This window comes from Trichosurus vulpecula, chromosome 3 (assembly GCF_011100635.1).
Source record: "Trichosurus vulpecula isolate mTriVul1 chromosome 3, mTriVul1.pri, whole genome shotgun sequence".
In the NCBI taxonomy this organism is placed as follows: Eukaryota; Metazoa; Chordata; class Mammalia; order Diprotodontia; family Phalangeridae; genus Trichosurus; species Trichosurus vulpecula.
In genome coordinates this window covers 157,457,698-157,592,032 of record NC_050575.1, presented here as the reverse complement: position 1 = coordinate 157,592,032, position 134,335 = coordinate 157,457,698, and the positions used below count along the sequence as shown (strand labels likewise).

The 134,335-nt window shown below is 45.2% G+C and overlaps 12 protein-coding genes and 1 pseudogene across 16 annotated transcripts; 7 read left to right on the top strand and 6 right to left on the bottom strand.

The window, feature by feature from the left end:
• Nucleotides 1-16,639: 16,639 nt before the first annotated feature.
• LOC118844470 (phospholipid transfer protein) lies at nucleotides 16,640-31,296 on the top strand. Of its 2 annotated transcripts, XM_036752364.1 has the most exons (17): nucleotides 16,640-16,750; nucleotides 17,132-17,191; nucleotides 18,706-18,817; nucleotides 19,051-19,150; nucleotides 21,718-21,846; nucleotides 22,242-22,397; nucleotides 23,354-23,417; nucleotides 23,593-23,656; nucleotides 27,067-27,158; nucleotides 27,270-27,446; nucleotides 27,757-27,816; nucleotides 29,322-29,486; nucleotides 29,576-29,643; nucleotides 29,725-29,767; nucleotides 29,877-29,940; nucleotides 30,508-30,584; nucleotides 30,671-31,180. In XM_036752364.1, exons 3-17 carry the CDS (start codon nucleotides 18,718-18,720, stop codon nucleotides 30,797-30,799), a joined length of 1,488 nt encoding a protein of 495 aa, XP_036608259.1. In that variant the 5' UTR covers nucleotides 16,640-16,750; nucleotides 17,132-17,191; nucleotides 18,706-18,717; the 3' UTR covers nucleotides 30,800-31,180. The 2 variants fall into 2 exon arrangements, with proteins under 2 accessions (XP_036608259.1, XP_036608258.1); XM_036752363.1 differs by lacking the exon at nucleotides 16,640-16,750 and having other exon boundaries at nucleotides 17,013-17,191; nucleotides 30,671-31,296.
• Nucleotides 30,966-37,150, bottom strand: CTSA (cathepsin A). Of its 2 annotated transcripts, none has more exons than XM_036752365.1 (15): nucleotides 36,638-37,150; nucleotides 36,309-36,481; nucleotides 36,027-36,138; nucleotides 35,765-35,815; nucleotides 35,551-35,637; nucleotides 35,283-35,438; nucleotides 34,911-35,002; nucleotides 34,082-34,166; nucleotides 33,709-33,800; nucleotides 33,513-33,591; nucleotides 32,931-33,073; nucleotides 32,558-32,633; nucleotides 32,198-32,287; nucleotides 31,908-32,009; nucleotides 30,966-31,509 (listed from the first exon to the last, which is right to left on the bottom strand). In XM_036752365.1, the coding sequence occupies exons 2-15, from the start codon at nucleotides 36,479-36,481 to the stop codon at nucleotides 31,426-31,428; spliced, it is 1,422 nt and encodes a 473-aa protein (XP_036608260.1). In that variant the 5' UTR covers nucleotides 36,638-37,150; the 3' UTR covers nucleotides 30,966-31,425. The 2 variants fall into 2 exon arrangements, with proteins under 2 accessions (XP_036608260.1, XP_036608261.1); XM_036752366.1 differs by having other exon boundaries at nucleotides 32,931-33,070; nucleotides 36,638-36,740.
• Nucleotides 37,057-40,172, top strand: NEURL2 (neuralized E3 ubiquitin protein ligase 2). Its single transcript, XM_036752368.1, has 2 exons — nucleotides 37,057-37,809; nucleotides 39,858-40,172. The coding sequence occupies exons 1-2, from the start codon at nucleotides 37,077-37,079 to the stop codon at nucleotides 39,971-39,973; spliced, it is 849 nt and encodes a 282-aa protein (XP_036608263.1). The 5' UTR covers nucleotides 37,057-37,076; the 3' UTR covers nucleotides 39,974-40,172.
• A 963-nt stretch (nucleotides 40,173-41,135) lies between these two features.
• SPATA25 (spermatogenesis associated 25) lies at nucleotides 41,136-42,272 on the top strand. The gene is made up of 2 exons (XM_036752370.1): nucleotides 41,136-41,190; nucleotides 41,618-42,272. Exons 1-2 carry the CDS (start codon nucleotides 41,136-41,138, stop codon nucleotides 42,259-42,261), a joined length of 699 nt encoding a protein of 232 aa, XP_036608265.1. The 3' UTR covers nucleotides 42,262-42,272.
• Nucleotides 42,258-45,208, bottom strand: ZSWIM1 (zinc finger SWIM-type containing 1). Its single transcript, XM_036752367.1, has 2 exons — nucleotides 45,014-45,208; nucleotides 42,258-44,667 (listed from the first exon to the last, which is right to left on the bottom strand). The coding sequence occupies exon 2, from the start codon at nucleotides 44,582-44,584 to the stop codon at nucleotides 43,202-43,204; it is 1,383 nt and encodes a 460-aa protein (XP_036608262.1). The 5' UTR covers nucleotides 44,585-44,667; nucleotides 45,014-45,208; the 3' UTR covers nucleotides 42,258-43,201.
• LOC118842274 lies at nucleotides 44,583-51,200 on the top strand (annotated as a pseudogene).
• A 5,541-nt stretch (nucleotides 51,201-56,741) lies between these two features.
• On the bottom strand, nucleotides 56,742-69,248 carry ZSWIM3 (zinc finger SWIM-type containing 3). Its single transcript, XM_036748474.1, has 2 exons — nucleotides 68,795-69,248; nucleotides 56,742-59,349 (listed from the first exon to the last, which is right to left on the bottom strand). The coding sequence occupies exons 1-2, from the start codon at nucleotides 68,947-68,949 to the stop codon at nucleotides 57,348-57,350; spliced, it is 2,157 nt and encodes a 718-aa protein (XP_036604369.1). The 5' UTR covers nucleotides 68,950-69,248; the 3' UTR covers nucleotides 56,742-57,347.
• Nucleotides 69,249-69,522: 274 nt separating this feature from the next.
• Nucleotides 69,523-75,151, top strand: ACOT8 (acyl-CoA thioesterase 8). Its single transcript, XM_036751716.1, is given in 7 exon segments — nucleotides 69,523-69,693; nucleotides 70,803-70,893; nucleotides 70,895-70,940; nucleotides 71,743-71,968; nucleotides 73,147-73,292; nucleotides 73,653-73,847; nucleotides 74,915-75,151. Coding segments are annotated over 7 exon segments (933 nt in total). The 5' UTR covers nucleotides 69,523-69,583; the 3' UTR covers nucleotides 75,034-75,151.
• On the bottom strand, nucleotides 73,997-81,037 carry SNX21 (sorting nexin family member 21). Of its 2 annotated transcripts, none has more exons than XM_036751714.1 (4): nucleotides 80,790-81,014; nucleotides 79,760-80,057; nucleotides 79,159-79,316; nucleotides 73,997-76,333 (listed from the first exon to the last, which is right to left on the bottom strand). In XM_036751714.1, exons 2-4 carry the CDS (start codon nucleotides 80,049-80,051, stop codon nucleotides 75,659-75,661), a joined length of 1,125 nt encoding a protein of 374 aa, XP_036607609.1. In that variant the 5' UTR covers nucleotides 80,052-80,057; nucleotides 80,790-81,014; the 3' UTR covers nucleotides 73,997-75,658. The 2 variants fall into 2 exon arrangements, with proteins under 2 accessions (XP_036607609.1, XP_036607610.1); XM_036751715.1 differs by having other exon boundaries at nucleotides 75,180-76,333; nucleotides 80,958-81,037.
• Nucleotides 81,038-98,701: 17,664 nt separating this feature from the next.
• TNNC2 (troponin C2, fast skeletal type) lies at nucleotides 98,702-103,111 on the top strand. 2 transcript variants are annotated; one of them, XM_036752338.1, is made up of 6 exons: nucleotides 98,718-98,790; nucleotides 101,115-101,166; nucleotides 101,280-101,423; nucleotides 101,508-101,622; nucleotides 102,005-102,141; nucleotides 102,851-103,111. In XM_036752338.1, the coding sequence occupies exons 1-6, from the start codon at nucleotides 98,788-98,790 to the stop codon at nucleotides 102,880-102,882; spliced, it is 483 nt and encodes a 160-aa protein (XP_036608233.1). In that variant the 5' UTR covers nucleotides 98,718-98,787; the 3' UTR covers nucleotides 102,883-103,111. The 2 variants fall into 2 exon arrangements, with proteins under 2 accessions (XP_036608232.1, XP_036608233.1); XM_036752337.1 differs by having other exon boundaries at nucleotides 98,702-98,790; nucleotides 102,005-103,111.
• Nucleotides 103,112-103,723: 612 nt separating this feature from the next.
• Nucleotides 103,724-107,436, top strand: LOC118844658 (regulator of G-protein signaling 9-binding protein-like). The gene is made up of 2 exons (XM_036752598.1): nucleotides 103,724-104,030; nucleotides 104,406-107,436. Exons 1-2 carry the CDS (start codon nucleotides 103,832-103,834, stop codon nucleotides 104,891-104,893), a joined length of 687 nt encoding a protein of 228 aa, XP_036608493.1. The 5' UTR covers nucleotides 103,724-103,831; the 3' UTR covers nucleotides 104,894-107,436.
• Nucleotides 105,436-108,080, bottom strand: UBE2C (ubiquitin conjugating enzyme E2 C). Its single transcript, XM_036752599.1, has 6 exons — nucleotides 107,938-108,080; nucleotides 107,718-107,745; nucleotides 107,165-107,251; nucleotides 106,559-106,763; nucleotides 106,226-106,285; nucleotides 105,436-105,710 (listed from the first exon to the last, which is right to left on the bottom strand). The coding sequence occupies exons 1-6, from the start codon at nucleotides 108,039-108,041 to the stop codon at nucleotides 105,652-105,654; spliced, it is 543 nt and encodes a 180-aa protein (XP_036608494.1). The 5' UTR covers nucleotides 108,042-108,080; the 3' UTR covers nucleotides 105,436-105,651.
• A 3,730-nt stretch (nucleotides 108,081-111,810) lies between these two features.
• Nucleotides 111,811-133,186, bottom strand: DNTTIP1 (deoxynucleotidyltransferase terminal interacting protein 1). The gene is made up of 13 exons (XM_036748300.1): nucleotides 132,970-133,186; nucleotides 132,708-132,778; nucleotides 131,444-131,540; nucleotides 123,352-123,450; nucleotides 120,950-121,018; nucleotides 120,592-120,648; nucleotides 120,143-120,201; nucleotides 119,076-119,121; nucleotides 116,869-116,927; nucleotides 116,670-116,730; nucleotides 115,103-115,174; nucleotides 112,376-112,431; nucleotides 111,811-112,235 (listed from the first exon to the last, which is right to left on the bottom strand). Exons 1-13 carry the CDS (start codon nucleotides 133,072-133,074, stop codon nucleotides 112,097-112,099), a joined length of 990 nt encoding a protein of 329 aa, XP_036604195.1. The 5' UTR covers nucleotides 133,075-133,186; the 3' UTR covers nucleotides 111,811-112,096.
• Nucleotides 133,187-134,335: the final 1,149 nt, after the last annotated feature.

The following is a 134,335-nucleotide window of genomic DNA, read 5'->3' as shown; positions in this document are numbered from 1 at the left end:
TTTGTGGTGTTATTTGATACTCGACAAGTCTGGAGCTTCCCAACTCCCTTCTCCAAAAAAGTACTCATGGTATGTAGGCTTAAGGCTTCGGTATGGTCTATGAACCATAAGTTTTTATTTGTTTGTTTTTGCCATCTCTATGTCCACTTTTACAATGAAGCCAGCAAGTAATCAAACAACATGTTTGTAACATGGGTTATTTAGCATATGACCAGATAAAATCCTTGCCTGCATGATTCAGCATTTGAGTCCCCTGGGGACAACAAACTTCCTGCCTTCTTCTGGTCAGTCATGTGGTAGCTCAGTCCTGAAAGGGACTGGCTTGCTGTCTTCCTTTGAACCACCAGATGGCATCATGTAACTCAGTTACTTCCACCAACGGGTGGAGAGATTCTTGTCCTTTATCACCCCAGCATCCTGGCAAACTAAGGTCCTCAACTATGCAAACTTGCTTCTAGGTCCCTGACTGCTCTTGTTTCTTTTTGTTTCCTTTTCTGAGTAGGTGAGCAAACATCATTCTTGAGATAGGCACGTCCAGGCTTAGAGGTGACCTTGTAACTTTTATTAGTCCCCACATCTTCTTAGATAAGTGGCATTTGGCTATCGGAAACTGAGCAATTATAGGCCTTCTATAAGATACCCACGGCTTCACAAGCTACCCTATCTCAGTATGAGCCTTCCCTATGAGGCAAAAAAAATCTGGACATCCAGATTTTTCTTTTACCAGCTCTCCCTTTGCCATCATCCCTCAGGAACTTCTCCTTTGAAGTTTACTCAATCAAAATTTACCTCCCAATCCAAATCCTAGTGGCTTTTGTTTACTGCCCCCCAGGTGACTCTTCCTCTTTTTCCCAAGCAGTTTTGGACCTGGCTTGCCTGTCTTTCTCTTCTCCCCAAATCTTGGCCCTCATACTAAGAGGCTTTAGCATCTATAGTGATATTCTCTCAAGTCCTGAAATAAGTTAAAGCCAGGGGTTGAGGAATAAAGCACCTTTAATTGAGACAACAGGATAGCAAAAGTACCACCCTGGGGGAATGGATTTCCCAACTCCAAGACCCATGCAAAAGCATCTTATACCTTTAGGAGGAGAGGGGAAAGAGGTAGAATGAGGTAGCAAGGCCTGGTCATGAGACCCCAGTGGGCCTTGGCGATCTGAGCAAGGAAAGCTACTTCATTCTTTTTTTTTTTAGCTTTTTTATTTTGAGGGGGGAAGGGAGGGCAACTGGGTTTAAGTGACTTGCCCAAGGTCACTCAGCTAGTAAGTGTGTCAAGTGTCTGAGGTCACATTTGAACTCAGGTCCTCTTGACTCCAGGGCCAGTTCTCTACTCACTGCAGCACCTAGCTGCCCCAAACTAATTCATTCTTGCTGTTTTGCCCTTCGAGCCATGAATCCCAACAAAAAGAGGCAAGGCTATATATCACTAACAAAGCCCAACAAGCTAGAAATAGAAAGAGAAATTCCATTTAAGGTTACTGTAGACATTATGAAATATTTGGGAATCTATCTGTCAAAACAAACCCAGGACCTATTACAAAACACAATTACAAAACACTTTTCACACAAATAAAGTCAGATCTAAATAAATGGAAAAACATCAGTTGCTCATGGTTAGGCCAAGCTAACATAATAAAAATGACAATTCTACCTAAATTAATTTACTTATTCAATGCCATACCAATCAAACTACCAAAAAATTATTTTACAGAGCTGAATAAAATAATAAAATTCATCTGGAAGAACAAAAGGTCCAGAATATCAAGGGAATTAATGAAAAGAAATGCTAGGAAAGGTGGCCTACCCATACCAGGTATTAAACTGTATTATAAAGCAGCAGTCATCAAAACTACTTGGTACTGGCTAAGAAAAAGAGTGGTGGATCAGTGGAATAGGTTAGGTACACAAGACACGGTAGTCAATGACTATAGTATAGTATAGTTTGATAAACCCAAAGACCCCAGCTTCTGGGATGAGAACTTACTATTTGACAAAAACTGCTAGGAAAACTGAAAAATAGTATGGCAGATGCTGGGCATAGACCAACAACTTGCACTGTATACCAAAATAAAGTCCAAACGGGTACATGCTTTAGATATAAAGGCCGATACTATAAGCAAATTAGGAGAGCAGGGAATAGTCTACCTGTCAAATTTAAGGAGAACGGAGGAATTTGTGACCAAACAAGAGACAGAGAACATTATTAAATGCAAAATGGATAATTTTTATTATACTAAATTGAAAAGTTTTTGCACAAACAAAGCCGATACAATCATGATTAGGAGGGAAGCCAAAAATTGGGAATGAATCTTTACAACCAGTGTCTCTGATAAAGGCATCATTTCTAAAATATATAGAGAACTGAGCCAAATTTATAAGAATACAAGTCATTCCCCAATTGATAAATGGTAAAAGGATATGAACAGGCAGTTTTCAGATGAAGAAATTAAAGCTATTTATAGTCATATGAAAAAAATGCTCTAAATCACTATTGATTAGAGAAATGCAAATCAAAACAACTCTTAGATACCACACCACACCTATCAGATAGGCTAACATGAAAAAACAGGAAAATTATAAATGCTGGAGAAGATTTGGGAAAATTGGAACACTATTTCATTGTTGGTGGAGTTATGAACTGATCCAACCATTCTGGAGGACAATTTGGAACAAAGGCCTATAAAAATGTGCATACCCTTTGACCCAGCAATACCACTTCTAGGGCTGTATCCCAAAGGGATCATAAGAATGGGAAAAGGAACCACATGTACAAAAATATTTATAGCAGCTCCTTTTGTAGTGGCCAAAAACTGGACATTGAGGGGATGTCCATCAATTGGGGAATGGCTGAACAAGTTGTGGTATATGAATGTAATGGAATACTATTGTGCTGTAAAAAGTGATGAGCAGGCAGACTTCAGAAAAACCTGGAAAGACTTATATGAACTGATGCTGAATGAAGTGAGCAGAACCAGGAGAACATTGTACACAATAACAGCCACATTGTGTGATGACTGGCTTTGATAGACAGCTCTTCTCAGCAATGCAAGGACCTAAAACAACGCCAAAAGACTCATGATGGAAAAAGCCATGCACATCCAGAGAAAGAAATATGGAGTCTGAATGCAAATGGAAGCATGCTATTTGTTCTCTTTTTTGGTTTTGTTTTGTTTTTGCTTTCTCATGGTTCTTCTCATTCATTCTAATTCTTCTATACAACATGACTAATACGAAAATATGTTTAATAAAAATGTATATGTAGAACCTATATCGGATTGCATGAAGTCTTGGGGAGGGCAGTGGAGAAAATTTAAAACTTATGGAAGTGAATGTTGAAAACTAAAAATAAATTAATTTATTAAAAGAAGGAAAGAAAGGAGGCAAGGACATCAGAAACTCAGATCCAGCCTGAGCTGGGCTCCTTTACCAGGTAAAATCCCTGGGCGTAGAGGGGGAGGGAAACTTAGGGTGTGGTTCAATTCAACCTACTCAAGGGGGAACATAAGGACATTACTGACATTCCAAACATCCAAGGATCAGTTGAGTGATTCATCATTAAAAGAGTGGCATTTCTATTAATTTTCTGTCATTCTATTAACAATTTTGTCAATCTGTATCACCTTAACTCCCAATTTTTCAGTCTCCTTGAGTCCTGTGATATACTTCATGCCACCTCAACCATACATGAGGATAGTCATACCCTGGATCTCATAATTTCCCACAAGTATTCTACTTACTTAATCAGAACATCAGAAACTGCTGTTCCTCTATCTGAGCATAACCTCTTATCTCTCTCTAGGCCTCTCACTCCAACTTTAACCTACCCTTCTTTTTATCTTACACTCCAACCCCTCCACTCCTCAGTTCTTTCCCTGACCATATTTATCTTTGTTCTGACTTCACTTTCCTCCTTCTTTTCTAATCTCCATTCCCAGTCCAATGAATTTCCTGGGACTGACCAGACATTTTCACTCCCAGCCTCTGATTATTTTGTAAATTCCCCACCTTCAGCTTAGTCATTCCTTCTGCCTTACTACCTGATATAAACCCTGTTCTCAGCCCCATTCTTGGGTACCCCAGCCCTTGCTTTGTGTCCCCTAAGCTGAAACTCACATGCTCTGATTAAAGACCTCAATTTTGCTATTTTAGTTGTTTTCTCTTGAATTCAAGTTGACAATACCATCTCCTCTCATCCTCTCCAGCAAATTGCAACCTCAATAACCCTTTCTTGGCATAATTTATCTATTGGTTCCTTCCTGCCTTCAAATACGCTCATCTCCATTCTTAAAAACCTCTTGACCCTCCCCTCCCCTCAAACTGTTGTCTTATATTGCCTTATATATATCCATTTCTTAGGGAAGAACAAGAATAACAAGAACAAAAAAGAAGAAAAACAAGAAAGACAAGAAGAGGAACAGGGAGAACAAGAACAGGAACAAGATGACAGTCTACACTGGTTGCTTTCACTTCCTCTCTTCTCATTCACTTCTCAACCCTATGCAGTTTGGCTTCTGACCTCATCACTCAACTGAAACTTCTCAGTAGAGTTATCAGTGATCTCTTAATTGCCAAATCCAATGGTCATTTATCAGTCCACTTCCTTCTCACCTTGTCTGCTGCATGTGAAACTGATGACCACCTTAACCTTGAGAATATTCTTCCCACTCTGAGTTTTTGGGGTATTACTGTCTCCTGGTTCTCCTCTTACCTGTCTAACCACTCCTCATCAACCATATCACACCCCCTAACTGAGTATTCCACATATCTCTGTCTTGATTCCTCTTCTTTCTCTATATTCTCTCTCTTAATGATGTCATCAGGCCCCATGGGTTTACTTACTATCTCTTTGAGTGTGACTTACATATATATATATATATATATATATATATATATATATATATATATATACACAAATGGATAGATAGATATGTATATATATGTGTGTGTGTTTATATGTATATCCACACATATATATATATACATGTATGTATGTATATGTGTGTCTCCAGTCTCAGTGTCAGTGAGCTTAAGTCCTACATCACCAAATGCCTATTAGATTTTTCTTTTTAAAAAATAAATTTCAATTACATGTAAAACTTTTTAACATTCATTTTTTTTAAATTTTGATTTCTAAACTGTCTCCTTCCCTTCTTCCCTCCTCCCCACCATTTCCTTAGACATCAAGCAATTTGATATAGGTTATGCATGTGTAGTCATGCAAAACATTTTCATGTTAGTCATGTTGTAAAAGAAAACACAGACAAAATACATTGGGGCAGCTAGGTGGTGCAGTGAATAGAGCACTGGCCCTAGAGTCAGGAGGACCTGAGTTCAAGTCCAGCCTCAGACACCTGACACATGGACTAGCTGTGTGACCTTGGGCAAGTCACTTAACCCCAATTGCCCTGCCTTCCCCCCTCCAAAAAGAAAAAAGATGAAGTTTTTTTAAAAGTATGATTCTATCTACATTAGGACTCCATCAATTCTTTCTCTGGAAGTGGATGGTATTTTTCATCATGAGTCCTTTGAAATTGTCTTAGATCATAGAATAGCTAAGTCATTCACAGTTGATCATTGTACAACGTGGCTATTACTGTGTATGATATTCTCCTGGTTCTGCTCACTTCACTCAGCATCAGTTCATATAAGTCTTTCCAGGTTTTTTTTGAAAGCATCCTGCTTGTCATTTCTTATAGCACAATAGTATTCCATTACATTCATATACCACAACTTGTTCAGCCATTCCCCAATTGATGGGCATTCTCTTAATTTCCAATTCTTTGTCATCACAAAAAGAGCTACTATATTTTTTTACATGTGGATCCCTTTTTATTTTTATGATGTCCTTGAGATACAGACCTAGTAGTGGTGTTGTTAGATCAAAGGGTATGCACATTTTTATAGCCCTTTGGGCATAGGTCCAAATTGCTCTCCAGAATGGTTGGATCAGTTCACAACTCCACGAATAACACATTAGTGTTCCAATTTTCCCACATCTTCTCCAACCTTTATCATTTTCCTTTTTTTGTCATGTTAGCCAAACCGATTGGTGCAAAGTGGTACCTCAAAGTTGTTTTGATTTGCATTTCTGTAGTCAATACTGATTTAGAGCATTTTTTTTCATGACTATAGATAGTTCTAATTTCTTCATCTGAAAACTGCCTGTTCATATCCTTTGACCATTTATCAACTGGGGAGCCGCTCTATTTCTTAGTCAGTACCAGATTATTTTGTTTTGTAATACTGTTTATAATATTGTTGTAATACTGCTTTGTAATACTGTTTGAGATCTGATATGGCTAAACCACCTTCCTTCACATTTTTTTTTCATTTTTTCCCTTGATATTGTTGACCTTTTCTTCCAGATGAATTTTATTATTTTTTTCTAGCTCTATAAATAATTTTTGGTAGCTTGGTTGGTATGGCACTGAATAAGTAAATTAATTTAGGTGGAATTATTTTTTTTATTATATTGGCTGAGCCTACTGTCAGTAAGGTGAATTTTAGTGTAAGTAGGGTGGATTTTAGTGTGTGTAAAGTGGATTTTTGTTATTGTTTCTTAGAGTTCAGTTTCCCAGGATCTATGGCCATAACAACCTCAGTTTCCTAGGATCTGTGGCCATAACAATCTCTGTTTCCCAGGTATTAGATATGAGTTCCCAGGCTCATGGCTCAAAACATCTCCACCATGCTTGCACAGCATTATATAATGATAAATAACATAAACATGTGTGCTGAGATTGTGAACATCCACTGCAACTGCACAGTGAGATATAGGGATGAGGTGATGTAAACTTGTAAGGCTATTGCTGACAATATGCCTTCTTTGTCTGATGACCTATAAAAACAGGTGGGCATTGGTCAGTGAGTTGGGGAATCTTTATGGCTGAATGCACAAGCTAGAATGCTGTGTGCCTTGACTGTCTCCCATCAAGGCTTAGGAGGGGGGAGTCTGTGTTTGCCTCAACTGGCCCCCGTTGAGGCTTGAGGGATTTTTTTTTTAAATAAATTTCTTTATTTATTTTTAGTTTACCACACACGGTTCTACATAGTTTTGAGTTCCAGTTTTTCTCCCCTCCCTCCCTCCTCCCTCCCCAAGACGGCATGAAGTATCATATAACTGTCATGTATAACTTCGCATTGAATTAATTTATGCACTAGTCAAGTCGTGGAGAAGAATTTTGACCAATGGAATGAATCATGAGAAAGAAGAAACAGAACCAAAAAAAAAAAAACAAAAAAAAACCCAAAAACAAAAACAAAAGAGAAGCAGAAAAGGCGAGCATGTAGTGTGCCTCAGTCTGTATTCAAACTTCACAGTTCTTTGTCTCGATGAAGATAGCATTCTCCATCGTGAGTCCCCTGGAGTTGTCCTTGCCCCTTAGGTTGCTGAGAAAAGCGCAGTATGTCAGGGTTGGTCCTCACAGAATCCATATATCTGTGGCTGTGCACAACGTTCTCCTGGCTCTGCTCCGCTCACTCGAGGCTTGAGGGATTTTAGGGGAACCCTTTCGGGTTGAATGCACAAGTTGTGCCAATCTCAATTGACCCATCGAGACATAGGAGTAGATGTGCCCCCTTCTCGTGAGCCCCTGCGAGAAAGGTGATTAGGGAATGCTGTAGGAGTTTGTAGTGCTTCTGTTATCAGCAATATTGTGTTAGAGAAGACTAGACTATAATAAAGCTTATTATTAACCCCTTTGAAGCTATCTTTCCTGTCTGACCAGATCAAGAGTGAACATGTTAGAGGCTAGAGTCTGAAACCTCCAGTGCTTTCTGTGTATCATCTAACACTTACCCGTGAGCAAATAATGTTTTCCCAGTTATTTAGATCTAACTTTATTTGTGTGAAAAGTGTTTTGTAGTTGTATTCATATAGTTCCTTGGTTTGTCTTAGCAAGTAGACTCCCAAGTATTTTATATTGTCTACAATTATTTTAAATGGAATTTCACTATCTCTTGCTGCTGGACTTTGTTGGTAATATGTAAAAATGCTCATGATTTATGTGGGTTTATTTGATATCTCGCAACTTTGCTAAAGTTGTTAATTATTTCAACTAGTTTTTTAGTTGATTATGTAGGATTCTGTAAATCTACCATCATATCATCTGCAAAAAAAAAAGATACTTTTGTTCGTTATATTTCCTTCAATTTCTTTTTCTTCTCTTATTGCTGTAACTAGCGTTTCTAGTACAATCTTGAATAGCATTAGTGATGATGAGCATCCTTGCTTCACCTCTGATTTTACTGGGAAAGCTTCTAGCTTATCCCCATTACAGATAATGCTTGCTATTGGTTTTAGATTATTGGATGTTTCAAATTGGCTGGCGTAGCGCTACCTCAAACTCAACATGTTCAAAATAGAACTCATTAACTTTTTTGTTGTTACTTAATTTTTTTTATTCTAAACTTAATAGACACCAAATAAAACTGGCACTTCTATAGACAAAGAGAATTCATTATCTCTGCCTCCAAATCCTTCCCTATTCTAAACATCCCTATTTCTGACAAAGACACTACCATTCTCCTAGTTTCCCAGGTTCATAACCTTGGAGTAATCCTCAATTCTTCACCCTCTCTCATCCCACATATCCAATCGGTTCCCACATTTTGCCATTTCTAATACCACAACATCTCCTGTATCTGACTCTCTGTGCCTGTAGCCACCCTCTTATTTCAGAACCTCATCTCTCTCATCTAGATTTTTGCAAAAGACTTCTAATCAGTCTCCCTGCCTCAAGTACCTCCCTATAACAAGTCTTCCTCCATACTCCTGCCAAGGTGATTTTCCTTAAGCTCATATCTGATGATGTCACTCCTCTACTCAATTAACCTCAGTGGCTCACTATTGCCTACAGGATAAAATATAACTCCTCTATTTACATTTTAAAACCTTTCACAAAGGTTTTTTGTGTCAATCATTTCAGCTTTTAGTGTGATTCATGTCTAAGGTCTCACCAAAAGAAGGTAGTCTATGTATAATTGTATTGGCAATTAAGGTGGGACTTTTTTTTTTTTTTACTGTTTTCTCTTTTAGAATGCTAAAGTAATCAAGTGCATTTGATTAAGTCTTACTAGGTGCAAAGCCCCAGGCCCACACCCTTTTGCTGATTAGGTGTGAAGCCTATGGGCCCTAAGAAGGGTATAACAACTCAGAGGTTAGCATTTTGTTTGGTGCTCTCACTCATTGAAAGAGTGTTGATGTGGAGACTCTGGGTAGCCGCTGGAGCCCCACCACCCAAACTGCCCCCCCATCTACCCCCCTCTCCCCTTGTCTTTGGATAACCCAGATGTTGATGCTTCTCTGGTAACTACGTATATTGTGATTTGGTTAGACAGAAATGTTGATTTGTTTATATTGTCTCTGTTTGTAATTTTTATTTGTATTTGCTCTGAAGTTCAGGGTATTGGCTTTTACCTCTGAACTAAGTGAATGATACATGTATGTTTGATTGAAGTGAGATTGTTAACCCCTCAAAGTTACTTTCCTTAGAAAAGCAGATCAAAGAATCTGTGCTGGCAGCCCTTCTGTGTGCTGTTGTTATTGGCCTTACATAGCCTCAGTAGCAGCAAGCCATATTGTTGTTACAATAATGTATACTAATATACAATAATGTATAATATATAATGTATAATATATAATGTATAGAACCACTATGTATTCCCTCTACACAAAAGAAATGCTGAACACAAAAGACTCACAAGTATGCAACTATTATTAAAAACAAAAAAACTTAAGTAACTGCAGTGACATATAACTACTGTTATCCTCTTACAGGAGGCTGATACTCAAAATATCAAAACATAAAGCAAAAAATTTTAAGGAAAAAAAATAAAAAAATAAAAAAAAAATTTTAAGGACTTTTGAGTTCTCATTTCACCCTAACCTAAGACTCTCCACTGCTCACACAGCGTCTTCCAGCAAATTGTCTAGAACTTAGACTCTTTTCCCTGCAAGGAGTTGTCTTCTTCAAGAAGTGCTAGAATAACTTTGCTAGGGGCTGCTCCCAATGTACAGATTGTACCAGCTCAGGAGCCAAGAGTACCCACCCTCACAGAATTACAAATTTGTCAAGGCTGCAAAAGTCCATCCTAGGATCAAAGTTTGATCATTGAAGCTCATGACAGAAAGACAGAGCAAAAGAAGCAGGGAGGGCTTTGAGATAGAGTCTCAAGCTCACCTAAGCCAATGCATGTGCTGGCTCTTGTATGCAAATGGCTCGCTATTTCTACTAGAGTGGGGGAAAGGGTGCCTGTTCCTCCCTAACCCCAGACAGGGAAATCCAGGGAGTGAGCTTTTTACTACACATGTTCTAGAGACCAAAAGGAAGGGAAAGGAGTCAGCAGCTGTCTTCCTTTTTAAAGTCTGCTGAATGGGTAGCTCATCCTGGCTCAAAGTCCAGTCCCCTCAACATAAATAAGCCTTGCTGCCATCATAGGACCAAAGGACCAACGAAGGGATTGCTTCATTATCCCAATGCACCTAGGTCCCTCAATGCTTGGCCAGAAACAACCAGAGCAACTTAGTACTCCCTCCATGGAATGTCTTTGGAAGGTCATGTGTATACAGGGGTGCGCTAGAATGTTTAACAACCAGCTCTTTGGCTCCTAAGTAAAAAGTGTGTGTGTGTGTGTGTGTGTGTGTGTGTGTGTGTGCATGTATGTATACACACACAAATTTATATGTATGCATATACCAATAACACAGATAAGTTTAACCTGCATTATTTTTTCTCCATCAGTTTAAGGCTAGACAATGAATAATAAATCAAGCCCTGATGTGCAGCATTTGCTGATTTCTGAGATATAAATGCTCATACTGAAAATTTTGTAATTGGTTCTCATGAGCCAGTCTGAGCTGGCTCCAACATACCCCTCATATCATATACATATGTACTATTATAACATACATGATATATCCTATAACATGTTATGTTTTGTATGATATTACATGTGATGGTATAGATCAGATAACGTAAATATGACATAATGATATATTGTAGGGTATTTTATATAATATGTTCTCATATATGTTATATATAATTACTTTCTTCATTTTGGTCTCGTTTACATATTTGAATATTTGGGTTTGCTAATGGATTTTAAGAGAATTAAAAAACAAATTTTAAAAACTATTTTAAATGAAAGGAGATTTGACTAGATCTGAGGTTCTTAACCTGCTTTGTGCCATGGATCCCTTTGGCAGACTAGCAAAGTCTGCAAAATCTTTCTCAGAATAAAGTTTGTTGCCTATATTCATAATGAAAAGAAATACTAAAATTTCAGTTAGAGGTTAGTGAAAATAAAGAGGTAATTTTTTTCCCATTCAAGTTCATGAACCCCCTCAACTCTGTTCACATCATGTATATATAGATACACACACACACACACACACACACATTTACACACACACACATTTAAGGCAATTGGGGTTAAGCGACTTGCCTGGAGTCACATAGCCAGTAAGTATCGGAGGCCAAATTTGAACTCAGGCCTTCTCTACTCCAGGGCTGTCGTACATCCTATATGCTAAGATCCTTCCAACTCCTCTTAATCTTATGAACAAGAGACCTGGGTGCGAGGCTTTTTTCTGCTACCAACTTGCTCTATGATCTTGGGCAGGTCCCCTCTCTGAGATTCAGTTTCCTCCTCTCTAAGATGGTCTCTAATGTTCTTTCCACCTCTAACCCCTGTGATCCTAAGGGGCGCTAGCTGGAGGGCCCTCCCAGTGGCTCCCACCTCCACTCCCCTCAGACCTCTCTTCCAGGTAAAGCACACTGTGGAATAAATTTCAGATGTGTGCCAGTTTCCTGGAGTCCTCTAGGCATAAGAAGGGGCTAGGGGTGGATGAATCAGTCAAAAAAGCTTGAGGTTTTGAAATCCCCTAGCTGGCCTTCTCAGAATGAAAAGCTGCCAAGCCCCAGCAGTCTTGGGTGGGAGAGGAGATTAAGATTAAAAAATGATGACTAGTGTGAGTATCTCTGAGGCACCCTGCACAGGACAAAACAGCTGTCAGAATTTGATTATCTAGTATCTTAAGATTCAGGTCTCGTTCACAGGCTACTCAGAAAGCCCAAAACACACACTCCATCGATAATATGTGGCCGTTTTTCTCCTGACATAGAATCGCCAGTATATGACTTCCTCCCTAACCCCCTCATCCTGCTCCTTTCTGCCTACCGTTCCAGTGAGGGAGTGGAAAGGCAGAAGCGAGTACCACCCACCAGAGAGCCTCAGAGCTGGAGGAGAATCAGCCCAATAATAGCCCTTTAGTTCCTCCCCCCAAGTTGTGGCTGAAAGCAGCCTACAATTTCCCTAAGGAGTAATTATGAATAATACCAAGGCCATTCTGGAGAATTATAACTGGAAGTCAACAAGGCAATAACTTGGTTCTCGAAAATAGAGAAGTGATGTGCACTTTTGCTATTTAGTCCTAGTCTGGGAAAGAAATTCTACGTGTGAAAGAGGCATAAAGGGCTTAGAGCCAGCACTTTGCTCAGGAGATGGAAAGCCCCAGAACCAAGGGGCCTGTTGGTCCTAGGTTGGTCCTAGGTTGGTCCTAGGTTTCTGAAAGTGCATATTCAGGATGTGAATTGAACCCAAAGGAGAGGCAGTGGGGACAGTGACTTACCACACCCAGTCCTACAGCAGGCTCAAGGGGCCCAACAGAGTGAGTGATCAACACAGATACCATGTCAGGGGGGCCCTGCCATGACAAAGACATCATGAGAAGACACTGGATGGAGAGGAGTTCTTTGGCACTGGGGGTATACACCTCAGTGTACCTCTCTACTTCTGAACTCTATGTATGGCCATCTTCCTAATCATACATACTTGTGATAGAGTGTACCCCAAGTTGGTGGGGGACGTGTTTTTCTGCTACTTTTCTTACTTTATCATTTTAGTATATGCCTTTGCGTTGAGCTAATTATGTTGGCTGACTGACTAGAGACAAGATAAATATACCAGTGGGGACTCATGAACTAGGTTTTAGGGCCTCCGTTTCTTCAGCTGTGAAATGATAGGGTTGGATTAGATTATTCCTAAAGTCCCTTCCCTTTCTAAAATTCTGTTTTAAAGTCCCATTTAAGGGGTAGCTAGGTGCCCTGGAGTCAGGAGGACCTGAGTTTAAATCCAGCCTCAGACACTTGACACTTACCATCTGTGTGACCTTGGGCAAGTCATTTAACCCCAATTGTCTCACCTCCCCCCTCCAGAAAATAAAAAATAAAAAAGTCCCACTTAAGTCTGATATTTTGTGTTCTAAATCCTTTTTTAGCTCTGACATTTGATGTTCTTCCAAGTCTGATATTCTGTGATGCTGAAAATGTCCAAGAATATTGTTGTTGTTCAGTTATTTCAGTCACATTTAACTCTTTTTGACCCCATTTGGGGTTTTCTTGACAGAGACAGTGGAGTGGTTTTTTGTTTCCTTCTCCAGTTCATTTTACAGATGAGGAAACTGAGGCAAGCAGAGTTAAGTGACTTACTCAGGATCATACAGCTAGTAAGTGTCTGAAGCTGGATTTGAACTAAGGTCTTCCTGACTTCAGGCCCAGCGCTGTATCCACTGAGCCATCCAGCCACCCCCAAGAAATCTATTTCTTCACAAATAGCCTCATGCCAATCAGTCTGACTGTGTTCCTAAGAGCTAGGGTACTTCACAGAGAAATTAAAAGGGGGATAAATGATTTTCCTACTCTGGGAAGGATGTGTCATACCAGAGCTCTTTTTGATTTCATCTTCTGTAAAAGGTAGGAATTAGACTAAATAACCCGTAAGGCTCTTTCTGTCTCTAAATCTGTAACCTTGAGATCAAAAGTAAATTAATCTGCACAGAATGGAACAGAAAAGGTCAGCTTTCAGAGGGGTAGCTGAGACAGGATGGGAAGAGGGGAAATATTCCGGACTCCCAGCTACCAGGGTATTTAAAATCTAACCCTTAAACCTAAGGTTTTGATTGATTCATGATAATAAAGCTATTGAACCTAAGTGAACCATTCTGTCCCCAGTGAGGCTGCTAGGTTGCCTAGTGGATATAGCAGTGGGCCCTGGAGTCAGGAAGACCTGAGTTCAAATCAGGCCTTAGAGGCTTACTAGCTGTGTGACCCTGAGCAAGTTGCTTAACCTGTTTGCCTCAGTTTCCTCATCTGTAAAACAAGCTGGAGAAGGAAATGGCAAACCACTCTAGTATCTTTGCCAAGAAAACCCCAACTGGGATCACAAAGATTCGGATAGGACTGAAAAACAAAATGTCCCCAGTAAGCTGAAGGTCTCCAAGCAGAGCCGGTACGATTTCTTGTGGGAATGTGGACAGGATTCCTGGTTTGAGTAGGGATTGAACTAAATGACCTCTGAGGTCACACCCTACTCTAAAATGCTATGATTCATTAGCTTTTTCTAAGCCAAAAAAACCCTTACCAACCTGGGAGGGATTAGAGGGAAAAACAGGGACAAGGAACATTGAAGGAATAGGAGGGAGAGGACAGCTGCAACGGAAACTGGGATTTATTAAACAGTAAGAGGGAATTAGGCCTTTGGAAAGCAGCAAAGACCCCACAGTAAAGACAGGGGACACCAAAGAGCTAAAGTATTAAAGGAGGTCAGGAGGCTAAAAGAGTCTGCTTTCTTTGTTTATGGGGAACTACTCCATCCTAAGAGATTAGGAATAGAAAGAATGCATGGCTGATAGCCAGCTCCAGATCTCCTGCAGAAATATGGACAAGGCTGGCTCGTGTCAGGTCAGAGCAAAACAAACTTGGAGGCTGTCAGGGTTTGGAGGTGTCCCAGGCCTCCAGGTTACTAGAGTCCTTACTTTGTAGGGACTGTCCGTGAAAGCCAGCCTCTACGCCCAATGTCCTTTTACAATCACACACCCTCACATACGCAGTTAGTAACGGACTGAGCTGATGAGCCCTCCACCCTAATAACAGTGGTATTTCTTCAGTAATTTTTTTTTCAATACATACTATATACTAGTTCTTTGCTTGGCACTATGGGAGATAAAGATAAGACATGATCCTACTGTTCAAAGAGCCTTACATGTGTCCCTGGGAAGACTAACACACTTGGAATCTTGGACTGTTAGTCTTAGAAAGTCACAGTAATGATAATCTGGTTCGACCTCCTTATATGAAACAGTACGGTAATAATAAATATACTCCATGCTAAAGATTGAATGAGCTATACGGAGAGATCAATGAGGCCTGAGTAGAATGCAAAGTGCCAGAGCTGAGAGGGACCTCAGAGATTCTCTAGTCCAATTCTCTCATCTTAAAGACCAGGAAATAGATGTTTGAAGGAGTTTCATGGATTTTCAAAAAGAGTACAAAGAAAAAAAAAAGACTCACAAATTTTAAAAAGATACAAGTTATTTTGCCAGACCAAAGCACAAAGACAGATCAAAATGCAATTTAATTCAGATCTTTGCACACGACCCAAAGCTTTAAACAATTGTCCTTTCTCCTATTTCTAACTCTACAAACTTTACCCTGGAGAGGCAGCTCCCCCACTATTTTCCCACTGAGGTTCTTTGAATTTTTGGAGCCAGCTTATGGAAATACTTGGCCTTTTTGTAGGCAGATTGAATCAAGGTCTATACTCCTGAGAGCTTCTGCCTCTTTACTTGGGTCCCCTCCTGCTCCCCCTCACACACTCAAACCCTAACAAAGTCACATGCAACAGCACATGCTCCAGCAAGATGAAATCAGTGAGAGGGGTTTCAGTTTCAGGAAGGGAAGCTAGATAAGTATGTGCATGAATACAAATGTCAGGGGAAGAAGGGAGAGTCATTGGGAAAGATACTGGTGATGCAGCTTCCCCAAGCCAAGCCTGAATCTTGTAATAGTGGACAGATGGGGAATATCCAAGGGAGTGGGGGAAGGGGACCAGCTCCAAGCATCTATGAGCCAGCCAACATCCCCTGTGGAGATGGGGGGAGGGGCGGGGGAGGAGGAGGAGATGGGGTAGAAAGGTCCCTGACTGGCCCTTGAGCTAAGAACCCCAGCTGAATTGCCAGCACTATATATAAATAAGATCAGGTCATCAGAAGGAACCAGTGATTCTGAGCCTGCTGCCCATGGGGCAAATTGTGAGGACTGTGGAAGACAGGAGGCAGGTGGGCAGGTTGCTGCCTGAGCCTGGCCATTTTCCAGCATCTGATAAAGTCTCTGGGAATGTTTCTTGAACAAGCTTTCCTGAGGATGGGAAAAATAGAGACCTGTAGCATTTGGGTTCGAGGTAGAGGGGAACCTGAGCTGATTAAGGTCAGTAAATGGACAGAGGAGAATGAGTAGTGGAAAGAGTACTGGATTTGAAATCAGAGGACCTGGATTTGAATCCTAGCTTTGATACTTCCTGTTTGCATGATTGTTAGCCATATCATGCCACCTCTCTGATCCTCAGTATCCTCTTCTGTTAAATTGTGTGTGTGTGTGTGTGTGTGTGTGTGTGTGTGTGTGTTGGTGTTTGATGCTTTTTAAAGTCCTTTCCCACTTTCAATCCTACAATAATTCTGATGTGACAATAACTAGGTTGGGTCTCCAAGGCAAAGTTCTAAATGGGCTGGAAGTCTAGCTTGGAAAGCTTTAAAGGAGTAACTGAGTGGGAGAGTGGGGCATGACCTGAGGTAGGCAGATGAGGAAGGGTCAGGAGCCAAAGGAACTGGGTAAACTCTAAAGTTGTGGAAATAGGACTGGACTGGAACTCAGATGACCTCCACCAGGTCTGCCGTTTACTAGCTCTGTCCCAGTGGGTAAGTCACTAACCCTCTTTGGGCCAATTTTCTCATCCAGAAAATGGGGCTAATGACCCGCTGAGATGTCCTGAGGATGAAATGAATATGTGTCTCCATGGATGTGGGAGCTTCTTTGCTCCAACCCTTGGTCTCCCGCGGCATCCAGCCTGCCTGGGCCTGATCGTTCACGGGCAGCCTAGCCCTCCCCCCACCATTCCTCCACATTAGTCAGCCCGCCCCAATCCCTCCCAACTCAGGAGGGGAGGAGAGGGGCGGGTGTGTGTGTGTGTGTGCGTGTGTATGTGTGGTAGTGGGGGAAACGCGTTGCGGCTCGCGCCCTATAAAGGCAGCAGTACCCGAAGTAGCCCTTACAGACCCTGGCCCCGCTTCTCTCCCCAGATCAAGGCATTGCAGGCAGGACGTGACTGCAGCTGACCCCAGCCCCCTTGGCCCTGCCGCGTGAGTCTCAGCGCATATCCCATCCCTCCTCCCCATCTTCGCTCCCCGCCCCCATCATCTCTACCCCAGGCTGGTAGCCTAGACCTCACACGGAGTCGGGGCTGGGGGAGGAATTGAGGAGACTCTGGGGATACGATCCGTAGAAAGGAGCTGAGCACGCTGTGGAGAGGGAGATGGGCAGAGGATCTGGACTGGGGCTGGGGGAGCCCAGGCTGTTGGACAAGCTCAGATCATCTCAAACTGCCCTTCCAGTAGCCTCTGGGCGCCCCCCCCCACCTCCCCTCGCGGTGGGTTTAGGCTGAGGGATGAGAGAGAGGGGGATGAGGAGGAGTCAGTGCCCTTTAACTCCCAGCCTGGAATGGGGCAAGAAGAGAACTTAGTGAAAAGAGCCCTGGCCTTGAGAAGCTGGGAAACCTGGGTTCTGGTACAGGTTCTGCCTTGAATTCGCAGATAGACAGACCTTGGGCCAGTCATTTTCACTCTCTGAAATAATAAAAGGGGTTGGACTATGAACTCAAAGGGTCCTTTCATTTCTTACCTTCTTTAATCTAAAGTTACTACCAGTACTGGCATTCTATTTTCTGTGTTCTAAGTTTCCTTCCAGTTCTAACATGAAATGTTCTAAGGTCCCTTCTGGCTCTGGTATAATATATTCTAAAGTTCTTTTAAACTCTGACATTCTATGATCTATCTTAAGAATTCCTTTCAGCTCTAATGTTCAATTTTTTGATATCTTAAGGTTCCTTCCATTTCTAACTTTCAATTTTTTTGTGTTCTAAGGTTTTATTCAACTATGACATTCTCTCTTCTAAAGATCCCTACCTGTTCTAACATTCCCCATTCTAAGATCCCTTCCACAGCTATTATAAGATTCTCTAGACTTAGGGGATGGAAGAAGGCACTGGGGGATTCCATTTGACCAAGGAGCTCAGCTCTTTAAGTCTCACTCTGTACTGGGCTGCCCCCTTCCCCGAGTGGTGCTCTGGATACCACAGACTTTCCCCAGGAATGTGTTTGCTCCTGTTACCATGGAGTGAGGCTGAGTAGCAGGCTTTCTGTTGCCAGGAGGCTAGAGGGGTGGGGGGATGGGGTCAGTCACCCCACTAGTCTTAGCCTGTCATGTGGCTGCTGCACAAGAAGCTTTGACCCCCATTATTCTCCTCCTCCCCTAAATCCTATGGGGAGTGGAATGTGGAGCTGGAAGATGAGGTCCCAGGACAGGTCTCTGTACTGTAAAACAGACTGCCATCCACAGGAAAGGCCTGGCTACTGAGGATGGGGAGGGAGTTGGAGGCCCTTTCTCCTTGTTCCCCTGTCCAGCAGTACTAGGTGAATTCTCTCAGGGATATGGCTACCCCTCAGGGAGATGCACCTGAGGCCTGAGTTTCCTTGTCTACTGGGGCAGATCCTGTCCCCCACTCCAGACAGGCACCAGGAGCCCTGAGACCTGGGAGAGGGATTGTACCTAAGGTCCACCTGTGAGAGAATGACTCTTGTGCCCATCTTTCCCTCAGGTCAGCTCAGCCATGACTCTCTTCTGGGCCCTCTTTCTAGCACTTATAGCAGTCACTCATGCTGAGACTCCGGGGTGCAAGATCCGGGTGACATCCAAAGCCCTGGAGCTGGGTAAGGTTATGAGGCAGGGGGCCAGCGCTTCTTTGGTCGCTGAGGCTTGGGGGTATTGGGAAAGGAGAGATATCTCCCCCTCACGTTCAGGAGGGAGCCCTGGGGCTACCTCTCCTTTTCTTCCAACAAAAAGGCCTGTGCTTGGTGATGGTGGGAGGATTGACCCGGGGGAGGGGAGGAGGGAGAATACTTGGGGGGAACAGTTACCAGTTCTAAGGGTCTTACTGCCTCAGTAAAGCAAGAAGGACTGAAATTCCTGGAGCAGGAGCTAGAAACCATTACCATCCCAGACCTTCGAGGCAGCGAGGGCCCATTCTCTTACAACGTCTCTGAGTGAGTGGGGCCTGGGATTTTGGGGGTTGGGCTAAAAAGCAGGGGGCGGGGTGCAGTGGAAGGGGAGGGGAGAGTGGGATTGTGCTATGTCTGAGCTATATCTGAAGTCATTCAATTCAAGTCAAAATTTCGTTACTCGGACACAGCACATCAGCACACAGATACAGAGCTGAAAGGACCCCAGAGGCTCTTTAGTCCAACTATCTCATTTTATAGATGAAAGACTTGAGGCCCAGGAAAGTCTGTGTCACAGCATTTGCCAGAGGCCTAGTGAGCCAGTGTTTGTATATTTTTAAGCTTGTGAGATTTAGAGCCGGAAGAGGTCACTTATCAATCTACAGGCATTTCAGCGCCTGCTATGTGATAGGCAGTGTGCTAGCCCCTGGGAAGACCCCAGACTCTCTTGGGAAGGCCACACTGCATACCTATATAAGATGCAAAAAAAAAAAATATGCAGAGTAAATACAAGGTAATTTGGTTGGGAGGCTTTAGCAGTTGGGGGTAAGAGATCCTACACACGGGTTGCTCTGTCTCCCAATTCTTTGCCTCTACACCATCTATCCTCCTCCCTGGAGTGCTCTCAGCCCCAATCCCCCCCTCTTAGAATCTCTGGCTCCCTTTGAGACGCAAGTGCCACCAACTGCAGTAAGCATTTTACAGCCCCTCTCCCAGGTGCTGACGCCATGCTCTCTAAAGTTACCTTTCCTCTACTCTGTGTTTATCTTGCATGTGCCAATTTATGTATATGCTCACTATTAAGCACTATTTTGAGAAGGGATCCAGAGACTTCACTAGACTGCCAAAGAGGTCCTTGACCTAAAAAAGGTTAAGAACCCTGATCAAGTCCAATCAATCAATCTGTAAACATTTATTAAGTACCTACTATCTGCCAGGCACTGTGCTAAGCACTTGGGATACAAAAAGAAGCAAAAACCAGTCCCTGCCATCAAAGAGCTTATAATCTAATGGGGGAGAAGACATGCAAAAAAATATATACAGGCAAGTTATATACAGGATAAATAGGAAATAATTAACAGAGGGAAAGCATCAGAATCAAGAAGGGTTAGGAAAGTCTTCCTGTAAAGAATGGGATTTTAGTTGGGACTTAAAGGAAGCCAGGAAAGGCAGTAGGCAGAGTTGAGGAGGGAGATTATTCCAGGCATGGGAGACAGCCAGAAAAATGCCCAGAGCAGAGAAATGGAATCCAACCCCCAGAGAGAGGATGTGACTTATCCAAGGTCACATAGCTAGTTAGTTGCAGAGCTAGGACTCTAATCCAGGCCTCAGGATTCCTAACCCAGTATCATTTTCACCTTGCAGCACTGCCTGTGACAGAATCCCACTTACTAGGGATCCTAGGCATAGTTCCTCATCTCAAATGCTGGTTTCATGTGAGGAAATAAACATCCTTGAATGCACCTTCTACTTCCTCCAAGGGCTGGGTCAGAAAGAGGTTCTGAGGTCAAGTCGTGGAGGAGATAAAAAGGGTTGGGCTTATAAGTTCGAGTCTCATTTCTGTCATTAATCTAATGGACAAACTTGGATAAGTCATCATGCAAGACAATTGGCTGAAGGAGCTGAGGGTACTTTTTCTATTTTATTTTATTGTTTAGAGAAGAAAAGACTTAGGGAAGGTAGCAGTTGCTGAGTTTGAATCTTTGAGGTCTGCTCTCATGGGAAAGAATGTTTAGACCTGTTCTGCTTGACTCCAGAAGATAGAACAGGAAACAAATAAGGCAAAGATGCAGAGAGACTAGTTTCTGCTCCATGAAAGAAAAATCCTCCATCTGTCCAAGAGGAGAATGGGTTACTTTGGAAGACAGTGTTTCCCTGTAAATGGAGTTCATCAAATGAAATCATACACGTGAAGTGCTTTCCATATTAAAGCACAATATAAATGTTAGCTGTCATCATTATTAATTTTATTACTTGTTCAAGTAGAGGCAGGATAATCACTTGTCAGGGAGTTGTAGAAAGGATTCCTTTTCAGAGGTATATTAGGCTAGAGGACTTCTGAAGTCCTTTCCAGTTCTGAGATTCTATGCCTCAGTTTCTTTCCCTGTAAAAGAAGGTGGCTAAGGTCCATTCCAACTCTGACATCCTACATATGGCACAGGGGACCTTCCCTGGGAGAGCTAAGCTGTTTGTTGTCTTTCTTCTCAGATTGGGTTGAATGACTAGTGAGGTGGCCCTGCTCTCAATAATGCTTATAGGGACAGGGAAAAGAGGGATCTAAAGTTGTTTTGTCAATTAGTCGTGTCTGACTCTTCATGACCCCATTTTGGGATTTTCTTGGCAGAGATACTGGAGTAGTTTGCCATTTCCTTCTCCAGCTCATTTTACAGATGAGGAAACTGAGGCAAACAGGGTTAAGTGACCTGCTCAGGGTCACACAGCTAGTGTCTAAGGCCGAATTTGAACTTAGGTCCTCCTGACTTCAGGGCCAGCATTCTATCCGCTACGACACCTAGCTGCCCCAAGAGGGGATATTCCAGCTATCCTGTTTTTCTCCTGAGGAAACAGCTCTGAGTAGGGATCTGAGCCTCCTCTGCTCTCTGCCCCTCTAGGGTGAAGGTGACCAAACTGCAGCTGGTACAATCAGAACTCTACTTCCAGCCAAACCATGATCTGACCTTGTATATCAGCAATGCCTCCATCAGCCTTCGCTTCCGGAGACAACTGCTCTACTGGTTCCTGTGAGTGCAGGGGCGAGGGCTAGGACAAGGAGGTGAGGGGGAACGGGTTGGACAGGAGAGGTAGAGGGGTGGGGTGGGGTTTATTTGTCTGAGCCCCTCCTTTGCACCCCAACTCTTAGAGGCAGCCAGGTGGTGCAGTGGCTAGAGCTCTCTGCCTAGAATTGGGAAGAACTGAGTTCAAATGCTGCTTTAGACACATGCTAGCTGTGTGTCCCCGGGCAAGTCACTTAACTTCTGTTTGCCTTAGTTTCCTCAATTGTATAACAAAAATAGTAACAGTACCTACCTTCAACGGTTGTCGTGAGAATCAAATGAGACAATATTTGTAAGGTGCCCAGTGCGTAGTAGGTGCTCTGTGACTGCTTATTGCTTTCGTGATTTTCACCTGTTGGCAGATATGATGGGGGCTATGTTGATGCTTCGGCCGAAGGTGTGTCCATCCATACGGCCCTGCAGTTGGCCAGAGACCCTGGTGGGCGAATTAAAGTTTCCAATGTCTCCTGTGGAGCCTCTGTCTCCAAGATGCAGGCTGCCTTCGGGGGGACCTTCAAGTGAGGCCTCTCCTTGGCTCCAGAATCCTTGGGTGGGAGAAGGGTCTTCCTGGATGGGAGAGCCAGCAGGATAGCTAGTTGTGCCAGGTGCTGGATTTGAGGGGTCTATATTCAGTTTGTGGTTCAGGGACAGAGTGGATGGAGAAGAAACTGGTTGGTATTAGACTATAGTAAACAGTCATTGAGTGTTTACCATGTTCCTAGCCCCATCTTAGGCACTAAGAGAGTGAATGAGATGCATTCTCTGTTCCCGTAGAGTTTACTGTCTAATGGGGTTGGGGAAGGGACAAGAATGTACACAATTATTCGAGGTAGTAGTAATTCATTAGGGATTTGAAGTTTCACAGGAGTACAGAAAAGGGAGCTATCACTCCTAGCTGGGGGGTGGGGATCAAGGAAAGCTTCATGGAGGAGCTGACACTGGGACTGGAACTTGATGATGAGAATGACAGGTGGAAATGAGAGAGGGCATTTGAAGACAGGGAACAGTGTAGCAGAGGGGTAAAGTTGGGCTTGTCTGGGGATGGGGCAGGGAGGGTCTGGTTGGGAAGGAGTGACTCGTGTGAAGGGGAGCAGTGAGAGACAGGGACGGGGAGGCAGAAGTTTGGGTCAGGTTGTAGAGGGCCTTGAATGCCAGGCTGCCCAGGATTTCCCCTTTCCCCTTCCTCAAAGCTACCTTCCTTTCCCCTCTTCACACTTATACTTCGCTGTTCCCAGATTCCCCTGAAATACAGATGTTGAGGGTGAGAGGGAAATGGTGAAATGTGTATTGAGCCCTGCCTTTTCCCCACCCCCATCAGGTTTGACCCTGCTTGAGGATCTACCTTGGTACCAAACTTTATCCTTTTCCATACCCCAGATTCCCCTAGTCAATCCCCTCCATGCCTGGAAGGCATGAGGCCGGGCTGGGACACGGTTTACAGGGCTGCTCCCCTCTACTCCCCCTCTCCCTGCAGGAAGGTCTATGATTTCCTCTCCACTTTCATCATCTCAGGCATGCGTTTCCTTCTCAACCAACAGGTGATGCTGAAGTCAGGAGCAAGGTCTGGGAGGGACCAGGTGGCTGGGGATAACAAAGGGATGGGAGCATGAGGGATGGCTGGAATAGGCAGGAACATGGAGAAGGATGAAGATTGGGGGATGGGGATCATGTGCAGAGAGGGACCTAGTGCTGATGCACTATTTTGATCCTCAGATCTGTCCTGTGCTGCACCATGCAGGGCTGGTCCTGCTCAATTCCCTTCTGGACACGGTCCCTGGTGAGTCTTGGAAACAGGAAAAGGTTGGGATGTATCTGCTTTTGCCTTCTCTTCCTGTCCCCTCTCCCACCCACTCCCAGTGGGTCTGTTGGGGATGAGAAGTTCAACGGTTGGGAGTTTCCTTCCAGAAGTTTAGCAAGCACATAGTTATCTCCAGGACTCCCCAAGAGGGGGAAGCATGGTAGAGTAGGACAAGCATTTGAGGGAGATGGGGGATCATGGGTGTGGAATGTTATGTACAGTGGTGCTGTGTCTTTGCTTAACAGGTTTTCTGTTGAATATATGTTGTTGGGTTGAATATATGTGTGTGGTTTTGGCTACATTTATGTATAAGGAAATAACTGCTGTAAAAGACCATTTTGTTTTTGTGTCTGTGAGAGACAGACAGAGAAGGAGATGGAGGAACGGGGAGAGAGAGAGGGTGAACACACTAGACTTGGAATCAAGAGACTTGACTCTACCATTTGCTTATTCATTGACCCTGAGCAAGTTTCTTTTTATGGAGGCAGCTAGATGGCACAGTGGGTAGAGCACTGGGCTTGGAATCAGGAAGACTCATCTTCCTGAATTCAAAACGGACCTAAGACACATACGAGCTGTATGACCCTGGGCAAGTCACTTAACCCTGTTTGCCTCAGTCTTCATCTGTAAAATGATCTGGAGAGCAAAGTGGCAAACCATACCAGTGTCTCTGCAAAGAAAACCCCGGATGGGTTCATGACTGAATAACAACAGGGCAGGTGTTGTGCCAGGCAGTAGGATAGAAAAACAAAAGTGAAACTGACCCTGCCCTCAAGAAAATTATGTTTTGTTGGTAGAGACAACAGGCAGCCACATAAGCACATAAAAATATATACCAAATAAGCATAAGGCAATCTGGAGGGTTCAAGTCCTGACTACAGCTAGCACTTAACAGCTTTATGACCTTGGACAAGTCATTTTCCCTCCTCTGAGCCTCAGTTTTTCCTCATATATAAAGTGGAAGCAATGATATTTGCCTTAATCCACCAGATGATTGTGCAGGCAGTGCTTTTGTAAACTCTAGAAATGTATAACAATTAATTGTTTGTTTGTTATCATTCAGTCTTTTTCAGTCGTATCTGACTCTCCATGACCCCATTTGGGTTGTTTTTTTTTTTTTTGGCAGAGATACTAGAGTGGTTTGCTATTTCCTTCTCCAGCTCATTTTACAGATGAGGAAACTGAGGCAAACAGGATGAAGTGACTTGCCTAGGGTCACACAACTAAGTGTCCGAGGCTGGATTTGTAATCAGGAAGATGAGTCTTCCTGACTCCAGGCTCAGGGCTCTGACAACTGTATCATCTAGCCGCTCTAATTTCAATTATCATTCGTGTCCTATCTCAACCAGCTGGTGAGCAGGGACTGCCTTGTTTACAGGTTCTGGGCTCGGCCCTCCTTGAACACTTACCCATTTATTGGTAGCTCCCGGAGAGAGGGCATTAGATTTCAAGGCATGGGGACTCAAATCTAGTTTGTCTTTTCCTTAGGTAGAACTGTGCCACCCACTGGGCAGAAGTGAGATCGCACCTTACACTGTGGTCTGAACGAGGTCCCAGTGCCCTTCCCTCAGACCTGTCCTTGTCTCCCCTTGGGCTGACATCCGGCACACCTGTTTGTCTCTCTGGGGAGACATAACAACTGACTTTCAGGCAGCCCTCTAGAGATTACAGAGCACTCGCTGAACATGAATTACCTCATCTGAGCCTCAGATAGGTATCATTACAGAGAGTAACAGTCACAGCTGACATTTACGTAGTCCTCCAAGGTTTGCATAGTGCTTTACTTTTTTTCATAGATTTCGAGCTGGAAGGGTCTTAGAGCTTACAAGTCATTCAGTCTGATCTCCTTCCTCTACAGAGGAGAAACTGAGACCCTGGGTGGTGAAGTTGCTTGTCTAAGGTTCTGAGGTCACTCAGATAGTAAGTGACTGAACCAGGAATCAAACCATGGTCCTTGGATTCCACACCCAGCATTCTGCACATTACACCACGCTGCAGCTATACAAGATCTCACTTGAGCCTCACAACAGCCCAGTGAGGTAGGGGCTTCATTATAGTCCCCATTTTAGAGCTGGAGTAACTGAGGCTCAGAGAATTTTGATGACTTTCCCATGCTCACATACCCCGGTGAGTGTCCCAGGAAAGATTTGAACCTAGCTCTACCTAACTTGAGTCCCTGGCTACCTCCACTGTGTCGAGTTGTCTCTTGATACATGGGAAGGAGAAAATGCTGTACCTGCGGACAGGGAGCAGTGGGATGAGGAGACAAAAGAAACTTGATTGACAGTCAGGAGACCCGGGTTGGAGGCCTGCCTCTACTGCTCCCGAATCTGGGGGATGTTGGCAGGTGGTTTAATGCCTCTGATGCTCAATTCCCGTACTCTAAGGTGAGCAGCACCCTTATGCCCTTATACTGCTTACGATGGAATGTTGTCATAAGGAAAGTACTTTGTAAACTGTAAAATGCTGTAGAGATAGGAGTTGTTAAATAAGGTATTTACAAGGCTCCTCTATGGCATAGCAGCTCATGCTGAATTGGTTACAGAACACTTTACAGGTTCCTGGCATTTAGAGCTGGAGGGGGCTCCCCCCTTTCTAGCCCAGTCCCCTCATTTTGCAGATTAGGAAACAGACCCAGGGGCAGCTAGGTGGTGATAGAGTACTCACCCTGAAGTCAGAAGGCTCTGAGTTCAAATGTGACCTCAGACACCTGGGCAAGTCACTTAACCTTGATTGCCTTCCCCCCTTCCCCAATATAAAATAAAATAAAGAGGTAACTCAGGCCCAAGGATCACACATAGGCAGTAAGGAGCAAAATCAGAAAGCCGATTTAGACCCGGGACCACTGACTGACTGCAAACATAGCCACAGTCTCATTTGAAGAGAGGTAGTTAGTGCAAGGGCAGGTAGGTGGTGCAGAGGATAGATCACCTGGCCTAGAGTCTTCCTGAGTTCAAACCCAGCCTTAGACACTTACTAGCTATGTGACCCTGGGCAAGTCACTTCACCCTGTTTGCCTCAGTTTCTTCATCTGTAAAATGAGCTGAAGAAGGAAATGGCAAACCACTCCAGCATCTTTGCCAAGAAAATTCCAAATGGAGTCACGGAGAGTTGGACACGACTGAAAACAACTGAACAACAAGTTAGTACAAGGGTCATCCCCCATTTTTACATTTTATATGACCCAAGGTCAGATACCCAGTTAGTGGCAGAGATGAGATTGGAACTCAGGTCTTAGGTAAATGAACCATTTCTCTTCAGACTCCAAGTCCCAGTTCTGGCCACTACATAACCCTGTCTCCACGGAAGCATAATTCTATATAGGCTGCCCCATTAAAAGTCATTGAGTTGGCTGGTTGTTGAAGTGACAAACAAACCTTCCCCTTTAGTACGAAGTGCAGTGGACCAGTATGTTGGCATTGACTATTCCCTCCTGAGTGATCCAGTGACCTCGGCCAGCAATCTGGACATGAACTTCCGGGTAAGTGCCCAGCTTGGGGCCCAGTTGGGCCTGACTTGACCCCATCCAGGTGTTCTCTCATCCAAACATTCCTCTCTGAGATGCTCAGACTTTCCTGTTCCTGTTCCTCAGGGAGCCTTCTTCCCTCTGGTGGAGGTCAATACCAGCTTCCCTAACCAGGCTGTGGAACCTCAACTGCAGGAAGAGGAGAGGATGGTCTATGTGGCTTTCTCAGAGTTCTTCTTTGACTCTGCTATGGACAGTTACTTTCGGGCTGGCGTGTTTCGGTTGGAGCTTGTTGGGGACAAAGTGAGATGATGTGGCAGGGCAGGGGTGGGGTGGGGAGGAAGGTTTGGAGGGGTCCCCAAGCAGACCCACTGAGAGGCTGGGGCCAGCATAGAGGTGGGAGGACACTGTGTGAAGGAATGAATCCAGGTGGAAGAATCTTCCTGCCTTGCAAAGTGGTGAGCTCCCTGTCCCTCGAAGTGTTCAAAAATAAGGACAATACAGAGAAAACTCGGGCAGAAGACTCGCCTAGTTGACTTCTCAAGTCTAATCTAAAAATTCTTCCCTCCCCACCCCCCCCCCCCCATCTCTCCTTTTCCTTTTCTTAACTCAGGTGCCTAAAGACCTGGACATGGTACTGAGGGCCACTTTCTTCGGGAGCATCATTTTGTTGGTGAGAGGGATGGGAGGATGAGGCTGGCTGTATGTGAAGGAGGGAGGATTGACTCTGAAAAGGAGGGGATATAAGCAATGCACTTCCATATAAAAGTTTAAGTATACACTTCAAGCCTATGGAGTGTGCGCTCCAGCTGAGGCACTCAAGGGGAGTCTGGAGCCCCACTGTAGACGGATGAAGTAAGAGCCCAGGATTTGGAGTGAGAAGACCTGAGTTTGAGAAGACCTGAGTTTGAGTTCTGACTCTGTTACTTATTGTGTGACTTCAGACAAGCCATTTCACTTCTCTGGCCCCAGTTTCTTTATCTACAAAATAATCTGTGAGGTCCCTTTCTGCTCTAAAGCATAGGTATGCTTGGTCTTAGTCCACAGATATTTCAAAGATCTGTGATTTTAATGTGGGCACTTCCTCTGCCAGTGTAGATTCCGACCCCTCTTTTACTTGGTAAATGCTTTTCAAGAATTCAAGAATTGCTGGGGCCAAAAACCATTGGACTTTCTGGTGATAAGCCTCCCTGAAGTTAGCATAAGTATTTATTTTATGTTTTTGTATATATGTACTTACTAGTATGAGATATTTCATATATACATACACATATAATAGCTTGTGTCACCTCAAATTCCTGTTGCTCCCTGTTACCTCCAGGATCAAATTCAAGAAGGAACTTCTAAATGGCCTTCTTGAGAGGCTGCCATTCTGACAGAGAAATAAATTCCTCTGGTAGGCCTTCAAGGTCCTTCACTGTCTGGCCTCTTCCTGCCTTTCCAGTCTCGTTACACTTTACTCCTCTCCATGTACTATGATCCAGTGCCTCTTGCTCCTCCTTGAACGATGACACTGTCTCCCCACTCTCTGTGCCCTGGATATCCCTCGTACTTAGAATACTCCTTCCTCACCTCCACCTCCTGGCTTCCCAGGCTTCCTTCAGGACTTGGGCCTTTCCCTCCCCCCATTAGTGCCTTCTCTTCTGTTTATCTTGAGCGTATATAGTTACTTGCACGTCTCTATTAGAAGGTGAGTTCCTGGTGGGCAAGGACCTTGTTTCTTTGTACCCCCAGGGTTTAGCACAGCGCCTGGCCCTTAGTGAGTACTTAATGAATGCTTGTTGACTCACAGGCTCCCACAGTAATGATATATCCTAGCTGGATAGCCAGGCCTTTTTGATTCATACTCCTTCCATTGCTGCCCCCACCTTTTGCATGGCCTTCCCCAGGGGTTGCAATCCAGACAATTCTTTTTTCACCATTTCAGAGACTATAACAGATCCACTGAGTTGAGAACTGTAGGGGACCTTAGTAGTCATTTAGTTGAGCTCCCTCATTTTACAGATGGGGAAATGCAGACAAGAAATTCATGTCTTGTCTGAGGCGTCAAAGGTAGAGGTGACAGCCAGCATTCGAACCAGGGTCTCTGACTCCAGATCACTATGCTTCTTTCCATTATACTGTGCTGTTCTTCCTACTGAGCCCAATCTTAACTTGTTTCCCCTTCTGTCTTTGAAGAGTCCAGCAGTGATAGATGCACCTCTAAAGCTGGAGCTGCAGGTCCTTGCACCCCCTCGATGCACCATTAAACCTTCAGGCACCACCATCTCTGTCACCGCTGGCCTCGTCATTGCCTTGGCACCGCCTGACCAGCCAGAAGTGCAGCTCTCCAGCATGACCATGGTTCGGTGCTGAGAGGGGGCTTGGGGACAACTGCCAAGGGATGGGAGGTAGTCTGATCACAAACATCACTGCCCCCTCCCTTCCTTTAGGATGCCCGTCTCAGTGCAAAAATGGCTCTTCGGGGAAAGGCACTTCAGGCCCAGATGGATTTACGCAGGTAACAGGAGTGAGGGACGGGGTGTTGAGAAAGTGTGGGCCCCCAGTACAAGCCCCAACATTTTCTTCTGTTTTTCCAAAGGTTTCGCATCTACTCAAACCAGTCTGCCTTGGAGTCCCTGGCAGTGAGTAGTGGGAAATGGGATGGGGGGGGGGTGGAGAGAAACCACTGAAGGAGGGGGGACCAGTAAGCCTACCAAAAACCCATCCCTCATTTCTGCCTCTTCCCCCTAGCTGATTCCCCTGCAGGGACCACTAAAGACACTGCTACAGATTGCGGTGATGCCCCTGCTAAATGGTAAGCCAACCCTTCAGGGGTGGAGGATGGGATGGGGGAGCTGGGCAGAGCTGGGAGAGAGAGTCTCAGGCTGAGCAAGTCACAGAATCAGAACCTGAAGTCAGAAGGGAATATAGACATCATCTAGACCAACCCCTACTTGAAGAGGAATGTCCTTTACAACATCAAGTGATCATCTAGACTTCTACCAACTCACTAAGTGAGGAACTTCCTCATTTTACAGAAGTCCCAGAGAAGGTAAGTGCCTGGAGGTCATACAGCCAGGAAATGGCTTACCCCTTCCAAGACCAGCTTTCACTACATCATCCTACATCTACGTCTTAGGAGCTGGAAAGGACCTCACCATAATCCACTGCCAGCTCACCCCTCAAGCAGGGATCCTTCCACATCCTCCCTGAGCAGTGGACATCCAGCCTCCACCTCCTGGGCCAGCACCCCATCCCAGAGAACAGGGCAGGTGTGGGCCTGAGCCGGCATCTCTACCTCCCTCTATAACGACTACCCATTGGTCCTGGTTGTCCTTTGGAGCCAAGCAAGGGTGTGTTCTCTTGTTTTGCTTTCCTGCAGATCGAACCAAGCGTGGGGTGCAGATACCCCTCCCTGAGGGAATCGACTTTGTCAAAGAGGTGGTGACCAACCAGGCAGTGAGTGAGGGGTATACGGAGTGCTGGGGAAGAAGGGGAATTTTGGACGCACCTTCTCAAGTCCTCTCTCCCCCTGTGAACTCTAGGGATTCCTGACCATTGGGGCTGATCTCCATTTCGCCAAGGGACTTCGAGAGGTGATTGAAAAGAACCGCCCATCTGGTGACCTTGGGCCCACTTCCTCTCCACCTCAATCTATTGCCCCTACCTCCTGAACAGGCTTCTGGGAGGCTGTCATTCATTCATTCAAGCAAGTCCAGTCTTTCATTCATGGAAGTTCAACCTCCCTTTTTTCTCTCTCTCTCTCAAACTATACTGGAACCAATCCCCACCCCTTCAATAAAGCCCTCCCTATCCCCAGTCAGGACCCAGAGCCAGAAGTGGGCTGTGGACCATTTATTCCTATAATCACAGTCAAGCCCTGCCCTTCTCTCCCCTCTCTCCCCTACTCCAGTACCTACAGGCGACATATGCATAGTCCTAAGCTCCATGTTGGGTAGGGAACAGTGCATGGTGAGTGATGGCATGCAGAGGGTACCCTAGTACCCTCACCCCCCAGAAAGGTCTACCCTAAGGAATAAACCAGTGTTAACTCATGCCCTCAAACAGCTTGAATTAATCCCCCCACTCAAAACCTTGATTAATTCCACGTGGGAAATTTGGGTACAATTTGAGTCCTAACCCCTATAGACCTGGGCCTGTTACTGGCCAACCAAGGGGATTCCCTTTGGCCAGTCAATGAGATTTCAGCCAAGCACAGCCAGGCCTCATCCCCAGGCAGGAAGCAGGGGCTGCTGGCTGACTGGCTTTTCTCTGTCTCCCACGGCAGGGAAGAGGAGACTTAGTAGGGTTCCTTGTTCAAGAATCTTGTGAACATGGTTAAAGCTGCCAGGGGCTTGTCAGTCGGCACCATGTGGCCAGCTCCCTAGAGGACAAAGGGCTAAGATGTAGTAAAAGTTCATTTTACAAACCTTAAGGTGCTTTTCTCACACTGACCTCAGGTGGTACAAGTACCCATCTTAAAGAAAACTGGAGTTTAGAGATGTGGACTTGTTCAATGTCCCAGACAGCTAACAAACAGCAGAGACCAGACTAAAGGCTAGACCTGCTCACTGCTGGTCCCTGCTGCCTCCACCCTGAACCCTCCCACCTGCTGTCACTCAAGCTCTTGCTTCTCACAGACAAGCTTTGCGGTACCTCCATCTGCACCTAAACATTTGTCTTCTCCTCATACCATCACCCAGGAGATCTTTGACCCCACACTCTTCCCCCTCCCGGTGCTTCTTCCCTTTCCTTTTTACCCCACCCCCAATCCTCAGGTACCTTGATGGTAAGGAAGGCGATGTTGGCAAACTCCTTCACAAAGCCAGCAACTTGCTCCCCATTACCATCAGACACTAGCCATGGACGACGCTGTACCTCCACCTGCATCCAGCCACCCCAGGAAGGATGTGGTCAGTAAACGCCAGGGCCCACCCTGGAAGTCTTCTACCCAAGAACCAAACCAACCAGCCAAACTCTAGGCAACCGCCATCCAGCTTTCTGCCTGGCTGCTCCATGGCTTGCCATCCACACCGCTCACCCCAACCTCCCTACTTGCCAAGCTTCGCTACCTTTTGGTTCAAGGAATCCACAAACCACTCATCTCCCATGAAGTTACATGCCATGTCTACATCCCCGTTGTAGACCAGGATGCGGTATTTCTGTAGGAGAATGGAAGGGAATGTCAAGTTAAACTCAGGTCAGACTACCTTCCCTGCTCACAAGTCAAACACTCCCCCTAAAGGACACCCTTAACAGAAGGTGGAACAGAGAAGGAAACAGAGGGAGTCTGAGACCCTAGCTCAGGTCTTGGAAGTGCCACTAACATGGAAGGGGTCTTGAAAGGGGAATTACCCCTTTCTGAGCCTCAGTTTCCTCTCTGGTTCTAAGAGATAAGACACAGGCTCTCAGCATGCTCCACCCCCACTCACCTGGGCACTGAGAAGTTTGAGGTATTGCTCATTCATGGTCTGATAGAGGCGCTGATAGTTACTGTTCACCACAAAGCTGGCAAAGAGAAAAGGGGCCGGGAATGTAGTCAGAAATGTGGAGTTCTGGGCCCATGTTAGTCTAGTCTCAGCTAATACTGTGTAACAGTGGGGTGGTGGGCTATTCTCTGGGGCTCAGCTTCTCCCTCTGTACAATAAGAGAATTGGATTAGATGGCATCACTAAAGTTTCTTCTGCTCTAAGGTCCCTTAGCTTTCACACTCAGTGACCACTATGATTTCCCTGGCCTTCCCACCCTGTTCCCCCCAACTAATGTCTTAGTGACATTAATCAACCCACATCCCAGGCCTCTCACTTGCACATGTCCCAGCGTGGGACAGATTTAGGTATGTGTAGGGCCTCTCGAACATAGAAGTTGTTTAGATAGGTGGAAGGCGCTGTGGTGTTGGTACAAGGTGGGTCCAGCCGTACCCCTGCTGCAGTTCTCAACATTGCCTGCTAAGAGAAAACAACTCCTGCCACTGCTTTGGCCTTACTGCCCAGGTGGGCCCACATGGGTGGGAAGCAGACATCAAGTGGAGTGATGGCACAAAGGAGAAGAGATGGGATAGAGATACCTCAGCTTTAGTGGAAAGAAATTTGCATTTGGAGACAAAAAACTCAAATTCCAATTCTGGATCTGCTACCTGTATGATTCTGAGCAAATCACTTTTCCTCTATGGGAAATATTCTATGAAATAGGTAGGTTGGACTACATGGTCTCAAAGATCATTTGGTTGTAAATCTTTGGGCTAAAGAAGGGGATAAAATCATTCTTTTGGTATCCAGGGGAAGGGCAGAGATCCAATCCATTTTACCCACTATGATATCTTTGGTATGAAGCAGAGGCAGTACTTTTGTGTCTGAGCTCTAGCTTAACACCCTTCCCCAAACTTACCTGGTGCCACATCCGCTTGATTGGCAATCGGGTGAAGAGATTCCCCATATCCTGTATTACCAAGGTATCCTTCTCATGCCTGTGGGCGAGAGAGTGACCATGAGTCCTGGGATGGTGGTGGAATAGGGCCAAATCTCCAAAGAGAGAGAGAGAGAGAGAGAGGGAGATCCCATGACTTCCCCATGGGAGCACATACCTGATGTGGCCGGGAACCCCACCAGCACAGGGAGCATAGAGGTTGTAGATGTTGAGCCCCGAATTGCTTACGATACGAGACACCTCCAATAGCTACAAGAAAGTATATGTGTGTGTATTGTGGGGTGAGGAGGGCAGAGGGGCTGGGAAGAAGGAAATGGGTATTCTAACACTGAAGGGAAGGTTGGGAAATATGCATGTGGACATCTCTGGTCTCAACAACCTAGAGAGGGACAACAGAAACTAAGAAGCTTTGGCAGACAAATCAATGTGGATACACCCATAGACTGGAAGCCCAGGAGGTTTAATCTGAGAGGACTGTGGGGACTGGGTGGACGAGGATGGAGGGGACAGAGAAAGAGAGGGAAGCTCACATTAACAGTACAGGTTGGGTCCTGGTTGTCATGGAAATTGCACCTCCCCTGGGAGCAGCAGTGAGTCTGAAGGGCGGACCATAGCCTGAACAAGATTCAAATGGATTCAAAAGGCAGACATGGGAAGGAACTCCTTCCCTCATTTAGCAGGACTAAATCACACTGAGTCTATGTCATTTCCCCTCAACATTCATATCCCAGGGAAGTCCTATTCTTCCTGTTCTGATGAACACCAAAGGCAGTTTTGAAGAGAAAAAGTAGTCCCAAAAGAATTCTATTGTCTACATTTTTTTTTAATCTTTTCTAGTGCCTGGCATGATGTTGAGTTTTCAGTAATCAATAAATATTTTTACCTGGCAGTGTTTGCCACCCGCCCCCCCCCCTTTCCCTTTATCAGCTTTAAAAATTCAGCAGTCAGCACCTCAATTCAATTTGCCAGACATTACTGCCATGGGTGACTTTACGGAAATCACTTCTGCCTTTGAGACTCAGTTTCCTCTTTTGTAAAGTGAAGGTGCTGGATAGAAGATCTCTAAGTTCTCTGCCAGGTCTAAATCCTAGGATCTAATATGTAGGGCCCTGTGCTCAAAGAAGCAAGAAAGAAACAAATCCCTGTCCCTGACCTCAAGGAATTTACATTCTAGTGGGGTGATGACACCCCCACCCACCCACCCCACCTTCTCCAGCCCTATGATGAGCCCAGAGCCAAGGGCCAGACCCAGATCAAATATCTATAAGATCCTTCCCCACCCAGTACTATGATTTAGCTATTACTCCACAGCTGTCACTCCTCTATCAGATTCTCAGCAGCCCTACCCTTCCCCCTCACCTGTTGCCCAACAGCCCATGGTAATACGCAAAGTAGACCAAAGAGTTATCATTCTGTTCATAGCAAGAGAGTCCGTTGCCCACAGCTAGGCCCTGTGACACACATACACATAAAGAGAACTCAGTTTTGATTAGGCTTTTCCAGGGTCAAGGGTAAGAAGGATATTCTCTTCCTCCTTCTAAGACCTCTCCCACCAACACCAAGACAGATCCAAGAATATGGAAACAGCACAAAACTTTGGCTCCCTGTGTTTCAGAGAATAGAGGGACGACAAAGAATTATGGGCCAACTAAGAGCAGAGCCTCCTGGTCTGTCACTTATCCTGTGGTTCCCTGGCCTTCCCCACTCCCAGGCTTTCCTCCATTCCCACACCTGCAGATTCATGCTGGGATCCTGCATGACCAACATAGCCAGCGTAGGGATGTAGATGCCAGCATAGCTCTCTCCAGTAAGAAACAGTTGATTGTCGTGGAACTCTGGGAACAGGCGGAAGAATTCTTGGAGGGCTTCATAGTTGTTTTGGGCAACCTGGATAAGAAGAGTAAAGTAGCTGATAAGTAATACTGTGTAGCATGTGGGGGAGTGGGGCAGCATTTGGAGAAAGGCTGAGAAGGGTGGGGGAGGAACTAGCAAGGCTCACCTCAGTGTCGTTGGTCACATAGTTCTTATCATCAGAATAAGAGAAGCCCACACCAGCAGGGGATTCAAGGTACAGCACGTTGGCATTCTGGGGAATGTATAGGAAAGATAGTTGTAGAGGGTTCTTTTCTTCAAATTCACAAGGTTTGTATTTTGCTCTCCCTCTATACGATCCTCACCCCCAGCAATCAAGGTCTCTTTTTCCCCTGTCCTACCAAGTTCCAGGAATAAGGGTTATAGTCCAAGGTACTTCCATCTGGTTGGATCTGAGGAAGGAAGGACAGCCCTAGTTAGGTGTGTCTCCAGCCAGAAAGGTGGAGGAGTAGGAAAGGTCTTGGAAAAAGGCTTTACTCTGAGCCTCCCCTTTCCCTTTAGACTCAGTTCTTCTCTCCAGTTACCCTTAATGCTGGAGAGAAAGGGGAAGTGAAAAGATAAAGAGATGAAAGAGAAGGAAGATGGACGCAGGAGGGTACTGACCAAGAAGGGGCCATGCTCAGTCAGGAGTCCATCTAGGGAGCTACATCCTGGGCCCCCGTTGAGCCACAGAACCACAGGACTACTCTGGGGACGGTTCTGGGATTCCACAAACCTTCAAGAGACAGAGTCTGAGTGGGAATGTCCACCCATCACCTTCCAACCCCATCCTCCGGACCTCCAACCCTTTCAGGTCCTAGGGTCAGTCGGTACCCCTAGCCCCTTCCCTGGAGAAGGTGTCTCCCTAGCCTAGAACAACCTCCTCAGCCCAGCCCTGAGTCAGACCAGTAATGCAAGTGCTTGCCGCCTGCGACGTTCAAGTAGCCGGAATACTGGCGAAACGCTGGCTGCTTCATCAGCCCCGGGAGATGGAGGATCTCGTCCTTTTCGGGCGCTGCCTCGGCCGGGGGCGGCCCGAACAGAGGCAGCAGCAGCAGCAAGAGCGCGGCCGGGCCCATCTGCGGGAAGACAGGGTGTTTACCGATCGGCACTTCCTCTTGGGAGGTGCCGGCAGCGCCCGAGTTAACGAGGTCGACCCACCCCTGGCCTCCCTCGCGCTGAGGCTGAGAGGAGAGAGGCGCCGGCCCACAGGAGCAACGATCCTTGCAGCTCACCTTGCTCTCAGCTTCCGTCCGGTCTGTCAGGCTGCTCTCTTGGGGATCCAGGTAAAGACTGGCTATCACATGAGCTTGGAATCACGTGATCTGTCCAGGTCACCTGACCACTAATCAGGTCACGAGCCGTGGGGGCGCTTTCTCTCGCCTTTAGGTCACCTCCCCCACACACACACCCCGCCTGTGACCCCGCGCCCCTCCCGCGCATGCAGTCACCAGCGAACCGAGGCATCTTTTCCCTTAGGGCCGGGGCGGCCGCGCCCAATCGTCGCCCACACCCGGCCGGAGTAGGTGATGGAGCAGGCGGCGCTAGGACCCCAGGGCAACCCCGCCTCCTCCGGGAGACCCTCGGGAGCTTACATGGCCCTCCCCAAGTCCGCTCCCGGCCCTGGAGCCCAAAATAGCCCCTGGCGCCGGCCTCCCCCCCAGATTCGGGCAGATGGCGGCGGCGGCCCCTGAGCCTGTGCCAGTCGCTTCCGCGGGCGCTCCGTACAGGGAGCCGCCTCCAACCCGTTTCCATGAGGTCCACGGGGTCAATATCCGCGTGGACCCGTCGGGGACGCGGGCGACCCGCGTGGAGAGCTTCGCGAACGGCCTGTGCTTCAGTCGCGAGCCGCTGGCGCCCGGCCAGGTGTTCCTGGTGGAGATTGAAGAGAAGGAGCTGGGCTGGTGCGGCCACCTGCGCCTGGGCCTGACCGCCCTGGACCCCGGCAGCCTGGCCCCTGTGCCCGAGTACTCGCTGCCCGATCTGGTCAGTCTGGGCCGCAGCTGGGTTTTCGCCATCACTCGCCACCACAACCGCGTGGCCACCGAGGGCCAAGAAGAGGAGCCGCCAGGCCGCCCCCCGGGCCTGCTGGACGAGCCCTATTTGCACATCGAGCAGCTGCGGATCCCCCGCGACCGCCTGGTGGGCCGCAGCCGGCCGGGCCGCTACAGCCACCTGTTGGACCAGCTCTATGAGCTCAACGTGCTACCGCCCACGGCTCGGCGCAGCCGCCTCGGGGTGCTCTTCTGCCCGCGCCCGGACGGCACGGCCGACATGCACATCCTAGTTAACGGGGAGGACATGGGCCCCAGCGCCCGAGGGCTGCCCACCACTCAGCCCCTCTATGCTGTGGTTGATGTCTTCGCGTCCACCAAGAGCGTGCGCCTGGTCCAGCTGGAATATGGGTGTAGGTATAGGCTTGCTGAGCGCTGTAGAAGGCTGAGTCAGAATCACAAAACCAGATCAGGTTATCATGCCAGCAGACCTCTCTGAGCCTTCCTTTCCTCATCTGTCAAGTGGCTATTATGGGATGCTGAACTGAAAGGGGGACCCTAGAGATCACTAGTTCAATCTCCTCTTTCTATGGCTGAGGAAACCGAGTCCCTGAGAGGTTTTCTGACATAGCCAAAGTCACATAGGTAACCAGCTGTAGAACCAATATCTAAAGTCCAGTGTTTTTCCCCACTATACCACACTAATCAGACAGCATATTGTAAGTGTTCTTGGAGGAAGAAGACTAGGACCAGGAATGTCACCCTGAATAAGTCACTGAACTTATCCAAGCTCCAGTTTCCTCATCTGTAAAAAGGATATGACACCATCCATTGTGATAAAAGGTTGTGGAGGTGCTTTCGAAAGGCTAAAGAGCTAGAAAAATGAGCACAGTTAAGACTTTTATCCCCTAATTTATAGGATGGCCATTAGGAAAATACTTAATAAATGCTATGGAATCCTGAGTTATTAGATGGTACGCACAAAGTTCCTTGCTGATGACACCTCTGCTTGGTGTAACCCTGTGTCACGTTCATGCCATCATCAGACATCAGAGGTTGACTTCAGTGAACGGGTACTAGGTATGATGAAAGATGAAAAATGATAAGGTCTTTGGGCTTTCAGGGAGCTTATGGTGGTGGGCTGAAGAAGGAAAGAAGATGACATTTACAGAAAATTATACTGTACGATAGAACAAATGCACACAAAAGGCCTAAAATGCTATGAGAGATGCCGGGAAGCAGAGAGATTTCCACCTGGGGAGATCAAAGAAGGCTTTGTGTAGATGACATCTGAGTTAGATGGGAAGGATTTTAAAGGAGGAGCAGCTACTCCAGGTATGAGGTATGCTGTGAGCAAAGGCCCAGAGACTGAAGAGAGAGGGTGAGTTGAGAAGCAATGATTAATCCAGTTCCAGTCTATGAATCCAATATAGCCTGTGAAGGGCAGCAGTAGGAAATGAGATTGGAAAGTAAGGTGCCTGGTTGTGGAAGGCTTTGAATGACTGTAGTGCCTCTCTTTTCAAAGTACTTTCACATTCTTCTCATAGCTAGTGAGGTAGATAGGAAGGTATTCCAGTTTTACAACTGGAGAGGTAGGAGCCAAAACAGTGAAATGATTCATCCAAGGAAACACTGAATTAGTGACAGAGCTGAGACATGAACCCAGGTGTCCTGATTCCTAGTTTAGATCTGAAGAGGTTTAATCAAAATGAATATGGTAGGGAACCATAGGTTTCTAGAGGTGCTCGTGACCCCAAAATACCGACATGCGGGGTCCTGCTGAAAGAATTCGACTCTCAGCCAAGGGAAAAGACAAAGTTTATTAGGGATTCACCATAATGGATTGTCTTAAGAAATCCCACCCTTCGTGACGCCTATTTCCACAAGCGGGCCAGATTCAATCTACTGAGCCAGATTGAATCTGAGTGCCTTCATGGAGGCAAGATGGAAATTATATACACAAAGATTGTGGGAGGGATTGAGGGGTGGTCTGGGGTGACTAGAGGAGGGGTTTAGGGAGGGCCTTGAGGAGGAATCTAAGGAGGAGCTTGATGGGACTGAAATGAGGTCAGACTCCTGGGTGGGAAATAGCTGAAGGCTACATGGAGACGACCGACAATAGAGGGCTAGGGCAACTGAGCTAGGGTATAGGTATTTTGATCAGGATTAAGTGTGGGGAAACAGCTGGACAATAGAGGGCTAGGCTAGGCAGAGACTTGGGTCCAATGATAATGCAAGGCCCATAGTCTTAGGGGAAGGCCATATCTAGTTGGAAGACTCAAGGAGAGTTCAAGGGGGCTCCCAGAGACTGTACTCCAGGTTCAAGGGGGTTCCCAGAGATTGTGGCCTCATCAGATCCACTTTCCCCAGACTACACCTGATAATCATTTAAATGAAGAAGGCCAGGCTGACCTAAAACCATTCTTTCCTATCTCCAATCCATCTTTCTGTTTTTCTACAGTGCCTTCCCTTCAGACCCTGTGCCGCATTGTCATTCAGAGAAATGTGATACATCGGCTTGCTATCGATGGGCTCCACCTGCCCACGGGGCTCAAGGATTTCTGCAAGTATGAGTAAGGTCCCAACTACCTCCAACAGGCAGCTCTAGTGCAGACAGCCGTAAAAATCTCTTGAGGCTGATATCACAACCTCAGGAATGCCTTCTCCCAGTGACCTTACATAAAGTCAAGTGTTTGAAGGAGCTAGCCCAGCTGGGAAATGAGCCCCTCAGGGCCACCTTGGGAGAGGTCATAATAAAAGGAATGATGATTTCACATTTTGATGGTCTTTGGTACAGGGCTTGTTGCCCTCCAGTCTTCTAAATGTGTATCCACAGCATGTCATATTTTCCAATTTTTTACATATTTTATTTGATTCTCAAAACATCTGTGAAGTGGGCTAGGCAAGGGACTCATTTTATAGATGGGGAAATTGAGAGGCAGGGAGTCAAAATGATTTGGGCAAGGACACTTATGTATTTTGTAAAACCAGAGCAAGAATCCAGATCTCCCAGTTTCGGGGTTGTTTTTTTTTTTTATCCAGTGTTCTACTGGACATCCTAGAACTAGAAACATAATCTAATACATTGCTCTTGTTCTAGAACAGGGGTTATTAGCAGACTACTTGACCAGTGACCTTTTTTTTGGTACACCCCCATCCAAGAATGGTTTTTACAGTTTTAGAAATGTAAAAAACCAGTCTTAGCCCACATGGGCTGTAGAAAAACAGGCCCTCTGGCAGTAGTTTGCCCGCCCTTGTCTTAGATGGGACAGACCTAGAAAGGGAAAGTGCTTTGCCCAAGGTCACATAGCAGGTCAGTGGTAAGACTAGGTCTAGAACCCAGATCACTGGATTCCTAGTCATAGGATCAGAAGACTTAGAGCTGAGAAGGATGCTAGAGATCTATTCTAACCTTTTTCTTTTAAAAATAAAGACACTTAGGCTGTGACTAAATGACTTGCCCAGTGTCACACAGGTAAGGAGCATAGAACATGATTTGAACCCAAGTTATTTGACTCCCAAAATATTACTCCTTCTGAGACACAACGTGTTTCACAGATTTAGCCTTGGTTTGGCATAGAGAGGTACAGTGGTTCTAGAATGGACAAGCCAGTGCTATGAGGTAGATTCCAGCCAACACAGGCTAGGGTTGTGAGGTAGGTTCTAGAAGGGTGAGTGGGGTAAGACATGCAGGAATTGTCCTACTGTTCCCTCACAACCTGGGGCCCTTATGGTAGCCATGTCCTACTTCATGACACAGAGAGCTCATTCGGGTCTCCTTACTCCCGGCCAAGGTGAGACAATGGTTTCTTAGGTTGGATTAGAGGAACAACTACCTCTGGCATGCTGTGACTTGTATGCTGTGTCCCAAGAAGTTGTTGTCCCAAAGCTGCTATCCCAAAGATGACGGCAAGGTAGCACTTAGATCAACCCTGGAATTTAAGAATCAGAATAGCAAAGTTCAAGCCCCAGCTCTGTCACTTATGTAGGTACCCTGATGCAACTGATTTAATATCTCTGGACTGCCTTATCTGAAAAATGAGGGTGCTGGCCTAGATGATCTCTAAAGGCCCTTCTAATTTTAGACCATATAAATGTTCAAAATGTTCCCTGACCAGAACTTCCCCTTTGCCTGATCCTAGGTGGTTCTTAAAGTTATGCATTGTCCTCAGGGACTCATGGGGTTGTAAACCACTTTTTATGTCATTCCTGTCTCTGCAGGTGGGGCAGGCCCTCCAAGCTCCTCTCTCAGCCTCTATGGTCCCATGGAGCCAGTGGTGGTGGCCCCTGGAGGGCCAGGCCCACTGAGCCAGAAAGCTGAGCGTCAGGCAGCTCCCCAGTCCTGGGGTCACTCTGTACCTACACCAGAACCTGGGATCTGCCCAGGAGGGGCTGGCTGGGAGCCGCTTCGGCGGAAAGAGTATCATGGCAGATACTGCAGAAAGTTTCCTCACGTGAGGCAGCTTGAGAACGTGGGCTGGGAGGATGGTTGCCCACGGGGCAGGGTCCCTCAGTTGGCTGGAGGGCAGATGGGTGGCCTTGGAGGGCACGGGCCACTGCTGCTCTGTGGGCTATCTCCAGGGGCCCTGCTGGTGCCCAAAGAGGCAGGGGGCAAGGATCCTAGTTCCCAGCCTGACATCTGCATCCTCACATTGGCTATGATGATTGCTGGCATCCCCACTGTGCCTGTCCCAGGTCTGAGGGAAGAGGACATGATCCGGGCAGCCCAGGCCTTCATGATGGCCCATCCAGAGCCTGAGGGGGCTACTGAGGGGAGGTGGGGTCAGGCCCAGTCTCACATGGTGCTTGGCCAGGCCCCACTGGTGGGGCCCAGGAGGAGTCAGGGTCCTGGTTCCTGCTTGTAGCCAGATGAAATTGCACTAGACTCACTGGGTGGCTTCTCTGTATGGTTATTGGGCAGCTAGGTGGGGGACCCATTTCTGCAGGGGACGGGACTATGTCTGGGGAGTATATGATATTTACACATCAGCGCTTCAATACTGCCAAGTGCTGGGAAGTTTATTCACTTTTACAGGGAAATGGGTTTGGCCAGAAAACAGTGCAATAACTTAAGATTACAAAAACTGATTGGGGAGGAGAACAAGGGGTAGTACTCATTTCCTATTTCTATGGTAGCAGCAATCAGTCAACTTACTATCTTTGCTAAAAATCTTTATCCCACCCAAATTTCCCCTGCTGGCAGTGGGCAGGGGACAGGATATTAGAAATGACAAAAAAATACTCTTTTGCGGGGAAAATGGTGGGCTAAGGTTCTAAATGAGCAATATTGACATAAGCAGCATTCAGGTTTAGTGACAAAGACCAAGGAGGGCAATGGGATGTAGAGCATAGGTGCTAAGAGAGTTTCTTCCCTAGGCTGCAAAAATGCTTAATTTGCTTGGTCACAGGGAGATGGGAGTCAGTTGATTGGGCAACTGAGCTGACCTGTCATTTGGTCTCAATCTTTCTTCTCATCTATTAGATCAGCTGACCTTAAAAGAGTACTATGTGCTTGCAAAACAAGTTGGAATGTGGTGGGGTACATTACTCCTTTCCTTTTCCCCACTGGGTAAAAACAAATCTCATTTCTTAGCACTTTATAGTTTAGAAAATGCTTTCCTCACAACAATCCTGTGAGGTAGGTTAGCAGGATAGACATCCCTATTTAATAGCTGAGAAAACTGGAGCTCAAAGGCTATGTCACTGTCCTAGGCAATAACCATCACCCCCTTTGGCTGGGTTAAGGAAGGACAGCTAGGTGGGTCACAGAATAGAGTATACCCAGCAGGGAGAAAGAAAGACAGCCTAGACTTGCACTTGGAAATAAGGTCCAATCCAGCTGTCTGCCATTTCACGGAGGGTGTTGTATCGACGCTCAAACTCTTCCCGGCTGCACTGAAGCAAAAGCCGCCTCACCTCCCCAGTGAGGAATGCTACCATCAGCTCTTTGTCCAGGGCCACATTCCACCTGCTGCCCAGGATACTGGCCAGGTTGGTTACACTTCCTGGCAGTGTCCTGCAGCCAGGTTTCCACTGTTCAGGTAGCATTTCAGGCTGAAGCACTTGCTGACGGGAGCTAAGAACAGCCAGGATGTGGCGGCAGGGCAGACCAAATGTTTGGTTGAAGTGGCAGGTACAGCTGCCGGGGCCTTGAGGGTGTACTTCATGCATGTCCTCTAGGATCTGGACATTCACCTTGTCTGTGCTTGAGCCAATCAGCTGTACAGACTTCTGGACCACTGCTAACTCTCCCAAGCAGAGCTGGGCAGCAGGTTCTGCACAGATGGTTTGCAAGGAATGCTGGATGCAGGCTTCCACCTCTTGGAGCTTGTTAATTTCTGCAGAAGGCTCTGGTGGGGCACAGTTGGCTGGGATACTCAGGTCTGCATTGGAGGCCCCTTCCTTCTCCACCTTCTGCTTCAAATACCCTATCAGGGAAAGGATACTCCTTTCCAAAGCCAATTCAATACCAAAGAATTGGCTTAAAACCCGGGTTGTGAGCTCTAAGTCCTGAAAGTAGCAGATACTCTCAGCCTTACTCCTCCACCTGTGTGCCAGCCAGATACGATCATCTAGTAGCCAGCTCAGGTGAAGGTCAGGCTGCAGGTCCTGGGGTACAGAGTCACTAAGGAGAGTGTGCATTTTCTTCAGATTACCGGCTGTGGCTGAACACATAGTGTTCTTCAGAGTGGTGAGCAGCAGCTTCTTCACTGAGTGCTCCAGGGCAAGTCTGTAGAACTTTCCCTGAAGAAACTTACATACATGAAAGGCAGAAAGAAGTATCTCTGCAGATGGAAATTCCATAGCTAGAACAGGCAACAGTGAGAAATAAGGATCTACTAGGATGGTACAAACTCTCTCCCACTCGGGGTTAAACTTTTTGAAAGTATGGAACAGCTGAACCAACCCTTCAGTGTTCTCCTTGGCTGGGACAGAGAAATACACTATCCTGGTGAGGCTGCTCTCAGGCTGCACCCCAGGGCCATCCACCAGGAAGGTGTACAGTATTTTGCCCCGGGGATTGTGGGTCCGGTGTATGAACAACACTTCCGGGAACCTCATGAAGACTCGTCGCATGATGGGGGACTGGTAGCTCAGGGAGTCCAACTGGGAGTTCCTGCCCACCTCAAAGACTAGCAAGTGGGCATGCTCCCCGGCCTGGAGCTCCTTCAAGGCGGTTAGGGCCATGTGGATACAGGGGATCTGGAAGGCCCGAAAGAATAAGGGCTTCTTCGACCTCAAGCGCTCAGTCCATGTTTTCACCAATGCGCCTGTGGGGGGAGGTACAGAGATAGAAGGGAAGCACTAGGAGGCTTTAAAAGCGGGATTTGCGCGGACCAAGGCCAATTCCTCCCTCTCCCCCCAAACCGAAAGGGCGCTTAGGAGGGGGTGTGGCCGATCACTGACCCTACCCCCCCCGGGGGCGGGGGAGGGGACGAGGAACACATCCTCCTCCAACCACCTCGCTCCGCTCCTGACCCAGAAGTGTCCAGGCCACTGTTTTTAAGGTCCTAGGGGTCTAACTTCGGAATGCCTCCCAAGAGGGCAGAGAGCTCCATCTCTGACCCCACGGGGTGAGGGAACGGCAGAGCCTGCGAGGCCTCACACTTTTCTTACCGATTGTTGCGTCCCGCCACCATCTTTCCGGGCTCCCCAGCAGAACACCGCCCTAGCACCCACGGACTTCCGCGCCCACCAATCAGCACGCGCCCACCGCAGAGCCCGCTCGAGAGGACCCGCGGCTCCTCGCTACGCCGACAGAGCATTGGCCGGCGCGCAGGAGGGCGGGCCCTTGTAGCCTGCGTCACTGGCTGCTCGACCTCAAGAAGGGGACAAAACCCGCAGGGGGCGGGGAGAAGCGATGGTCAAAGGTTGGGGGGCGGGGCGCCGAGGAGCTGGCGGACCGGAAGGAAGGGTGCGTTACTATGGAAACATCCCAACCGTAGATACGCGGAGGGAATCTGGAGGAAAGTAAAAGTGCTCTGTCACCGAGATCCATCCTCCCTCTCTCTGAGTCCCTGGCATTGAGGGCGGGGGGGAACCGGGTAGGTGGGGTAGGAGGTGGGGGAGGAGATGATGGGGACATCGCGGCGCCGGCTCAGACCTGGGAAGGGGCTGCGGCGGAAACCCCTCCGGGACTGGGTGCCCGCCGTGGCTTCATCTATGGGCGCGTCGTTTGTCCTCCCTGGGCCTGAAACCTCCGCTGCGCAGGCGCTGGAATGAAACGGGACATCTTAGGCTCTAATGGGTGACGTCGGCCCCAGGAATAGGCCGGTTAAAAAACCGGCTGCAAGTCAAGTAAGGCCCTACCACGTCCAAGGCCTTATGCTATGCTCTGGGCATGCAAAAAACAAAATAAACCTCCACAAACTTTTTGTACCAGTGGGGATTACAACAGCTACACAAAGTAGGTATATTCAAAAAATAATACATGAATAATGCAAAATGAATAAAAATGTATAAAGAATAAATAAAAGTGACTTTTAAAATTAAATAATAAAATATAAATATAAACTAATAATGATATAAATAATACAAAATAAATTAAAAATACAAAATAAAAGCCATTCCAGCACTAACAAGGGGAGAGTGGAAAATGTCTCCTGCAAGAGGTAGTTCCTGAATTCTGTTTTGACAAAAGATTCTAGGCGTAAAATAGGAGGAGGTGAAATCCAGAATAGTATATCAGGTGGTACAAAGGCCAGGATACAGGAGGGGAAATGCTAACTAAATAGTTAGCAGGCACATGTGAGTACAATGGAAAGTGAGTGGGAGGAGGGGGGAGACTAATATGAAATAAGACTGGAAGGATAGGCTGGAGCCAGATTGTGGAAGGCCTTAGAGTCAGCTAAGTCTAATGGATAGATTGCTGGACTTGCTTTTAGGAAGACCTAGGTTCAAAATCTATGTGAGAGAGCTGTGTGACCTTAATCAAGATACTTAACCATTCTTAGCCTCAGTTCTTTATCTGTAAGAGGAGTATGTCAGATTAGATGGCCAGCTCTAAATCTATGATCCTAAATTCCAGGCTGAGGATTTCGTATTTTATCCTTCAGGCAATTAGGAACCATTCATTTTTGTGTAAGGGATGAACATGGTTTTTGATCTGTTTTGGGAGTATCGATTTGGAAGTTACTCAAGGAACACATTGGAGAGAAACTGTAATCAGCCAAAAAGCATTTATTATTTCTTGACTGACTGAAGCCAGGGAAGTCAATTAGAAAGCTACCATAATAGTCCAGAGGAGAGGTGAAAAGGGACTGAACTAGAGCAGAGGCTGTGTGAGAGAAGGGGAAGGACAGCAGAAAAAAAAAATGAGAACGTTTGGAGGAGGAGATGGATTTTGCTGGGAAAACCTTGGCTCCCTTTTTGGGTATGTTTATTTTAAGATGCTTACAGGACAGCCAGATGTCCAACAGGCAACAAATGGAAAGATTAAGGGTTGTTAATTCGATAGGGATTAATTTGTATAAAGGTAGATGAATCCAATATACACATATATACATATACATACATATATGTATAATTGTTCAGTCATTTCACTCATGTCTGACTCTTCATGACCTCATTTGAGGTTTTCTTGGTAGAGATACTGGAGTAGTTTACCATTTCTTTCTCCAGCTCATTTTATAAATGAGGAAACAAACAGGATTAAGTGACTTGCACAGGGTCACACAGCTAGAGAGAGGTGAGTCAGGGCAAATAAGCATTTAAGTGCCTACTAGGTGTGAAGCACTATGCTAAATGCTGGAGATCCAAAGAAAGGGCAAAAACACAGAAACTATTCTCTGCTCTCAAGGAGCTCACAATCTAATAGGGAAGACAAATGCAAACTACACACAAACAAGATATATACAAGATAAATTGGTGATAATCTTGGAAGGAAGGCATTAAGATTAGGAAAGGCGATTTGCAGAAAGTGGGGATTTAGCTGAGGTGTGAAGGAAGCCAGGAACGCCAAGATGAAGAAGAGTGTTCCAAGAATGTGGGAAAGCCAGTGAAAATAGTCAGAGTCAGGAGGTGTGAGGAGCAGCAAGACCAGTGTCACTGGATCATAGACTATGTGGAAGGGACTAAGGTGTAAGAAAACTGGAAAGACAGGAAAGAGCCAGGTTGTAAAGTGCTTTAAAAACCAAATAGGGGGTTTTTTTGTTTGTTTTTCTTCCCAGAGGTAATAAGGATCCACTGGAGTGGGGAGATGCTTAAGGCAAGGAGACCAATCGGCAGGCTATTACAATAGTTCAGACCTGAGATGAGGAGGATGCTTTAGGGTGGTGGCAGTGTCAGAGGGGAGAAGGGGGCCCATATAAGAGATGTTATAAAGATAGAAATTACAGGACTTGCTAACTGGCTTGATATGGGGCTGAAAGAGGAGGACAGCCAGGTTGAGAGCCACATGCTAGAGCCAATTCACATATGCTGAAGAGAGCTGATTGTTAAATTCTCTGTGTGAGCATTTACCCTCAAAAGTTGTCCTGGTCAGTCAACAACAGCCACTAGAATGTTGAGTGGGTGATAAATAGGGACTGAATGAAACTTCAAGAAAGAAAGGTGACCAAGTGATAGTAGTGGAGAGAGACACTGGAAGTGGCCATGGAGAGCAAGTATCAACTCCCACCCCTCAACAAGTGAACTGGGGTATAAGTGAAAATGCAACCAGTGCTGGGAAAAGTGGCCAGAGAAGCTGAATCATCAGGAGGGAACCAAGCCTTGGTAAGTGCAAAAAGACCGAGAGATCAAGAAAGGAAAAAGTTTAAGATGAGAGCTAGTTTGTGTCCTCTAGAGCAGCCCTTCCAGAGCACAGTGGAGGGATTCCAAGAGATGTTGGGAGGGGAAGAGAGGCTTGGATTGAAAGGGATGGGGAGAAGGGATAAGAAGAGGTTAGAGAGAGGGCTTTGAACACGGGCAGCTGGGAGTTATGAATCACTGGCATGACAGGGGGAGGACATGTCAGTCGTTCAAGAATGAGTTCAAATATGTTATTATCCATAGAGGTTTTGCCTTGGGGGTGGAATTGTCCCAGGGCAATAGTGCTGTGTATCTAGAAAGGCTAGAGAGTTCCCAAGTTGGGGCAGAACAATTCCCTTAGAGTTGTAGGAGGCCAAAGATGGCAAAAGAATGGCTGCTTAGGGAAAGTAGGAAGCTCCCTCCTCAGGCTGGTACAGACAAGGCAACTGACAAGGAGAGGATGATAATCCAGCAGAGGAAACTGAGGTACAGTCGGAGAGAACTGAGAGAGAGCAGGGCAGCAGAAGCCAAGGGAGAAGCAGTGGTCTGATGTGCCAAGAGCTGCAAGGAGGTTAAGAGCAATAAGGAATGAGATAGGGCCAATGGAAGTGCTAAGAGATAATAAGGCGTTAGCCTTCCCACCTGTAAAATGAGGTGGCTTGGTAAGACTATCACTAAGGGTTCCTTCATGCTCTAACACTCCATTTCCTTTATTATGAGATTTCTTTGAGTTCTTAGCATTCTATAGTTAAACTTTTTTCCCTCTCTTCAACAATGTATCCTAAAGTTCTTTCTATGTTTAATGTTCTATTTTAGGATTCTTTCTTGCTCTAATATTCCATTTTCTAATTGGGACACTAACATACTGTGGGTAGTGTTGTGAACTGATCCAGCCATTCTGGAGAGCAATTTGGAACTATGCCCAAAGGGCTACAAAACTGCATATGCATCAGTACCACAACTAGGTCTGTATTCCTAAGAGATCATAAAAAAGGGAAAAATACCTATACGTACAAAAATATTTATGGCAGCTCTTTTTGTGGTGGCAAAGAATTGGAAATTGAGGGGATGCTCATCGGCTGGGGGAATGGCTGAATAAGTTGTGGTACATGAATGTAATGGAATATGATTGTGCTATATAAGAAATGATAACAGGCCGACTTCAGAAAAACCTGGAAAGACATGTATAAACCGATGCTGAATGAAGAACTAGGAGAACACTGCACAGTAACAACATTGTGCAGTGATCAACTCTGATAGACAGTTCTTTTCAGGAATGCAAGAATTTAAGACAATTCCAAGTCTCATGATGGAAAATGCTATCCACATCCAGAGAAAGATGGAGTCTGAATGCAGATCAAAGCACACTATTTCCACTGTGGGGTGGGGGGAGTGGGAGTCTGTGGGGTTTTTTCCCTTTTGTTCTGTTTCTTCTTTCACAACATGACTAATGTCAAAATATGCTTTACATGAGTGTATAGGTATAACCTATATCAGATTGTTTGCCATCTTGGGGAGGGGGAAGAGGGAAGGATGAAAGGGAAAAGGGGGAGAAAAAATACAGGACTCAAAATCTTTCCCAAAAAATGAGTGTTGAAAATTGTCTTTACATGTAATTGGAAACAATTAAATATTATTAAATATATTTTAAAAGAAAAAAATATCCCATTTCCTTTGTTCTAAACATTCTATTTTTTAAAGATTATTTCTATTTCTAACATTCTACAGTTAAGCTGTAATAGTCTGTATTCTAAGATTCTTGTCATTTCTAATGTTCTATGATGTAAGGTCCCTAATAGTTCCTAACATCTTTTGTTCTTTAAGATTCTTTGAGGACCCCCTAAGATCTTAACATTCCTTGTTCCCACTCTACTATTTTGTGCTCTCCATGCTAGGTTCTCTTCCAGATCCAACATTGTGTTCTGTGTTCTAAGATTTCCTTGCAGCTTCAACATTTTATGATTCCATGAAATTCCTCATCTATAACATTGGCATCATCTCTCACCAGCCTCTCTCCTCACCTAGCTCTTCCAAGGATCCGTCCCTAGGCCCACCTTGCCAGGTTGCATAAATGACCCTCACACTTCCCATCTTTGCCATGAACAGAACCCCCCAAAGGGATTTCAGGATCATGACAATGCAACACAGAGGATGCTTAGAGCCATCAACAGAGGGAGAATCAGGGTAGAAATCATTTTTACTGAGGACAATGAATGAAGATTGCCCTGGTGGTATCCTTTTACTGGTTCACCTCCATGTCTATGGTCTTCCTGAATATATAATACCTGATGGACAGTCTCTAATTTCATCTGGACTACTTGATCTTTGCCACTTTCCACCACTGTCTGGTGATTGTTCTCCTTTGTAAGAGTCTCAGCTGTGACCAGCACTGTGGACCTCCTCTTTATGCAGATGCACATCAAGTTTTCCTGAAGCATCTTGCTTCATGGTCTTTATTGTCACCATCACCTTCAACAACCTTTGTATCAAGTATGTTGGGGTAGCTTTCTGCAATGTAGGCCATTAGCTGCTCACGGCTTTTAATGTCTTGCTTTCCTACCTGCTGTTCAAGCCCATCACCTCCTCCTATACTCTGCTTGCCAGTGGTATCATCATTTTCTTCCGGCTCAATGTGGACCAGGAGGGAGAAGACCCCACAATACCTGTTGTGGCTCAGCATGCTGTTACACATACATGTCAACTTCTACATCTCCCTAAATACCATTTACACCAAGAATGTGCTGCTGGTAGTGAACAGCAGCATCTGATGCCTGATATTCTGTGACAATGTCAACACCTGTGTGTTTTGCCCCTGCTGCTGCTGCTGGGGAATCTGCAGACCCTGGTGGCCTTCAACAAATTGGTAGCGTCCATTTCTGGACCTGGAGCCCTGGGTGGCCTCTTTGGATTTGCCACTGGCTACATGGTGAACCTGGACCTGTAACCACAACACGTATCAGGCATGACCAAAGCCTGTGCCCAAATAGTCCTGGCTAGTCTCTGCTTCGAGACAAAAAGCTTCCTCTGGTGAGTGATCAACATAATGATTCTGGGTGGCTCCACTGCCTACATGTAAACAGAGGATCTAGAGATGAAGAAGGCCCAGGAGTTGAACCCCAAAGAGGGTGAGAAAGTCAAGATGGAAGCATGAACCTTCTCTACCTAGTCTAAAACCTTGTATGGGGATGAGGGAGTTGGAGGCTCAATTTTGACTTGGAATTGAATGAAGGAAGAACCCTTCAGGGAGTAAGAGGGGGCATCATGATGGAAATATGTTGTCTTTGGGGGTGGAATCTTTGGGTCAGGAATTGGGAGTGTCTATGGTATGGTACCTAGGGAGGGTAGGTATCACAAAAACTCAATCTTAAAGCTAACCAATAGCTTCATGAAGTCAATTATTCCTCTAATCATATAGCACCCATTTATGGTTTACAAAGTGCTTTCCTCATAACTGGCACATGAGTCAGCTTATATAAGTATTATCCCCATTTTAGAGATGTATAAACAGAATTGGAGAGACAATGAATTATTTAGCCAGTGTCAGAAATAGGACTGAAATTCAGGTCTTCCAACAATGATTCTTCATTCTCATATTCATCTCAGAAGCTGAGGACCCTGGCTGGAAGAGGGTAGGTATGGGGGCTGGGGGGTGGCCCAGTGTACTTTGCAAGGAAGATTGACTTGAGTTCAGTTTTAGTATAATAGCAGCTCCGATCTCAGCCTTTGCCCTTGGAGGTGCCCTGTCCTCGACTTGGGGAAAATGCAGTCTCACTCCTTAGTCCTTGGTTCTCTTTTGGCCTGGAAGACATCTATCCTGTGAAGGAACAGCTTTTGGCTCAGAATCCAGCATGGATAAAAGCCCTCCAGCCGCCCATGTCAGCTCCCAGCCATGGATTCTGATGATCTCTCAGGTGATGGGGTTGGCTGAAGCTTTATCCTTGCAACCTGTGGGAAGCCTATCTATCCCTTGGTCTGCTGCTCACCTATTTTCTGGGCTGTTATTTGGTAGAGGAGGCTCCCCACAGATGGGGGTGAGACTGCTTCCAAGTTTTCTGTGAGAGTGACATTTGACATCTTGCCCTACCTCTCTCCTCTCCCAGCACCCTCCACTCTCAACCTGAGATGTTCATATGATGCTTTGAGTGTTTTGAATAGTCTAGGAAAATTTAACTACTTTCTTAATGCCATTTAAGCCCGATCACAAAACAGGGGTCATAGGACCTTTTATTCCAATATCCCGTGTGGGATGGGGTTTTGGCTCATGATAGAATATTTTTTTATCCACCCATCCTTTTCCCTTCACATGATCAATACTGAGTTAATTTGTTTTATGATTGAATAGAAGGCTGAGTGTGAAGGGTAAAAGAAAAAAAAAGATCACTGGTAACTATGGAGAGAGCAGTTTCAAATGATAGAGCCAGAAGCCAGATTTTGAGGTACTGACAAGTGACCACATGGTAAAGAGATGGAGGCAATGTGTGTAGACAGCTCTTTGTAGGAGTTTGCCTATTTCTATTGGGCTGGAACTGGGTAACATATTTTATATAACCATAACTTCAAATGGTATGAGTTGAATACATGTGAGCACTTCAGAGGATTCTTTATTTGCACTAATTGGGACCTCCACATTTAAGGCAGTTCAAAGGACTAGGACAGTAGGATAAAGGAAAGGTTTAAGGATGGGGAGAAATGGAGAATCTAGCCATGGTAATAGGAGGTGAAGAAGCCAAATGGATGAGAAACTAAAGACAAAAAAAGAGAATAATCAAAAAGGAAAATTCTTGGAAAGGCAATGGGGTAGAATCAAGATCCAAGTGGTAGAGAAAACCCACCTCTTCATACCCAAGATGAGCATTAAGCACTTATGTGCTTCTATAATAGGCACTGTAAACCCTGGGAAAACAAGTACAAAGTTGGGACAGGCACTACCCTCCTTTAGCTTACATTCTGATGGGGAAGACAACACATAGGGGAGTTTTGGTCAGAGAAGCCACAGGGATATTGACTAATAGGTTCCCAAAGTGGGCAATACCACTCCGCACTCCCTGCGGGGCGCTGGAAAGATCCAGGGGGCTGTAGTAGCCATGAGTGCAAATGGGGAGCATTGAATAAAAATAAAGGGGCAGTGGAAGCATAAGGAAAGAAGATAAAAGTTTGAAAAACTGTTCATACATCTTTCATCTGTGTAACAGAGTTATAGTGATTACATTATTATCCAAATAAACACACAAAATGCAAATTATAATAATCCGTTAGTGGTCAAGTTCCCCAACAGGTCTTAACAAGCAAGAGTTGGCAGGTGAGCTTGTTGCACATTTTCAAGAAGTCCAGCATGCATCAGCAGGAATCTTTGTGTGTAATGACTTGCATCATCAAAATTTCAATTCAGGAAAACCCTCACAAATTTACAATAAATTATTAAATTTAAGATGTATCATTTAAAATATATATTTTTGAAATGATACAAATTTTTAAAAACTATTAACATAGATTTCTGAAGAGCACTGAGTAATTTTATTTTAGAGGGGGCAGTAAGCCAAATAAGTTTGGGAACCTCTGCATTTAGACAGTCAATGGAAGAGATCATAGTATTGATTAGATTTCAAATCCTAATTGATTGTGGTAAGGGGTTGAGTATACACAAAACTGATGACAAATGGACCTTGTTTGAAGGTTAGAAACATACTCACTCAGTTTGTGATTTTGTACTCACTGACTCACCAATAATTGGCCCCAGTGTGGGAGTTCTGAAGCAGAATAGAATAAGTCCCCTCAGATCATACATAGCCTCTGGAAGAGACTGGAAGGAAGATGAAAATGTGGGATGAATAGGGGTTTTTGAGGCCTGGAGTGAGAGACATTAGAGTAATAACCTCTATTTTCCCAGTGAAAAAGGCAAGGTCCTTTGCTTAAGGAAGGATAATTAGTTGGAGAAGCCAAAGATATCTCATCTGAACTGGTAAAAGGAGGGAAGAATATATATGTACACATAGTATAGAAATACATTTCACTCAACAGTGAAATATGCAGGAAAGGGGAGAAGGGAGAATTAGGAGGGATTATTTCTAGGCAAAACAAACTCTCAATTTGTACAAAAATATTTATAGCTTTTTTTGAGGTGGTAAATGGGAATCTGAGGGAGGATAAATAGGGGAAATGGTTGACCAAGTTATGTTATATAAATATCATGGAATATTGTTGTGCTTTAAGAAATGATCAAGATCAAGGGGATAGTTTCTGAGAAATCTGGGAAAACTTTATAGGAACTGATGGAGAAGAAAGTGAACAGAACCAGAACAGTTTATATAATGACAATGATAAGGCAAAGAAAAATAATTCTGAAAGAATTGAGTACTGTTATCAGAGCGATCACCAACCACAATTCCAGGAGAATGACACTACCCACCTCCAGAGGTAAAGGGCTCAGAAGGTGGTGACACATTTTTTTGGACATTTTGTTTTGCTTGATCATATATAACTAAACTTTTGTTTTTCTTCCTCTTCTCAATTGGGAGAAAAAAAATACATGTATATATGCATGTTTGTGTGTGTGTGTATATATATACATATATATATAAAATGTGAGCCCAGTAATTGGATAACTTTTAGTGAATCTAGTTAGCAGTTACATGAATTTCTCCAGCTAAGGTAGTGCTTACATAGGAAATGAGAAAGAGAATGGTGGAAAAGAATGATGGAGTGATTGGGTTTGGCCAAGTGGGACTGGTATTTTCTGATTTCTTCTACTTTCTCAATCTATTCCTTCTTCCATCACCCCACTCCCTCTTAAAATTGCTCTGTATTGTTTTGTACATGTTTACTTCTATACCTGTATTCCCAGTCAAGTGGGAAAGTGTCCAAAGGGCAGTTGATAACACATGGCCAACTATAAAGTCAAGGCTTTTAAGGGAGCCAGTAACATGAGGTTATGATGAGGATGAAGACTAAATTTTGGAAAGATGAGGCACAAGGTGAGATGGAAGGATAGATTCTAGCCAAGCAGAGCAACTTCAGAATCCTGGATAATGGAGGTAGGTCAATTATGGGTGATGGTGAGATCAGGGGTATGTTTATCTCTGTGTTGGGCTAAGTTAGAAAAAAGACTTTAGGAGGGCTATAAACTCTGCATTAGAGAGAACATTAATGTATATATTTAATTAAAAAATACAAAAGTAGAGGTTGCAGTGAAGACTATAGAAGCCAGCACCTGAACTTGAAAAAGCAAAAATGACCTACAGGGCAGCATATGGCTGCAGCAAGGAGCTGGGTGATAACCATAGATAGAATGAATCTACAAGGACAGGCTGCTGAGTGATGGTGGCAAAGGAATGGTCTGGAAGCGGCCATGGGGAATGAAGTACATGCCTTCTCCTCCTACCAGTCCTGTTTTCAGCCAATGAGAGGAGCACCTGCTGCAGAGGGTGGCCAAAGACAAGAGCCAGGCTCCTGAAAGCCCAAAGTGAAGAGCAGTAGAATTAAGTGAAGTATATTAACAATTCCAAGATTTCCAGAGGGAGAAATAAGAGGGCAGAGGATGCTATGGAGGGGTGGGGCAAGGATAGTGATGGTAATATGGGGAAAGAGAGGAGGGGAAGAGTGCATTTGCTTAAACAGGTGTTAACTCTGAAGTACTTAATATTCCGAGAGGAATGGGAGCTGAGAATTTTGGCTGGAACCAGCTAGGTTGGTGTTGGTACAAACCCACCTTTAGTGTCCTTTATGACAAAGTATGAAGTAGGTTCTAGGCTTCACCGATTCACAGGATGCCAGGATCTCTAATTCTGAGACCCTAATGCTGAAGAATGGTTATCCGGGCCATGAGGGTTAAGTTGAACTCAAAGTCAAAAGCTGTTCTAGACTCTCTTTCAAAGATGACTCAGAAACCACTACACATCGTACATCCTGTCTTATAAACCAATGCCTCCCAAGTAATTAATGGACTGAATCCATCACCTCTGTGTCTTGTGATACAAATTAATATTTATGAGCCACCTTCCCTCTCTCAACCTCAGTCATGTGAATAATTCACATTTCTATAGTACTCAAAGGTTTTCAAGGACTACCTCTCAGCGAGCCAGTGAGGTTTGTCAAAGAGCTGTGACTTCTTGGTTTAGAACTCACTCTACATCTCCCCATCTCTCCCCATGTTAAAAAAGAGTTACCTGAACCTTGAGTTCTCAGTTACCTGAGAAGTGAGGTGAATTGTCCATGCTCAGAGCACTACTGTCAGAAGCTGGTTTTGATCCCAAGTCTTCCTGGATCCAAGTCCAGCATTATTCAACTCCACTGTCTCCGTAAGTATTATTATTCCATTGTAATAGTTAAGGAAGCTGAGGCTCACAGAGGTTAATTAATTTTCCCATATTCACACACCTGTTAAGTGTCAGCTAAAATAAGAACCCAGGCTCTTTCTACTACACCAAATGATTCTTCAAATTAGATACTGGTTTCAATCTCTAAAATTATTTCTGCTCTAAGATCCAATGATATCCTAATTCATACAAAAAGGAGCAGTATGCCTTTTGCATCAACATGTCAAGTGCTATAGTCTAAGTGACTTGCTATTTATATTTCAGGTCTGGTTAGTTCTAATGGATAACAGTTGTTGACTAAGAGGCAGATTCTTTTAAATTTAATACTAAGGCTCCTCCTTGTTTCTCTCCAAGAGACATAGCTCTATCCATAAAGCAAATAAATGGGTTATTAAAAAAAACAACTTTTATTAATATTTCAAAGAAGATAAGTATAGTGACAATCTCTGTGTATAGCAGCAACATCAAGAAACTACCTTTTCTCCCTTCTTTCCTGAACAGCTCCCTTGCTAGATCCTGACTGGATCTATTCTGGAGAAGAGGAGTCTCAACCTCTGAGTAGGTAGGAACTGACCTATGGAAGAGATCCCTCTACATGAACACAAGTTTATTTGAACACATTCAACCTTTGGAACAAGAAGGATGCCAAGAAAAGGAATAGGGCATTTAGGCCTTTTCCTAATCCTGAGGGCCAACCCAATTATACCAGTCACAGGTATAAGGGCACAGATATACCAGTGGTACTGACCAGCTGAGGACAAAAGTGTGGTCTCATCCCTCAATTCATCATTAGCCCTGCCTGGGATGAGATGGGGACAAACAAAACAAAACAAGAAAAAAGGGACTTGGGGGTGTGTGCTAGTCCCACTCCTGTTCTGCTTTCTAAAGAGGTCTTTGGCTTATTAGGTGCCTCAGTCTAGAAGTATTGTGGTCCCAGAACGAGGGAGCCTCTCAGCTTCCTCCTGTTTCACCCAGAGGAAAGGGAGATGCCCTACGTCATTGTAGTCTCCCAACTGCTGATCAATCTCTGTCAGCTCACAAGGCTCAGCCCATATGTCCACAATCTTCCCCAAAGTGGAGCAGCGTTCCTCCAGCTCTGCCCCTTCACTCTGCATCAGCAGATTGGCCAACTCCCTACTGAGGCTCTGGATCACATCCCTTCTACCCTCTTCCCAAGCCTGGTTGATGTTCAAGTCTTTGATAGGGTCCTGAAGCTCCCCATTGGGCCCAAGTAGGTGCTGGTACCGCTTCTGCCACCGCCTGCACACCATGGCCTCCCTCACAGGTTCCTTGTTGGTGTGGAGCATAGCAAGGATATGGCGGCACGGTAAGTGATAGCGCTGCTGGAAGGAGCAGCTGCAAGTGCACCCATCTTTGCTAATCTGGTGGGAATCTTCCAGCAACTGCACCTCTGCTGCACATCCAGCCACTTCTACCAGCTGGGTAGAATTCTGCACAACCTCCCACTCACTATGGCAGAGCTGGTAGGCAAGGTCAGAGCCATTCTTATGCAAGGCCTCTAACATGTCACCCCAAAAGGCCTGCTGCATTTGTGGCTTTTGCTGTGGCTGCTGCTGAGGATACAGGGGAGTGGCTTCATTAGGAAGCTTGGGTGTCTTAGACAGGTTCGATACATAACTATCTGCGGCTCTCTTGGGCCTCAAAGGAATATTACCCTTTGGCTTAGCCCTCTCCCTACTAGGGAGAGATTGGGGTGGGTTCTTCGGTCGTTTGGTGTTGAAAAAGTCAACATAATCTACAAAACGCAAAATGCAGCCCACCAAGGACTGCTGTTCCCTGAAGAGACTAGATACTTTACTTGTAACCAGGTCAAGGCTGTCCATGTAGGTACTACAGGCATGAAGACCCTTCCTGGCATGCATATACCAAAGCAGCTCACAAGAGAACCAGTGGACCTGTAGGTAGCTATAGAGGTCCTTGTCTAGGAGGGTCTCTGCCATCCTAGAGAGTTTCTGTAGGCCGGGGCCTGAGGCAACAAACACTGCTTCCCGCAAAGCCTCCTTCATCAGGTGCTTGAAGGACTGACTGGCCCGACTCCTCTGCAGCTTCTTCTCTAGGAGTCGGGTTGTGTGGTAGATGGAGAGAAGCACACGAGCCAACGGGAACAGCTCCTGCACCACATCTCGGTACTGGAAGGATGGTTCCACAAAGATGACCCTGACCTTGGACCAGTCAGAATTGAACTCAGTGAAGACGCTCAGCATCTTGGCAACAGAGAAAGATGTCTCTTCCCTGAGCACTGCAAAGTGCACCACTCGTCCCTCCCGCTCCTTGCTTTCTACCAGAAAGGCATAGAGCACATGACCATGTGTATTTTCAACCCTGTGTAGTAGGAGGTTCTCTGGGAAGCGAACAAAAAGGTCCTGCATCTTGCTGCTCTGGAAGCTAAATCGGTCAAGGTCTTGGTTGCTACCCACGCTGAGAGATGCCATGGATCCCATGTCTGCCTTAAGGAAATTCTTCATCACTTCTGCCACGTGAGCCAGGTCCAAAGAGGTGATGCCCTCTTGCCTCAGTTCAGGAAGAACAGGGCTCTCATGAGGGAAAGAGGAGGGCTCAGCTAAGGATTTCTTTGCCATCCCAGTGTCCTTAGAGGTGGTCTTCCCATGCTGGGGTTCCATCCACCACAGTTTTGATGGCAATTCACCAGAAGAATCCTCCTGGGAGTTCTTACACAGTTCTGAGGCTCTTTGTCCAGGAGAAGAGCCAGCCTGTAGGACAGCAGCAGTTTTGGTTTCAACGTGGATGTGCTGGGTGTTCAGTTCACTGATAAATAGCCTGTCTAATTCCTCATCATATTGCAGGACTAAGTATGCTGGGCACATACTGGGCTCTGCCTTCTGCTTTCTGTATGATTGGGCTCGGGTACAAACAAATTTCACCTGCATATACCTGAGGAAGAAAGAGGAGAACAATAAAGATACTATAATGCTAGGTTAGATTTCTTTAAGTCTAAGGACCCAGTATGCAACATCCTAGGGAATCCCAGGAGTACAGTAAAAAAACTGAAGCACCATCAAGCAATATGAAAGTAAAGAGAGAGGACATAGCTCAGGTGTAGGCTCAGTACCACTGCAAGAAAGTATAAACAAACAAATGGTCCTAATTCACAGTTACAGTACAGAAGGCAAACAGCTAGAAGTGACCATGGAGATAAGGTAATCTAGGCTTCCCCACTCCCCTGCAAAAAAATTGAGAAGCAGAGAAGTGAAGTCCAATGCTCTTACCATTAGCATAATACAATGTGCTATCATAGAAACAATACTAGAAACTCAGAGCAGGAAGGACTTCAGAGGTCATCTAGGTCACCTCCTACCCAAATCGGAATTTTCTTTTACATCATCACTGCCAGATAGTCATATAGCTCATAGACCTCTAGTAACAAGGAACTCACTTCCTTCTGAGGCAGACAATTCTACTTTGAGACAGTGCTAACTGAAAGGAAGGTTTTCTTTTCTATGAAGCTGAAATCTCCCTCCTTGTAGCTCCCGCCCATTGACTCTGGATCTGTCTTCTAAAACCAGGCCAAGTACATTGATTTCTGATTCATTTTCCTTGCACCCCTTCCAAAGATGCCAAACCAGTTTTGAGTCACAGCTCTGAAAACTATTAGCTCTGCAATTGTGGATAAGTCACTTCCCCTTAAGACCTTAAGCTTCTTCATCTATAAATTTCAGTAGATCTTAATTATTTCTTTTGATAGTACAGATCTCAGCCCATCCATGCCTTCTTATGCTATACATGCTTCTTTTCCATGTCCTCCCATAAATTTTTCACAAAGAGTCCACCCAGCCCAGTGCGGGCCTACCTCAAGTCCTCTTGACATTGTGTAGAATGTAGCAATTCTAAGCCTCCTACTTTCTATGGAATCTTTTTATTCATTCTTTGCTAATCTACAGCTACTGAAGATGTGGTCCCAGGACCCAAAGCAGGGCAGTATGGAATGAAAAAACATATATCAGGCAGGGTCCTATGATCAATACTACTCATTATTTGCCTATTTCTCTCACTCTTTTCCCTCTGGAGTCACCACATTCTCTCTCTGAATATGGAAGAGGATTTTATAATAAGAAATAGCTACCTGGAGTCCCAGTCTTCATCATGGAAACCCCCTTCCTCACCTATCTGGATCTTATCTATCTAGTTATTTCAAGCACCATGCCCCTAGAAAATAAATGCCTTTGCCATCACAGTCTCTCACTTTTTGTAAATTAAGGGCACTTGTTATAACTTAAATCATACACTGCCTTGTGATATTTTGCATTACTGTTTTATCCTTTGACTTTTCATGTGTTTCTCTTCCTAAAGATGACGAAATCCAAACTCCTTAGCCTGGTATTCAAGGTCTTCTACTACATTGTAACCTCTATATTTTCTACCTTCTCTTAATCCCTTCACTTATGTTATCTCAGCTAACCTGCAATATAATCAATCCTCAACTTTCCCAGGAGTAACATTGCTGGAAAATGGAGCAAAACTAAAAAAACTTGAATGTTGATACACTGAACCTCTGGGAAATAGGGAGTTAGGTTCTGGTGACCACCAAAAACTGTAATCTTCCCTTTTTTAATTAAAAAAACTACAACTGTAATCTCTCACTAGAGACTGCTGAAAATACATTTTCCTACATACAATTCTTCATAACAAAACATTAATTTTGATAATATGCACTTTTCCTAACATAGTAACCCATAAAATGCAATACACGAAATAAAATTGGTAACATGCGAAACATTTTTTCTTGCTAGTAGTTCTCCAGAATTCTGTGATGTTTCATGCTAACAGCTCATTAAAAAAATAGAACAAAACAAACCATTGATTTGAGACAGTATTCACTTTTTATAACACATCAAATTTACAGTACCATAAATACTTTCCTCCTTTTTGTGGATATAATGAATCATTGATTCATTAACACCAAACTCAGTGGCTGTAGAAATTCTGGAAAGAAGTTTATCTAACACCTTTATTTCCTCACTAAGTAGCATCACTGCCCTTGCACACTTGGGCTTAGTGCCCAAAGGACTTGCACTATTTTTTGGGGGGGCATAACTGAAACACAAAACTTGGGTTTTCAAGGCAAACAATTACAACGTACAACAAATTTGAGGAGCTATCTTTAAAACGGTAGGGTAAATGAGACCAGTGAAGTGCCTAGTAAAATACCAGCTGCTCCACAAACTTTCATCCATTGTGGCTCTCACTAGCCTGGAATGTGCAGGGTTGCTAACACAAAAGGAAAATGAAGTTATGAATAAAATCACACAAATCTTTGAAGTTGCAAAAGTAAAGCCCTTGATTGTCGAGGACTGACTGTACTTGTCACCCTTCACGATATCTAGCACTTTCTCACCTTCATGCTTTGCCTGTACTGTTTTCTGTGACTAAAGCACTCTCTTCCCATCTGTTTAAATGTTACCCATCTTTCAAGTCTTAGTTTTCTACTTTTCTAGGAAGTTTTTCTTGAACACTCCAGTAAAAAAATCTTTTTCTTTTTAAATTTACACAGCACTTTCTCCCTGTCTAATGCTTATTACAGACTATATGCTATACTATAATTAATTACTGCATATTTTTTCTTGTACTGTGTATTATCCTTCCTGTTAGACTAAGTACATCATGAGCACATAAACCATGTCTAGTATTTTCTGTAGCAGCTAACAAAGGCGTACATTGCAGACATTCAATAAATGCTTGCTAAACTAATATTCTATTTCTTTTCAAAGGTCTTAAGAAGAAGTTTTCATAGGCAGTGATGACTACCATTTACCATTTACTAATCACCATGCAACCACATAGCTGAACTCAGGCTTTAGAAACTAAAATACATTTCTTTTGTACTTTCCCTTAGAAAAGCAAAAAAAAAAAAAACAAAACAAAAACCCCAAAGAAGAAATCCCACCCCAACCTATTCTCCCCTCTCAAGGAGCTCACAGTCTAATGGGGGAGATAATACGCAAACAATTATGTAAGCAAAAGATACAAGGTAAATTTGATGTAATCTCAGAGAGAAGACACTAGCACTGAGGGGGATGAGGTCTCTTTTGTAAAGTGGGATTTGAACTAAGTTTTGAAAGAAACCAGGGAAGCCAGGAGGTACAGACAAAGAAGGACATTCCAGGAATGGAAGATAGCCATGGAAAAAAGCACAGGATTAGAATGAGAATTCTTCTACTTGGCCCTAGGTGGCAGAACTAGAAATAGTAAGGATCAATTGCAGAGAGGTAGAGCTCAACAATACAGTTGGATGGCCAAAGCTCATCCATCAGTGTATTTATGAATACACACGTGCACACACATGTCCACATGCACAAAGAAAAGCAATATAACATAATGGATATATCATCTAACTTGGAGTCAAATCAGAAAGATGCGGGTTCAAATTCTGTCTCAGCCATTTACCAGTTATGTAGCCTGGGTAAGGCACTTAACATCTTAGTCCCTCAGTTTATTCACCTGTAAAATGAAGGGGTTGGGCTTGAAGAAAGGCCTCTAACATCTTTGATAGCTCTAAATCTATGATCCTATATCTTGAATAGACATCACCAATGGACCTTAAATTGAGTCCGGAATTGAAAACAGAAGAGTTGGCTAGATTACTTCGGAGAAACTGGAAATTTCTTCCAATGACCCCTGAAACAAAGGCCTATCTTTTTAATTCCAATATTCTTTTAGTATTGTTGTACGGGCTTCCAGGCACTGAACTCTGCCATCTCTGAAGAATGCAAATGAGGATCACTCAGAAGCCAACAGAAAGGTTCCTGGTAAGGAGAGGTAAGCAGCAATATATCATGGACATGGGATTAAAAGGAGAAGCAAAGTCAAGAATGTCATCAAAGCAACATAAGATTCAAAAAGAAAATAGACTAGTCACGTAGCAATGGCAAAGAATAATCAATAGACCACTAATATCCTTGCGATGTCAAGGGAAAGTAAGATGGATCCCTATAGGGGGCTCCTGAGAGAGTCAAAGACTCATTTGAGTTTACTGTAAGGGAAACCTTCCTAGCCATCCGAACTGTCAAAGAGCAGGATGGGGTGCCTTAGCAAGCACACAGTTCCTTCCTCACTTGAAGCCTTCAAGTGGAGGTCTGATGATCACTTGTTAGGGATGGGGTGCAGAGGATTCCTGTTTGGGTACAGGTTAAACAAGAACAACTGAGGTCCCCTGCAATTCTATGAATCAAAGACTAATTGGTGGGTGGAACTGGTCACACACACCCTCCTTGGGAGTATTATTACCGAACAAACTCTTAGCTGCTTACTGTGAGGGCCAAGGTATTTTACCCTCCTATTTTCAGACACTCAGCAAGGCAGGGCTTGGGCCTAGCTGGTCTTGCTATTCCATAAACAAAACTAAGAAAAACAGGATGTGCCTAGGTTGGCATAAAGAGGTTGGAGGGAGCAAGAGCTAAAGGATGGCTGCATCTCCTACAGGTACAGTGTATGGACGGCTACCCGGTTGATGAGGCCACTAAAAAAGCCTACACAGTTTTGGTAAAGCCAGGAAGCAATGCTCAAAATTACTGATAAAACTTGGTACAAGAAGGCACTTCCCAAGATCCTTTCTTGTTAAGGACACCACTGTTCTCCTGACTTAGACTAAAAACCTTGGAGTTGTTTGCTACTAACATACCATGTAACCTTGTTAGATGAGACAGATACTGCCTGGTAATTTTTTTTTAAAATGTATAATAAGTGCTAAGTCTCTTCCCCTCTTTGGGCCTCAGTTTTCTTCTTCTTGAACTGAAAGAGTTGGGATAGATGATCATTAAAGTCCCTTCTAGCTCTAGCATTCTATGTATGATGTTTCTAACCAGCTCTAATATTCTACAACATTCAAGTCCTTTTCCTCCTTTTATCTCCTATAGTCAGCCTGTCATCACATTCTAAAGATTCTTCCTATAACCCCCCCACCCCCATTTGCTCCTTTTCCATTCCCATTCCCAATGCACAATACAATGGGAAAAAACAATATGGTCAGGCATTGGTCTTGAATCCCAACTCTTTTACTTATTAGCTTGGGAAAATGTGGGGGGTAGGGGAGAAGGGGTTCCTACAATCTTAAATAAAAGTCCTAACCTAGAACCTTTTTAACCTCATGGTTAGTTTACAATAGAGGCCTCATAACTAGTCTGTCACTCTTTTATCACTCATTGGATCCTTAAGTAACACTACTAATTTACTTTATTCCTTTTCAGTATCCTTATATTAATATTATTGTCTCGACTGAATTGAGTTTCCCCAAGGTTATGGACAATGTTTTAAGGTAAGAATGCAAAGAACACTGGACTCAGTTAGGATGGCTGGGTTCAAGTCTTGGTTCTCTGACTTACGAGCTTTATAACCTCAAGCGAGTCAATGTCTTTCTCTGAGCCTCAGGTTCCTCATCTATAAAACTGAGGAGAGGTGCTGGACTGACTAGAACAGAGCTCCCCAACCTGTGGGGGACCACAGAGTAACTGCCTGCCAGGCCTGTGAACCCAAGTATCTCCAAGCACCGTGACTTAGATGTATGTAGTCCCAACGTAGGGGAAAAACTGTGAGCTTTGTGCTCACAGATTTATGTCACTGATCCTTCATTTATGGAAAAATGGAAAAAAAATTCTTCAAAATTAACCTTTGCACAAAAGTACCCAAGTGACTTCTGGCTATATGTTCTTTCTGACTGATCAAGCTGTGAAGTATTTGATGTTTTTGAAGTTTGTATAAGTGGATTTTCTCTATTTGTTGCGCTGATATCTAAATAATGAACAAGCTAAATGTGGAAACTCGATCTAAGATTGGAATTTTCATCACTCCAACCAAGTTGCCAGTCTCAGAAAGTTGCAAAACAACAGCAGTAGCCTCAATAGAAAATCCATTAAATGAATGTAACCAGTAAGCAAATACCACCTTCAGGAAAAGGATTGTTTTGCATATGTATTTCTAGTTTTCAAATGTACAGAGACTTGTGAAGAATAAAATCCAAATCATTTTTAAAGTGCTAAGGAGTTCTCTTTTCTTTATATCAATGGATAATCGATAAATTGATAAATTATCAATGATAATTATCAATGGATAATAACTGTAGTAAAAATAGGGGTCCATGACATTAACAAAAGGCATTTACCTACTTGACAAAGCCAGGAACCCTTGGACTAGAAGTTCTCCCATTAGACTGTCGGTCTACTTGCCACAAGTATGAGTGTGGTCTATTGCTCTGCATTAATCAACGGTTTTTCTTCTTGCCGATTCACCTTGTATATTGCTTTCCTGACTATTTTTCCTAACATATGACTAGTATGGTTTAAAGAACACTGAAGGCATGGATTCTCTTTCTGGCTTCATCACTCATTTGGGTGAATCACTAGGCTTTTCTCAGTTTTGATTTTTTGCCTAGGTTAAATAGAGGTAATAATCTCTGCCCTACATATCATAACATTTTAGGGGCTGAATGAAATCCTGTATAAAGAAATGGTTTATCAACAGCAACATGCTCCTGTAGATGCACGAGTCATATTTCTATACTACTTTACTAGGTAATTTCTCACAGAAGCCTGATGACATAGGGAGTCTGTAGAAGTTTTATTCCCTCTATTTTACAGAGAAGAAAACAGACCTGACTGTGACTGTGCAATTCATTTGGCCCTTAGGACAAACTGTAAAAGTCCGGAGGGCAGGGACTATATATAGATTATTTCTTTCATACTGTGCTAAAGCACAGTGCAGAGCGCCTAGTAGATACTTACTAAAGAATTCATTGGATCATAGGCTTCAAGCTGAGAAGGGATCTTAGTGATCACCTGGTCCAGCAGCCTCATTTTACAGAGAAGAAAAGTGAGGTCTTTTGATGTGATATGGTTGTGATTCGAGGAGACCAAAATCTGTATGAGACGCAGTACTTTATCATGCTAAGAGACTGGGATATGAAGTCAGGAGGCCTCAGTTCAAGTCCCAGTTGGATCACTGACTTATGTTTGAACCAGTATTTTTCCTTTCTTTGGGCCTCAGTTTCCTCATCTTTTAAATGGAGAGAAAATATTTGGTTGATTTTATTATAAGGGAATTGCATTAGGATAGTGACTGTTCAGTTTCAAGTCAATTAGACAATTATCAAGCAAATTTATAGCCAAATCACAGCTGGAGACAGTTATAGGGGGATATTATATATGCAAATGAGGGAAGGTTTTCATGATGAGTAGGACCTGAAGTGGGTCTTGAATAAATCTAATTTCTATAGTCAAAGTTATAGAAAGAGTACCTTCTAAGCCATAGGTTCCCAAAGTGGGTGCTACTGCCCCCTAGGGGGCACTAGAACAATTGGGGCGGTGGGGGGGGGGGGGGGGGGGGGGGGGGGGGGGGGGGGGGGGTGGGGGGGGGGGGGGGGGGGGGGGGGGGAGGGGTGGGTGTGACGGTAGTAGCCTGGGGTGCAATTGGGGAAAATTCTTGGAAAGGCAATGGGTTAGAATCAAGATCACAAATGACAGGGAAAACCTACCTCTTCAGACCCAAGATGAGCATTAAGCACTTATGTGCATATATAATAGACACTGTACTAAGCCCTGAAAAAACAGATACTACAACTGGGACAGGCATTGCCCTCCTTTAGCTTACATTCTGATGGGGAAGACAACACATAAGGGAGTTTTGGTCAGAGGAGTCACAGGGATATTGACTAATAGGTTCCCAAAGTGGATGATATCGCCCCCTGGGGGTTCTGGACCGATCCAGGGGGGAAGTAGTAGTCTGGAGTGCAATTGAGGGGCTTTGAATAAAAATGAGGGGGTGGTGGAGGCATAAGGAAAGATAAGAAAAGTATGAAAAACCATTTGTACATGTTTCATCTGTTGTATAAAAGCTAAAGTACGAGCAATTACATTATTTTCCAAATAAATACATAAAATGCAAGTTATAACCAATCAGTGGTCAAGTCCGCCAACAGGTCCTAACAAGCAAGTGTTGGCAGGTGGGCTTGTTGCACATTTTCAGGAAGTCTAGCATGTATTAGCAGGAATATGTGAGTATAATGACTTGTTTTACAATACAATACTATGGGGTTACATGACACAATACTGAATCATCAAAATTTCAATGCAGGAAAACCCCCACAAATTTACAATAAATTATTAAATTTAAGAAGCATTATTTTAAAGATATATGTATGTATGTATGTATATATATACACATATATATGTATGTATGTATGTATATACATACGTATGTATGTATATATATACATACGTATGTATGTGTGTATATATATATATATGTATATATTTTGAAATGGTGCAAATTTTTTAAAAAGTTAAAGGGTTAAAGAAAGATTTCCAGTGGGGCGCTGAGTAATTTTTTTTTGAAAAGGGGGTGATAGGCCAAATAAGTTTGGGAACCTCTGTTTTAGGCACAGAGAAATGACTGGCATGAGTTGCATGAACTGGGAGTAGGCAGGATGAGATAATAACAGCTAGTATTTCTATAGTACCTACTATTTCCCAGGCACTGTGCTAAGCACTTCACAAATATTCTCATTGGAGTCTCACAACAACCCCGTGAAGTAGGTGCTATTTATTACCCAAATTTTACAGTTGAGAAAACTGAGGCAGAAGTTAAATGACTTCCCCAAGGTCACACAGCTAGAGTCTGAGGACACACTTGTACTTGCAGCTTCCTGACTCCACAGCATCACCTACCTGACCAGGGAAGGGCTAGTGGCCTAATCTGGCTAGTAAAAATAATCCACACACATATGTTAGGCTTTTGAGGCCCTTTAAATACATCCTATTTCATTTGATCCCAACAACCTTGAGACAGGTGACAATCTTATCATTATTTTACAGATGGGGAAACTGAGGCTTAGAAAGGTTAACTGCCTTGTCCAAGATACCTAATTAGTATCTGAAGCAGAATAGGAGCTTAGGTCTTCCTGATTACAAATCCAGCAGTCCATCCGCTGCATCACACAGCCTCTGTCTACTCTAGGATACCTGGAAGGGCGTAGAATGAACTAAGATTACGGGGTACGCTGGAGTTTCATTTTGTAGGTCTCCAGGAGCCTCAGCAGGTTATAGAGCAGGAGAGTGACACGGTCAGCACATAAGAGGGCTGTGTGGCACAAGGGAGAGAACACTGGATCTACAGTCAGAAGGCTTAGGGAGAGCTTCTGTAAAGTAAGGGTGGCCTACAGGAAGTCCAAGGTCCCCACTTCCGGCCCTCAATCCCGTGAAACCTAAGCACGTGGAGGGCGTTGTGCCAGGTGCCAAGCTGGCGGGGGAGGGGGCGCGGCGCCTGCTCCCCTTCCCTGGCATCCCCACCCTCTGCACCCGGACCCGGGGGGAGGCAGGGCGGGCACTCTTACGTGATGTCCTCACGGATGGAGGTGCCATGGTTGAGGTTATGGAAGCGGACGGAGATGCAGTTCCTCAGCCCGAAGGTGCATTTGTTCTCCCTCTTGTAGGCACTGAAGCATTCCCTGAAGTCCTCAAAGGTCTGGAAGTGGCTGCCCAGCTCCATTGCTACCCTCCACCCTGGACGTGCAAATGGGCCCCTGGTGAGGGAGCACTACCAGAGGGGTAAGAGGTCACTGGGGGGTCAGGGGTCACACAGATGCTGCGAGGACGGCAGAGGGACCCATATATGGTACACTGCGGGTACTTGTGGCCCAGAACTTGACATTAAGGCGATGCCCCTCAAACCTCCCCCAAGCCAGGGTTCAAACGAGTCGCCAGAGCTATTGAAACCTGGCTGTTGGAGAGGAATGGGGAGGGAGAAGACGACCGTCCTGCTTATTATCCAGACCCTAAGCACCGCCCCCTTGTGTGGAGACCCAATCATAAGCTAGATCCTCAAACTGGCTTCTCCCTGAACCAGTTGCAAAAAGAAGCATGAGCAACATGACTGGAGATGGACGGGAGAAACGATCAATGAATATCTGGCTCCCGCCTCCAAGCGAGCCTGCCGGGGAACTTCCGGATTCGAAGGCCCCGCCCCCTTCTCTCCCGGAAACAAGGGGTGATGGGCAGCTCCGTGGGCGGGTGAAGGCTCCTCCGCAGCCCCGCCCAGGAGCAGATTTAGGAGCCGCTGGCGGCCAGGGCCAGGAGCAGCGGTGTCTGCGCTGTCTCCCTCTTGAGGAGCCCGAGCTCGCGCGATGTCGTCCCCGGTGGATTCGGGGAGCTCCGAGGAGCCCTCAGGGGACCTCCGCAGCGTCTTGGTCACCAGCGTGCTCAACCTGGAGCCGCTGGATGAGGATCTGTACAGGTAGAGGCACCCGCGGCGAACCCCCAAGATCGCGACCTGTCCCATCTATATCCCGACAGGAGCCCCTCCCACTTGCTAGGGCCTGGGGCTGCGGCGGGATGGGATGGCACCCACCTAAGTCCCCCCTCCCTTCCCCCAAGCCGGTGATCCTCCCTCTTCCGTTCTCTTCGCTTTTCTTCGCTCATTCTCTTCCCACTTCTTCGCGATAGGGAGGGAGTCCACGATAGGTGTGTGATCCTAAAAAGCACCTGCTTGGCGGTGGCGGCGGGGAGCCCCAGACCACGCAACCTCGGAATCCCAATGGCCGACCCCTTCCCTATTCACCTTTGGAGGCAGAACTAGCCGGCTTGACCCTTTCTTGCCATGCTGCTGTAATCCGTTTGGCGTGCATCCTTGTTAGTAAATGAGCAACTATGAAGCATCCCCTTTGTGCAAGGGCCGGTGCTAGGTGCTAGGACTACCTACCCTGTCCGCAAAGAGCTTAGCCCGGGAGTCTCTCCTCTCCCTAGGTCGAGAGAGGCCCGCTTCTCCTCACTCACCAAGGCTCCACGATGCCAGGCATGCTGCCCTTCTTCAGTAGAGCCAGGCTTGTGTGTTACATGGCAAGACAGTTTTTGTTTTTTAAAGACCCAGAGACCTAGGCCCCTCCTCTAAGAGGCCAGAAGACCAGGGACCAAGGACTTAGGCTTGAATTCAGAGTAAATTTCCTTGAAGGCAAAAGGTCCCATTCCAGCCTTCCCTACAGTCCTAGGCATAGAAGTAATCACTCAATCAATATTTATTGGATTCTTTATCTGCCTACTTTCCTCACCCCTTCCTGGGACCGGTTGAGAAACCTGGATGCTCTTCTCCATCTGAGGACAAGGTTCATCGATTGTAGACAATATGGGACTTGGTAACTTTTCTCAAACTTTAGTCTGTGTAGTGAAAACAGAAGCAGACTGAGATCATGGGTTCTAGCCCAAGCTTCTGACTCTCTGTGTGCGCTAGGACTAGTTTCTTCCTCTCTCTGGGCTTTAGTTTCCCCTCCTGTAAAATGAGATTAGACTAGATGATCCTCAAGGAATTTGTGTTTATAGGCCTCTTCCCTCTATTTTCTCAATTCACAGGGGGAGGCATTACTGGGTACCCACAACCCAGAGGCTCTTTGGAGGTCAGATTGTGGGCCAGGCCCTGGTGGCTGCAGCCAAATCTGTGAGTGGAAGATGTCCATGTTCATTCCTTGCACTGCTACTTCGTGAGGGCAGGTAACCTTCCCCTTCCTCCCCCCCAGCCATTACAGCATGCATATTTGCATACCTACTTCCATATTCTAGGGAACTTGTTGGGAGTTCTGGGGCCAAAGTTGGCTTTGATTTCTCCTTTGTGTTAACTGCAGAACTAATGATGAATAACGCTCACTTTGACCTTGAATCATGTTCAGCAAAACTTTGTTACTTATGATTTCCTCAGGCATTTTATTCTTATATGTGTTGACCCTGAGATTGGTAGGCCTTCTGCTACCCATTTTGTGAGGCATTGAGATATAAAAGAAAGAGTGCTGGCCTGGGTCAGGGGACTTGGGTTTTATTCTACACACTGCTACTGCCTGTTGTGATGTTGGACAAGTCACTTCTCCTTTCTAGTTCTTTCATCTGCAAAATGGGGGGGCGGGGAGAGGAGCAGGGTCAATCATAACAGGATATGCGTGTACCTCCTTATGGTTTACAAAGCACTTCACGTACGTTATCTAACCTGATCCTCACACAACCCTATAAGGTAAGTAATGTAAGCATTATTTTCTGTTTTACAGATGAGGAATCTAAGGGGGAAAATCACTTAGCCAAGGTCACATAGCTAGTAAGTATCAGGGCCAGCACTAGAACCTAGGTCTCGTGATTACGAATCTAGTGCTCTTTTCATCATACTGAAAGATGGTTTCCAAGGTCCTTGTTAGCACTGATGTTGTGCCCTGAGGTCCCTGGCAGCAGGAACATTCTGTGATTTTCCTTGGTCTCTACTGGAGAGGCTGCACGCTGGCTCACCTAGCTGCCCCCTTGTGCCCTGCAGGGGACCCAAAGGTGCCGGTGTTGTACCAGGTGGAACGGACGCGCACAGGAGCCAGTTTCTCTGTACGCTCAGTGAAAGCCGTGCAGCATGGCAAGGCCATCTTCATCTGCCAGGCTTCATTCCAGCAGACTCAGCCCAGCCCTATACAGCACCAGTTCTCAATGCCATCCGTCCCCCCACCAGAGGAGCTTCTTAGCTATGAGGGGCTCATTGACAAATGCTTACGGTGAGGGGGCATTGTGGTCTGGAGGCGGGAGGGCTGCCCTAGGAGGCAGGAGATTAACCTTAGGGTTCATCTCTGGTACCTTAGACTATGTCCTCAATTTCTTATGAAATAGGAATAACCTCTGCCCTACTTTTTAAGACAGTGATAAGATTATAAATGTGGAAATTTGTTTTGGAAAGGTATAAAAATGCTAAACATATACTCTTGTTAGTGAACGAGACTTTGGGAAGTAGGGTTTCCTGAAGTCTGAGACTCAGAGAGAAAGTTTGGGGTAAGCCTCACCCCAGAATCTCAGTTAGAAGGGACTCAGAAGTCATCTAATCCAACCCTTACCTGAACAGCAATTCCCTCTATTGTCTCATCCAGTATGTTTGCAACCTTCAAGTGACAGGACCTCATGCCCTTTTTTTTTTTTTTTTTTTACCTTGAGAGAGGAACAGAAATGAGGCTGAGTGAAGGAGAGAAGTCTGCATTATCAGAGTTCTCCCTTACCTAGAGAATTGTCAGATGCAGTACAAAATGCCAGGTGTGTCTGGCTGCTTTAATTCAAGTAGGACAAAGGTAATTCATTGGGTGGGGGCAAGAGAGGCACAAAACTGGCAGTAGTAATTAAGAGGTCATCTCTCAATTTTACACAAGGCCAGGTAGGGAGGAAATTGCACACTTAACTACAGAATCTCAGAGTTGAGAGTTATCTCAGAGGTCACCTTTTCAAATTTATATCTGAGAAGGAAGTTCTGTTAACTTCAAGCTTCGTGCTTGACCTCCTGGGATGAGTAATTAACTCCGTACTTCCTCTGTGTTCCGGTCTAGCATTGGACAGCTCTGGTTGTTAGAATTTTTTTTCCTTTATATCCAAAATATGTTCTTCTGAGGCTTTTACCCATGTTTCCTAGTTATGATCTCTGTGACCAAGCAGAAGAAATCTCATCCCTCCTGCATGACTTTGATTTTGGATAGGAAAGGCTAGGGGACACTTCAGGACCTCTTTTGAGCTTGGCACATGGGGGGGTGATGCACTGACTCTGCCACTTACCAGCTGTGTGACTTTGAACAAATCACATCTCTCTGGGGTTCAGTTTCCTCATCTGTAAAACTAGGGAGTTTGATCTCTAACATTCCTTCTGACTATAGACTGGACAAGGAGTAAAGTGACTCCTCATTTTCATTCTTTCCAGGGACCCTGACCTACAGAAGTGTGAAATAGGATTGAACCGAATTGCTGCCCGAGAAGTACCCATTGAAATCAAGCCGGTAGATCTACCCAGACCAGGCCAACAGAAGGCCAAGCAGCTGTTCTGGGTTCGGGCTCGGGGCCACATTGGTAAGAGTTGCTTTTTCTTGCCATATTCATGTCCCCCTCCAAAGGGGTAGGCAGAGCAGCTGAAGTCAGAAATTCCGCTGTAGATGCTCATGGGGCCATTATAAGATCATAGAATTTAGAGCTGGGAGGAATTTTTGTTGCACAGACAAGGAAAATGAGGCCCAGAAAGGGCAAGAAACTTGCCAAGGGTCACATAGGTAATAAGTAGAAGAGCTTGTTTCAAACCCAAGTCTTGTCTTTCCATTGCACCATGTGGTAGTTCAGTCCCTCCCTTCACTCTCCTCTCCTGCATTCCTCTGTGAACCTAAGGTTCAGAAACCCAGCCTTCCTCAGTCTCACCAGCTAAGGGTACCATTTCAGGGGAAGGAGACATGAAGATGCATTGCTGTGTGGCCGCCTACATATCCGATTATGCCTTTCTGGGCACTGCCATGCTTCCCCACTATCACCACCACCGGGTCCGATTCATGGTCTCCCTTGACCACTCCATGTGGTTCCACGCCCCATTCCGAGCTGACCACTGGATGCTGTATGAGTGTGAAAGCCCCTGGGCTGGTGAGTCCAGAAGATGGGGGAAAGATCTGGGCAGCTGGGGTGGGGGTGGGAGGAGTTTTCCATAAACAACTACCACAGAGCATTAAGACCATTTGGAAAGATGAATGCTGAGTGGGGGGGTGGGGTGGCTGTGATCAAGTTGGGGGAATTCCAGCACTGTCACCACACTTTGTCTAGCACTATCCATCGTCTTATTTGATCATACTGTATGTGATCCCCACAACAACTCTGAGAGGAAGTGGCACTGATACCTCCAGATGAATCAACTGTGAAGTCAGTCATAGGATCCAGAGCTGGAACTGGTCTTTGAGATTCATCTAGTTCTCAACCCTTCTCATTTTAAATTTGAGAAAACCAAGTGACTTGTCCAAGATCATGCCAGTAGTTAGTAGCAAATAGCAGAACTGCTAACCTGGGCCCTCTGACTCTCAGGTCCAGGGCTTTCCCTTTGCATCAGATTTGGGTCCTCATAAAACTGCTTACACAAGAGAGGTGGTGTGAAGTCAAAATAGTTTTAGCTGCCAAGACACTGAGAGACATTGCTGGATTTCAGGTCTGTAGTGGGTTATTGAGAAAGCTGGCAGTGTCATGTGGAAAGAGCCCTAAACTAGAAGAACTGGGCTCTGGCCCCATCTCATTTATGAGGCCTCGAGCCAATATGAGCTGTTGAAGCAGTGTGCTATAGAGAGGAAATAACACTGGATTTGGAGCCAGTTCAAAATCTGCCTCTCACATTACACTTCAAAAGTCATGTAACCTAGGACAGACAAGTCACTCAGTTTCCTCATCTGAAAACATGGACAATACCTGTACATAGTTAGGCCTTTATATCATACAGAACTGTTGTGAGGATCAAAAAAGGTTCTATGTAAATGTCCGCTATTCTTACTGTTAAGGAAGAGGTTGTTTGTTGCTATCTCTAGCCTCAGAAGCCACAGGATAATGTACTCTTTCCCCCAGTCTTTCCCTTGGTGGTCTCTTGGCATGATTGATGTGAAGAATAGTGAGGTTTAGGAAGGGTCTGAGTACAGGCTGATTGCTCACTCTCCTTGCCTGCCCACATGCAGGTGGCTCTCGAGGGCTGGTTCACGGGCGTCTGTGGCGACGAGATGGGGTCTTGGCTGTAACATGTGCCCAGGAGGGTGTGATCCGGGTGAAGCAGCGGAAGCTGGACAGTAAGCTGTAGGAGGAAACTACCCCTGGAACCCTTGCATCCATTCCAGTATTCTGTTCTACCCAGAACTGTGGGCAAGGGCTGTACTCCTATAGCACTTTGCCCATAATAAAAACAGGTACCACTCGGAGGGTTCAGCCTTTTTATTCCCCTGGGCCCGAGCAGTTGCTCCACTACCCTGGCCTTCTGAGGAGACTGTACCTCAAAGTCGGATGGGAAAGAGAGAATGGGTGGAGCCCAGTCTGGGGAGGAGTCCATTGCTGCTCCTTGGTAGAGAAACATATGCCAGACTTCCTCTGTTCCCATCACTGCCACCTGCAGGTAAGGCTGACCATAGATACACAGGGCTAGTCAGGGGCACAGCAAAATGGTGACAAGGACTGAAAAGAAATGAAGGTCTCCAGGCAAAGAACCTAGGTTCACATTTGAGACCTGCTGTTTACTACCCTACTTAACCTTGGGCAAGTTATATGAGAAGGAAACAGATCCAGAGAGGTTAGACTAGGGAATCTCTAAGGTCTCTTCTGAATCCTAGGATCTTTCTAGTTCCCTTATCACTTTCTATTGAACCTACCTGTCATTCCATGTCCCCACAGCTTCTCACTCACCATCCTTGTCAAGATGGGAAGAAGCCCTTTTAGTCCAGAGCCTCTCTGATAAGCAATTCCTTGAGGCTGGGGGGTGGAGTGGAGGTGAGGCCAGCTTCTTGTAGGGCCTGGAGTTGGGCCTCTGACTGGCGCTTGTCAATGCCAAGCCTCCAGGAGAGGCGAACATGAGCCTCAAGAAAAGGTCCCAGCAGGGGATGGGAATCACTAGCCCCAAGCAGCTGCAGCGCCTGCTCACAACTCAGCCGTGCCTCGCTGGGTTGCTCCAGCTCTTGGTGGCACACAGCCAGGCCTACCAGAGTCAACAGTGTTCGATGGGCACCTACTGGAGTGCCCAGTTGGATCTGCAGGTGCCAGGCATTAGTCCAGAGTCGTAGGGCCTCTCGGTAGAGGCCAGTGCAGGTAAGCCTTTGTGCCTGTCGAAGCTCGGGTAGAATGAAGAAGTCCTGGAGGTCGGGTGCCTGACGAAGCTCAGGCACAGCCTGCAGGTGCCCCAGGAATTGTTCAAAGGCCCGGCTGCGGCGGGCAATAGTCTCAGCAGTAAAATTCCTCCGTAGGCGTTTTCGGGGAAAGGAAACTGCAGCCATAGGACCACGGAACTGCTGTCGAAGTCGCCGATGTAGTCGTTCGAAGTCGGAGTAGCGCCGGGAAATCTGGGCTGGCGCATGTTCCTGTGACCCGGGGCCTATCAGGGCGATGGTGTAGAGCTGTAGAGGCAAAAGGGCCATTTAGTTGGGTAATTGTCTCTTTTACCCAACCAGATTCCCTTTGCCCACCTCCCTCATTTTCAGCTTCATCACATCATCCCCCTTTCCCACCCCATAGAGTAATAGGACCTGGACAGAGGGAAACCTTGGGCCCAGTACCTAGGGGACCTGGAGACCCACCTTACCTGAGGCTCCTCTGAATTGCCCAGGGTCACAGTGCAGCACAGAGAGAAAGAGACAGAGATGAGATTCATAGCTGGCAGCTCAGGATCCTCACCCCCTAGCAAGCCTGATTTCTTAGCACTGTAGAACACTAGAAGGAACCCTAAATGCCATTTGATCCAAAAATTCTTAACCCTAGAGTCCAGACATCCAAGGAGTCAGGGAATTCTTTTTTTAAATATCGTGATGGTTGTAACTTTATGTATTTCATGGATTTAAAAACATTCTAAGGGGTCCATAAACCGAGGGGGAGGGAGGATTCTGTTAACACCAAAGCATTAGAATCCGGAGTCTTGTCCAGGCCCTTCACAGATGGGGAAGCTGGAACCCAGGGAGAGGAAGTAACTCAACCCAGGTCACACTGCTAATAAGTGTCAGAACTCTGGCACTCTTTTGACTCTTACACTCCAATCTTCTGGCCTTTTCATTTTTAATAGTTTCTATGGGGGCAGCTAGGTGGAGCAGTGAGTAGAGCACCAGCCCTGGAGTCAGGAGGACCAGAGTCCAAATCCGGCCTCAGACGCTTGACACACTAGCTGTGTGACTGTGGGCAAGTCACTTAACCCCAATTGCCCTGCCTTCCCCCCCTCCAAAAAAAGTTTATATAAAAAGGCAAAGAGCAAATTCAGGTTCTCCTATGCCATATGATTTGTCTTTCTACCCATGTAAGGTACCCAGACATCTAGGCAGCTGGTAGCACAATAAATAGAGCTCTGGGCCTGGAGTCAGGAAAATTGATTTCAAATTCAGCCCCAGAAACTCACTAGCTGTGTGATCCTGGGGAAATCACTTAACTTTTGGCCTTATTTTCCTCAACTGCAAAGTGGGGATAATATCTATTTCCCAGGGATGATGAGTGGATTAAATGAGATAATATTTGTAAAGGTTTAGCATTATGCCTGGCACAAAGCAGGTGCTTAAATGTTTACTACAGTCTTCTTCCCTTCCTCAACCTGATAATTAGAGCAGCCAATCAGACATGGAGTAGTAGCATGATTCCGGGTCATAGTCAAATGGCTCCCAGATATAAGACCCATTTTATGCTTTATGCCTTATAAATCACTTTTCACACACAGTGTACAATGGCTCAAATCTAGGGTCCGATATTTACTAGGTGGGTGACCCTGTGTAGGCAAGGCTCATGATATAAAGCAGGAGTGGGGTCAGTTAAGTTGGGACATTAGAAGTCAAGTGAATGATCATTTTGAGGGGATATTCTAGAGGTTTCCTGTCCAGGTAGTTTGGATAGATGACCTCTGAGGGTTCCTCTGGCTCTGAGTCTTTCATTCTAGTGAGGAAGCTAGGTGGCGTCCCAAGGACCCGAGTTCAAATTCTGCCTAAAACATTCATTAGCTGTATGACTTCTGACAGTCACTTAACCTCACTTGGGGGATAATACCTACCTCCCAGGGTTGTTGAGAGTCAAATGAGCCAACATAAAGCCAGGAGGTAAATGCTATTATTTTTCCTGTTTGATAGAGGAAGCAACTATGATAAAAATATGAATAGGGTTTTAAGGCTTAGAAAGAGTTCACTAACAGTAGCCCTATGAAGTATATACCTCAGGTGCCAAGTATGAACCCTATTTTATAGATGGAGGAACCTAGAAGTTATGACTTGGCCATGGTCACACGGCTAGTCCTGGAATTCAAACTTAGGTCTTCTGATTCTCAGGTCCAGCACTGTGGCCCCCGGTGCCGCTTCCCTGTCTGCTGCTGAGGAAACTCCACCATGGCCATCTTTTTTTTATTCTTCCAGTTCCTCAGCTCTGCCTTGATTAACCTATATCCCCACTCTCCTAGCCTGAGCCTGGATTCCTGCTTCCTATCTACATGGTGCTGCTGGAAGGTCTCCAGGTGGGAGTTCTCCAGTTTACCAACAACAGAATGGTAGGGAGGGAATGTACAAATGTGGGAGGAGGAACCCATGGCCTCATTCCTGCCAGGTGTGTGTGTGTGTGTGTGTGTGTGTGTGTGTGTGTGTGCTCGCGAGTGCGCGAGTGCGCTCTCGAGCTCAAGCGAGATAGAGACAGGCTTGGCTACAGTGGCATGTGGGGGGGAGGGGGCACTTTGTGGGACAGACAAGTTCCAGTTATAAGCAAGATTAGCTTCCTTTACCAGCCAGTTTCCAAATTCCATGTCAACTTTCACTGTCACTCATATCTCCTTTATTTCAGCCCCTCCTCCTACCTACAGAGCAGACTGTCAAGAGGCTAGTCCTTCCACCAGCTGCTGCTCTCCCACTTCTTCCTTAGTTACTTCAATTAAATTAAAAAGCATTTGTTAAACTGGTAACTGTCTGTCCTTGAGACGTACTGTTTCTCTTCACCTTCACAGCCTGAATCCTTTCCCTTCCTCTACAGTATTACTCCCATGCAGGCCACTTTTCCCAAGCATGAGCAAGATTCCTTTGCATGTGTGTGGGGAGGTTGTGGCCTTCTAGTCTCCTGATATATCTCAATGGGGGGGGGAGGTGGGGAGAGGAAGACTGGTCTTAGTCCTCCAGATTTGTTTGGGTACAGCCAGCCACCTCGATTGCCCGAGCTTTGAGAACCCAGGCTGGAGGGAACAGGACCCAGCCAATGGAGGGTGGGCCTCACTCACCACGTACTTGGAGGGGGGCTCATTGATGACATTGGCACTGGTCACTTCAAAGAGCAGCCGCTGGGGTACGAGGTTACTTTTTGACTTTTTCCAGAAGTCCTGTAGTTGTCGTGTCAAGAGGTTACTGCCTCGGGGACCATCTGCTGGGGGACTGCGATCTGTTTAGGGATAGGGCCCAGTCAGAGCTTTGATCTGGCTAGCTGGGCTTCTTAGTCAAATCACTTGCTCCTCTGAGCCTGTTTCCATAGTAAAATGAGGTACTAAGCCTGAATGATCGCTAAGGGCCCTTCCAGCTCTAAATCCTGTAACCAACTGATTTGGTTGGGTCCCCGAGGCAGAGTTCTGAAAACAGAAAGATGAAGATTACCCAATCTTTAAGATCTCTTCCTAAAACCTAGGAGGTGAAAGGGGATGTGTTGGGGGTGGGCCCAAGGTGGGAGCGGACCAAAGGCAGAACTGGTCCTTTAAGAATGCTGTAAAATTATTATTTGAAATGCTTGATAATTTAACAGGATGGTTTTAAATGCCCACCGAGTCGGGAGATAAAAGTCAGGGTTAAGGGGCTAAAGATTGCCCTCCCACCTCATTTCCCAGGGCTTGCCTCCATCCTCCCCAGCTCCATCCTCTGCAGGACTCTTAAGTCTTCGGCCTAGAGCAGCCCCTGGTCCCAGAGGATCTCCGTTTTCCTCCTCTTCCTCCTCGTCCTCATCATCTTCAGTGCTGGTGAAGCTCAAAGTGCCACTGAGACGTGTGGATAAGCCCTCGGTATCATCCTCCTCGAGCTCCGAGCTCTCCGGGAAGTCCTCGGCCTCCGTTCCTGGGGTTGGCTCTCCCGAGCCCTCTCCGCTTAGGGCCAGGGCGTGCCTCAGGCGGTGCAGAAGGCGGGAGGCCATGGTGCCCTGGGAGAAAGCAATCGGGGGCGCACGGTTGGGGCAGGGGTACGGGAGAGGGGACGGGCCACCCGGGAAGGAGGCCTTGGCCCGAAGGTAGAGAATTGGAGAGGGCGAAGGATTCTCAGGGAAAGGAGTGAAGGGCAATCGATTAAGAACGCGGGGAAAGGAAGCTCTAGTAATGGAAAGGGAGTCGGGGTCTGTTCGAATCGGGGAGGGGGAGTAAGGAGTGTTTTAAAGGGAGGCGGAGAGTGACTCCGACTGAAGGCGGGGGTTGGGTGGGGAGGAGTGGTCAAAGGGCCCAGCCTGGTTCAGTAGGAAAAATATGGGGAGACCTCAGAATGGCCAGAGGGGATCTTTACTTTGGGGGGTGGCAGGGGGTGGGAGAGGGTAGGCGGAGCGGGCGCGGCCAGCGGGAAGGCAAGGCGGGTGGTCTGTTCTGTTTGGAAGACCAGGGAGAAGGGGATGGGGAGAAGAGACGGAGTCCGGAGTCCTGGCCCAACTCATTTGGGTGGGGGTGGGAGGCGAAACGCAGCCTAGTTAGAAGAGAGGGCGAGAGGCTCCCCATAACTGGAAGAAGACGTTTGCAGAGTCGGGGAGAGGACAGCAGGCTCACCAGCCCCAGTGGGGCGGGAGAAGGTATAGGGGCAGCAGAGGGTGGTGCCCGCCCCGCCCCGCCCCTCCCCGGGAGCCAGAGGTTATGATGGGTTCCAGATGTCCGCCCCTGGGGCGCCCCCTCACCCCTGAGTCTGGGAACCCGGGTTGCGGACTGCAGGACTCTCAACCCGACAGTCTGTCCAGCAGTCGGAGGGTGGGTTGGAGGTCAGGAGTCCCAAAGCAGGAGGCCTCCTTTCCAGTCCTCTCAGCCCGGTGGCCCGGTCCGGCCCGGCCTAGCCCACAGCTGCTCACCGAAGCCCGAGAGATGGGATGGCCTCCCCACTCGGCTCCGCGGCTCCCTCCGGTCTCTTCCTGCCACGGCCCCGCCCCCGACTCCGCCTGCTCCGGCTCGCTGGCTTTGGGAACCTAGGAGCGAAAACCACTGGCCCGGTCAATCGCAGGACTCCGTGGCCGGTACCAGTTCGGTGTAAGCGATGGAAAAACGGTTATAATGAGGAACTTGCAAATCTGGGATCTTGCAGTGCGAACCCTGGAATCCCGACCCTAAAGTGTGAAAACCCAAGTCCAGAATCTCGAACCCTTGGAATTGGGATCCACCTACTTAGATTGAATACCTCTACCCCATCCGGATAGGCGCTCACCCAGCAGTCCTCTCCAGAAACAACACCGAAATGGCCCACACCTACCCTCTCTCTCCTAAGATCGATCAATCAATAAATATTTATTAAGCACCAACTTTTTGCTAGGCTCTGGTGATCCAAAGACAAAATGAATGGAGCTTACCTTCTTCAGGGGAAGCATGAGCACTCCTGTTAGTGTGGACTAAAGGAATCGAAGGAGGAGGGACCAGGATCAAGAAAAGCCTCACATTTCTAGCTGGGTGTTGAAGGAAACTAGGGATTCTGTGAGGTGGAGATGAGAAAACTATCCCAGGCATGGGCTACGACCTAAAAAGTGTAAAAGGGCACTGAGAAAGGAGATGGGATGTCTTACGGGAACAACAAGAAAGTCAGTTCACTAGTAGCATTTTGAAGGGCTCTTCAGGGCTTGCTGAAGCCCTTTCTAACAAAGTAAAAATCCAATTATCCCTCACATGGATGTTGAGTAGTCTTTTTTTAAAAAAACTTTTTTCAAAGCACTTTCTTGGCCATTATCTCAATACCTGTAACCAGTAAACCTAATCCCCACGAGGGTGGAAACTTCAGAAAGCATGCTGGGTGTCTGCAGTATTTAAAAGGCAGAAGTCTTGGGTTCCAGCCCTGCTCTGCCACTTAGCTTTTTGACTTTGGTCAAGCCATTGTCCAAGTGGATGATCTTTATTTTCTTTCCTTATAAAACTGAGGGATTGTATTGGGTGGTTTCTCAGGTCCTTTTCTTCCAGCTGTGATGTTGTTTTCTAAGTCCTGTTTCAAGTTCTGACCTATAAGCCCCTGGGAAATGAATGAAAAAGCATTTTGTTAAGTATTTGATAAATACCAAGCACTTTGCTGAGCACAAATACAAAACACAAAAGCAAAGACAGTCCTAGTACTCAATGAGCTTTCATTCTAATAGAGAGATAGCAAACTTTGGGAAAAGCGGAGATCAGGTAGGGTCAGTTTGAGCCCTGAGTGGGGCCTTAGGAGAATTAAATGATCTATTCCTTCCAGGAACAAAGGGTTGAGTCTAGAGTTGGAGAGGAAGAAGGAATGCAGCCAGCAAAACAGTTAGGAAGCTGACTATAATCAGGAAGTGAAGCCTACCTACAATAATAGTGGACCAGATGAGGCTTTACCAACTGCGACTGCTGGGGCATCTGTGCAGAAGTTCTAGAGAAGAAAGAGTTAAAAAAAAAAAAAACAAAAACAACTTCAGGACATAGTTCCTGGTTCCTGTGGGAGTAGAAAGTGATTTGTGAAATAACTTACCTGAAGAATGCTTCTAGTCCTTGACTGCTAGAACACCAACTTCCCTTTAAGCTTCTGACCTTCTCTCTGACAGCCTTAGTGTAGGGAGGGTCCTATCTGATTGGGGGAAAGATGTCAGTCAGTACTCCCATCAGAAAAGGGGCTCCCCCTCTCCCTCCAGCTCCATCCCCATTTTCTCCTAACTTTGTAGAACATCCACAGCTAGGAGAGCATGGGAGAAATCTCTGGAGACCTGTGACCTCAGTAGCTCTATTCTTCTCTGGGCACCTTTAACCTAGAGGAATTGGCATTTGATAGGAAGTAAAGACAAGTCTTTGGCCCTCAGTGCCCCACCCCTCTCTGGACCCTCTGAAGTACATTGTACTGCTAAGACTAGAAGGGGCAGTCAAATGCTAAAGTTGGATAAGAATACCCCGGAAGCCAATTATGCCAAGTCAGTGAATTATGGTCTAGTGAAAAAAACCAATGGGCGGAGAGCCAAGAGAGCTTTGCTTAAGACTAGCTTAGTCCCTAATTCATTCTGTGCCCTTGGGTATGTCACTTTATCCCTGGATCTGTTTCTCTGCCTGTCAGATGGGGACAAAAACACAAGGTTACAATCTTAGAATCACAAAACTGGAAGAGAACTAAGCAATCAGATCATTCAACCCACTCATTTTCCACAGGTCCAAACTGAAGCCAAGAAAAGGGACATGACTTGCCAAAATCACAGCAAGTTAGTGGCAAAGCTCAGGATAGAACCCAGCAGACCTAACTTCTAACTTTTCCCCCAGAACCACACTGGGTCAGAATGAGCTGGATGAATTTTGATAATCAAACACTCAATCAGCAAACATTTATTAAGTGTCTCCTATGTTACAGGCACTAATTAAGCTCAAATCCAGGGGTGCAGAATACTGCACTAGGAGTCAGGAAGACATGAGTTCAAATCCTGCCTTAGACACTTACTGGCTGTATGATCCTGGAGCAAGTTTCTCTGAACAAGGGCAGGAATTCAATGTCAAAGAGGGTATTCACTGATGAGGGCACCGTCTCTGGGAACCCCTTGAACCCTTGAACTCTCCTTGAATCTTCCCACTTGATCTGGCCTTGGCCTGAGGCTATAACCATTAGGCCCAAATGCCTACCTTGCCCAGTCCTCTATCGTCCAGCTGTTTCCCACCCTTAATCCTGTTTCCCATCCTTAATCCTGATCAAAATATCTATACCCTAGCTCTGTTACCCCAGCCCTTTATGGGTTGTCATTTCCATATGGCCTTCAGCTATTTCCCCCACCCTGGAGTCTGACCTCATCCCAGTTGCTTCAAGCTCCTCCTTAGACTCCTCCTTAAGTCCCTCCCTAGACCCCTCCTCTGGTCACCCCAGACCACCCCTCAATCCCTCCCACAACCTTTGTGTATATAATCTCCATCTTGCCTCCATGAGGGGGTCAGAACCAATCTAGCTCAGATTGGTCTGGCCCGTTTTCCTTACAGGCGTCGCAAGGGGTGGGATCTCTTGGGGCAGGCCAATGTGGCTAACTCTTAATAAACTTTATCTTTTCCCTTGGCTGAGAAAGCTTGAGTCGAATTCTTTCGGCAGGACCTGGTGTGTCGGTAGTTTGGGGTGTCGAGCACCTCTCACCCCAAACCCTCATCATTCACCACTGCCTTGATCATCAGGCATCAAAGGTTCAAGGGGAAAACGTGTGCATTTGGAAGACAGGGATGGTGTAGGGGGAGGGAAACTGGAATGTGTATGTAAAAGGGAATATGAGATAAGACTTGTAAAGTAGGCTTTTGTTGAAATATTGTTGAGGGTCATTGGAGACTAGGCCAAGAAATATGATTATTTTACAGATAAGGAAACTGAGGTTCATAGAAGTTGTGGAAAATATTATACTATTTTATATCATTTTTGTAATTTCAATAAGACTCAGGGCCTGAACTACTTAACCAGAAGAAAAGCCTGATCCTAACAGTCTCTTTGTTCTCTGAATAAGCTCAGAGATATCTCTATCTTATTTCAACAAATCCAGATGGAGCATTCCTTGCTCTGTCCATGGCCATTAAGGGTGAAAACCTTGACCCCAGACACTATCTTGAATTATGTGACTTTTTCTTATCTTAATATTTTATGGGCATATACTATGTTGTGGAATGTTAGAGATCCTGGGGTTGTAATTCCAATTGACACTTTGTCAACTATCTAATTTGTTGTATTTACAATCTATTCCATTAAGGAAAATCCTCTTCTTGTATCATGGTTAAACATACATGGGGGTCATAAAAATGAGGTCATACAGGCTTGCTAGCTCTGCTAAAATAACGTATATAAGTTTTCTCATTGCTTTGTTCAGGCAGCCAGAGTTTATACTCTGACTCCTTGTACGTACAAGTAAGATAGCTCTGCTATGCTTTAAGGGAAAAATAATAAACAACATGGATTTTTCTATCACCTAGCTCTGTTGTTTCCTTCAACCAAATTTTCAGGTTTAACAAAGTTAAGATTTATCCTTGGTCATAAGGTGAGTGACTCAGACCTACCTTGTTCTTCCAGATTTCCCTGTTACTCTAGAAGATATCACCCACCATAGGATCGTAGACTTCGAGCAGGAAGGGACCTTAGAGGCCATGGAGTCCACACCTCTCATTTGATGATGAGGAAGCTATTGCTCAGAGAAACTTGCTTTAGGATCATACAGCCAGTAAGTAACTAAGGCAGGATTTTAACTCATGTCTTCCGGACTCCTAGTGCTGTACTCTACTCTGGGTTCTTGTGACTCCTCTCTTTCTTTGGTTGGTTCACCTCCTATGTGTCTCCTTTTCTGGGTCATCATTGTTATCTGTTCAAAGTAGATTTTGGGGAGAACATAGCTGACTCCATTTTATCCTGTATTTGCTGTTTACATTTCACCCTCTTTCTGCATGATGCCTCTTTGACAGGTACAGAATGTCTCCTTCCTTATCTCTCTTCCCTCATTCTCTTTATTCATTTATTTTATTTTGAATGGCATGTCAGTGTCTGAGGCTGGATTTGAACTCAGGTTCTACTGCCCCACCTAGCTGCCCAGACCCCTGTTCACTTTGTGATACCTGAGTAGCCAGCTATTGCTAGAAAAACCCTGCCCCCAGCCCCTAACTGCAAACCCCAGTCTGCATAAGAAAAAAACAGACTGAGGTCCTGCCCTTTGGCGAGTGTCCTGGGCCCCTAAGACATTTCCAAGGAATGTAAGCTAATTACCAGGAAAGCCTAACGATCTTCCTTGTCTAACTGAGTGGGCTGAGAGACAACTCTATCTCTCGTCTCAACAAAGCCAGCTGGAGCATCCCTCAGTCTACCTATGGCCTTGAAGGATGAAAGCCTCAGCCCCAGATATTCTTTTGAATTATGTGACTGTTCCTAGCTCTTATCTCATGAGTCATGTTGTGGGATGTATGGCAAACTGGACACAGAGATCCTGGGTTGTAATTCCAATTGACACTTTGTCAACTATCTGATATGTTGTATTTACAATCTATTCAGGAGGTTCCTCTAACGTATCATGGTCATAAGAAGTGAAATAACACAGGCTTGCTGAGTCTGCAAAGTAACATATGTAAACTTTAAGAGATAATTAAGCACTGAATCCTGTATTGTCTATATAAACTGCCCTCTCCCTTTAAACGTGGTCATTTGCTTTGGGAATTTTCCCTGAATGACCGCCAGCTAATAAACTTCTCCATTCAAAACTTATACTCTGTGGCGTGTCTCACTCGCTTCTGGTATAACAACTTCATGGTTACAAAAGAAAAGTCTAGGATTTTGGATAGTTCCAGGAACTCACTTAATGCTATCTAATAAACCATAGTAGGAGCTTAACAAATGCTAATTAATCAGCTGACTAATAAAGAAGATAAAGTTTTCTTTGTTGGTATTCATCGGTGTCACTCTATGGGGCCCCTTGGACAAAGTCCATGGAGTTTTCTTGGCAAAGATACTGGACTGGTTTGCCATTTCCTTCTCCAGTGTGTCCCCATTTTACAGATGAGCAACTGAGGCAAATAGAGGTTAAGTGACTTGCTCAGGGTCACCAAGCGAGCACGTGTCAGAAGTCATATTTGAACTCAGATCTTCCCAAGTCCAGGCCCAGTGCTCTATCCAAAGTTTTCTTTGGTCAAGTGTTAATGGCTATGCTATAAGAACACATTTTTTCCTTTGTAACAATTGAAGCATCCTAATAAGTATCTTTTCCTGCCAAAACTGATTTATAAGAGCCTTTTCTCTTCATTTATTCTGAATCTTTTAGCTGAAGAGTAAAGAATATCTACATGTGGGGCAGTTAGGTGGCGCAGTGAGCAGAGCACCGGCCCTGGAGTCAGGAAGACCTGAGTTCAAATCAGGTCTCAGACACTTGACACACTTATGTTAAACCTGAAAATTTGGTTGAAGGAAACAACAGAGCTAGGTGATAGAAAAATCCATGTTGTTTATTCCCTTAAAGCATAGCGGAGCTAGCTTACTTGTAAGTACAAGGAGTCAGAGTATAAACTCTGGCTGCCTGAACAAAGCAATGAGAAAACTTATATACGTTATTTTAGCAGAGCTAGCAAGCCTGTATGACCTCATTTTTATGACCCCCATGTATGTTTAACCATGATACAAGAAGAGGATTTTCCTTAATGGAATAGATTGTAAATACAACAAATTAGATAGTTGACAAAGTGTCAATTGGAATTACAACCCCAGGATCTTAACATTACATTCCACAACATAGTATATGCCCATAAAATATTAAGATAAGGAAAAGTCACTAATTCAAGATAGTGTCTGGGGTCAAGGTTTTCACCCTTAATGGCCATGGACAGAGCAAGGAATGCTCCATCTGGATTTGTTGAAATAAGATAGAGATATCTCTGAGCTTATTCAGAGAACAAAGAGACTGTTAGGATCAGGCTTTTCTTCTGGTTAAGTAGTTCAGGCCCTGAGTCTTATTGAAATTACAAAAATGATATAAAATAGTATATTTTCCACACTTACTAGCTGTGTGACCTTGGGCAAGTCACTTCACCCAATTGCCATGCCTTCCCCTCCAAAAACAAAAAAGAATATCTACATGTCATTTGTAGAATTGTGAGATGCACGGGTCCATCACCCACTGGTGCCGTGTGTCACTCTCTTAAGTGGATAAATAAATTGCTGTTTACCTGTCTGTATCCTATGCTGGCTTTTTTTGTGCAGTGACCAGCAAGAACCCTAAATTTGCTCACACCACCTCCTACTAATGGAGTATGGGCTCTGGACCCCTCCCCCTTTGAACTTTCCCAAGAATTCCAGGAGCCCAGCCCCAGAACTCAGATCCCTGGCATTCAAATCCTCTCAACTGTCCTTTCAGGTGGCTCAGACCTCAAACCTAGCCCAGCCCTTCACTATCTGGATCACCCCAGGCCACTTCCCGCCATTAATCCCTTCTGGACCCCTTCTCTTTTACCTCCCAGTCACACCAAACTATTGGCCACACTATAAAAAAGGTCAGTCATCTACCCAGTGGCTCAGATTCTTAAAATCTGGCCAATAGCGCAGACTCACTAGGAATTTCACCCTCCCCAACCGGTGTTTTAATAAACCTTGTCTCTGACTGAAAGAAGGCTTGAGTCGAATTGTTTCGAGGCAGGACTCACGCCTTTTGCCCTTGAATATCGGGGTTCCCAGCACCCCTAGACTGCAACATTACCTGGGTGTTCCCCAAGGTTCTAGCCTACATCCTCTTCTTTCTCTAGATTCTTGCTCTGGCAATCTCCCTATATCTCACAGGCTTAATGATCAGCTCTATATGTCCAATCCCCATTCTCTCCTCCGAGCTTGGTCCCATATCACCAGTTACTTATTAGTCATTTCAAACTGGATGCCTTGTAGGTATCTTAAATTCAACCTGTCTAAAAGTAAACTAATCATCTTCCCCTCTAAACCCTCCCCTCTTCCAAACTTGCCCACGTCTGTGGAGGTAGCCACTCTCTTCATATCTACATTGTCCATGTATCCCTTAGTCCATTAGTCACCAAATCTCGCCATTTCTGCATTAACTATGTCTTTGTTTTCCAACCCCCTCTCTCCATTATTCACTTGGCTACCACTTCCCTTCAGCCCCTCTTCACCTCATTGCTTTATTCTCCTAAATGACTGTCTTTCCTCTAATTTGCATCTTTATGAGATTCTCTTTTCCCTTCCAAAGCAGCTCAAGCACCAGTATTTGCATGAAACTTTTCCTGATCCCCCTAAGGGTTAGTGCATCCCCTCCCAAATTTCCTTATTTACCTACTTTGTATATTTGTGTTTGTTTATTCATTTTATACTTGTTGACATACACTCAAAAAGCCTAGCCTCCCTGTTCCCTCAGCTTCCCCAGTTCCCGTGACCTACATCTTTCTTCCAACTCTGCCATTTACAGAGGCCGTGATAACCTAAGCAAGAGTATGCTGGAGGCTACTCTTAACAGCTAATTATTAAATTTTCTGCCTGAGCATTTACACCTCAAAAATCTCTATACATCAAGGCTTGATTTATTGTATTATTGGTTGTCTGGTCTTTAGAAACTGTGGGGGAGAGCTGGTTGTTAAACATTTATCAATGGGGCAGCTAGGTGGCCCAATGGATAGAGCACCTGCTCTGGAGTCAGGAGAACCCAAGTTCAAATCCAGCCTCAAACACGATTACTAGCTGTATGACCCTGGGCAAGTCTCTTAACCCTGATTGCCTTAAAAAAAATTATCAACACACCAATTTCCCTAAATTTCACTGTCACTTATCACTGGTTTGCTGTCTATGCTGCTGTGAAGAATTCTGAAATTTTCTCTGATCAAAACTTTGTATCCTGCCTCACTTCTTCCAAACCTGTTGCATTTTCTCACAGTGACCTTGAGTCACTCTGCCCTCTCTCTCCCTGTCCTCACCCATCTCATCACCTCTATTCTGGCCTCACTTTTCCTCCTTTGTGTCTTGACTCTATAACCAGTTCAGTGACGCTCTTCCCCAGCTCTGGAATCCTTTGTTCCGCTCTCAGGAGAAGGCTTTGCTATCTGCTTTTTTGAGAAAATGGAGACTATGTGCGTTGAGCCACCCATCCTTTGATCAAATTGATGAGAGCACAATCTCTGGGAACCCCCTTGAACCTGGAGTACAGTCTCTGGGAGCCCCCTTGAACTCTCCTTGAGTCTTCCAACTAGATATGGCCTTCCCCTAAGACCATGGGCCTGGCATCTTTGGGCCCAAGTCTCTGCCTAGCCTGGCCCTCTATTGTCCAGCTGTTGGCCACACTTAATCCTGATCAAAATATCTATACCCTAGCTCTGTTGCCCTAGCCCTCTATTGTCTGTCGTCTCCATGTAGCCTTCAGCTATTTCCCACCCTGCAGTCTGGCCTCTTCTCAGCCCCATCAAGCTCCTCCTTAGACTCCTCCTCAAGGCCCTTCCTAAACCTCTCCTCCAGTCACCCCAGACCACCCCTCAATCCCTCCTACAATCTTTGTGTATATAATTTCCATCTTGCCTCCATGAAGGCGCTCAGATCTGGCCGGCTTGTGAAAAGAGGCGTCACAAAGGGTGGGATTTCTTAAGGCAAACCAATATCGCTAACCCTTTAATAAACTTTGTCTTTTCCCTTGGCTGAGAAGGCTTGAGTCGAATTCTTTCGGCAGGACCCGGCGTGTCAGTACTTCGGGGTGTTGAGCACCCCTCAGCCCCAAACCTCTTCAAAATGAGATCATATCTGTAAAGCACATAGCACAGTACCTGGCGCATAGTAGGTATTATAGAAATGTTTATTCCCTTCTTCTGTTCTAAACTTCAAACCTCTCTTTACCTCTCATGTTCTCATCTTTAGAAAGGAGATCTTTCTTCTTGCGTCTTTGACCCCAGGCTACTTTACCTTTGCCCAGGCTGACCCTGATGCCAGTCATGAGGTCAAGAGGTACTTCTTCACTTGCTCCTTAGAATCAGTCCTTAGCTTTTTTGAAGGCTCAGCCCAGATGAAATGGTTTCTGGTGAAACCATTACTGATCCCCTTGCTAACTTAATGGGATCTCTTCCCCTCCCATTACTTTATATTTACTTATGCCCAAAGAAGATGTATCTCCTACAGGATGATATAAGCACCTTAAAGACAGGGGCTGTCATATTTTCATCTCTGTATCCCCAGTACCTATCAATCAACATTTATTAAGTGCCTATTACATACTAGGCACTGTGCTAAGCACTGATGTTATGAAAAGAGGCAAAAGCAGTCCCTGCCCTCAAGAAACTTACCATCTAATGGGGGAGACAACATAAAAACAAATATAGCAAACTATATATATCCTATATATAGGATAAATAGGAATAATACACAGAACAATGATGGGAAATCCCTTCAGACCTGGGCTCCCTAAAGGAAAAGACCGTATCTCTGGAAGCAACCCAGTCCATATACAGGCCTGACCTTGCAATTACTCAGATAAAAGCTTTCAGTGCAGACACAGGGTGCCTGCCCAAGGACCAGGCCTCTGGCAAACCTTTGTATAAACAGAACTATCTGGTCTCTTTAACAAAGATATCTCAGTTGACTCCCAGAATTTTCCCAGACATTCTAGCAGCCCAGACCACTAGCTCTTCCACCCAATGCACCTGGCCCACCCCAGACTGCTGGCACAAACTTACCACTCCTTAATCTCACCCAGATCACCTAATTAGCTTACTTGATATTCTTTTCACTGTCCCTTTTGAATATAAGCATTATTATCATCCTCATTAGTTTGCTGCTAAGAACTTTCTTTTTTTTTTGAGGGGGAAGGCGGGACAATTTGAGGTTAAGTGACTTGCCCAAGATCACACAGCTAGTGTGTCAAGTGTCTGAGGCCAGATTTGGACTCAGGTCCTCCTGACTTCAGGGCCAGTGCTCTACTTGCTACTCCACTTAGCAGCCCCCACCCCAAGAACTTTTGTCTGCCTTATTAGAGTCACAATAAACTTTGCCCCTTGACTAGAAGATGGTTTGAGTGCATGAATTCATTCCAGATGACACTGCCCTGTACCCTTACATTTTGGGGTTCCCAGAAGCCCTAAACTGGGTCAAAAAGACATTAGAATTAAGAGCGGATAGGGAAGAATTCCAGTAAAAGAAGGGATTTTAGGTCTTAAAGGAAGACAGGGAGGTCAGTAGTTAGAGCGGAGAAGGTAGAAAATTCAGGGGACAGCCAGAGAAAATGCCTGGAGCTAAGAGATGGATTGTCTCGTTCATGGAATGTCCAGAAGGCCACTGTCACTGGATCAAAGAGTATATATTAGGGACTAAGGTGTTAAGAAGACTGGAAAGGTAGGAGGGGACTAGGTTAAGAATGGGTTTGATACCAAACATTTTGTATTTGCTCCTAGAGACAATAGGAAGCTTCAGGAGTTTATAGAGTAGGGGGTGACATAATCAAACCCATACTTTAGGAAAATCATTTTAGTGGCTGAAGGAAAGATGGGTTGGAGTTGGGAGAGACTTGAGGCAGAAAGAGCACCCAGCATACCATTACAACAGTCCAGGCTTACTTTGCATGTATTGTTTCATCGAAGGCCCAGACTGGCTAAGTGGTGGAAAATGTCATCCCACCAGAAAATGAAGCGGATGGATTATTTTAGCTACAGCAAGACCCTGAGTACTGAGATCCACTACCACTGATCTCCTTACTGCTCATCACACTCAACCTTCCATCTCCAGACTTCAGATGTTTCACAGGCTGGTTCCCCTTCTCATCTCAGCCTCTTGACTTCACCAGGCTTCCTTCAAATCTCAGCTAAAGTTCCATCTCCTACAAGAAGCCTTTCTTGACCTCCTTTACTGCTGGTCCCTTCCATCTGTTGATCATCTCCTATTTATTCTGTCTCTAGTTTCATTACATATAGTTGTTTTCATGTTGCCTTGCTCATAGTAAATGCTCCTAATAAATGTATGTTGAGGTTCAAAGACAGCTCCAAAGGACTCATGATGGAAAGCGCTATCTACATCCAGAGAAAGAACTACAGAGTCTGAATGCAGATGGAGGCAAACTATTTGCTTTCTTTTTTTTGGTTTTGTTTCTTCTTTCTCATGATTCATTCCATTGTTCATAATTCTTCTTTACAACTTGACTATTATGTAAATAAGTTTAATGCAAAGGTATATGTAGAACATAAATCGGATTCCATACTGTCTTGGGGGGAGGAGGGAGGTGAGGGAGGGAAAGAAAATTTGGAACCCAAAAACTTGTTGGAACTGAGTGCTGTAAACCTAAAAATAAAAATCTAATTAAAATACAAAAAAAAATAATGCTTGTTGATTGACCTGACTTTATATTCCCATTGTATGTTTTTATATGTCCTTACATTCTCTCTCTTCAAATGTAAGTTCATTGTGAACAGGAATCATTGTTTCATATTCTATATATCCCTAGCACTTGGCACAGTTCCTGGCCCTGGTAGTTTGCTTCGAAACAAATATTTATTAAGCTGCTCACCTTGTACCGGGGAACTGTTCTAAGCCTTGAGGTTACAAAAAAGGCCAAAGACACTAGAAGGACCCTCTATTCTAAAGGGGGAAGACAACATGCCAACAATTAGGTAACAGTATGTATGTTAGAGGCAAAGGTCAACTGAGAGGGAAAGATATCAGCAGCTGAAGATCTGCAGAATGGGGACTCAGTTGGGTTTCAAGGAATTTGGGGAAAACAAAGAATCTGGCATGGTGGGCAGTCCAGTACAATCAGGAAGTGGCATCCTGTTCAACGAACTGTAAGAAAGCTCACCTTGTTGGAACTTACTTATAGTAAGTGGTGGAGTAAAGTGTGAGAAGGCTGGAAAGGTAGAAAAGGGCCTCGTTATGTTATGAAGAGTTTTCTTTGCTGTGGGTTGTTAAGATAGAAGGAGCAGAGGCCCACCCTGGGCCCTGGTCATATCAGCTCTGCATTCTTTTGGGCTGGGAGGGGCAGAGGCTGTCCTTTGGAACTAATTCTGGAAGGAGGAGGCTAACTCTGGAGTGTCACATAACCCCTGAGCTGGCTGTGACCTTAATCCCAATTCCTTTTACAGGAGAGGAAAGCCAGGCTTGGCAAAGATTCTTTGCAGTCCGTTCTGTACCCTCTGCACACACGACTGCCAGCGTTACTTTCAAGAGGCATCCCACAGAGCTCAGCCCTGGGAGACGGGAAGCAAGGGGAGCACCTGGTGTTCTTGCTGTAACACAAACTCACTTTGTGATCTTGGAGTGTTATTTCCTCTCTGACCTTATCTTCTCCTCTATAAAATGGGTTTACCAGGAAAAAAGCCATGTGTACAAAAATGTTTACAGGCTGAATGAACATGAACAAAAAACATATATTAAATGATTACTCTGCGGTCAGGAATAAAGTGCCAGAAACACTTTCTATGATATCAAAGAATGAGAAACCATCAGGACCTATTATTTTAATATTTTTGTTTATTTTTTAATTAAAAATTTTTAATTATATATTTATTCAATACATATTTGTATATATTTTTCATTTATAATTATATGTTTTATATATTTAATACATTACATATAACACTATGTTTTATAGATATATTTATTTATTTCAATTAAATATCTTCCAATTTTGCATTACAAATTTTTTTAACATTCATTTAAAAAAAATTTGACTGCCTGACAAAACAACACCATTGTCTACAAGGGAGAGTTATTAGCCCCTGGGGATTATATATTACTATCTGAACATTAAATTCATGTCTAATCGGGGCATCTAAGTGGTGTAGTGAGTAGAGCACTGGTCCTGAAATCAGGAGGACCTGAGTTCAATCCAGCCTTAGACACTTGACATACTTACTAGCTGTGTGACCAAGCAAGTCCACTTAACCCCAATTGCCCTGCCTTCCCCCCTGCAAAAAAAAAGAAAAAAACATTCATGGCTAATCTTTTGGAAAGAAACTTTATCTATTGAAGTATTAGTAAGATGCCCACCTAGAAGCTACAATTGTGTCCTGGAATATTTGAATATAAAACATTTCAAATGAGCAGAATTTTTCATTTAAATCTAGGGAGTTGTACTTTACAAAAAAAAAAAAAAAAAACTTTTGCCACCAAAAAAAAAAAAGCGTTCCAAATTCTCTCCCTAACACTCACCTTGAGAAGGCAAGCAATATGATGTCAATTATGCATGTGAAGTTGTACAAAACATATTTCCGTATTTGGCTGAATAGAGGCATACAAATGTAATGGAATTTTACTCTACCAGGAGAAGGATGCATATGAAGAATTCAGAGAAACTTCAGGAGCCCTGCATGACGTATACTGAACGACATAAGGAGAATCAGGAGAATCATTTATATACTTTTGTAAAGAAAAGAAGGACTTCAGAGATTAAGATAGTGACCAGTCAGAGCTTCAAATGATGAAACTTGTCTTAACCTCTTGGCTGAGAGTTATGGAGCAGAGGTGTAAAATAAAAGATACATTTTCCAACGTATTCAGCGTTTTACTAATGATATTTATTTACTTAACTATATTTATAACTATATTTATTGTTAAATAGGCTCTGTTAGAGGGCTGGGGTGGAGGAAAAATGGGGATAGTTGGAAGTAACAGATACAAAAAAGAAAAGACCCGCCAATGAAATGGGTATAATACCATCTGCTTGCCTCCCATCAGATATAATAGACGTTGAAGGTCCTTGTAACTCGTAAAACATTATTGAAATATAAGGTGTTCAGCTATATTCTCCATCTCTCTTCTATTCAAGAACCTACAATGCCCAAATTTAAGCACTTCTTAATACACTCTCATCAATTCAACTTTATTTTCCAACTATTCCCAAAGGAGCTCTTTTACCCCGTCCAGAACAAGAAGCCCAACAATAGAAAGAGGGAACAAGATTTGAAATCTGGTACCTAGCATTGGTTTTTTCTCCTCTTTCTACTTTACCTTTAAGAGGATTTTCCTGTCCACTATTTGGGGTGCTGGGACCAGGACCCAGACCATAGGCCAGGGCTGGTGAAAGAGACCCAGAGGGAACAGAAGCAGGAACCAGAGTGGAAAGACATCCAGAGCACCAGGAATTATCAGCTATTATAAAGGCCTTGTGGAGATGAGCCAGGGGGTAGGAAGACCATTCTCTCTTCTCATATTTTCCCTGCCTTTCTTATATTCTGAGGTTGAGAGATGTATACTCTGAGGTCCAGAGCTAGAGTTTTAGACACACAAACTTCCTTAGTCTGTCTCCACAATATGCTATGGTGTGCAGCTCTGCAATTCCCCTGGCCACAAAGGGGAGAGGGAATCAGGAGTTTGAGACAATTCGGAAGAGGGCTCAGTAGGAGCTCTTTAACAATTTTCCTTTTATTTTTGCTATGATGAATTAATAGACTGGCCACTACATGTCGATTGTCTATGCCAAGCAAATGTAGTGGTCATTGACTGACTTCAGGTTTGGGGTATAAGAGGATCAATCGATCTCTCGGTCTCCTAAAATGTTTTTTTTTAAACCAATATTTCACATTATTTCCTAGATCAGGGACTCTTAACCTGGGGTTAATGAACTTTAAAAATATATATATTTTGAAAACTTCACTATGATTGAAATTTGTAATTGGGGAACTAACATAGTACAGTGGACTTGGAATCAGGAAGACCTGAGTTCAAATTTGACCTCACACTATGTGACCTTAGGCAAGTTACTTAACCTCTGTCTACATTAGTTTTCTCATCAATAAAATGGGGATAATAATAGAGCGTTCTTCCTAGGATTGTTGTGAGGCTCAAATGAACCTCAAGGCACTATACGAGGCTGTTATTATTTTGTATATTTAAAAATATTATCTTTAGAAAGGATCTATAGGCTTCACCAGAGGTGGGGGACCTGCGGCCTTGAGGCCACAGAACAATTTGTGAAATTTGCATTCAGTCAAAGGACTGCACTTGAGGACCTAGAGGGTCACATGTGGCTTTGAGGCGGCACCCTGGGCTTCACCATATTGTGGAAGGCAGCCATTTAGAAAAAAAAAAAAAAGTTAAGAAAGCCTCGATATTGAACTTGGCCAATGCCACTAGAGAGAGGAGTAGTTAAGGGGAGGGAGAATAATCTAAGTTTTTGTAGGCTGAATTCCCCTTATGGCCAGTGGGGAGACTGAAACCTTTTATGAGGCTCTCTCCTATACCTTCCCTAGAGAGACTAATGAGAAGCTTTGGTTGTTGATTCAGGGAAAGCACCACCTAGCGGACAAGTCAGATATATTGCACACCAGATAATATGATAACACCACATACATGTGTATATGCATATGTATTCTGTAGGTTCTTTGGGTTCACACTACTAAAATGTCAGTCTTTATCATGATACATCATCATCATCATCATCATCATCATCGGTATGGTTTTCTTTCGATCTGGGCTGTGAGCTCCCTGAAGGGGTGGGGCACCATATCTTATACTTCACAGCTGTGCACTGGGGACTGGGCTGAGCACATAACAGGTATACAAGAAATACTTATTGAATGAATAAATGAAGACTGGACTTGGAATCCAGTTCCTTGGGGAGCTAGGTAGCACAATGGATGAAGCACCAGGCCTGGAGTCAGGAAGACTATTCTTCCTGAGTTCAAATCTGGCCTCAGACACTTACTAGCCATGTGACTCACTGGGCAAGTCACTCAATTCAGTTTGCCTCAGTTTCCTTATCTGTAAATGAGCTGGTGAAGGAAATGGCAAACTAGTATCTCTGCCAAGAAAACCCCAGATGGGGTCCTGAAGAGTCAGACAAGACTGAAAACAGCTGAACTATAACAACAGGACTTGGATGTCAGGCAAGTTGCTTCCTATCTCTAGGCCTGTTTCCTTATCCATAAAAAAAATATACATATATCTGTATATATGTATATACAGATATATACACATACATATACATACATACATACATACTGCCTGTTTCACATGGCTATTATGAGGAAAGCACATCATAAGCTAGAGAACACTGTAAGAATGCAAAATGAGATGATCGTCTTTGTGCCCCTGCCCTTGTGGGTATTCTAAAGATCCTTTCTGGGTCTTGGCTTTCCCAAGGTGTAAATGGTTCCAAATGGGAACTTACCCAGGCCCCTTCCCTCTGCCCCAGCCTGACTGATGCCTTATTTAGTCTGGCTTGACTGCTCATGCTTTTCTTGGGAATGTCTATATATAGGGGAAGAAGCCAGTGCCATTTGCTGCTGTCCATCCTGACCTCTCCTTGGCATTTGAGTCTCCTGCCCCCGCCCCAATCTCCCCATACCCTCTGCTCAGCTGCTTTCTGAGGCTCTCTTGACCCTCTTCATTTTTCTCTCCATCTGTTTTGTTCCCTGCCCGGGTGAGAGTCAGGATATGTCTCTCAATAGTGGAGGCTTGCATATTTCCTAGTCTCCTATGGGGGTATGGGGATAAGCAGGAAATTGTCAGGGCTGGTCTCTGGCTCTCAGACTAGGGCAGGCCTGACTCCTGACACCCACTTAGCTCTATGTGTGGTCTGGGAGAAGAGAAGAGGGGATCCCCTTTTTAGGTTTCAATTTTCTCCACCGTAAAATGAAGAGAGTTGGACCAAATGATCACCGAAGTCCCTCCCAGTTCTCACATCCCAGTTCTCTATGGTGCTTTCCATTCTGATGTGCTGAAGGTTCCTTTTATCTCTACCATTCTATGATTTTAGAGTCTCACTCTCCAACTGCCCCCCAAAAACTACCAGATGCCAATATTGTCTGGAGAAGCCAACAACATACTTCCATTCAGGCAAAAGAGAAGGATCCCTTGTGTCTGGAATTCTTTACCTTCTCTCTCTAGGGCAAAGTTCTTTTAGTCACTGCCTTATTCCTTTGTCTAGCCATAGTCAGGTCCTTCTCCCTGCTTGTTATGGCCCAGCTTGGGGACAGGTCAGGGGGTCCAGTGAGTGGGAGGAGGGTGGGGCCTCTCCATAAGGGTCTTGGAACATTAAGGCAGGCACCTGCTTGAAGGTTTAAGTTTACCCAGGGCGCCTTGGCTAAATTAGGTAATGGGATCAGACTTGGGGAGGGGCAGTTGCAACTGAGCTCTGGGAGCTAATTGGACTGGGGAAGGCTGGGGTACAAGGTTATCCAATCCCAGGGAGTGGGGGAGGGAAGAAAAGCAGGAGCCCCTACAAATATTGGGGACTGGGGTGGTAGGGAGCCTTTGGGTGTGGAGTACAGAGGAGTTGGGACTGACCACAGCAGGGGATAGCGTAACCATTCACCATGGTAAGTGGGCCTCCCTTCCCCATCCCCTATCCTGAGATCTTTACCCTTTCCCAGAAATTCTTAGGAGAGAACTGAGCCCCATCTCCCTCTCCCTGGACTTTGGGGAAATTTGTCCCCAAAAGAGGCCAGGAAGCCCAGGCAACCAGAGGCTGATGGCCCAGATGAGAGGCAATATAGGGTAGAGAAAAACACAGATTTGGAGTACGGGGCACAAGTCTTGACTCAGCCACCAATTTACTGTACCTCTCCCCCCTCCCTTCTCCCTCAACCCAAGTCATTTAACCTCTTCCTTCAATGCAAAATGAGAAGACTCTTTTAAAGGCCCTTTCTAGCTCTAAGCCCTATGGATTAGTGAAGTTGTAAGGAACATGGCCATCCAGAGAAAAGAGGCAATTTCCTCGAAGGGTCCCCAACTCTCACCTGCCCTCCTCAACATAGAAGCAGTGTAGTGTGGTAAGAAGAAGTTCTGGAACTGGAATTGAGGGACGTAGGGTCATCTTCTAGTTTTGGCATCTGCAATGTGAGTGACTGGGCTTCCGTTTTCTCACCTGTAAAATGGGAGCCTTGGACCATAGGCCTCTCAGTTCTGTTCCCTTTCTAAGTCCATGATTCTTTCTCTGGTAGTTTTCTTGGAATGAGGGCTAGCATCATCTTGGTCTCCTTTGAGCACAGAGAAGAGGACTTGGGGTTTTAAGACTTAGAGCATCTGCCCTCTTCTGCCCTTTTTGGGGAGCACCAGGCAGCATGGGTCTCTCTGCCCCAAATGCCTCCCTTCTGGCTTTTACTTTTTGTTCAACAAATTTCAAAGACTTTGGGTCATCTTACAACTGAGCCTGGAGGGCAGAGGGACTGCCAAAGGAAAGGTAGAAGGAGCCAGAGCCAGAGGGGCTCCCCTGGCCCTAGGGCAGGGGCCCTGGCATGTGAAAGGGCATAGCTTGTGGTAGAGGGGGAAGAATACCAGATTTAGATGAAGGGAACTGGGATCAAATTTCACCACTGCTTGTTCCTATTGGGTCCCTGTTCCCTCCTAATCTACAAAATGGAGGTGTTAGGTTCAGTTGATCTTTAAGGTTTTGTTCAGCTCTAAATTCTACAGGCCTTTGAGGGAGGAGGCATTCATTAGTATTTAATTCCCCACCCCCATCCCCTAACCCCTCAGCTCCCCCCCCCCCCTGGTCCTCTTAGCCCTTCTTGGAGAAGTAACTGGAGCCTGGACCCAGCTGTTCTTACAACCTTAGCAGCCTAAGAATAGCCAAGGTCTGGGGTGGGACATGGCAGGGGGGAGGGGCTGTGGAGAGATGGGAAGGGGTCCTAAGATCCCTCATGCTCAGACCTGTGGAGATTCTGGGTTTAGACTTTAGGATTAGATGGCTCAAATCCCTTTAACAAACAATGGGAATAAATTCATAAATTCCTGGTGCTAGAAAGGGTTTTGGAGATCACTTTGTCCATCTCCTTAATTTTTATTGATGAAGAAACTGAGGCCCAGAGAAGGGAAGTAACTTGCCTACTGTACCTCATGAAGTCAACGGCAGTGCTGGATCTCACTCAGGTCTCCAGACCCCGAGACTTTTCCCAGTAGATTACACTGCCTCACAAAAGCCTTGGCAGGGACAAGTGATTATTCCCTATTTGGCAGAGGAATTGTCTGAGGCCGAGAGTGGTTAAGCTTTTTACCCAGTTATACTCTATTAAGGCAGGATGGGGTAATGGATGTACTGAAGTCAGAAGTCATGGGTTCAAATTACAGCTCTTCCATATACTTCCCTATGACTTTGGGCAAATTACATACTCCCTCAGGTCCTTGGTTTCCTCTTCTATAATATAAAGGGTTTGGATTAGATCATCTCTAAGGGCCCTGTCATCTCTAATATTCTTTTCAATAGTTGGTGGCTGAGATCGCTAGTCTCCACTGTCAGTTCTAATCTATACTGCCTTCTGTGGAGGGTCCCTCAGCCTCAATCTGATGAATGAAGAAGTGGTAGGGATGAGACCATCAGTTAGTCCCTCCTCTGTGGTCTGCTATATTAAGGAACAGGGATAGTATTGATAGTTCAGACACTCATAGGGTCATAGAATTTAGATCTAGAAGGAACCTTAGAGACTAGCCCAATCCTCTCATTTTACTGATAGGGAAATAGGGGCCCAGAAACATGAATGATCTGCCCAAGGTTACATTAATTAGTAAGTTAGGGACCTGAAGGCAGGTTCAGCAGTGAGGTGAGCTCTTGGCTTTCCCTAGCCTAGCCCTTCTCCCCTTTACCTTTCTCCTTCCCCTTCTCCTTCTCTGAGACCCAGCACCTGACTTCCCTTGTATCTTGCAGACGGACCAGCAGGCAGAAGCCCGGTCCTTCCTCAGCGAGGAAATGATCGCTGGTGAGTGTGTATTTTGAGAGGAAGGCACTTGGCTGGGAGTGGGACTTACGGCTATGCCAGTCCTGAAGGTTAACAGATCCTCTTTGTTATTCCTCCTCCACCCTTCCTCTCAGAGTTCAAAGCCGCCTTCGACATGTTTGATGCTGATGGTGGTGGAGACATCAGCACCAAGGAACTGGGCACAGTGATGCGGATGTTGGGCCAGACACCCACCAAAGAGGAGCTGGATGCCATCATAGAGGAGGTGGATGAAGATGGTGAGCGGGCGATCTCCTGGGAGGTCTGAGGAGTCGGTGACTGCATTTGGGCAGGGCCTCTGATGCTCACTCTCCCAAATCCAGGCAGTGGCACCATCGACTTTGAAGAGTTCTTGGTCATGATGGTGAGACAGATGAAAGAGGATGCGAAAGGAAAGACTGAGGAGGAGCTGGCTGAGTGTTTCCGTATCTTCGACAGGTGAGGCCTGGTGCCCGCTGGGGCTATGATTCCCTGGGAAGGTGTTAGTGAGGGGAGGGGGAGGAGATGAGCTGCTCCAGGGGTCTTAGAATTCAGACTCAGCCCTATGGGATGGGCTGGGGAAGGTGTATGCATGTGGGAGGGGCAAAGGTGGGGTAGGGAGAAATAAGATTGGCTGGGCTGAAGTGGGAAGAGGGGGCTGAGTAACCCTGGGTCCCAGGCCCTGAAGCATGTGAACCAAATGATCCTTAAGGACCTTTTCAGCACTGGATTCTTTGGTTCATTGCAACGTGTATGTGGGGCAGTCCCCATATCACAGTCTCTTGAGGGGCTACCTGAAGAGCACCTGGTCTCCCTCCTTCCCCCACCCCTCCCCCCCAAGGAATGCCGATGGCTATATTGATGCTGAGGAGCTAGTGGAGATCTTCCGGGCTTCTGGAGAGCACGTGACAGATGAAGAGATCGAGTCCTTAATGAAGGATGGAGACAAGAACAACGATGGCAGAATTGATTTTGATGGTGAGGGTGGAGGATGCCACCGGGAAGAGACAGAAGAAGGGCGGGGAAAGTGGGGAGGGGAGGAGTTGGGGAGTGGCAGGGAGGGAGAGGAATTGAATAGGCATGTTCTAAGGGTGGGGCTTTGGGAGGGGCAGAGCTCCCAGTCTCTGCTTCCAGTCTTAGCCCTGCCCCACCAACTTGCTACATAGCCCTGGATGTCATTTTCTTTCTTCAGGCCCATTTTTGTTTTTTTGCAAATTGAGGGGTTTGACATCATTTCTAAGGTCCCTTCCAGTGGTGATACACTGTAACATACATACATCAATAAGCAAACATTTTCACTGAAACTTACTAAGGCAGGGAGGGTGCGACTTTGTCCTGGGGCAGAGGTACAAAGATGAAAATAGTCTCGTCCCTCAAGGAGCTTCCAGTCTAGAATTGGGTCCCAGAGGGATGTAGTGTGAAGGGTATTGCATTTGAAGTCAGATAATGTGAGCCTGAGCTGGGCACTGTCACTTATTATCTAAACACCCTAGTTTTTCTATGAACTGAAAGACTTAAGAGTCCTTTGTCTCTGAGTTCCTTTCCAGGTCTAAATTGTGTGAATCAATAAACCTGGCAAGCCATGCCTGTGTGGGCATTGCAATCCAGGTCTGTGGCCTTCCCCCCAACTCTGTGGTCCCACCCATACCTTTTCTGATTTCTTCTCCTCTCCCCTTTCTTCTTGCAGAGTTCCTGAAGATGATGGAGGGTGTGCAGTAAGAATCCAGCACAGCTCAGTCTTGTTTTGCCCCGCCCTGCCCTTCACCCCAGGGGTTCAATCTGAGATTCTACTGGCTCCCACCTCCCTGAGACCATCCAGGACTGTTCCTCCCTCCCCACAGTCCTCTGCTGCCCTGTCCCTCCCTCGTGTGATATTCCCCTCCCCTCCCTCTCCCTCTCCCGGGCTAGCAACGTGTAAATGTCACTAATAAAGGAAAAAAAAGATTTCAAATAGAGTGGGCCTCAGAGGTCTGGGCTTCTCAACCACCTAGGCATAGAGAACACTGGGTTTATCTAAATCAAATTTCTTCAGCCCCGGGCCAGGGACTTAATCTCTCTCCCTGATTCAGTTTGATTATTGACAGAATGGGAAAAACAGCACCCAAGTCGCAGAATTGTTGTGAGCACAATGTGAAGTCCTTTGCAAATCTCAAAGGTTTGGTTTCTAAATAGAAAGTACAATTTACATTTGATACGAGGGAAAAAAAACCTTAACAACTCGAGCTAGCTCAAAGTGTGACCTTGGGCATTCCAAAGTGGAATGGGCCCATCTCAGAAGATAAAGGGTTCGTCTCCGTTCTTAAAGTCTTCATATAAGTCCTAGATACTCGCTGGTCCAGGTCGGTCGGGAGCACAGACCGAAGGGTCGGTCTGTGCTTTGCTAGTGGTCGTCCAGTTAGAGTGAGAGGCGGGGGTCACCCAGTGGGGAGTGGAGTAGCGGGAAGGAGGGAAGAAGGAGAAAGCGGGCTCAGCCTACCGCGCAGCTAGAGTAGAGGGAGCTGGTGGGCCGGCGCATCCTGGCTGTCTCCGCCTTCTACGGGTCCGGGGGTGGGGTGGGGGTGGGGAAGGGGCTGGCCGCCGCCAAGGGCGGAGGCTGGAAGAGAGAGAGAACTAGGCTTTGGGACTCCAGACCAAGGCCAAGGCCAAGATTGCCAAAACCGAGGGAGGCATGCGGGGCGCGGGGCCAGGGGAGAGGGCGCGGGAAGCCCGGGAGGCTGTGGCCGAGTGCAGGGCGGCGTACGAAGCGCTCAACAGGTTCACTGCGAGCTACAGGCAGTTGGTGCTGGGAGTGGGCAGCTCGGCTGACGGGAGGAGGCTGCGCCGGGCTCTGGAGGAGAGCGGCCGCAGGGGCTTCGAGCTGAGTCTGGGTGAGCAGACAGGGCACGGGGGCTCACAAAAGGGGCAGGAGCGGGCTAGGCGCGGGCGAGCCGGGGGCTTCCAAACCGTCCGGTGGGAAGGGCACAGCGTTTGGAACAGACGCTGGGTTCGAATTCCAACTCCGCTGCTTTGTTCGGTAAAAGGAGAGGGGACTAAGTGGCCCTCTTAGGATTCCTGGTCACACTTGCTGACCATTCTCCACATCATAGGACCTTAGTGATCAGTTGAGCCTAAGAGAGTGAGGCCCAGCGCATTTAAAGTTTTCACTGTTAGCTACTGAGATCTATGTAACCCCGTGCCTGCCCTCCCCTTCCCTGACTGTGGCTGCCCCTGCTGTTTGCCTTCTCTTTCCCGTCCCCCACCAGGCCTACGGAACCAGCTTTTGGCCGAGCTCACAGAACCAGGGGGCAGGCAGGAGGAAGAGATGAAGATGGAGCTGGAGCGGATCTGGGTGCTCTGTCTGTCTGCCCTGGAAATTTTCCTGCAGGATCTGGGTCGGGCCCATTACCTCAGCCAGCTTTTTCCCTTGCCATCTCTGGCCTCAGGGACCCAGTTGGTCAATACTGGAGTTACATCCTTTGGGCCTAAGGGATGGAGCCTGAGACGGCCCAGTGGGAAGGCCTCTGAAAGAGCTAGGGAGCTGCCTGAAGAGCTGGCCCACTGGGGGCAACGCCTGGAAGAGATGCTCTTGGAGATGGAGACTAAGGTCAATGTACCTGTGTGGAGTGTGGAGGCCACAGTGGGTGATCCTGGAGCTGAAGAACCCAGCCCTGAGGGCTCAGCTGGGAGGGGTCCTCAGGGATGCTGTGCCCGGGCTCCACTCAGGCTTCAATCTCATTGTATAGTGGCATGAAGGAATCTAGGCTTAGGGCAGGGACAGCTTCCCCACTTCCCCTTGAGAGGTCAGTAGATGTCAGTCTTCTACACCAGGGGAACCACTTTCAACATAAGGCTAAGTCACTTTCTTTCCCAGTTCAAATCCCAGCAGGATGTGTGACAACCAGAGGGCATTAAAAGAAAAATAAGTCTCTTACCCCAAGAGTAAGGCTGAAGTGCAGCTACAAATATGAAACAGCTGGGGGACAGGATAATAGTGAAGAAACACTACATTGTAGAAGACCCAGCTTCTAGGTCCATTGATTTAGCTATGTCTGGCTCTCGCTTTCCCCATCTGTGGTAGAGGATTGGTTTGGACCAGCTGATCCAGTTCCAGGATTCCTTCTAATTCAAAACATTCCATGGCCTATGTTCTAATGTCCTCCCTAGCTCTGACACTGTATACTGCTAGAGAGACTAGCCCAGACTCTGGGGAATTGTTTCCTCTAGGCCCAGGCTCAGCTTACAGCTCCCTCAGTTCCCCATCCTGTCTCAGAGAGCCAAACAACACAACAGCTTAAAAAAAAACAACAAAACTTTATTTATTTATACATTAATGTTGAGGGCTAGACTGGAGCTTAAGAAAAAAAAAGAAAAGAAAAACAGTCTATGATACAGAGTCCTGAACAGAAGGGAGAAGAGGAAGAAGACAGGTTATGAAGAAGGGAAAAAGACACACACACACACACATACACATAGACACAAGATGAGGGAAGGTAGGCTGGGCAGCCAGGGTCAGGGCTCTTGGCTAGTCACCTGCTTCATGTAGGTTTCCAGCAGGTACTTTTTAAAGGCTGGGGAGAGAACAGGATGAGTAGGTAAGCAAGTGGCCTGGGGGTTTCCAGGGACATGCCAGTGTTTTGGCAAGCCCCCAAAGGGTTAACATTAAATCCAATAGTTTTAGAAATGAGGTAGTCTGGCCCTTTTTCCAATTTCTTCCTTGATCCTAGACTGCCCCCTTTCCTTCTAATCATTTCTAGGGGAGCTGCCAGCATTAGGGGTGTTGTGTCTGTACCCTGCCTTTACCCAAAATCTCCTGGTGAGCTACTAGAATTAGTTCTCTTCCTAACCAAAGTCCAAGCTGTCTCTCCCAAGTTTCTTTCTGTTCCATTCACTTAAAGAGTATATATATTTTAGTTAAAAGCTTTCCTGGGATTTTTGCAACAGCTATTCTTAAAATACCACCATGGGGAGATTTATCCTTCTAGCCATTCTAAGGACAAGGAGTTGGATCTATAGAGGGTAGGATTTTTTCATTTTAAATCCTCTAGGGAAAAGGCTGGAGTTCCTGTTTTAGCAGAGGACCTACCTGTAGGGTTTGTCCAAAGTTCAGCAGCATGTGTGTTCAATGGGCTGTCAATGTTGGGTTCTGTAGGTGGAGACAACACATTAGGAAGGAAAGTCCAGAAAAACAACTGTCAGGGAAATTGGAGTTCTGTGGGAACCAGGCTCAGATGCGCAGTAATTAAGGTTAGGTTAGATGGCTTCTGACATTCTGTGTTCTATGGTCCCTTCTAAACAGGGCATTCTGTATGTTACGAGATGGTAAAAAGTAGAGTAAAGGGTAATCCTAAACCTCAGAGGAAGGTCAGGGGTGAGGGCAGGGGAACAAAGGAAATCCCAAAGAGCTAGCAGGCATCACCTCCCAGCAGGCTCTGGATAGACAGCAGGATGGTCCTGACATCATACAGAGCTGACCACTTGTCCTTGAGGATGTCCAAACAGATATTGCCTTGGGTGTCCACATTAGGATGGTAACAAGGTGTGACAAATTTCACAGTGGGAGCATTATATGGATAGCCGCTGGGGAACTCCAGGGAGAGCTTGTACCTTAAGTCTTCATATACCTGGGGAGGAAGAAGCACCCAGATAAATTAGCAAGTGGAATTATGATGGGCTTGAGGGGACAAGTAAGCTACAAGAGGCACTTAACACTGGAACAGTCAGAAGGCGCGAGTTTTAGTCCCTCTTTTGCCCTAGTTCATGGGCAAGTCAGCTTCAGTTCTTCATCTATGAAATGCTATTACGATATGCCCTTCCTAGTTCACAGGGCTGTAGAGATGATCAGTTGAGTCAGGGGATGTGAAAACTCCTGACTTACAAATTGTAAGAGATTATCACTATTTTGGGGGGCCTGGGGTTTTTTCATCTACCCCTCAAGGGATTCCTCTCACCCAAATCCTCAGTTCATCACCATAACAAAGCAAACTCCACCATGTCCTGCCCATTTCCAATCCTTGATACTCACTGTCCCAGCTGCCCCATGGATGGTCCCAACCCACTTGAAGAGATTGTCTGACTCTGGGAAAGCAGAAATTCCTTTGTCTCCAGACATCTGCAGAGGAAGAATAAACCTTTTCTGGGGTGGGTTGCTAAGCATGCAACTTTAGATGATCCCTAAGGTCCCTTCCAAGACTCTGTGCCTCTAAAGGGGAGGGGAGAATAGTTGGGTGAAAAGGCAGCAGCCTAAAGCCATACTGTTTTGCTTATTGATGACCCCAATAAAATACTCCTAACTTGGCTGATTAGGGTTTTCTTTTGGGGGGGGGGCGGGCGTCGGCAACCAGTCTTCCTGGGGAAGGCTAATGGTTAGAGATGGAGTTGTAAAATCCCACATTCCCATATTTTCTCCAGCTGCCGTTCTGTTTAAAAAAAAAAAATCCGTGGTCCCGGTTCAGCTGAGAGTCTTTGCCTCTATGGGAGAGTGGGGAGGGAGGAAGGGCTGTGGGTTGGTCTGGGCTGGAGCCAGGGAGCTCGGCAGAGCCTCCTGGCTGTAGGGGCTGGCCCAGGCAGGCACTCACCATTAGGGTCATCAATTCCTGCTGTAACCTGCGGAGAAGGGACAAGAAAAGGTTCGATTACTGAGATTTAGGACCAGCCCGGACTTACCCCAACCCCTCTCACTCTACCCCAGGCCCCAAGCCCAACCTCCGGCCTATGGGGTGTCCACTCCCCAGCCTGCCCCCTCCCCGGCTTCCAGCCCATTCGCCCCTCGGCTCCCCTGGCTCCGGGAACTCTCACCTCTTGCCCACGGACCCGCGGGCCGCGCCTGCCCCAGGCTCGGCTCCTTTGCGGGCGGCGGCGGCGGCGCTAGCAGCGGCCGGATCGCGATTCTGCGAGGCCATGGGGGACTGGAGATAAAAGAAGAGAAACTCCCGGGCGGCAACTGCGGGGCTCCAGGCCCGCCCGCCCGCGTTTGAATTGTAACCCTCCAGAGGTGTCAACCAATCGGAGACACGCTTGGGTTTGATCCAGCCAATGGATCACTCCGAGGTGCCTCGTCACCTAGAAACTTGTAAACCCACCCACCACAGCGACAGGAATGGCCAGCAGGGTCTCTATTCCGAGACGACGATTGGTAGCTGGAACTGTCTACTAACCAACGATCTTGTGGATGATTGGTAACCTTTGGGGAAGGCGGATTCTTAAAGGGCTACTGAAAGTACACGTGGGAAAGCAGTGAATTTAAAAAAGTCAAGCCGGGTAGACGCCCTGAGATTTGGATCCCAATGTCCCATCCGAGGGTTTTGGAAGGGCTCTAAGGGCTCATGTAAGGCTGCATGCTTGGCAACCCCAGCCCACTCTTTCCACCCAAGGGCTAATGCTGGAGAGGGCACTGGGACCCGGAGTGGGGTTAAGGGAGGAAGAAAGGCCTTGGTTCTTTCTGTCCAGGTGACCCCTTCTCTCTCCTCCCCAGTTAGCTCTTACTCTAATGGCCCTGCTCAACCCTCCCCTCTCCTTATCACAGCAGCACCAGAGCCTGGAATTCTCAATAGAAGGGGGTATCTTATAGCATCCCTCCCTCCCCCTCGCCCCATTCAGTGACACTGGTCTTGCTGTTTCCTGAGCAAGACACTCCATCCCAGTTCTGGGCTTTTTCTCTGGCTGCCGCGCCCCCACCCCCGCCCAAATCCTCTCCCTCCTCATCAAGGCCTCCTGGCTTCAAGTCCCAGCTAAAATCCCACCTTCTACAGGGAGTTTTCCCCCTGCTGATTATCTCCACTTTATCCTGTACATAGCTTATTTGCACATGGTTGTTTGCATGTTGTCTCCCCCATTAGACTACGAGCGGCACTCTAACACTTAGAGGAGTCTGAACGCCATCAGAGCAGTGCTTCCTAGAATTTAACCTGGAGAGGACGGGATGACAATGGATAGTGCTGGAACTGGAGTCCGCATACCTAGGTTCCCATTCTGCCTTAGACACTTAACAAACTCTGTGATTCATGGTGTGTCTCTGAATCTGTTTCCTCATCTGTAAAGTGTCAGTTATACTTACACTGCCTCACAGAGTTGTGAGGAAAGTGCTTCACAAATCTTAAAAAGCATTATGTAAATATGAATTGAGATTTTAGAGGCCCCCTAAAACTGTAGAAGGGGAGTGGTAAGGGGCCACAGATCAACTCACAGCTCCACAAAAATCCCCCATATAGCATCTCTGACAAGCAGTTATTTTAACTTCTCTTGAAGACTTTCTGTGATGAATGAAACCCAGAGGGGAAGTAACTTACCCAATGTTATATAGCCAGTTAATGGCAGGATTACATTTCTCATCTACCACGGATAGGCCTTCAGTTTGTATCTGTATTCAGTACCTTAGGATCTTACTTAGAAGGGACATCAGAGATCACCGAACCCAATCTCCTCATTATACAGATGGGAACAAGTGACTTGCCAAATGACACAAAACAAAACTGTGGAGAATAGAACCTGGCTCTCCTGCTGCTCAACTCTGGTCAATCTCTGAAGTTCATGCAGTAAACAAAAACAACTTCTTTTCAGCTAGGTACTCAGAGATTTAGGATCAGGTCCTGTGACCTTCCAGTTCCCTGACTCCTCTTATAGCTGCTGCTTTTTTGTCGTGAATCAGCATTTATTAAGTTCAAGAAGAGGTTATGAAGGGAATGGGGGCACATTCAGTATAAAAGGTCAAAGATGGAGACCTAGGGGAGACAGATAGACCAGAACTTCTCCTCTGTCTCCTCTAGACAGAGTGGATTCTGATTTCAGAACCTTGGTCCAGAGTACATAATGAAACATACAATAAGATGAAGCTCCAGGGGGTACAGTTTTAGTAAACATCAAGGGGTGGCCAAAGTTACAACCCAACCAAAGGCGGGGGCTGGGTTTCTCCTTGGATCAGCAGCACCACTTCCTTTTATGGAATTGAAGCATAGAAGTTTGATAAGATCCATCCCACTCACTTCAGCTCTTTTGGAACATCCTTGTAGTCTAAGTCTTTGTGCTAAAGATTTCTTTCATCACCTCTCTAACTTCTTGTACTTTGCTTCTAGTTTCTTTGAATATGCATCCAACTTGTAAGCTGCCTGCTCAGGAGTGGCTACTTGCTCCTCAATTAAAGTGACCGGATCCAGTTAATGCTGAAGTGCTGCAGATTTCTGGCTTAAGTTTTTTAGGTTTCTGCTTATGTTTACTACAATATCTTTTTGTTTCTGGTATTTTGTTCATATTTTCTAGAAATTTATAGTCTTCACCGGTGGCTGTCAGCTCACCTGTCAGGTACATTTTGGAGAACATGTCCTGGAACAGCCCCAGAATACATGTCTTGGTGGGCTGCATGGACTCCTCGGCTATCTCTACCACTGCACTGTCTAGGCTGAGGAAGGAGAAAGAATGTGGATGGGGGAGGAGAGGGAGAGAGGAGGGAAAGGAAGAGAAAGAAGGGGAGGGGAGGGAAGAAAAAGGGCTCAAAGCTTCTTTATAGAGGGAGCACCTCTTTATCTTCATAGACCACTTTGAGAATGGCAGAATCACCCCCTTGTTACAATGCAGGGCAGCCTACCATAGATACCCACAATTATTCCACAGGCCTATGTGACCATCAAGTTCTTGCAACTGGATGTCCTGTCTGTCCTCTACTGGAGGAATTAAGAATCAGTTGTTTGTCCAGTGCCTAGGGTGTGGGCCAAAAAGGGTTGATGAAGTAAGAAGGCACACTGATTTTCCTCCCTCTCTAGCCTGCATTCTTAGAGTAGAAGTGGGAAGAGACAAAGCAGGCCATGTTTTATTGCTGTTTGGTACAGTGTAAAGAGCATGAGATAAAGTGGGCCAAGATGTGTGAGTCCCCGCTATCACTTTCAAGTTATGTCTTTCCAAGCCTGTTTCCTCATCTACAAAATAAAAAATACTGCTGTTTCTACCACCTACTGCACAAGGGGCATTTGGACCTGACACAGCACCTGATTTTTGCACCTTTCAATTATTAGTTGTACTCTAATTATCTATGTACGAATTAAACATTAAGCATGTTTGAGGAAATGTGCTGGAGTATTACAGACAAAAAAAAGTCCCTGCCTTCAAGGTAAAGGGAATACAGTGAGATACATATGGTGATGGATCTTTGATTTCATTACAGCGTGGGTAAGTGCTGGAACCCACCTATCATCTACTAAGTCTATATAATTTATAATTTTACAATATTTACATTTATAATAATATAATTTATATAATTTTATGATTACTAAGTCCTACTTAGTGCAGAGGTAGGATTTGAACCCAGGTCCTCGATGATTCTAAGCCCAGTAGTCAATCTAATATAAGATGATATCTATACAGAAAAACATATTTTGAAGTAAGATAAAGATTATAAAGGACAGGCATGTTTTTTCATACCCCTCCTAAGACTGAGCATCTTCTGGTGAGGGGAGGTGTTTTATTTAAACTTATCTGCCCAGTGCTTACACAGTGCTCTGCAAATTGGGAGAGCTTATTAATAAATATTTATTGCATGAGTGAAAGCACTATGGAAATGTAAGCTGTTACTACTACTGCTCTCACTCTAGAGAGCCAGGGCCTCTACTAGTCTTCTTTTCAAACACCCACCTTTTCTCCAGGGCATCTGGCTGCTCTCATCTAGACATACTAGTCTCCACAGCAGGTTCTACCATCTGTATTTATTACAAATCATTCAAGTGCTTTCCAACCCAATAAATTCACAAAAACACAAAGCCAAGTATGCTTCTCTGGGGGTGCTGAACAGTGACCAGCTGCAAACCAGTTTGGGCCCTGGGTGAAAGATGCCCTCGGAGAACAGGCTCAGGAGCAGCAGTGTAACTTCCCCTAGACAGGTGCCCAAAGTCAGAGGAGGGGGCACCTGGACTCAAGTCCTGTCTGAGGGACACTTGAGGAAGGTTTCCAGGGGCAACCAAGGAGCTAGGCATCATGTCTCAGGAGGCACTTCACTAGGACGCTGTTCATTCTCAGTCCTCAGTGTTTCCATGTATTTCCTCATCTTCTCTGCCATCCAGGAAGGAGGGACAAAGGGCTTTAACTCTTCCATCTTCAGATCCAGGCAGCCCCTGGGGAAGCAATGGTTAGGGGTAGAGGGGAAGGGGCAGAAGAATAGGGTAGTAAAGATGAGGGACCATGTTTGAAGATGGGATTGGCCACTGGGGATAATACCAGGGGGATCCTGAGGCTGGTTCTAGGGGTTTCTCACCTATAGTCATCACTGGCAGCTAGGTCTCGAATATCCTCTTCAATGAGGAGATAGGCCTACAGACAACAGAAGAAAGGAAAATGGTCAAAGCTACCAGGAATCTCAGGCTTCCCTTACTGCTTCTGGAATGGCAGAGGGGAAACTCTTGGGAGAAATTTTAGTCCAGTTAAGGGCCCAGTCTCAAAAGTAGGCAAACTAGAGAACAGACAAGTCACATGCAAGAGGAATTAGATTTACTATTCTTGACCCCAGAAGGCACAATAATACAAATATATGAAAGTCAGGGGTACATTTTAGTTCAATATAAAGAAATATTTTCTAACAACTGTAGCTATCCAAAAGTGAAATGTGTTCTTTTATAAGGCAGCAAGTTTCTTGACATGGGAGATATTTAAGCTATTGATTGTTTAGGATGAAGGAGTGGGGAATGAATGGTTCAGAAAGCAGATGGACCCTTAAGGTTTCTTCTAACTCTACGATTCTAGAAGAGTTAGGAAAAACTAAGAGAATTGGGGTTTCCCCCTTTCTCTAATTTTCAAGTCTTTCCCTATCTACTGGATCCTTCTCTGCTGCCTAAAATATGTCCAGGTCTCTCCAAACCTTAACAAGTCCTTAACTTGACTCTGCTAGCCCCTCAAAACATGGTCTGATTTTTCTCCTTTCTCTCACAGTCAAACTTCCAGATGAAATTATCTACACTAGTTGCCTCTCATTCACTTAACCTTTTGCAATATGGCTTCTGACTTCATCAACCAACTGAAACTGCTCTCTCCAAACTTATCTCCTCACCAGCAAATCTGATGGCCTTTCCTTTGTCCTCATCCATCTTAGTCTCTCTTCGACACGTGCCACTGACCACTCTCTGTCCCTTCCTGGAATCTCTCCTTTCTGGGTTTCCTTGACACTGTTTCCTCCTGGTTCTTCAACTACCAGTCCAGCCAACCCTCCACTCTCCTTTACTGGACAATGATCCATATCTTACCCCTCAACGGTGCCTGTATCTCAAAGCTTGGCCCTAGATCTTCTTTTCTTAATCTCTTTATAGTCCCTGCTCTCTCTCTGTGATCTCATCAGCTTCTGTGGTTTCAATTACTGTTGTCATGCAGATGACTCCCAGATTTATACAGCCAGCTCTAGTATCTTTCTTGAGTTTTGCACTTGGATATTTGCCACTGGCTATGTCATGAGTATTTGAAGCTCAACAGATACAAAAGAAAACTCAGTATTTTCCCCTCCCAAACCTCCTCCTTCTCACTTCTCTATTTTCCATGAGTAGCATCACCCTTCCATTCTCCTAGATTCACAACTTCAGAATCATGCTTGCTGTTTCACTCTTCTTCAGACCCCATATCCAGTTAGTGGTCTTGTCAATTCTACTTCCATGTCTTTCACGTTCATTGTCTTCTCTCCAGGCACAGAACCACCACCTATTTTAGATCTTCATTGCCCCTCACCTAACATGACCGCAACAGCTTTCTCACTGGTCTCCTTGCTGCCAGTCTCTCCTCTCTAGAAGTCATTACAGAGTTGCCATAGTGATACTGCTGAAGCTCAGCTCTAAGCATTAGTGACTCTTTATCTCTAGGATCAAACACAGCCCCCCCCAATCCAGCATTCAGAGCCCTTTATGCTCTGGCTTTAGTCCATCTTTCTGGGTTTGTTCCACATTATACACACTTGAAAATCCAGCCAAACTGGCCGGCTTGTTGTTCCTCATACATGACATTCTATCTCCAGTCTCCATGTCTTTGCATAGGTAGTCAGTTATCAGTCCCTGAAAGGTTCTCCCTCCTATATACGCCCCTTAGAATCCCTAGCACCCTTCAACATGCATATCACATGCTACTCCTCCTACACGAGGTCTCTCCTGATCCCCTCTGAAATTACTTAAGTGCTGGGTCTGGAGTCAGGAAGACCTGAGTTCAAATCCAGCCTCAGATATTTACTAGCTGGGTGATCCTGGGCAAATCACTTAACTTACGCCTGCCTCGGTTTCCTTAACTGTAAGATGGGGATAACAATAGCATCTCCCAGGGTTGTTGTGAGGATCAAATGAGACTGTATTACTAAAGCACTTGGCACAGTGCCTTGCACATCGTAAGCACTACATGAATGTTAGCTATCATCATCTTTATTATTGCCATTCTCTTATAGAAGTGTGTTTTCCTCAAAAGAATTTAAATTCCCCAATGGCAAAGACGCTTTCATTTTCTGTCTTTGTGTCCTGAGCGCAGTATCAGGAACATAGCCTGTGTTTACTAAGTGCTTGTTGACTGACTGAAGCTCTCATTTCTCTAGCCCTTCGAGGTTTCCAAAGAGCTTTCTCCCGAACAACCTGATGAGGTAGGTAATACAAGTATTATTATCCATATTTTACAGCTGAGGAAACTGAGGCTCCAAGAAGCTACGTGACTTGTTCAAAGTCACCACAATTCATGAGTGGAATTACACCATTTATACAATAATGGAAAGAGTACTACCTCTAGAGACAGAGGACCTGGGTTCAAATGCTACTTCTGATGATGACTACTTTTGTGCTTTAGTGATCTGTAAAAAGAGGGGATGAGATAAAACCACTTTTTGAGTCTATTCTAGCTCCAGATTGATGACCTCAGGACCTACAGTCTGGAAACTGAAGATATGTCTTCTTCCCTCCCCTTCCCCAAATAAAACCTGACAACTGAGCTTTTATTTTGACCCCACAAAGCCTGACCTCAGGACACTTACCATCTTGCCGCCAGTGGCCCTCATGTGGTGCTGTTCTGCTAGCCAGTGCTTGTCCTGGGGGTCGGCTGCATACTGTAGGGAAGCAAACCATAGGGTGGGGAGATCAGCCCGGTCTGAACTTTTCCTGATCCGTGTCCCTAAGCCCTTTTCTCTCTGGCAGATATCATGGAGAAACATAGCCTTGTCCTGGTCTCAGGCAGCAACAGGCAGTCCCTGGGTCTTTCACATGAGTAGTTCCCGTTGAGTACTCTTAAGCGGACAGGTCAGATCTATAAGGGACTAACTTATATTTTCCCCTCAGCCCTTCTCTACCTCTTCAAAGCACAGGTGGTCTCAAGTACCAGGCTGCTCTGGTGTAGGGTGGAGTCAGGAAGGCTTCTGGGCTGTGTCTTGCTAAGGGTGTGGTGAGCTTCTTGGGTGTGTCAGGGTTTGGTGGGTTGAATGCTTAAGCATTGCCAAGTCCAAACATATCCTTACTCTTAGCCTTGTAAAATGTAAAAAGTCATTTGGCCACATGAGAAACTTTTAAAAGTAAATTTAAAGGAAAAATAGTTAAGAAGGGAGGGTTAAAAGGAAGAATATGCTCAGCTTTCTTTCAAGGATAATAAAAACTCACATTTCTATAGTATTAAGGTTTGCAAAATGCTTACAACTCTATGAGGTGGCTGGAGTAGGAATAATTAATCCGATTTTAGTGATAAGAAAATTGATGCTCAAAAATAAAGGAACTTGCCCAGGACTACATAGCTAATGTGGGAACTAGGATCTGAACTAGTTTCCTAATTCCAAATCTCTCCTTTTATACCACCAGGCTGCCTTTACAGCCATTCTTGTTAGGTTTCTATGGGAATATGTACTTACGAGGTATTGGTGAGTATATCTCTATGAGGTGATGTTAGTGTCAACCCTGTAGACTTCGATTTTTTTCATCCTTTCCCTAGGATCCTTAGCCCTTTATAATCCCACCCACAACAAAACAAAACCCAATTAAAGCAAGATAACAAAATTTTTCTAACAATCAAGCTTTTCCTTTGTCTCATATTTCTGATAAGGTCAGATTCTCATCAGAAGTCTAGTTTTCCAGCCTGTAGATAGGGCTGGGGGGAGAACAGGCGATAACAATGAGAGACTGGCAGAGAATAAGTTTTTAATGAAGGGGGAGACAGGGCAGGAACCAGTAGAGAAGTGCATGCACTGTGTGTGTTTGACTGTGGCATATGGTGACAAATCGTTGCACTGAAGAAGCTGGCCCTAGCTCTTCCCATTTTCATAGGAATCCTAGCACATGAGAGTTGGAAAGCTGGAGGTCCAATGCTGAATTTCACAGATAAGGAAACTGAGGCCCAGAATGTGGAAGCAGCTTGCCCAAGGTCCCATTCTGAGTTGATGGCAGAGCCGAACCTAGAAGTTGGGTGCCTCTTTATTTCCAAGTTCAGTATTCCTTCCACTGTAACCTGCACAGTCAGGATAGGATGGTCATGCCACTAGAGGCGGCTATGGCACCTTTCCTGACAACTGTTTCCTCCTACTCTCGAAGGGAACATTCCAGGGCAATCATGACACTTACCTTAAAGAGGTGTGGGTGTTTGATATAGATTCTTCCTCTGGTGCCTCCCATGCCAAGGGCCCTGAAACAATAACCAATGGGGGAATGAAGTGTTTTTTTTTTTCCAGCAAGGTGAAGACAGAGCATCTCTTCCAAGAACTTGCCAGCTGTGGGACCCTTGTGCTGCTCCCCCCAGGAATGTTAAAGTCTAATTTCTTACTTGTTGGCCCTAGAGCCCAGCACAAAGGTTGTGGATTCATTCAGCCGGGCTGGATCCCACTGTGAAAAGAATGGAGAAGCAGAAGGTGAGTATGTCAGAGAGGTGAGAGGGCACCTAGACCTTTACTTAATGCAATAGCTCTGCACTTTACAAAATGCTTTAATCACAAGCTTGTGAAGCAGGAAGGTCCAAGGATTATCAACCGAAACTCAGAGGCAGGAAGTGATTGGGTCAGTCACTCAGCTAGGAAGTGGCAAGGCTGAAACGTGAATGCATGTCTAATGCTCTTTTCACTAGGCCTATGGTGCTATGGTGCTTCTCAAACCAAAGAAGGGGGTGAATACAAGCTGAAATCTGTTTTAAGAGGTAAGAGGAAAATTTCATCTACAATGATGGGAGATAAGGTAGATTAATGTGTCCTCTTTAGGGACTTTAGACAGAGCTCTAATTGATCTTCCTCAGCTTACACAGGAAGAAACTGAGGCTCAGAAGTGAAGTGATATGCCCAAGGTCACACAGCTCTAAATGCTGAGATTTGAACACAAGGTCATCTCACTTGAAGTCTCTTTCCAAGAAATGACTTACTTTTCAAGCATTTATTCAACATTTTTCCCCCTTTAAATTAATTTAATTTTAGTTTTCAATATTCACTTCCATAATCTTTTGAGTTTTAAATTTTCTCCACCTCCCTCCTCTCTCCCCACCCCAAGATAGTGTGCAATCTGATATAGGCCCTACAAATACATTCTTACTAAACATATTTTCACATCAATATGTTGTAAAGAAGAATTAGAATGAAAGGGAGAAACCATGGGAAAGAAAAAACAAAACAAACAAAAAAAAGAGAGAGCAAATGTCTGCTTCGATCTACATTCAGACTCCATAGTTCTTTCCCTGGATGTGAATAGCATTTTCCATCATGAGTCATTTGGAGTTGTGTTAGATCCTTGCATTGCTGAGAAGAGTCAAGTCTGTCAAAGTCAGCCAACACACAATGTGGCTGTTACTATATACAAGTTTTCCTGGTTCTGCTCACTTCACTCAGCATTGGTTCATGTAAGTCTTTCCAGATTTTTCTGAAGTCTGCCTGTTCATCACTTCTTATAGCACAATAGATTCCACTACATTCATATACCACAACCTGTTCAGCCATTACCCAGCTGATGGGTATCCTCCTCAATTTCCAATCTTGGCCACCACAAGAGCTGCTATAAATATTTTTGTACAGGTGGGACCTTTCCCCGTTTTTACGATCTCTTTGGGATCAGACTTAGAAGTGGTATTGCTGGGTCAAAGGGTAATGCACATTTTTCTAGCCCTTTGGGCACAGCTCCAAATGGCTCTACAGAATGGTGAGATCAGTTTCCAAGTCCATCAATAATGAATTAGTATTCCAATTTTCCCACATCCTCTCCAGCATTTATAATTTTCCTTCAATGAGTATTTTTTGAGCATTTACTATGTGCCCAGCTCCGTGAATGAGGATTCATAAATATATTGGTTTCTTGTTCTCAAGGAATTTAGTTTCATTGGAGAAATGAGATGAACACAGATAGATCATAGAACAGCAGGCAGTGCATAGCTACGTGCAGAATCCTGGTTTATAGATAAAAAGCAGAGATAACATTCCTCTTCAGAAGTGAAGGATATTAACGACGATTGAAATAAATCATAGGAAGCTTCATGGAGAAGACAGGACTTGAGTTGGATGAGTAATTCAGACAGGGAAGGGAAGACAGTTTGCAGAATGCCTAGAATTCATTTAGCCCTGTCCACTACCAAGGCAGAAAGCTTAGGGCCCGTGGAGCAGAGAGAGAAAGTTTCTCAACAGGGAACCAAACCTTGTTCTTCACTCCCACTCAGGGTGGTGTTAGATTTGGAATCAACAAGACCTGAGTTCAAATCTTGGTTCCGATAATTCCTAACTATGTAACCTAAGTCGAGTTACTTCTCTCACGGCTCTGCTACCTAACCTACAAAACGGTTATACCAAGATCCCCACTACCGATGGCTCAGATTTCTTATGAGAAAAGCAATGTGTAAAGTGCTATAGAAATGTGAGCTGTTGATGCACTTCAGAAACCCACACATCCCACAGGGAGATCCCCAAAGTACAGCAGGACAAAAAGTAAGTCTCCAGAGTCCTTGGGGGCCAGGAAGAGGGCCTAATCTGGGCCAACCATCACTGTCACAATCAGATACCATACCTTAGGACCCTCCCTCCGAATTGGTTCACAGGATTTTGGTTTCCACCTGGTGGGGAAAGATAGAAGAATCAGCGGCTGTTCAGAGAAGCTGCAAGATCAGCGGTTAGGACTTTAGAGCCTCGTTGGAGCTTGGAGCAGGCATGTTTCTGTTGCTAGCTAGCTGTGTGACCTCGGCTAAATCACTTAACTACTATACTCTCAGTTTCCCCACCTGTAAAATGAGACATCATCCCTGTACAAAATTCAGACTGAACACAATGGACAATGTTGGCACTAACTTCTTCAAGTTAAGCGTTCATCCTTCCTTTCTTAGAAAACAGAAAACTACTCAAGGGTATGGTAGCCTATACTACCATCTCTTTTTCATGATGTTTTCCATGACTGTTTTCAGGGATTGGGGGATAAGCGCTAATTGTGTTTAGTGGTATTTGCATAATACATCAAAAATTTTTATTATTTAAAACGAGAAAAATATGATAATCCTCACACTACTTTCTTCTTAGACTGTTGGAAAGACCGGTAAGATAATCTACATAAATAGGCCACGAATCACACATCTAAGCCAAGGATGAACACAACTCTCCTCACTTATCTTTTCTCCCCAGTTAGTTAAAACATTTGGGACTTCACTAGTGCTGCCCCTTGAATCCAGTCAATTGCATAGGAAGCCCTTGTCTCCTTCCCCCGTTTGCTTCATGTTGTGATTACTACTGACAGTTGAGATTTATATGGCACCTTACAGTTTGGAAAGTGCCTTACATCGACAATCTGAATTGATCACTAACGCTACCTTGTGAGGCAGATAAAACAGGCTTCACTTAATTCCCTGTTTTATAGATGAGGAAGCTGAAGTTCAGATCAAGTGATTTGCCCAAGGTCACACAGCTAGCTTTTGACAGGTGGGATTTGAACCCAGGTCTTCTGACTCCAAATCCACTGCTCTTTCAACTGTACAACAGCTTCTCTCTCCTTCATTTATGCAGTAATGCTCCTGTCTTGTATCCTAACCTCATCCCCCCTTATATTAGATGCCAGCTGGAAAGCCCGAGACCCCAGTCCCTACTTACACCATGCCTGAGGTTGACCTGTCATTTGAAAGGATGTGTCCTGGAGGCCGTCCCTTCCTCTGCAATAGAAAATGGCCCGTCAGAAGGAGATCTTGGCTCCAGAGTCTGAGCCAGCTGGGATTCTGTCTGCCCAGTATCCTGCCCTGGGCCATCTGTTACCACTGGAGTTCTTTTTTTTGTTTTCAAAATAAACTAGAGCTTCAGATGCTAGATGGTGTTTGTGAGAGGCCGGGTAGAAGTCATACTTTTGAAAATCCCTCTATCAGGGCTTGGGGGGTGGGATGGGGACACTGAGGCAAAGGAATGAGGTCCAGATTCTTTGCGAAGCCCAGTACCTCCCATTTTGGCCTAACTGCCTGGACATACACACCCACATACACACACGCACATACACGAGCATGTATGTACGAATATGTGTGTGTGTGTGTGTGTGTGTGTACTATTTTTACCTTTTTGGGGATAGGACTTCCTCGATGGGCACATTCTTCATCTGCTTGCCGGCCACGCTGGAAAAGGAGAGAGGAAAGTCAGTGGGGCAGTGAAGTCTCAGGAGACCACCGTACTTCCTGATAATGTTGCAGAGGCTATATCTCATAGGCATAAATCACTGACCAAGACCTCCTCTTCTAGGAGTAGGATGGCATCTTCCCTAGGTCCCAGAAAGAGACCCAATCATTTCTTATGCTACTCAGCTCCAGTGCCTCTAAAGGTGGTCAGATCGAATTCCCAGCTAATGTCAGATGCTTAACCCTCCCTGACATTGGACCACTCTAACCGATTTTGCTCCCAGGACAAAACAGCTCTGACCTTCATCCCAGGAAGCTCATGAGTGAGTCTGGGTATCACTTTCTCTCCATCCGAAAACAGCAGCTTAGCCTAAGAGAAGATAGCAATGGTTAAAAAAAAAACATCTAGCAGGTGGGTGGTTAGGGGAGGGGAAAGCTTGCTCCTCGCCCAGTTTATACTAACGCTATAGCACTTGGGTGCTAGTACTCATCTCTTTGGAACTCTCTACCTCTGACTGCTTTATGGAGCAGGCTTGTACGACCCCTGGCCCTCAGGCATGCCAAGGGATTTTGGTTGGCCTGCAAAAAATGTAGAGGACATTTTCCTCTGTTTTTCTTGGGTCATCCAAAATGCTTTGGTGGGCCACAGGCTGTGCAGGCCTGATATAGAGAGATTCTAGGTGATGCTCTGATTACTATTAATAACAAACTGAGGTAGGCCTATTCTCTGACAAACACGCAGGAGTTTACACACATGATGTCATTCCTTCCCTCTGAAGAGACAGGAAAGGGGAAGGGACTACAGTCCCCATACAATTCAGCATAAAAGGTTCCTGGACTAGAGTTAGGAGACCTGAATTCTAGTTTCAACTCCGTCATTAATGATAACAGTACACACTCTTACAACACCTTACTATTTGCAAAATGTTCTCCTCACAACAACCCTGTGAAGTAGCTAGTTCAAGTATTATCACTCATATCGTACAGGTGAGAAAACTCATCAGAGAGGTTAATGACTTGTCGATGTCACAAAGTGAGTAGAAAAAAATCAGGACTAGAATCCTTTAATGAAGTCCTTGATTCTAAGTCTAGTCTCTCCATTACACTGCGACTTGTGCAAGCCATTTCCTTTTTCTGTGCCTCAGTTTCTCCATCTGTAGAATAAAGAGACTGGCCTATATCAGTATTTTCAAACTGTGCATTAAAGGGTTCTAAAAAACAATGACTTTCATTTCCAACATACGTAAGAAATGGATTCAAATTTATAGCAACAACAGCTATTCCCCAACAGATAAATGGCCAAAGTATACAAAACAGGCAGTTCTCAAAGGAAAAAAAATCCCAGCTATCAACAACCACATTAAAAAAAAGGTTACAAAATCACCAACAATTAGAGAAATGACAAATGTTGGAAGGACTGCAAGAAAACAGGTGCATTAGTACAAGTATAGCTGTGAAATTGGTCCGACCATTGTGGAATGTTGCTAGACTGCATACCCTCTGACCAAGCAATGTAACTACTAGGCCAATACCCTGAAGAGATCAAAGGAAGAGGAGAAGAACTCATGTACAAAAATATTTATATCAGTCTTTTTGTGTGATAGAGAACTGGAAACTAAGAGTGCTCATTAACTGAGGAATGACTAAACAAATTAAGATTTATGAATGTAATAAATACTATTATACTGTAAGAAATGAAGAAAGGGACAGTTTCAGAAAAAGCCAGGGAGACTTGTATAAAATCAGGCAAAGTGAAGTGAACAGAACCAAAAGAAAAATCTATATAATAACAACTACCCTGTAAATACAAACAGCTATTTAAGACTTAAGAACTCTGATCAATGTAGTAATGCATCACAATTCCATAGGATTAATGACAAAGACTGTTTCCCCCATCCTGGAGAGGTGGTTGAACTCAAGATGCAGAATGAAACATACTTTTTGGAGAGGGCCAATGTGGAAATTTGTTTTGTCTGTACATGTATTTGTTATGTGGTTTTCTTTTTCTTTTCCCAATGGAGAAGGGGGAAGAAGAGAGAACAACAAATATTTTTAAATTGAAAAAAGGTTTTTTTAAATTTAAACAAAAGAAAAAGAACTCTGATGTTCCACATGAAGTGAACAAGGGTTTTACCACAAGATCTCATGACACTATTTTCTTCTTTAATATATTAAATTTACACTATTCACAAAGCAGAAGTACTTATTCTGTAGGGCAATTTTTCAGTATGAAGATTGGCTTAATTTTCTATTCTGAGTTAAGATTCACCTGACCCTTCTTTTATCTCAGGAGTATCCATACCTCCCACATGCCTGAACTGGTCTTTCAACATTTAAAATTCCAATGTGTTTGGTGTCCATATTAGTTTGAAAATTCTGGCTTACATGATCTCCATGGTCCCACCAAGACCTAATATTTTATGACAGCATGGAAGAAATTAAGGCACTGAGAGGGGAGGTGACCATCTCAATATTATCCACCAAGCAGTAGTAAAGATGATACAGATCTTAGCTAATGAGTTGAAGTTTAGTACCTTGATGGCCGTTTCAGAACATATAAACTACTACTTCCAGATCTTAGTTGGATTACAGTTTTGACAGGTATTATCAGAAAGCTCTCAGATGATGGACTTTCAACATTCAGAAAGTCCCTAGACAGCTTTGGTTTCAGACTACATAACCCCTGCCTCTTTAGGCTCTTACCTGTTCCAGACAACTTCGGCAGGCTTCCTGGATCAATTGCTCTGCATCAACATCTTCCCCAACATTGTCTCTGACATTAAATGCTGCTTTCTGAAAGAACTAGGGAGAAGACCAAGGAAAAGGTCAAAGGTCTTGTCATCACACCTGTCTACCTTGTTGCCCATCATCAGTTGGGGTAACAACAGTAAATGATGAGGCAGTTTTGCTCATTTATTTCAAGAATATAACTAACAGGGCTAGGAAGGGTGAGGAATCACCAGAAGAGGTTTGCTCTGCTATGATGTCAAACTGAAATTCGGATTCTTCAAATTCAACAGACATTTTTAAAGTGACAATTATAATTAAGGCACTGTTTTAAGGAGCTGACCTTCTACTGGGAAGTGGGATGTGACAGAAGAGAGAGAGAGAGAGAGAGAGAGAGAGAGAGAGAGAGAGAGAGAGAGAGAGAGAGAGAGAAGAGAGGGGAGAGAGAGGAGAGAGAGGAGAGAGAGAGAGAGAGAGAGAGAGAGAGAGAGGAGAGAGGAGAGAGAGAAAGAGAGGGAGGGAGGGAGGGAGAGGAGAGAGGGAGAGAGAGAGGAGGAGAGGGAGAGAGAGAGGAGAGAGAGGAGAGAAAGAGAGGGAGGGAGGGAGGGAGAGGGAGAGAGGAGGGAGAGAGAGAGAGAGAGAAGAGAGAGAGAGAGAGAGAGAGATTTAATACTAAGTAGGGTATAATGGAGATAAAGGAAAAATCCTAAGTATGCTAAGAAAATCTCAGGGGGGACTTTTAGTCGCAGGAATCAAAGAAGGCTTTATGGAAGAGGTGGTACCTGACCTGACCCTAAAGGAAGAGAAGAGTTCTTAAAGGAAGTGGTGCATTGAAAGCATAAGGGGTGATCAATTTCCCAAGTGGGATGTAGAGAACCTCTGTTGCAAAGAAGAGCAACCCTCCCTTTGATTTCAGGCCTTCTATCTCTTGTTTCACATGACTTCTGAGGGTAGAGGAGTGGCACCCTTCACTCAATTGTGAACATTCTTACACATGGTCATACCCTTAACATTCCAGTGATTTGAATTCTGGTAGATCATCATCCAAACTGCATTCCATACCCTTACCCTTGATTCCTCATTCATCCTCTCAGCCGTCTCACCCCAAAGTTTCATCCTAACTCCACCCAGCCGTTCCCTCAGGAATGGCTATTCCTTAAGCAGCAATTTTCCTCTCCCACTCCTTCCATTGACTAGTTCTTACTGAAACCAGGCGTCTCCCTGATGACACATTCTTTCCTTTACTGGCTGTACCTTCACTCATTGTCCTTGGTTCCTAGTAGAGAAGGGGGAGTTGGAAACTCCTGCTCCCCCTTGACATTTTCAGGTTCTCTCTCTACCTCCATCACTCCATAACCTCTCTTCCTTTGAGGTCCATGCTACTCACATATAGCACCCAATCAAATTCTGGTAACTACTGTCTCACAGACCTTGCAGTGCCCCACCCCCCTGCTGTGGGTCAATTCCTTCCTCAATGAGTTTGATGTCTAGCCTACAATTTTTCTTTCCTCCCCAACTCTTTAACATATACATTGATTCTCCCTCAGATATCCTAACCACTCAGTTCTTCAATCTATTCAAACCCCAGCCTTGGATTACTCCCACCACTTATTGCTTTCACACCTACACAAGTGCTGCTGAATGAAGGTGGAGAAAATCATGGAACTATTCTTCCTGGGTCCACTACAAATTTGTTACACAACATCAACTGGGCCCTCAATACTGCTAGGCAATCCTACTATATACCTCCCTTATCAACTCACTATCCTACTCTTCACAGTGGATTTCAAACCTTTTATCCTTCCTCAAACCTCCTATGGCTCCCCTCTGCCTCTCAGGTGAGAACCTTGCCTTATACATTTTACAGAAAAAATTGAGGCCATTCAGTGAATTTCCTATTCTCCTTCTTCCTCATCTTCCAGCACTCAGATGTCACCTGCCACTTTCTCTTCCTTGTTTCACATGATGAAATAGCCTTACTCCTTAACCAAGGGCAACCTTTCTGCTTGTTCAAGCGATCCCATTCCAATCCATCTATTCCAACAGACTGTCTCCCTCTGCCATCCCCAATCTTTCACTTATTTTCAATCTCTTTCTCTCTGGCTCATTCCCTACTGCCTACAAACATGCCCATGTTGCTCCATCCTCAAAAAACCCTCACTTGATCCTTCCATCCCTGCTATCAGCCTTTATCTCTTTTGCCTTTGAACTGCTCAAAAAGGCCCTCTACAATAGGTGTCTCCACTTTCTCTCCTCTCACTCTCTTCTTAATCCCTTACAATCTGGCTTCCACCTTTATCACTCCGCTGAAATTGCTCCCTCCAAAGTTACTAATGATCTTTTAGTGGTCAAACACAATGGCCTTTTCTCAATCCTCATTCTCCTTGACCTCTCTGTGGCCTATGACACTGTTGATCACTCTCTCCTCCTTGATACTCTCTTCTCTCTAGGTTTCCAGGACAGCACCCTCTCCTAGTTCTCCTATCTCTCTGACTGCTTCTTCTCAGTCTCCTTTGATGGATCCTTTCCAAGATCACACCTTCTAGGTCTCTCAGGGTTCTGTCCCGTGGACCCTCTTCTCTTCTTCTTCCACATTACTTCACCTGATGACCTCATCAGCTCCCATGGATTTAATTACTATCACTATGCTGATGATTCTCAAATCTACCCATCTTGCCCCAAACTCTCTGCTGACCTATAATCTCACATCCCCAACTGCCTTTCAGACATTTGAAGTAGATGTCCATTAGACACCTTAAACTCAATATATCCAAAATGCAACTCATTATCCTCCCTAACTCCTACCTTCCTTATTACTATAGAGGGTAACACTATCCTCCTAGTCTATAAGGCTCACACTTTGGGAGTCATCCTGGACTTCTATCTTCTTCATACTTATTAGCAAGATGAAGCTTTGCACATTTAATTGTGACCTGGGCATTCCAGACCAAATTTAATCACCTCTTTATCCTTCCACTTTTAATATCTGTGCTGTCTAACACAGCCCCTAGTATAAGTAAAAGGTCTGACAACGTTTTCTCCATATCCATTTCCATATATAAATGGAGAACATGACTCCATTATTATGAAATTTCAAATGTGATTATAAATATGATGATGTTCTGTAGTAAGAAAGACTTGAAAAACTTATCAAAAACATCCACTAAATTCCTTGAAAACAGTGAGTTTCAGCATACAAAAAAGGAGGGAGGAGTAGGGGTTAGGGAGAGGCAGTTAGCTGGTGCTTTGACTAACCAATGTTATCAAAACCTTCCTAAATTGGTATTTGTTTAAGCCTGTAATTTGATTTATGATTTCGAGTTTCTTTTTCTTAAGCACTAGGGATTGCGGTAGAAATGAGTTCATTTGTAATCAGGTTTAAAGTTGTTCTAAGCAAAGATTTTGAGGTTGGTTGGTTGAACCACAAAAGTGATTTATCTAAAGCACAGGTCTGATTAGGTCACTGTACTACTCAATAAACTTCTTATTGTGTCCAGGAACAAATACACAATGCTGTTTGGCATTCAAAGACCTTCATAACCTAATCCACTTCTACTTTACCAGTCTTCTTATACCTTACTCTTCACATACTTTTTTCAACCAGTGACACTGAGCTCCTGGCTGTTCCATGAACAATATGGGCCACTTTGTCTGGCTGTCCCCCATGCCTGGAATGCTCTCCCTCATCTTCACTTACTGGCCTCCCTGGCTTCCTTAAGTTTCAACTAAAATCCCACCTTCTATAGGAAACCTTCCCAACCCCTTTTAATGGCAGTGCCTTCTTTGTACTATCTCCTATTTATCTTATATATAGCTTGCTTTGTACATTTGTTTACATGTTGTCTCCTCCATTAGATTGTAAGTTCCTTGAGAGAAGGTCTGTCTTTTTTCTTTTTTCTATCCCTAGTTTCTAGCATACTACCTAACACACTGTAGGTGCATAATAAATGTTTATTGATTCATTGACCTTCCTGAATGCTAGGAACAATGACATATCCAGCTCAGAGACCAGTGAAAGGCTGGAGAATGATGTTGGGGTCAGACTGCAGATGGGAACTGGTATTTCATACTCAATGTTATACTGAAGGTTGTTGAGTAGAGAAATGACATGGTCAGACTTGTGCCTTAGGAAGATGATCTTGCCATCTAAGTGGAGGATGAAGGAGAAGGGAGGCACTGGAAGCAGGAAGACCAGTCAGGAGATTGCTATAATTGTATGAGTAAGAAATGATGAGGTCTTGAACCAAACTGGTAGCAGAGTGAGTAGGCAGAAGGCAAGAGTTGTGAGACATGGAGTACAGTAGACAGAAGTACGAAAGTGCTGAGAGCCTGAAAAATCCAATGGCTAAAACCTATAAATTCACAAAGAGCTTGGTAGGATCTGTTCTTTCCCTATTTTTGTAAACAAGTTATGTAATATTGGAATTAATTGTTCTTTGAATGGTTAATAGAATTCACTTTTAAGTCCATCTGGTCCTGGGGTTTTTTCTTTTAGGAGTTCCTTTAATAACTGTTCAATTTCACTTTCTGAGACTGAATTATTTACGTTCTTAATTTTTTTTGTTAATCTGGGTATTTGATATTTTTATAAATATTTATCCATTTAATTTGTTAGCTTTATTGGTATATAAAAGAAAAAAAATACTTTTTAATACTTTCCTTTATTTCCTGTTCATTTGTTTTGTATTTTCCTCTTTCATTTTCGATATTGGCAATGACAAATGTTGGAGGGGGAGTGGAAAAATAGAGACAGTAATGCACTGCTGGTGGAGTTGTGAACTGGCCCAATTATTCTGGAGAACAATTTGGAACTATGCCCAAAGGGCTATAAAATTGTATACACCCTTTGACCCAGCAATACCATTACTAGGTCTGTGCCTTAAAGAGATCAAAGAAAAGGGGAAAGGGCCTATTTGCACAAAAATATTTATAGCAGTTCTTTTTGTTGTGGCAAAGAACTGGAAATGGAAGGGATGTACACCAACCAGGGAATGGCTTAGGAAGTCGTGGTATACGATTGTGTGATGGAATACTACTATGCTATCAGAAATGATGAAGGGGATGGTTTCAGAAAGATTTGGGAAGTCTTAAATCAAGTGATGCAAAATACAATGAGCAGAACCAGAAGAACATACATAGTAATAGCAATATTGTAACAATAATCAACTATGAAAGACTTAACTACTCAGATCAATACAATCATCCATGACAATTACAAAGGACTCACGATGAAAAACGTAGACCCACCTCCATGGGACTCAATTGTAAATTAAAGCATTTTTTCTTTGTTTATTTTTCTTGCCCCCCCCCCTTACATTTCTTTTCCATTTTCCCTTTTTAACCCCAATGTAGTTAATGTGGAAATACGTTTTGCACGACTTCATATGTATAATGGGTATCATATTTCTTGCCTTCTCAATGGATGGTGGAAGTGATGGAAGGAGGATATTCGGAAATGAAAATTTTAAAGGAAGCCTTCTTTGAACCCTCCATCTGCTATTTCCTCTCTCCCAAATCACTGCGTACCTATTTTGTTATCTATTAATGTGCATGTTGTCTCCCCTGGCTAGACTGCAAGCTCCTTCAGGCCCCAGACTATCATTATATTTATACCAGATTTGTCGTTATATTTCTAGCTCCTAGCAGAGTCTGACACAAAGCAGATGCTTTATAAATGCTTGTTGATTGACACATAATGAGAGCTAACAGTTGCCTTATTTGTGTGGAAGCATATTAAAAACCTTTTTAGTTCAACTGAAAATATTAAGAAATATTTTCTCCAGCCAAAAACCCTTTCCAGACTTTAGGAAAGCAGGTAAAGAAAGAAGACTAAGCTTCCAGAAAATGAATCAAAGTGGAAAACTAGTCTTAAGTTTTACTTATTTAAGATCCCCTAAAGGCTGTGACATCTTTTCTATTCAAGGATTAAATATGATCATAGGAAGGAAGTCCTTTTAGTATTTAAGGGGAAAGGTCAAGGAAGGAACTGAGTACTGACTATTCTGGAATGCTAACCCCAAATCATGTTTTAACATACTTTAATCTTTTCCTTGTTCAAGATTACTATAAATGTTACCTCAAATTGTTTTGGGGTAGAGAGACATGTCAGAGGACATGAGGGGAGTTATGCCAGTTTGGAGATATCTTTAAGCTAGAAATGGCATGGATATGGAATAGTGATAAACTAAAATTGTTTCTGGCAGTCTTATGCTTAAAATGTAAAGTATTATTCTTTTTCTTTGACACTAGGCAGTGTGTTCTGCATCTCTGGAGGTCTTCAAGCAGAGGCTGAACGATTATCTATCAGGGATATGATAGAAGGGATCCGTGAATTGAACAAAGGGTGACACTAGATGGAAAGATAGAGGGCAAAGAACAAGGGAAGAAATAGTCTTAATATATATACTATGCCCTGGCCAGACCAATTTGGAGTACTATGTATAGTTGTGAGTACCGGGTTTTAGGAAGGATATTAGTTAGCTAGATAATGCCCAAAGGAGGGCAACCAGGACAGTGAAAAGCCTCAAGTTCATGTCACATGAATACCTGTTGAAGGAACTGGGGATATTTAGTTCGAAGAAGCAAAGATTTAGGTGGCTGTGAGAGCTGTCTTCCAAGTGCTCAAAAGGCTATCATCTTAAGAAGGAAGTGGATCTGTTTAGCTTGGCCCTAGAATGCAGAACTAAAAGAAATAGGTAGAAGTAGCAAAGATACAGACTTAGATTTGAGTAAGGCAGAACTTCCCAACAGCTATCAAAAATGAAGATGGCTGTCTTGGGGTGGGGTTTCTATTTGATGGAGATCTTAAGCAAAAGCTACGGAGTAAATTCTTTCTCAGGGACAGACTGGACAAGACAGCCTGAGTGCCCTTCAATTCTGAAATTCAGTAACCTCTAACATCTGAGATTCTCTAATGCTAAGTCCTACTTCATACACAAGGTATATAACAGCAATAGAATTCATTATCACAAGAAGCCTTACAGGTAGAAGATTTAAAGGGATTATACAAGTGAATCAAGGACAAAGCCATAAATAGCTATGGGGTAAACTTCAAAGAATCTAAGAGTTGACCTCTGATTGCATCTAATGTAACCTGTTCCTGAATAGGAATCTTCACTACAATAGCCCCAAGTGGTCACTCAAGACTCCTCTTGAAGATTTCCAGTGATGTGGATCTCACTACCTACCTTCTAAGGGAGTCCATTCCACTGATGAATAGCTCTAATTGTTATGAACTTTTCCCTTGTACTTAGCCCAAATTTACTTTTACAATTTCTACCTGATGTAAGTTCTGCCATCTAGGGTTAATCAGAATACATCCAATTCCTCTTCTACATGACAGCTCTTCAAATGATACCAGATAGATAGCTATCTATCTGTCCATCCATCCATCCATCCATCTATCTATCTATCTACCTATCTACCTATCATGCTATTTCAGAAGACTTCTCTTTTTCAAGCTAAAAACCTGCCAGGTCTTCGAAGTATTGGCCCTTTGGAGAAGGAAATGGCAAACTACTCCAGTATCTTTGCCAAGAAAACCCCAAATGGGGTCACAGAGTCGGGCACAACTCAACCGAATGAACAGCAATAATTACTCCAGTCCCTTTACCATATTGATTGCCTTCATTTGAATATGTTCTAATTTGTTGAACTCTTCTCTCAAATGGGACTCACCTAGATCTGAATGCAGTGCTCCACATATCATCTGAGTAGGACATGGGACATCACCTTTATTTCTGATACCCTTTAAGGTTGATGTCAAAGAAGACAACCAAACCTTCCCATGGGACATTCCTTAGGACTATTAGCAACAGAATAGTAGGATGGATGGACTGTGAGTCTGACCAATGTGAGAGTGCTTATATCCTCACCAGACGTTTTCTGATGATCACTTAGTGGCAATGTTGGTAGAGAAGATTTTCTGACATGTATGAGTTGGATTTGGTGGATTTGGGGGTCCCAGGAGGACTCAGATTCTGTGATTCTGATGTAGAAGATGAGATCCAAGCAAACAGGGTGGGTCTCTTAGGATTTCCCTGCCTATTTTTCCTCCAACATCACTTACCTTCATGTACTTGTTGAAGACAGTCTGAATTTCCTCATTGATGCTAGGTTGTAGGACAGCTCGAAGCAGGTCCATAGAGATGGCAGGGTCTGTGAAGCTGCATTTCAACAAGGGAAAAATATCACACTGGTTCCAAATGCTTGATTCATCGTTGTCCTGCCAGGGTCAATGACCCTCCTCATGGCTTCCCTTACATTAAATGGTCCTTAAATAGGTACCTAACCTTAAAGACACAGGCCTTATCAACTTCTAAAAGTCATTCAAAAAGTCAATCAATAAACCTTTAGAGTATCAATTACAATTAAGCTATTATAAATTTAAGAGACAGTACTTGCTCTGAAAGAGATTGCAATCTGGTTTGGGGATAAACAGATATATCATATCAGCCTAGGGCTTACATCCAGCTATCAACTCCTTATTAGTGTTACTGGGATCTGTCTTGGGAGGGAGCTGGTACTGGAATAGAAATAAACTAGGCCTTACAGACTACAGACTTTTGGCTTTGATTTCTTCCAAATCCAAAGAAATCCAACCAAATACCCATGTGAAGTCCTGAAGACAGATCAATCGTTACCACAAACACTTGGCAGGATCAGAGAGATTTATGTCAAGGTGAAGGATTCTGACATGGGGAAGACTATGGCCCACTTGGCTAATTCACCAGCTGGTCATCGACTAACTTCTGTTTATCTTACCATCTTCCATTTTTCAGAACATTGAGGGGAAAAACATGTTAAGAGTGGAAAATGCCCATCTAAGCCATCTCATGCCCCTAGAAGTCATCCTCAATTTACAGAGGAAGAAATAGAGGTCTAGGTATGGAAACCGACTTGCCTAAAGTCAGAGGCTTTAGAACTGAAATATACCCAAGAAACTAACTAGTCCAAATTCTTCATTTTACAGAGAAAAAAAAAAAAAAAAACCTGAGGTCCAGAGAAGACAAGTGACTTGTCCAAGGACACAGACAAGATTATATAATTTAGAGTTAGAAGGATTTTTGGAGGTCACCTGGGGGAAAAAACCCTCTCATTTTACATTTTTAGAAACAGAGGCTGTTTGTTTTCTGGATCTTCTCACTCTAAATCAGCGCTCTTTCTTTTACAGCATACAGGGAGTTGGGTCTGCCCTCCTGACTTCTTCACAGGTCATTCCCCAGCCCCCAGCAGGGAAGATTCCCCCTTTCCTCCCCCGCCCCCCCAGCAGTGGGGACCCCAGGCAGCTGTTGCCGGTGCCACCGCGGCGTCCCCGGGCCTAGCAGACGCACCTTGTAGTCATCTGGGAGCGGCGGCCCCTGCGCTGCACCTGCCGATGTTTGATCATGATGTTCCAGGGGTTCTGCGGGAACCAAGGCGCTGGTGAGCTCCCCTGCGCCCCCGATCGCAGACGACAAAGGAGGGGTTGTGGCTGGGCAAGGGTCCCTTTTCAGTCCTAGCCTCCCGCTCCAGCCTAGCTCCCTGCCCCGGCAGGCCTCGACCTGGCCCAGCCCGAGGGGCCCGTGCCCACCTTCCCCGGAGCCCCTGTCTCACCGTGACCACCAGTTGCCCCGCCGAGCCCTCGTCTCCAGGCTCGGGACCGCCCCGCTCCGCTCCCCCGGGACCTCGCGGCTGCTCTGGATCCCGAGTGGCCCCCATGGTCCCTCCCACCCCCGCCCGGCCAGGCCGCCGCTGCCGCCACCCCAGCCGGTATCCCCGCTGTAGCCGGTGGTCCAGCCCAGCCCCTCAGCCACCGGCCGGAAACGAGTCCGTCACACGTCATTGCGCCGCGCCGCACCACCCCCCGGAAGAGCGACGCGGCAGGCGGCGGGGTTGCCATGGGAACCGAGCGGGGCGTGCGTCCGCTAGGTAGAGGAAAGGGGAAGGGAGAGAGCGGAGGCTTTTGGGGCCCTGAGCGGCTTAGGGTGGGCGTCGGCCGGGGCTTCTGGCCACCCTCACCCAAGACAGCGGGTTTAACTGCGGGGCGGGCTGTTAATAGTTGGAAAACGAGTGACCCTAAATGCCCCTTATGCCTGCGGCCACAGAGAGAAACGTAGTCGCTGTATGACCTTGGGCAAGTCTCTTTCCCTTTTTGGGCCTCTTCATCCTCCTCTGTAAAATGCCTCGGGGTTAGGTGGTTTTTAAGATTCCTTCCGCCTCTGATATTGTTGACTTCCTGGGCGACCGAGAAAGCCCAGGACTTGGGAGTCAGGAGACCTTGGTTCTAGGCTTGCCCCTGCTCCTAGTCACTTTGGGCAAGTCCTTTCCCTTTTCTGCTCGCCTTGGTTACCGTCGCTGTAAAATGAGCTGGGGTTTGGGAAATACTTTATTCCACAGCTAATGGTCTAATGTAAACCAGCAATGGGGCTGAATATTAAGCCCCTTATCTGAGTAATTCATCTTCAGTACGCACCATCAGTGGTTTGTTCCTTTCCACACTCCCCCCAGAGCTGAAGCCTGATAGGTAAAAGAGTTAAGCCTTTTGGGCATAAAGGAAAATCTCCACCCAAGATACCAATGATTCAGGGAATGGCTGGGAATGTTGAGAGGACCAGCCATTAAATGCATGTTTTAGAAGCCAAGTGAAGCATTTCAAGGGCTTGTAGACAAATTCTATAGACAAATGGATGGGTTTGCAGGGCAGCAGAAGTTTCACTTTTCACAGAAGGGTACTTTCAGGAATTGCTCCTAGAGCCAACACTGATTTTTACTGTTGCAGGAGAAAGATTGCCTCAAGCCCTGCATTTTTATTCTAGTTTTCACTTGGAGTCCTGAGTTCCCTTCTTCTGTCAGGACTCTTTCAACAACCTAGTTAGCCCTGAATGCCACCAGCTGTTGGAAGGCTGCAGAAATACTATGGGTGTCATTGGTGATCAAGCAAGCAACTGCCTCGGGAGCCGGTTTATATTCTGGCCTTGGG

Bases quoted from the DNA above. Each gene is read 5' to 3' on its own strand.
- LOC118844470 (XM_036752363.1), top strand. From the start codon at position 18,718: ATGACTCTCTTCTGGGCCCTCTTTCTAGCACTTATAGCAGTCACTCAT. The intron at 23,418-23,592 runs GTGATGCTGAAG...TTTGATCCTCAG, and splicing joins GTTTCCTTCTCAACCAACAG to ATCTGTCCTGTGCTGCACCA. The intron at 29,487-29,575 runs GTTCGGTGCTGA...CCCTTCCTTTAG, and splicing joins AGCTCTCCAGCATGACCATG to GATGCCCGTCTCAGTGCAAA.
- CTSA (XM_036752365.1), bottom strand. From the start codon at position 36,481: ATGGGCCCGGCCGCGCTCTTGCTGCTGCTGCTGCCTCTGTTCGGGCCG. The intron at 33,074-33,512 runs GTAAGTTTGGGG...GTTTTCTCTTAG, and splicing joins TCAAGCGGATGTGGCACCAG to CAGGCAATGTTGAGAACTGC. The intron at 32,010-32,197 runs GTAGCGAAGCTT...GGCTGGATGCAG, and splicing joins TGGATTCCTTGAACCAAAAG to GTGGAGGTACAGCGTCGTCC.
- NEURL2 (XM_036752368.1), top strand. From the start codon at position 37,077: ATGGCGGCGGCGGCCCCTGAGCCTGTGCCAGTCGCTTCCGCGGGCGCT. The intron at 37,810-39,857 runs GTAGGTATAGGC...GTTTTTCTACAG, and splicing joins GGTCCAGCTGGAATATGGGT to TGCCTTCCCTTCAGACCCTG.
- SPATA25 (XM_036752370.1), top strand. From the start codon at position 41,136: ATGTCCTACTTCATGACACAGAGAGCTCATTCGGGTCTCCTTACTCCC. The intron at 41,191-41,617 runs GTGAGACAATGG...CTGTCTCTGCAG, and splicing joins TCTCCTTACTCCCGGCCAAG to GTGGGGCAGGCCCTCCAAGC.
- ZSWIM1 (XM_036752367.1), bottom strand. From the start codon at position 44,584: ATGGCCCTAACCGCCTTGAAGGAGCTCCAGGCCGGGGAGCATGCCCAC.
- ZSWIM3 (XM_036748474.1), bottom strand. From the start codon at position 68,949: ATGGAGCTGGGCAGCCACTTCCAGACCTTTGAGGACTTCAGGGAATGC. The intron at 59,350-68,794 runs GTAAGAGTGCCC...TTTCTTCCTCAG, and splicing joins TCCATCCGTGAGGACATCAC to GTATATGCAGGTGAAATTTG.
- SNX21 (XM_036751715.1), bottom strand. From the start codon at position 80,051: ATGGCCTCCCGCCTTCTGCACCGCCTGAGGCACGCCCTGGCCCTAAGC. The intron at 79,317-79,759 runs GCAAGCCCTGGG...ATCCCTAAACAG, and splicing joins TGGAGCTGGGGAGGATGGAG to ATCGCAGTCCCCCAGCAGAT. The intron at 76,334-79,158 runs GTGAGTGAGGCC...TTGCCTCTACAG, and splicing joins AGCCCCCCTCCAAGTACGTG to CTCTACACCATCGCCCTGAT.
- TNNC2 (XM_036752337.1), top strand. The intron at 101,167-101,279 runs GTGAGTGTGTAT...CCTTCCTCTCAG, and splicing joins CAGCGAGGAAATGATCGCTG to AGTTCAAAGCCGCCTTCGAC. The intron at 101,623-102,004 runs GTGAGGCCTGGT...CTCCCCCCCAAG, and splicing joins TGTTTCCGTATCTTCGACAG to GAATGCCGATGGCTATATTG.
- LOC118844658 (XM_036752598.1), top strand. From the start codon at position 103,832: ATGCGGGGCGCGGGGCCAGGGGAGAGGGCGCGGGAAGCCCGGGAGGCT. The intron at 104,031-104,405 runs GTGAGCAGACAG...GTCCCCCACCAG, and splicing joins GGGCTTCGAGCTGAGTCTGG to GCCTACGGAACCAGCTTTTG.
- UBE2C (XM_036752599.1), bottom strand. From the start codon at position 108,041: ATGGCCTCGCAGAATCGCGATCCGGCCGCTGCTAGCGCCGCCGCCGCC. The intron at 107,746-107,937 runs GTGAGAGTTCCC...CCTTCTCCGCAG, and splicing joins CGCGGGTCCGTGGGCAAGAG to GTTACAGCAGGAATTGATGA. The intron at 106,764-107,164 runs GTGAGTATCAAG...CTTCCTCCCCAG, and splicing joins TCCATGGGGCAGCTGGGACA to GTATATGAAGACTTAAGGTA.
- DNTTIP1 (XM_036748300.1), bottom strand. From the start codon at position 133,074: ATGGGGGCCACTCGGGATCCAGAGCAGCCGCGAGGTCCCGGGGGAGCG. The intron at 120,202-120,591 runs GTAAAAATAGTA...TTTCTATTGCAG, and splicing joins GAAGTCCTATCCCCAAAAAG to AGGAAGGGACGGCCTCCAGG. The intron at 115,175-116,669 runs GTAAGTGTCATG...GCTTCCCTACAG, and splicing joins AACACCCACACCTCTTTAAG to TATGCAGCCGACCCCCAGGA.